The sequence below is a fragment of the Metopolophium dirhodum genome, chromosome 4 (assembly GCF_019925205.1).
Source record: "Metopolophium dirhodum isolate CAU chromosome 4, ASM1992520v1, whole genome shotgun sequence".
Taxonomy (NCBI): Eukaryota; Metazoa; Arthropoda; class Insecta; order Hemiptera; family Aphididae; genus Metopolophium; species Metopolophium dirhodum.
In genome coordinates this window covers 17,261,285-17,381,877 of record NC_083563.1, presented here as the reverse complement: position 1 = coordinate 17,381,877, position 120,593 = coordinate 17,261,285, and the positions used below count along the sequence as shown (strand labels likewise).

The 120,593-nt window shown below is 30.2% G+C and overlaps 1 protein-coding gene across 3 annotated transcripts; it reads right to left on the bottom strand.

Annotated features, from left to right (window-relative positions):
• Positions 1-6,956: 6,956 nt before the first annotated feature.
• On the bottom strand, positions 6,957-58,612 carry LOC132942394 (hemicentin-2). Of its 3 annotated transcripts, none has more exons than XM_061010716.1 (12): positions 58,197-58,612; positions 15,874-16,060; positions 15,240-15,700; positions 13,079-14,257; positions 12,404-12,987; positions 11,889-12,041; positions 10,751-11,045; positions 10,497-10,671; positions 9,568-9,743; positions 9,241-9,411; positions 8,852-9,034; positions 6,957-8,772 (listed from the first exon to the last, which is right to left on the bottom strand). In XM_061010716.1, the coding sequence occupies exons 1-12, from the start codon at positions 58,234-58,236 to the stop codon at positions 8,594-8,596; spliced, it is 3,783 nt and encodes a 1,260-aa protein (XP_060866699.1). In that variant the 5' UTR covers positions 58,237-58,612; the 3' UTR covers positions 6,957-8,593. The 3 variants fall into 3 exon arrangements, with proteins under 3 accessions (XP_060866699.1, XP_060866700.1, XP_060866701.1); XM_061010717.1 differs by having other exon boundaries at positions 9,574-9,743; XM_061010718.1 differs by having other exon boundaries at positions 9,568-9,731.
• Between the last annotated feature and the right edge of the window lie 61,981 nt (positions 58,613-120,593).

The following is a 120,593-nucleotide window of genomic DNA, read 5'->3' as shown; positions in this document are numbered from 1 at the left end:
GATCGATAAAATTATGATTTACGTAATATTGTGATTACGTTTTCGGATTTACGATGTTTTGTCGTTGATAATCAGTAATCCAAAACACGGATATAATGATATATTATAAACAAAGACGAGAGTAGGCTATCTCTACTTTGTTTTATAGTTTGTTTATATATTATCTGTGATGCACTGATGCAACATGACATCGATATTCGATAATAGATTGTTGTTGTTTTTGTTGTTGTAACGTACTGACGTTTATAGATTTAGCAAGACGTGTCGTAGATTTTTATTTTAACAATGCAATTTAATATTATCATCAAATAATTTAAACACGATAATTATTACCATTGGTTAAAAATACATGTATATTTAATCAATAATTAATTACTAATAAGAATACGTGCATTTTCAATGGGTTACTATAACTAAACGTTTACTATAATAGTGCCTAGTGAATACTAATTATTGCAGTTTGCCTTTAAAAATAATACAATAATTAAGAAACTCATATTTCTATAATTATGAGATTGGAAGAATGAAAGCGACCGAATTCATGTCATTGTCTATCGAAGTATCGCACGTGTGTGTGTGATTTAGGAGTATTCGGAAAAAAAAGACCCGGAGAAAAATAATCGTTAATTAGATTAATTTTAATTTTATTACTAGGTGTATCATTTTATAAGAATTAATACTTATTTGTTTTTATGTGAGACTTTTTATTATATTCATAGAATATTTTGTTTTATGATTTTTATATTCTTTAAATGTGGTTTGTGATATACCTAACTGTCCTAACTAATAACTATAGTTATTTTTAAATGCCATACACCGATATACCTTCATCAAGTTACAAGTAATAAGGGTAGTTTTTCCACTGGGTGACTCCTCTCATCGAGTATTCATGTATATTATATATTTTTTCTATTATATTATATTCTTATTGTTCTTAAAATAACAGATTGTATAAACCGTATAAAAATAAAAAAATTAAAATATACCTACTTGATGTAATTTTTTTTCTCGCTTTATAACTTAGATAGATAGGTAGTAGTCTAAGATAACAGGAAAGAGGAAAGTACTATAAATGATAATATATACCTAACAACTAATCTTTAATTAAATAATAATGATAAATCCTGTTATAAATTAACTCTCAATAACAAACTTATACATATTTTGTTAGTTGTTATTTTTTATCATAATAATATATAGGTAATCATGTACTATATTTTTATTTTGGGCGCAAGCCCGTTTTGTATATTAATAAATAAATAAATAATAATATTATATTCAATGTACCTACCTAATAATCAATGGTAATTTTAACACTAGTTGGTTGAATTAATTTTACTAAAAACAAATCACATATAATATCATATAAATACATAATAATTGTATATTATAATTAACAATATGATAGCATAAAATATTACTAGCCGTTAGGTATAATAACAAAAATTAATCAACATTTGATCAAAATTGTAATGATTTTATTTGATGTTAATACATCAAAATTGTAATGATTTTATTTGATGTTAATACAGTTTACAATTTGTATGTAATTATCTAGAAATATGCAACTCTGCAAATATGCAAAATATAGAATCAATGCAATACGGAACATTGACATATTTTATCAGAATTATTCTAAATTAAGTTTTTGAAGAATGATAATATGCATTTACATATAAACCTTATGCTCCATTATTCAGTAATCACATTTACAATTTTATAACTATTATAAGGCTTATAGAAAATAGAAACTAAATGGACATAGTAAATAAGTGAAAGCATTTATTGTTAAGGCATGTTGTAAAGAGTAATTTTAATTTTGTGTAGCATATTTAAAAAAAAAATGTACTACTTATTATAGCTGACAGGAGTGGTGGCATCTGTGGGGTGCATGAGGGTGCAGTTGCACCCACGACAATTTTCTTGGGAGGGAAAAAGTATCATTTTGCGCCCACAGACAGACAACCACAACAGTGAAAAATATTTTATTAATATATTATATTTTTATTTGTATTGCCAACAATTTATACTGTTATAATGTAATTTTGATAATTAATATTAAATAATAACCATGGACCACTTCAACATTTTATATCTGATTACTCAATTAAATAATGCAGTAAGCTAATTCGTCACTTGAAAACGATATGGTTTAAAGGGATTCACTGCATATCATAGCGATACTGCCAAAACGGTTAATGATGTATGTTTTATTTTAATTTTGTTTTTTTTTGTGTCTGTATCACAATTTAAGATAGTAAAAATTGTAAATTGCTTGTACATTTTAAAGTACTCATAACTCGCTTAAAAATTAAAATATAATGAAAAGCTCACGAGGTTGTCTAGATAATACCTTTAGATTTTGTAAGAGGTCAATTCACTTAAATTTTTAAACTAACGGAGCTACAGTGCTTCACGTGTTCTGCTTTGCGTAAAATGTGCTATGTAAAGAACTTGTTAGACGGAGACATCACATGCGGGTGTCACGTCCTCTTAAGTAATATTATATATTATATATTTATATTATGCAACTGGTTATGGGCTGTGTGAAAGCAGACCATTAACAATATTATTTTGTTGCTTACAAAATGTTATTTATATTTTTCCCGTTTTATTCACAAAAATACATTGTAAGTATAGGTTCTAAAAGGCTATAATAGTATTATAATATTGATGGGACTTACATTTCTATACAACAATACCTATTTTCTTTCTTTTTCTTTTTTTAAAAAAAAACCAAAGTATAAATCCAATAAAAAAAACAAATTTGAGTAATACTCATACTTGCAGCAGTCAAATTATAACTTTAATATAAATGTATTATATATAATATCATTAAAATTACTTAACTGTTCTATTACAATAAATATACTTAAGTGAATACAATGACAGTATATGAACAATAGACATTTATTTAATATTACAGTATAATATACATTTTTACATTTTGCCCCGTATTATATCATAATATATAATATGCCCCGTAACATATCCCCGTACGTCTATATTTACTTGGTGAGACAGCTGCAAAGATTGGGTGGCGATCAACGCCAAATCTGAAGTTAAATCTCACCAGCGACTTACCCGGACCGGAATCGTCAAAAAACTATGATTCCAAGGGTTTGTTGGACGGCAGGCTCTGTGTATCAACGCCGAATATCCCCGTACGTCCGTATTTAGCTGGCGAGACATCTGCAGAGATTAGGTGGCGATCAACGCCAAATCTAAAGTTTTCGCAGGTCTCCAGCAATGTACGGAAAACGGAAAGTCCGAGACACAGACGTCCACGCCGTTCATTTTGGCGGCAGACGAAGAAATTTGTCAGGCGGTTATTTTGTTGCTGTGGTTCTATTGACATGATAGACCAGTAACGTCGCATATATTATTGAGTTTAAAAGGTTTTTAAACGTCCCCTCCCCTCCCACCGTTATTTAACTTCCATGTTCGCCGGTACTATATTGTGTCTGGCCAGGATTCCGAAACCGTTTATCGTGTCCTCCATTGTCGTTTGTACCCAGTTAGTATATGTTTGCCTCACGTATTTCATGCACTGTATGTCTGTACCATCGTCGGCTCTTCGCCACCTGTTGTGTGCCGTTTCGCTGTCGTAAGTCTTATAGCTGTTTCCGCTAGCTAATTTTTCCCCTTCAACAATATTAGCTAAAGTTAGTGTGGTCTAGTTGTATATATTTGTAACCTCTAACTAATGGCAATGCTTATGTAAAATTTTTATAAACTGTATTATTGTACATTTGTACCTATAAACAATAAATTATAAATTATGCTGTAAATTACATGAATAAACGTTTTTGTTATAATATGTTATATATTTGGTTTTTATTTGATAATATTATCAATAAATGTGTCAACACGTTTGTGTAAAATTTTTTATGTAGCTTGCGGAAATTGTGTGTACCTATATAATAGTTCTATAGTTTAATAAAGATTCGGTTTTTTTCAACCAGTGTAAAAATCTCACGAGGAACTTTCACGAAGAAATTTGTATTGAATTCCCAAGTTTTTGACCAAAGAACGAACAAAAATTGTTATCAACAGGGTACATCAAAAAAAAAACCAAAAACTCTGCGATATCACGCCAAGAATCATGAGAAAAAAACTTTTAAATTAAACATAATATTATGTTAGGTAATATATAATATTATCAATAAAAATAAAATATCTTTATAATTGGTTTCATTAAACGAGTATAGCCCAAAATATCTTATATTATATGAAAATTGGATATTAGCTATTCATTTTAATGTAAGACAATTATGCTGGTTTGCATAAACAGTTTTTTAAATTTAATGGTTCACTTTCAATATAAATGATTTGCTAGCTTTCTTTGGTTAGTGTATATTCTGATATAGACAATGAAGCGTTTTGTACATTTTGTGTAGCTTTTTCAACAAATTATGGTGGAATGAATACCTAACCAAACATAAATCAACACTTAATAACACCCGAGGAAAGAATTGATGAAATACTGCTTATAAAAAAAAACTGTGACTAAGGATTTTTAATATTTTTCAAATGTCATTGTAACAATATAGTAGGAGCCTTGTATTTAATTTTCAAACTTTTGTATCCAATAAATAAAGTTTTGTTGACATTCATAGAAAATAAGACTAATAAAATTGGAAACTTAAAATGTTCCCAAACAGTTCAAAGCAAATCAAAATATTTTTAAAATTTTATCGTGTATAGATAATGCAAATATAAACAACTAGTGAAAATTTCATGTATATTCGTTCATTCGATTTAGAGTTACACCAAAAACCAAAATCGATTTTGTCAAATACCGATTTTGCGTAAAATTTCCCGTTTTTTTTTTAATTTTTATGTTGTTTTTCCCAGTGTTTTTGAAAACTATTGAGAATTTTAAAATTTGACCTCCCGAATGCACCAACTAGATTCTAAAATCTAAGAAGTTTTACTGCCTCAAACGGTGGTGATAGTATGTATACTGTATAATATTTAATAACACATCGACATGGCCGTAGCCGAATCGAACGCAATAAAAAAATGTGACAAATCTCAAATTAAAAACTCTTACGACCCGACACAGGTATATATAGTTGCAGTTTTCAAAATTGTCTAATTTCCATCCGAAGATGGTCACGCGTACCGTAAAAAAGTGAACAGTTTATACAAGGTATATATATATATATATTGTAACATTTATCATATACCTGTTGTCAGCGCCTAAAATATACGAGACACCGTATATAAAGGCGCGCGTATATGTGGATTACACAATTTGCACGCGTTTAAGGCCTGCAAAGGTTGTAATTATTACAATTTACAAGTCAGGCGGAGATTTACAGAAGTTTCCGTATACACAAACCATAATATATACGTAGCATGTTTCGGTGTTCGGCTGTTCCCATCGTTCGGGGGTGATAAAATAGGATTTCGTACGTTTTATATACATGTGCAGTCGCTTAAGTAAATCGCAGTGTGCCGATGAAAGGTCGCGTGGAAAAAATGTCATGGCGACAAACCGAAGGGACGGTGATAGCGGAAAGATTGAAAAGTTTGAAACAACTCTGTTGATATTTTATTTTTGTGTTGCGCTCGGCTATATCATACATATATATATAGGTTTGTATAATACATGCTGTACGCGGTCGTTGGTTTCCTTGCCGAAAAAACTTCGGAGCCTTTCGCTGCACACTTAGCGATCGTGATCCAATTTTTAGAAACTTTGTACATACTGCACCGTCGTTGTGTACCTCCGCGAGTGTTCAAAGAAAAGAGAAAAATAATAATTATTATTATAATAGTAAATTCGTGTTCAAAATATTTTATTGAAATCCATGTAGAGTTGAAGGTAAAGAGGTGAATTGAAACACATTAATATAATATATTATAGTTGTTAAGCATAACGATAACATAGAACCTATTTTCTTTTTATCTAAAATCTATAAACTGCCGTGTTAAGCCACTTAAAATCTAACTTAGATTATGATTATCTAATATGACAAACTGGTAATTTGAAAATACCAACTACAAATTCCAAAAGTTGCTATTGGGCAATAAGGAAAAAAGTTGGTAGCGGTGTCGTATGCTATCTACGCACAGAATGTTATCTACACATTGCTATTTACGTATAAATTATGTCGTATGCTATCAACGCACAATTAAAGTTGAAAAGTATTTTTCATATCAATAAAAAATGTTTCGAACGTATTTGTTGTGTTTATGCAGCGCCACCATTCTTCTTTAAGCTGCCTTTCCAGCAAATTAGTGGCACCATACGATTTTATACCATATTTCACCCTTATATGTCGCCAATAACATTCCATAGTTTGAGTTTCAGCTCCTGCTTGTGGATCAATGAAATTAATTTTATGATTTACGGTATTGTGGATATAGCCATGATCGTTTAAACAGCTGTAAAAAATGGTCGTCCCTCAATTTCTCTTTTAATAATTGGAAGCAAAGTTGCGCGGTCTCTTTTTTGAACGATAAACAATCGACGTTCTACTATATTATCACGTCTACAACACATTCCAAACACCCACGGCCCTGTACGCGTACACCGTAATTTCGATTAGTTAATTCAGTATCAGTATCAGAACTGCTAGATCCTGATACTACAATTTCTTCTCTAGGTTGACGATCTCCTAGAAGGTATTTGTAGATAGCATACGACACTAGTATTCAGTGCGTAGATAGCATACGACACCGCTACCAAAAAGTTATACAAATAAAACATAATTTTTGAATGTATCTAGTATCTAAATCATAAAAAGATACTAGAAACAAGTAAAAAAAGTATTTAAATACAAAATACAAGATACAATTATATTTCAGGTACATATGTAAAATACTAGTATCTGAGATGGACACTGGTACTATAAATTATAAATCATATATTCATTTTGCAAACAATAAATTATTTTGGTCACCAAGGAAAATATTTTTAAGAATTCAAATAATTTAGACAGTCATTTAGTACATAATATATTTCTTTTTCTTTTATTTCGATATATAATATCCCACGCATTGCACAATGAAGAATAATGACTAACAGCAAAATCAATATGAGATAAAAACAACAAGTCATATTTAAAAAAATTAATACACTTGGGAAAAGTATACTTAAGTAATATTATATATATATTTATTTTATGCAACTGGTTATGGGCTGTGTGACATACAAAGCAGACCATTAACAATATTATTTTGTTGCTTATAAAATGTTATTTATATTTTTCCCGTTTTATTCACAAAAATAAATTTTAAGTATAGGTTCTAAAAGGCTAGAATAGTATTATAATATTGATGGGACTTAAATTTATATACAACAATACCTATTTTCTTTTTCTTTCTTATTTTTTTTAAAAAAAAACTAAAATATAAATACAAAATAAAAAACAAAATTTACAAAAAAAAAAAACAAATTTGAGTAACACTCATACTTGCAGCAGTCAAATTATAACTTTAATATAAATGTATTATATATAATATCATTAAAATTACTTAACTTTTCTATTAAAATAAATATACTTAAGTAAATACAATGACAGTATGAACAAAAAAAAAATGTATTTACATGGTGTTTATAAGCACATTAATTTATAATGGCACATACCTAATTTGTTCTGATAATAATTATGTTCAACGTATTCTTGACCTATCAATCTACACTCATGCCTCATCAATTCACTTTCATTATTTTGAACCTTGTTGGAAATAGGAACCAGGCACAAATTAAAAAAGTTCATAAATTATAGAGCATAAAATCTGTGACAGGTTTGCTACAACTCTCCATGAGTGTACACGAGAGGTCAAGATATTAAGTAAAATACCGGACAGTCTTGGGTCAGTAAACAATCAAAATACAAAACATAAAAAAAATAAATATAGAAAATTGATCTTTTATAATGAAGAAAAAATGAGGAACATGTGTCTTTTATCGATGTGCGTTCAAATTAATACTGTAATAGGTTTAATGCCGTAATTATGTTATCACCACACAAATGCTATAAAATTAGAGATTTTTTTAAAAAAAACGGGTCCTTATAAGGAGTAATACATCTACTATCCCACACACATCATTTATGTATAATTCGCTATATTTATACACTAAGTGAGAATGTGAGATTATACGTGGGTAAGTGACAAACTCCGATAGTTACACAAAGTTATGGCGCAATCTAACATAACACAAATAATAAAATTTATATTAAAGAATATTGTAGTAGACATATTTTACATTTCCAATGTTATAAAAAAAAAAACTAGCAGCAATACAAAATTTTAAAAAAAAGATGGATTTTTTTAATAAGTGCATTTTGTCATTAAGTTAAGCCATACGCGTTCATCAATGAAATGGAATATCTCAACACTCGTCAAGATAGCAAAGAAAAATTGTTTACACACATAGATTGCATGTTATAGAACACAAAGGCAGTGTGGTGGAAACTGAATATAACTAAAGTTTAAAATATGGTCTAAAGATGGATGTTGAGCACAAACAAAATTTTGAGATCTGATGACACCTTAACAACACAACGACATTTTGTTTATGTACAAGAACAATGTCAAAATTAAAACACTATACACATAGGGCAATGCACCGCATCTAAACAATAATTTCTCTGATTATGCGTCGCGTCCGTGAATTTGGTGTAGAATATCCAGACTCGAGACTTTCGTCATATGACATGGACAGATGTGGTTGAGGTTTCATGTGCTCCTCATTGTCAATAAGCTGCTCGAGGTAAGGGTCAGGCAAGCCACTCACGTCACCGTATGGTGATTCTAAACAAAAATAAATAGGTTTCGATTAATATTATAGGTGCTGAAACGTTGGGTAGTTTTAGAAGATTATTGTACATACCAAGATGAGGGTCCCGTCTGCGGGTTTTATCGGCCGGTTGTAAATGACCGCTATGAATATAGTCTTGCCTTGAAGGTACGTGGCTGTGAGTGCTATAATCGGGGCTGGCAGATGTGAGTTGTGGATAGTGTGCGTAATCATCCATATTTCCATAGCCACCGTGAGTCAATGGATCATAACCTCCTGTAAGAACAAATCAATAATCAATATTTATTACAAACTCGATAATAATTATAACCTAATGCTGTTTATGCTGTTTTGTTTGTATAAAGAATTGAAAAAACAAGTTCATACAACATTTAAACTTTAAAGTAGACTTGAATCCATGTAAATTTTAAATAAACCTTTTAAACATCATATATATAATAATAATTATAAAATATAATCACCATAGTGGTTCATGCGTTCAGCCATATGTAAATGATCATCGCGAGAGATGTGTGTACCACCAGTACTACCATTACCGCCCATTTTCAATTGCCACAGAGAATCTTGAGAGTTAACCGAACCACCATTATTTGAATTTGAATAACTGTTTTCTACGTATCCAACATTGACCCCTGAAAAAAAAATTATACATATTAGTAAACCCATGTTAGTATGTTATGTTATATTTTTTGTATCAGAAATATATCAATTCCATATAACTATTTATTATTGTTTAAATAAAGCTTTACATTCATTCATTAATTTAGTCATTATTTATTAAAGCTTACATTCACCATTCGGACGCAATCCGTTGCCCGTGTGATAAGTGTTGTAGTCGTTTTGAGATCCATACACACCATTCTTAGTGACATCGTGAACTAGATCTACAGATTGCTGTAATGCTTTGTTGTCAAGGCCAGGTTCGGTGTAAGGTGGGGGTCCATGAATAATACTAGGGTGAACGCTGAAAAAAAATAGCTCATTTGAAAAAACATAACCAAAAGACTTTTCAATATTAACTGATATCATTCAAAAGCATCAAAGATAGTATAACACACTAAAATCTAAAAGTATATCAAATTCTAAGAAGCATTGTCTAACCTAAACGTGAATGGCAAATGGCCCAAAATTTATAATACTCACCAATTACAAAAACGCCAAATGTAGCGTGTAATCATAGAAAGAATAATGTAAAATATGAATAATAGTGGTTTTACAAAGAAGATATTATAACAAATTCAATTTCGAGTTATATACTACTAAGATTAGATCATTAAACATTTACATCAAAACCATTTAAAACTACTAGTTATATAATATATTAGTGCAAGTACAAAAATAAATATTTTTCAAAAACTGATTCAAACTATTGTTAATAGAATGATTAGAATAAATATTTTTATATTAAATTATAAAATATTAAAATAATTGTAAATACATTTTTAATAATAATGTAGTATGCACTATATTAATTTTGAAATACCTAAATAAATCGAGTAAATATGTATCTATTCTGATACAAGAAAATTCAAAATATTAAAATAATAATTTAATTTAAATTCACATTTTTTTTTAAATTTAAAATTGAAGCATTTAATAAAAGTAAACAAGTGTTCAAATTATTGTAGTAACCCATTGAATATACATTGTATTAGTTAAACACTAAGACTAGGTGTACATACAAGAATAGGGAAACAAAATGGTTTAGAGAACTTACGTTGAAGAATCCATTTCATATTCTTTGCCCGTAGTTTTCTTGGCTGTTTTGCGCTTGCAACGACAGAAAATAAACAAAAGTGCCACAAATAGAATGAAAACAGCACATGATATGACCAGAGCAATTAGTGTAGGAGTTGCCATCGCTTGTTGTTCTTTTACAAAATTTGCACCAACTAAAAAGAAAATAATAATTAATAACTTCATTCTAAAATAACTCATTGCCTAGCAGAATTTTATATCAAGAATACTTACTTTCAGCTTCTGTGTAATCACCACATGTGGTCTGACTAGACCGAAGACACAATCGAACTCTTATGCGGACATCATCTGCTGGTTTATCAATAAGATCTTCATCTTCACTACCAGCAATTAAGTTTAGATCATCTTCATCCAATGAACGAGCGCCAGTGCTCTGGCGACGTGAAACTAAAGATAGTATGGTAGCTTCACGATGTGTGGATGTGCTGCCACTAACTGCAAGTGGCAAAGTTTCAATCAAATGCCAATCTTCACGAGCACCTCCCATAGATGCTTCGACAACACCAACCTAAAATAAAAATTGTCATGTTAAATTATTTAAAATAATAATAACTTAAATTTAGATTTAAGAAAATGACAATATACAACTTTTATAAAAAACTGAACTTCATTCAGAAATTTTTCAATGTATAAGATTTTTGTTGTTTTTAAGAAAACTATTAATTTGTTCAAATAATTGCTATTGGTATAGAAGTTTTAATAAGATTAAGGCGGCAGAGACATTTTTGTATGTAAAATGTATACATTTTTTGTTCATTGTAATAAGTTATTCTATATTCCGATAACAATTTTGAAATCAGATTATACTTTTTACTTTTTTAAATTCCTATCAACTTTTTTTTTGGCATTATTTAAAATTAAAACGTATAAATATGTCTTGATTAAAAATTTACATTTATGTAAAAGTAAAAAAACAAAAATATCTACGTAAATTAATGTTATTAACAAATTGAATCTATTTTCAGAAATTTTATCCGGTAAATTGATCCGGATGGACAAAAAGAACATACTTTTAGTGCAATAGTACATGGGCGTGCAGAAGTTACACGTTATGATAGGTATAGTGTACACGCATACTAATAACCATTTACTAAGCATACAATCACACGGTTCGTACGTGCATACTCCTCATATTGCCTAAAATTAACTTCTTAAAAACAGACCGTTTGTTTTGTAATCCCTTTAATGTAACTTTCTTTATTGTCAGAATTATTGTGAATAAAAATTAGACCAAAATGTTTTGACAAAGAGTCATAAACTTTTTTACGACACTTGGTTTAAACTTTTCTAAACTATTTAAATGACAAGAATTAAAATTAAAAGAAAATTTCAGATGAAAGTTAAATCTTACAAGTTGTAAACAAGTTGCGCCGATGTTGATAGTTAAAGCATGAGATTCAGGATCAAATGTTACACGTTGAGGCGCTGGTATACGATCCACTTTAGTCATAGCTACTGTCTCCTGTGAATACTCGCTATGTCCTTTAGTATTGTAAGCTTTTACCTGAAAATAAATTAAAATTTTAATTGGGTTCCATATTCAATCCTATATATTTAATGATTATAGCCCACTACGTATAATAGCAAAAGTAACACAATATTATATTTATCACACGCTATGTGATTAAAAAAAAACCAATTAAAAAATTAAGTTTAAAAATTAGGTACCTATCTCAAAAGCATAATAATTTATTAATTATAGCCTCAAACTCAGTTCCGTTTGATTTCATGGATAGTTTGTTCTTTTACTACACTTATCTCTTTGATATAAATTTGTTCAACCATGATGTATTTAATTACTCAACTCTTAAGTTGATTCATATTTTTATTTTCATTTTACCTGTTATTTTAAACAAAAATATTTACCTTGAATAAGTAACTTTGATGTTGATCCAAGCCAGTCACGTTGCATGGGTTTTTGGTTTGGCAATCGAACTCTTGCCATCTTTCCGGCTGATTTAACCTCTTGGCCGAGTAACAATCACTGTCGAATTCGTTTTCATCCACGGAAACCTTTTTATAGTTTACAAAGTGTTTAGTATTGATAACACCGCCGTTGAAACCGCTGCTCCATTGTAAAACGACATTGTTGTGGCCAATGTCGAAAGCTGTTACGTTTTCTGGATGGTCAGGTGGTCCTTTAGGCTGTAGTTTAATTGTAGGCTTTACGCTTCCCAAAGTGTTGGCTACACGACAACTGTAATCGCCATAATCGGTCTCTCGGAGGTTGGATACTTGCAACACGCTAGTGTAAATGTCACCACCGCTTTCGTTTATGGTTGTGTTTATTTCGTAGTGACCGTCGCTGCCGGCTAGCAAAGGAGCCATGTGATTGTTATAACTCCACTGGAATTCCGGTCGAGGATACGATTGCACCCGACAAATGACTTCAGCTGTCTCGTACAAATCACTGGCTACTTTGTTAAATTGGTGGAGCACGATAGGTTCGTCTGTTTCGGAGAATAAGAATAAGAATAAGAATACAATATAACAAATGTCTAACGAAAAAATGATTAAAACCATTATAAAACTACGACTTACGTTCGATTCTGAGGAGCATGCTGGACTCGACTTTCTTGACGTCGTTCTCGAACGCGCAGGAATACACCCCTCGGTCCGACGGCACCAACTGGTTACCTCGAGGCCTCTCCTTGCCGTGGAACTTGAGAGTACTGTGCACGGTGGTCACACCGTTGCTGTTATCCGTCTCGTCGGTGCTCACGTCGAACCAATCTGGCAGCACTTCTTTGCCGTCCTTGAACCAGGTGACCGCAGGCTTGGGCTTTCCCTGCGCGGCGCAGATGGCCGAAAATCCTATGTCCGATGCGCGTCTGGTAACGTGCGGCTGCAACTTGGTAACGAACTTCGGGGCGTGGTGGACGGTAAGCAGCACCGAAGACGCGTCGCCGTTGCCCATCTCGTTGATCGCCTGACACCTGTATCGGCCCTCGCTGCCTAGGTGCACCGACGGGATGGTGTATTTCGGGCCGGTGGACAGTATCGTGGCGCTGGTGGACGGGTCACCATTTGAATCGAACTCACGCCACCACTTGTACTGCGGTGTCGGCCAGCCGGGCGGCGACGCCGAGCACGTGAGCGTCACGCCTGTGCCCTCGGTGGCCACGGGTCGGTCGGGAGTGATGCGGGCCACGCCGGGACGGTGCCTGACGAGGAGCGTGAGGGACGCGTTGCCGATGCGGTTAATGCGCTGCCGAGACAACGACGATGGGTACAGAATGTTGATGGCACGGCACGTGTACACGCCACCAGAGTCGGCGGTCACCTTGGGTATGCGGAGCACGTCACCGGATTGTCGGAAGTCGGGACGCCCGTCCCGGATCCACTCGACGGATATCGGCGCCGGGTTGGCGGAAACGTTGCACTGGATGGTGATGCCGTCTCCCTCCTCAGCCTCGCGCTGCCTTGCCGCCCCCGGTCCCACGTCTACGGTCACTACGGGCGGGTACTGAACGTCCAGCACCAGTTCCGCCTCGCGAGTCTGCCCCAGTCCGTTGTCGGCCATGCACGTGTACGTGCCCGCGTCCTGGGTGGTCACCTTTTGGATGACGTGCGTGAAAGACGTGGCTATGAAACGGTCGTCGCGCATCCACCGTACGTTGTTGACGCGTGGCTTGGCGTCCACGTTACATTGCAGCGTGATGGACTCGTCGCGTTCCACTCGTAGCGGGTTCTCCGGTCCAATCTGGACGCGAGGGTAGTCTGAAACCGGAAATGCGACCGTTAAGAGGACATGCGTTTCACAGACAAATTGTAGGTACATACAAATTATACGTTTAACGCCGGTCGACTACAACCGATTTTATGTAGAGAAATTATAGAGATATAACATCCCATTGACACGAAAAACAAAAGATACCGTTTTTTTAGAAGGCACCTCGTTTGAAATATTATATAAACAAACAGTTAGAATATTAGAAAATTAATTAATTCTCACTAATTTTAATTAACGTAGGTAATGAAAACACTATTATTTAGATGCATATTGAATTTTAAGATATTCGTTATCTTATATTATTTTAATATGTGTTTTAACTCTAAAATCGCAATATATAACTAATAGTATATATTGTCTATAAATGCGTCACAACCTATATTTTATATAAAATTTTGAAAAACGCTACACCCAACAACGGCTATGAAATGAGATACCTGCTAGGTACTTTGAATATATTATTTAAATATTCAATTTTTTTAAAACGTTCTTAATTAATACATTCTTATAAACGCAGGCGGACGTCCCGAAATTATTATACCCAGATTTTGGAATGTGTCAGTGTTTTTATTATTATTATTTGAACATAATCGAAAATACAACACGGTATTTCCGTCCACATAAATTGTATACATGCTTTGATTTATCAACACAATGATTAGTCGGTTAGATTCTACTGCACTTTCTATTATAGAACCGTTAATAAACTAACACCAACCATCAGACGACTTCAGTTAATTCTGTTTAAACAAGACATCGAATAAATAAATCTCTCGTCACTTATTTTAAAAGGGCCGTCAGTGTTGCAATGCAGCGTGGGTTGTACATTCAAACATATTGTCTGTGCATCGGCATGAAATCAATACATTAAACTATTTTCGGATATTAAGAAGCCACGTGGTTATCGTTCATCCTGAACACCCTAGTAATTATTTTTAGATCCCAAACAAATCTATTGATAGTACTTACAGTTTACACTCAGTGTGGTCCTAGTTTCGAACTTTGTGCCTTCGACCATAGCCCTGTTCCACACCACGCACCGATACACTGCACCATCATCTTCACGAGTTGGCGTCACTTGCAACACAGCTGATGTGATGGATTCCTTGGTGCTGGTACCACTTCGTGTCACAGAATCGATAGGATCACGAACACCTTCACGATACCATCTGACAATAGGTTCAGGGCTGCCACCAGAACTTGTGCAAGACAATTCTAACGCACGTCCTTCGGTAGCCACGGGGTTGGTTCCGGGTGAGATACGTGGTGGACTAGGTGGTGTTAATACAGTAATTTGGAAACTCTGTGAATGAATTTCTCGGCCAGTACCAGCTTCCTTCAATCGACACTCGAACTTGCCGTTATCCCTCTCATACGTCGAGTTAGAAATTAGTAAATCATAAATTCCTAGTTCGGGACGGAAATCGAGTCTAAAAAAAATATACATAATTATAGATATAATTTATAATGCCAAAAATGCGTCAATTATTGAAGTTAAAATTACGCAATATACTAATATTAAAAATACAATTTCAAAGAGTCAATATTTTTTTTAAATAACAGTATAACATAATATTAATAAATCGTTAAGTTTGCTACTTACTTATAGTTGCCTTCCAACGGAGTCGCTTTGATAGCTACATTGTCTTGGTTGTGCTTGTTAGTCCTAAGCCAATAATATTGGGTATCTGCAACAGTTGACGGCAGCTGTCCATTGAATCGGCATTTCAGTGATATGTCTTCGCCTTCTCTGGTGTCGGTAAGTCCTTCTTGTCCCAGACACGACCATCCTGTAGACAAAATAACAAAGACTTCATGAGTAAAAATGTATAATTGTGTTAACCATAAGAATATTATCATAATATACAGTTTAAATACGCGTAATGGCATTATCATAATATATAGGCTCGTATGTTGGTAATGAATAATGTTTATGTTTTAATTTTCATGTAAAACACAATTACACAAATCATTTTTATAGTCTCCCACCGGGTGGGTTTCGCAAACGCGACGTGTGTCTTATACGATAGTTTAGTAGGAGATAAAAAACGCACAGACTATGCTGGAAACTGATGGGCGGGTGTGGGTGGAGAGGCGCCCAAAACCCGAATGTAAGCTACAGGCATCGTTCTGACAAACGGCCGGCCGGCACATTAAATGGTAATCAAGAGAAATGAGTGTCGTCGTTTCGGAATGTGGTACACTGGTATAGGTAGGTACGTAGGTAATACGCGCATGTAATGGCCAACAAAATTGCTTGTTTACTACCAGTCAGCCAGTGGTTACGATTTTATATGTACTTAATTTGCAACCACCGCAAAACGTTCACAGCTGATGGAGTTTTGCGAGTATTTCGCCCGAACAAATTAAATATTAATTAATAATAACAAAACCTTACCTAGCTCATTGTTGCAACAAACGGCCAAACAGCGTATTAAAAACTATAGGTAGGTACTATTTTCTGATAATACTAAACAACCACCACAATATAAAACAGCGGATCAATTCAAATCATTTTACAGCCGAATGGTTTGTTCATTGAATTTATATATGTAGGTAACTAGGTATATATATCTCAGGCAAATACTGCAAAGGAGTGATGCCCGCACGGGGATGGCCGGGCGTAATTTATTTATATGGAACTACGGCCAGGGGATAAGAGAGCAAATTTAGTTATCGTTGACTGGACACGGTGAGACGAAACTGTCGATGAACCGGGAAATTTATCGGTTTAATGATTATATATTATGATGAACAGACAACGATCATTGATGGTATAGTGTTTTTTTTTTCGTTGGGTAATGGAAATTACAGTGGGAACTGTAAATAAATCATTTTCCATTACTTAAACTGCACGATCTGTCTCGATTGAAGCATTAAACTAACATTTGTCGGAGAAAAAAATCACAACAGTTTATTATATTCCATTTGAATATTTTAAATTATTTTTAAGAAAACTATCGTTCGTTCCAGACGAGTTCAACCATCAACCGTATAATTTAGATACAGTTTTGTTTGGCAATCGCACGCCAACATCTCTTTGGTAGGAAAAAAATACCCTTTTTGTGTTCTTTTAACCCCAACACGCGCGTACACAAGCTGTCACAGACTATAGAAGAACCATCCATTACCAACTAAGGGAAAAGGGCACAATTTTAATTATTTACAAACAGCCCTCTCCCCACAAAACATACAACCAATAGTATACGCTACTAAGTATTGCAGGCCTACTTATTTCACTTAGTTTTTCATTTCATCAAACAGCAATATGGAAAGAAAAAACTAAAATATTCGTTAAGGTGAAGTAATTATATGTAAGTTATTATTCTAAACGCGACGTGCCAAGAAAATATTAAAAATAAAATAAACGATTTACAAATATTGTGTTGTAGTTGGTAGATTTAAATTATTATGGATGTTATTATGTTAAAGAAATCTGGCCGCGTATTATTGTTATGATGACTACCACGTAATACAACGTACTATGCATCATATAAAGAATAATATTATATGCATAATGTACATAGATAAGTAAAACGATGAAGACAAACGACCGTGACATGCGGGACACAACGACGAATTTGGCTGGCAGTAAACTATACAAAGATCGAATTGTAATAAGAAAGAGTTGCGCGAAGAAGAGAATGAATAATAACCATAAAATACATCATTCAAATTAGAAGCAACGTAGGACGACGGCGGACTATACGGATAACAATAATGTCATCAATGCAGAGAGGATAAAACGTGGCAATCAGTGGTGATTGTGATTTAAATACAGAAATCTCGCGTAAATATTGAACCCTAGTAAAAACCTAGTAAAAACACAATAGATCCCGCTACGACGAACCACACACACGGCGGGTGCGGCGATCGTTCCGTATGTGTAGGCACAGTGAACGGTGGTGGTGTGTTATTCATAAGACGATACTTATACGCGCGACGTGCCGACGACGGTGTTGCGCGGCCAATTTTTTTCCATCGGATCGGTATTTCGGCGGGCTAAGGATTTTACATAATGTCTCAAAATATATACCGAAATACTCGTTATATTATACTATATGGTGTAAGCGTATTTCTCGTGTGTCCGAGAGTCGATTTCTTAAGCTCATTGTTATTCATAATAGGCGAAGGTAACCAAATCAGCTACGGTGGCTTACACACTCAAACACACACACACACACACACACACACACACACACACATATGCGCGCGCGTACCGGTAGCATAGGACGTGTGAACGTCTTCCACGAACGAAACGGAATCGTCTTCACACGGCTGCGAGCCATTACAAATTCGTCATCACACTCACTCTTTGAATATAGTATAAATTATTATTATTATTATTATACAAGTCGGTATGGTAAACGCAATGGACGACGGCGACGACACATTCTTCAGCAGCGGAGCACACGCGAACGAAAAAAGGACAACAGGTAACGAGACACACACACACACACACACACCTCGTATAACGAATTTGTGGTAGCCATACCGCAACAAAAAGGGTTACCGCGGTCGATGTGCAACGGGCGGGTGGTGTGGAGTGTGGTCGCGATATCATTATATTATACCTATACTGTATACATAATATAACACACGCACTACAAACATGCAGCGGTCGTTGGTGTGTGCACATGAGCCACGAATTATTATTATAATATAGTATGTTTGTGTGTACGGTTTGTCTCGTGTCGGAGGAAGAGGCGTATGAAAATATATTATATTATAACATACGACTAGGGGTTTGTGCACGCGGGGGCCACAAAGGCTACTCCACCTCCCCATCATGCGCACCCTTGTAAAAGGGGATGAATGTCATAAAGGTTACACGCGACTGACTACGCGAGTGTGTTTTACCGCCGTCGACAATATACGCGACAACAGTTGCACGAGTGCGATAACAATAATAATGTTCGACGCGCGCGGAATCATAATATATCATACAATATACAATATTTACGTTTTCGACGTGCACAAGGAAGCAGAGAGTACGACTGATCGGTGATCTTTTTTTTGGCACGGACCGTAAAATAATATTATCATCACACCGTCGGCGACTTTCGGCTTTTCCCGTCCACAGCGATTTCCGCACAGTTCGCAGTGTATAGTGATTAATTAATATTTTCTCCCGATCGTCGTCATGTTATTGTTACTATCGTGTAGTCATCGCATTGCACGTCTGCCGGCGCTTCTCGGGTACAATGTAATGATAAAAATATTATATAATATGTAACGAGTTGTACTCGCTGCCGATTCTTCTTGGTTTTCCTTTGTTCGGTTTGTATAGGTTCGTCGCGTCCCCAGGTATATAAGGAGGTATAGGTACTAAATAAAAAAAATCATCTTCCATATATATAATATTACCTAGATTCGGTCTCGATAATGTAATATATATGTGGGTAGACCTAACCTTATTCTTCATCTTCTTCCATTTCTCGTAACGATTTTCGAGGTCATCACGATTAATCAGAGCCGCCACCGCCGCCGATGGCCCGCGGGTCGGACCGGCGCGCCGTGGCGCGGAAGGGCAGGTGGCGGCAACACGGTAAAACATCTGTCCGGGCGGTTATTTCGACGCGCGGCCAGTCGGTTTCACGCCCGCCGCCCATGCCGCCAGCTCGCGCGATAACGACGATGACACGACGAGCACCTGTTGAGCACCACGACAGCAGTTCATGCCACCACCGCGCGCTCGCTCTTTTCTCTCTCAGTCATCCTTCTAACAACAACCCTCGACGGTAATGAAATGACCAAAACGGATTGATAATTATTGTTATTCGTGTGCCCGCCCGCCCCCATCACGCCTGTATTTAGTTATATTTCCGAGAAATTCAACAGCCATCATCATCGTCGTCGTCGTCTAACGTTGGGGTTTATTTTACGACTTAGGGCCGTAGGCGCCAAAAAATAATAATAACAAAACCAGCTATCGGCCGATCGGACGACTATATAATTACACACAATTGCAGGTTATATACATACGACTACAATAATGATACTTAAAACAAGGTTATTCCGAACATAAAACTACCAATACCAGTTTTAGGACGTTTTACGTTTTCCTTGGAAATATCATAATAATGTTATCATCTGCAAAGTAAAACTTAGTATAACGAGTTTTCCCGCATTAAATTACCACCTACCATTAAACATGAGTCAAATCATTTGTTGAAAAAGAAATTCGCAAACGATTTAAAATGGTAAAACTAGGCCGGATGCGTGATTCGATAAAACATTTTAATACCCGAATTAAAGCAGATGTTGACCCTATTTTAATATCTATATTTCGTCAGTCTGTACAATTTTTATTTAAAAATACAAACATATATAATATACATATTTACATTGAAATATCGAAATTATACATTATTTATGACTTCAATATTTAAGCCATTATAAGTAAAGCCAATATAAAGGTATATACTAAAGAAAGAATATTTTAATGACGTCTACAGTGTAACGACTTAAATTAATACGTTGTAAACTAAAAAGTTAAAAGTACCTATACACAGAGTACCCACATTTAAGCAATATTTAAAAAATGTATGTACATAGGTAAATTAAGTTTTCAGTTATTTCCATTGTATTAAACTTAATAATAATATATTTAGATATATTAGAAGTATCACAATAATATAACAAGTATAACAACATATAAAAATGAGAAATAGTTAAAACTTTAAAGATATACCAATTTCAACGATAATGGGCTTTGGGAGTTTGGGTATTGTTAAAATAATTTCAGTTGATCTCCGATATAACTAGTGTAACGGAACATTTTTTAAATATCACCCTTGGCTATAACAAAGGTTGTCATAAAAAATACACTGGATGAATATTTAATTGTAAAAACAATAATAATGATAATCTTTTTGACTTTTATAGTGGTCCAAAATTAAAACTTTCCAAATAACCCCCGCTGCCACAAATCACAAAAAAAATTGAACCGCCGGTATTCATTTTTCGACATCCACTTCAGCCGTTCTGCGTGTTTTGAAGTTTTTTTCTTTTCAGTATGAATTGAGATTCCGCCCTTTTTGTTCGGGCCTCGCTCACAGTCACCCAGGAATCTTAATTGCACCCAAAGGGTGGTGGGCGGGTTTTTATTTTGGAGAGGAATGTGAATATAAAAAAAAATTAATAACTCAAACACAACCCTCCCACTCTCGAGAAGGGTGAAAAAGAATCTCAAAAGTCATTCCCGACATAGTAATTACGAATAAAATATTTAACAACGCATGTATACCCTTAGAACCTTTATCAAAATTAAACGAGCACGTATGCTGGGGTAGATTCTAGTGAGTTTTGCGATTTGTGTTTACTCATGTAGCAGATGTGTTTGATTTTGGTTTTGGTTAACGCTTTGTTATATTAAAAAAACAAGCAAATTTTAGACGACATTAAGGTTTTTGGTTATTACTTATTAGTGTATCTACCATAGTTCTATATATTTTTTATTATTATAATAAATCTCTAGGTGCCTAACCTCCTACTTGGAAATTAAATATAAATTCAAACCCATTTGTTTTAATATATTTAATAATCATTATAATAGTCATTAAAAGTATAGTTTCGTTGAATTAATTATTATTAGATATCTAGTTAAAAGGCCATAAACAGTTTAAATTATTATAAGTACTATTTTTTTTGGATTGGCTATTCTACATTTTTATAAATAAAATTACAAAAATTAAACGTAGAATTTCTAGAAACGTGTATCGATCGATCAGATGACTAACTACAAATATAAACCTCGTTCGTGGATTGTTTCATTAGTCACATCAATCAAATTTTAGGGGGGAAACACGACCTAATATAATTCATTCACTCCATTCTATTCACCGTTGTTCTACGGTTCGAAACGCACTTAGAATGCATATACATAATATAATCGTCTAGTAATTATTATTATGACGATTATGACGATGTACGTTTTCCTTTCAGCAAAAACATCTGCTCATAACTGTGGCCTTCATGGTCTACCGGGCACTGTCCGAATTGGATGGTATCATCAACATAACACACTTTCGAGCGTGAACGCAGAGTTCAATTCTACGAGGTGAAGATAACGTTTTCAAGTTCACATAATTAACTTATTGTCGTACTGTGCAGATTTTTTTTTAAAGATAAAAACAATTGGTTTGTTTTTAATTGTAAAAAAATAAATTTGTAGACGAATTAAAATATGATCATTTAACCATTATAATTAGATTATGCGTACCTACTTAAGTATAAATTTAACACTGTGCAAATAGCAAAATATTTAATGAGATATTTGGCCAATGAAATTAAATTAAAATAACGATTTTTTAAAGAAAATATGCATAAAAACTAAAATACAAGTTGCTACATGGTACGTAAGTTTGTTACAGTTTATTAATTTTTTGTGCAGATAAGATGGAAATACAAACTTAAAATTATGATAATATTTGTCTTTTTTTAATCATATATTATATCCTCCAAAATAGCGTACTCACAAAAAAAAATCATAGAACACTTAGTAGAACATTTGTCGTGTCATTGTCCTAGCGATGGACCGACCACGATGATTTAATGATAGAAAAGTAGGCTAAAATATTGTTAAATAATGTTTAAGACGAACGAAATGAAAAAAAAAATTATAACGATAAAATAAACTCATGGTCATGACTAGGCAAGCACAAAACAGATGAAAATGAACGTTGCAAAACACATATGAGATCAGCAGCACCGTTATAAGAATGATATCTGGTTTAGTGATCATAGAAAAGTCTATGATGGAAAACTGATGGATGTTTAATAGATCATTGTTGTTGCTCATGTGCTAATATTTTCAGAGATTTTTAAATATGATAATCCACGTAGGTACATAATATGCACAATTAGTTTTACATTTATTAGGAATAATCCATATAGAATTTTACAAATAAAGTAATTAGGTATATATAAATGATTGAAAAAGTTTCTATTTTTTTACGTACACGTACACGGTATACAGTACGCAAATCACAAATTATGTTTTTGAAATATTCAATAAAAGTCAATAGTAATTATGGGCACAATATGAGACATTTTAATGGATTTGATTTGATTGAAGAGAAAATTATTTAAATCGTAGAATATATTTACATTTTAAGTTTTAACCTATATGTCCAGCTGTCACCGAAAAGTTTCCAATCAATGATATTAATTTGCATCCCATCCCAGATTGGTTTTGATTTGTTGATCAATGAATGGCTATTTTTATATCAGATAATAAGTTGAGTTCAGAGACGTGCCAAAAGTCGATAACCAGCGAGATTATCTGATCAATGTCAAAAATATACTATTTATTTAGATATAGAAAGCAAAACCTCAAGGGATAAATAAATTAATGTTGGTTTGAGATTTAATGAATTCTTAGATTTCTATGGTTTTATCAATTCTATTGTTGTTTTTTAATTACCTATACTTGACGTTTACTATATATATATATATATATATATATACTCAAATTTACTCTGATCACGTTTTCATTAATTGATGTGACTAATAAATAAAATCGATTGATTTGGCTAGTGTTTATTACACCAGAACTTTAAAATAATGATATATTACATGAAATTATTTCATTACTTTAACAAAATAGGCATCAAAGGATTACCTACCAATATACTGGTTTACCAACCTAATTAACCATTTTATCTCTAAAATAACTAAATTCTCTATTATTAATTTATACCTTTAGGTTCCCATCGCGAAAATAACTTGTGATTATTATGATATTATGTTGATTTTTAAATTATCAAAATACCGACTAAACTTACACACTTATAAAAGTTTTTTAGTCGGAAATCAGGTCGTATTAATAGCGAATGTTTATAGTACGTACACGTGCATGGTTTTTGGTGATGGTTTAATAAATACTGTATGATGGAAACGCACATGGCAGTAATTAAACGGAACTGTTGGAGAAATAATATCTCCTGGGTCCTGGGTAAATACATATTATTTAAATTACATTTAAAATGATTAATATTTCAATGAGTTTGGCGAGATTTAAGTTTAAGTATATGATATTAACGGGTGGGGATAAGAAGAGAGAGAGAGAAAGAGAACGAAGAAAAGTGGTTTTATAATGTTCGACAGTAAAACAGTAGCACAAAGCTTTTAAAAATATCCGAAAAAGGATCCCACAAACGGGTTATTATTACACGAAATAATACACATATACTAATTTAACAATAACAATGCGTTTCTATAAAAAATAAATTGACGAATTAGGACAGTGATGCCCAAAACTCGAAGGCATTAGAGGGCAATGCCCCACCACCTACGGTTAATTTTTAAATCGAAACAAAATTCATAAAAATATGAATAATTTTTTCAAATATTAAAATGTCTTAGTTTTTATAATTATAGTTATCTTTATCATTTGTTTCTATAATTGGTAGTCCAAATGAGAACAATATTTTACTATTCTCACCCACCGAAGTTTTACGTGGGTATCAATAATTTAGTAGACGATAAATAATTTTGAATTGTTATTTCATATATACCTCGGTAGGTACTATTAAGTTTTGTATAACTTCACAAATTGAAATTTAATTACTTACGTCAATATAATAAAATCAATAGTTTAATTTTTAAAGCAGAACTTAGTCAACGATAATAACTATATTAAAATTGTTTATGATGTATTTATGTATAAAAAAACCGTGAAAATTAGTGAAAAAAATATGTTAATTTAAGACTATTATTGAACTTATGAAGCGTTATTAAATAATAAAATTACAATATGCATGAAATATTATCATAACTATTAAGTAAATTTACTTTTGTAAAACTGTTCTTAGATAATATTTTAAGCGAATTGCGTGTTGCAATCAAAACCTGGTACAATGGAAGCGATTTATTAGGAAAAAAATAATGATGGTATTGGCGTTTTTCGTTGCTCTGGATAAACCGGTTGTCCGTGCAGGAGGACCGCTGCGTGTACCACTTACCAGACCAGCGTTAGTCTCGAATTTACATACTCACAACACCGGTTGCACAAGATTGTCAAATAAGTTTATGGATTTACCTGAAACAACATAAAAATAAACCAATAAAAAACGTGGAAAATTAAAGACAAACAATGGTAATTTTAAATTAAAGTTTATCTAGCGTATGCCATTACGATTCATTTGGATTTTAAAATCGCGTGGTTTTTTGTTATTTTTTTGTTTTGAATATAGGTATATAGTACTATATTATATGAAAATAATTATTTTCTAGTCATTCAAACTAAAATATGTACAGAAATAATGACAAGCATAGTGGATAAGGTGTAAAAAAGATAAGAAAGGTTCGCGTGCCCTATGGTCTTTTTTTTTTTTGTTGAAAATAAACCTACACCTTGGCAGTATTGTTATAATATATACGAGGTAATTCACACGTAGTAAAAATACTTTACCCCCAACTCAACAAATGTACGAAAATATCATGTTAGTTCCGGTAGGTATAGTAGTTATTCGCCTTCTCGTGTTACTCAACTGGCCTTCTTTAAGAATGAGTTAAATACTTTTGAGTGGACGTATACTGTTTAAATCCCACAAATGAAAATTATGACTAATATATTATAAAATCGTCGTTATGCAACGGATTCAAAACCTCGCTTTAGTTATAAGTTATAACTATACCAGTACACAATACACAAATTATAAGGGTAAATATAATATTTTTTAGCAGGTGATTTAAAAAAATTAAAATTTTTAATTAAATTGTCATTAAAACATATTTACTTAAATACTAACAAGCAGTACCTCTACCTACACAATTTATTACGTCTGTAAAAAATACATCAATAATTCATGATTATTTTACATGTATAAATAATGAAAATTAACCCAAGTTATCTAAGGAGAAAACCCAAAAGTAATTTATACTTATGCAAAAACAAAAAGTTATTTTTATGGAATCAAGTCTCAAAGGGTATACCCTTTTTGAATAACCCCTAAGCCTATCATTCAAATTATTGATGACAAACTTCGCGGTGATCAAATTGAATAGGCACCGTAATAAAAAAAAATTACCGAACCTAAAAAAGTGACATACTGCGTGCGCGTGTGTAGTAAAAAAAAAAAAAACATTCAAATCAGTTTAAAATCATAGGGGATGGGCAAAATTCGCGACCAGATGGACCGCGCGAGTATATATAACGCTAAGGGTGTATATCATGTATATTATACGCTTCCCACGACACGCATCAAAAAGCACGGGGCGGCCGGCGGTTTAATGACGAGCACTTGTTAAAAATTAAACAAGTGCAGAAGGGGACATCAGCGGCATATCATCATGCAGCGACTTTCAAAATTACCACACATGTTCCCGCAACAACGGTGTTTTTTTTTTCAAATATAAAGTTCGAAACAGAAAAGTACTCATTCTCACGTTCTATATTAAATCGTTATCAGTTCACACGATAATGAAAATAATTACAAGACAGAAGGAATAAAAAACGCATGTTATATTTTATTATTTACACAAACATAGTCCGGATCTTAAAAACCTGTACGTGGGTACTGTCGTATTATGGTCATACGCCGTTTATAGAACACCACCTAGCAAGTTCGTATAGTTTTCGTCATTTATGGGTATCACCGACTAAGCGTGACGCGTCCTACCCTATAAGCGTTTAATGGAATAATATTTGACAGGGGTTAGCCGTCCCTTTTGGATACCCTGAGAGTATCGACACCCCGACCACGATACATCTTTATTCGATTATTGGTTTGGTGCAAAGCACGCTCTAAGCGCTGTAGTAATCCATTTATGGGGTTTATACTCCCTCTCCCTTTACTTTTTTTCCCCGTAGGGATTTGGATTTTTCCCACAGATTTTTCCATTGCTCAACGGCCCTAGAGCCAACAGCAGATGTATTTATGTGGCCAGTAAGCAAAATAGAATTCAACATTACCAGGACAGTATTAGAAAGTAGGAACATACATATTTTTAAATACCATTTGTCCATTTCCAGTTTTGATATTTTTTTAGTTTTTAGAACAGTATCCTACGCGAGATTGTATGAACCTATATGTACGCTGAACTGACTTTAGATAAAAAAAACACCAATTTTTCGAAATCTATAAATCTTAAAATAATCACATTTTTGAATAACTTTAATACATTTTATCAATATTTATAAAACATAAGTTGTACACCTGTACCTAATAAAGTAGTAATACATTTATATACACATGTCAATAGCTAGTTAAATTGATAACTTTTGAAAAAAAAAAATTATTTTTTACAATTATTAAATTAGTCATATTCTACATGTAAAAACTCATAAAAGTATAAGAATTTAATCAAACAGATTATTAGTTGTGACTAAGTTAAAAACTAACAACCCGTAGTTCAAAAATTAAAACAATTATGTTAAAGACAAGTTTTCGAGAAAATAAAATCTCTGATACCTTAGATACCTATATATATGTTTAAACATATATTTTTATTTTATTTTACATCCGATAACCCAAATCCATGTATTCAAAACAAATAAAAACTTGGATGTGTCGTCGTAAGACAGCAATTTGTCTAGCTTAAGTGCTGACAAGCGGACAAGTCTCGGCGGGTTGACAGCTGGTCTTCGAAATTCCTAGGTATATTTCTTTAAGTACACACACCCGAGAAAACCCCACACTTTGATTTATTGTTCCATTTTAGCTTCTATTTTTTGGTAGCTATTTCGTTTGTCTTTTTATATTTGTAATTCAAACGGACTACATAATTGTACAAACAAAATAATCATTCGTAACACTATATTCGTCTACTGACCCCTACAGTGGTATTCACTTATTTACAATTTTTTTTTCTGTTTGTTAGTTATTTGTGTGGGATGAATACGTAGGATGCGTCCTGTTGTCATGCAGATTTGAATACGACAGGTGAATTAATGCCCACTTAACAGCGCATGCACATGCAGACACTAAGACTTTCCGAAAACAATAGGCCGTTCTTTTTCGTTTTAGCACGACTGTTTTTAAGAAAACAATATTACGCAAACATATTTTTTTTCATTTGTTGTAAAATTGCATTGAACAGAATAAGCGCAAAGTACTTTGAAATATGGTTAGATTGTAAGGACAATGTAAAATCATAATTTCCATCATGAAATAATAAATTATACAATATGTCACACAAAAGAAAATGTATATTACTATCCAAGGGTCAGGAATTTTAATTGAACTTGTGTATGAATTCATCTTGGAAACTTGAATAAAAATTATACTACACTATCATATAATTAACGATGTGTCATATTATGTACAATAAATGTAATAAAACAATCAAGATATATCATATTTTTTTTTGATCTATACATAAACCGTTACACTATAATATATATACGTAGATACATCGTACAGATATCATACTTTCAATTTAAAATGTTTGAAATAAATAATGTATCAACATATTTTGTATTACATTTTAAAGTATTATAAATTAATTTTAACTAATTATTGGGAACCTTACGTTATACCTACTTAGATTAAAATAAAATATAAGCACTATCTATATAAGCATTTAAGTTTAACAGTTTAAGGAGATATATCTTTATCTTACTCATCCTTTCGGCTTTATCGGCGAGACACATTTATTTTCGAGCTGAGTGGAGAGAATGTGTGTTAATGGGCTAAATACCACGCCGGCATTCTACGTATCCTTGTCAATGTGGTGATTTATAAACGGACCCCTTTCGCAAAGGCCACATATTTGCCTCGACGCGCCCGTAAATTCGTCAAATTCAGAACGTAAACCTTTCCTTTCAGCATGTCGCAGTAAAAAAAAACGGGAGTTTGTTTTATTTTTGTGTCGTAAAGTGATGAACTACGTTTTTATTACCAATGATACAATTTATTTATTCATAAACATTGTTCTTCTCTCTTTTTAGGAATTAAAATATGAATTAATATTTAGTTTAATAATAACGAATTCAAAAAACAATAGTATAGTTACCTAATTAAATATATGTATCTATATTATTTGCCGGAAAATTTTATTTGATGGACTGTAATTATTGGGATGAAGAAAATAATATGAATAAATCAAGATCCAAAAAATATGCTTCCTCCGGTCACTCTGGCAAAATATACACATTTTTTTTAACTAATTAAGAAAAAATAGAATTCATTTTAATGAAGACAAACATTTGCTTTTAATTCGGAAAGAAAACAGAATTTTAAAGCCATTAAACTACCTGGTATAGTATATTCTAAAGACGATGAAATTATCGGTGTTGAGGTGTTGACGCCGAATGAAACCATTTAATGAGAATTAATTGTTTTTATCAAGAAGGTTTTTTTTTAAAAAATGAACATTTTTAGGGAAAATTATATACCAATACCACATTAAGTTAAACAATTATTTAAATAAATATATTATGAGCCTAACTATGGTTAATGTATTCAACATTTTATGCCATAGAATTTTGCACTGTTTTTTCATTTGTAGTAAATTAATCTACACAAAAATTATGGGTTGGATGTTGAACAAAACCTTTTTCTGCCCTAAAGGGGAATCTCTTGACGCATTGGATTACACGTTGCAGGACCAAAACGGTATGGAAGAATTTTTTAACACGATATAACTAAACACAAGAGGGATCAAAAGTATATAAAAACAAAATTAATAATAAAGGTAGGTATGTATAATTTTTTTTTAGCATACAAACATAAGATCCATTATAATAGATATATATTATTAGACACAACTATTAAAATGAATTTTAAATTATTATTTTATTTATGTTTGAAATAATTAGTTATTTATGGTTAGTATTTTCAAAAGGGTTTACTATAGTAATTGAGTAAAATACAAATTGATCAACATAATTGAAAATATCATATTATTTTAAAATTACCTATTTAAATATTTAGAACAGTATGTTAATAGACTAAAAAATATATATGATATAATATAACAGTTTATAGAATATAAAATGTACGCAAAGCATGTTTTAGTTATTTGTGAATATACAAATGGGGCGTGATTACTTTTCACTTTTCAGTTTATACACACAAAATAATTTTTTATATATTTTTTATGTTGGGGAAATTATATTGGTTGTTTAAAACCATTTGCAGGTTTTTTTCGGGGCGACATAGAAAACGGGGAACCGCATTCGAACATGAAAAGTAGCACAACGGGCCCCTGAGGCTGTGATATCAGTATGCGGCGCACACACACATACATATTTGTATATATTATACATTTGTACATATTTACGATACAGACACTCATGCGTGTACCATACATATACAATTTACGCAATATGCTAGAAAGAATAATCGGTTATTTTTCCACAATGAATATTTTCAACCGATTATAAAATATCATCAGCGTTGCGTTTTCCCTTTTGAAAAATACCAATAAAAATACTTGACAAATTCTCTTGAACATAGCACCGTGCAACACAAAAGAAAGAACAGCCGCCAGTTTGCACGGCACTTCAAGTGAATAAATCGATATGTGCATTGTGCATGAAGGAGGATTTTGGTTACCATAAGATGCACAGCATGGGGTGGTGTACGCCCAGGTATGAAATTCATTTTTATTTCATAAAGGTCCTTCTGATATTTTACAGACGATTGGGCACAGACATCTATCAAATAAAATAACTTTGTCGGGAAAAATTATTAGCCATTGACATCAAACATTATACCCCCTGAAGGGATGTAATAAGTATCATAAACAATTATAACAAAAAAAAAAAAAAAAACATTACACTTTGTAATTTTGTATAATATACCTAATATTATATGATCGTGCAAATAATTGTATATAATGAAACGATTTATGCGATTTCAACTGAAATATAGATAACATTTTTAAAAATAAATAACTGCATTTTTAAATTGAATGTATATTATATTAGGCACTTCATTTTTTAAATTTTGAATACGTTTAACTGAGTATTCTATAGTTTAAATGAGTTTTGTATTTAATTTAAGTTTTAAAAGATATGTTAGTTTTTATGCAAATGTTAGTAATATATGTTTCATAGGTAGGTAGGTATCAATAAAATAAATTAAAATCTGCAAGCCAAGAGAATTATGCATATGCATTTTTGTTTTACTTAGGAAGACACTTGAAATTCATAGTGTTTTAAATGGACTGTTTTTAAATATGTATTGTAAGTGACATGTTCAGCGTATTTTTTTAATTCACTTTTCACACAAAAGCCATGTAAGCAAAACGAATAATCGACTAGCAAACAACAAACACTTTTGTTTCACCACCCTAAATTTGTTTGCATATAAAATACCGTTAAAAAATTAAATAGAGGCAAAACCGTTTTTCTTCCTACTGAAATACAACTTGAAAGATTTCAATCTTCGATAAAGAATGGAATAAATTGAAAAATTCAAGTAGGTACCCAAAAAGTAGGTGTTTTTTTTTTTTAAAAAGAATAATCATGTAGAAAATAATATATATAAATACATCTGCTCTGTTGTATAGCGATTAGGGGGTACGTTATACCCACCATGTCCATAGCACAACACGGTCAGCATTATGATATTCAACGAGTACAAAATCTATTGTTGTTATGAGGCGAGTAAGAAAATTACTCGGGTCAACACTGTGTAAAGGAGTGAGGTGAAGTTTTTTTCGTCGTCTTCTTTTCAAAACCATAACAGAGAATGAGAGGGGGCACGGCAACTGGACACACAAAGAAATCAAATTTCCACACCCCACATGCATAATGTCGGGATCGATTCTCGGGGGTTCACACTTCAATGACTACGCAGGCTATTCAACATGTATAGTTATTATTTTTATTATTATTGAAAATAAAATATTCCAAAATTCGGTACGCACCACTTGAGAGGAGCCTACTATATGTCAGTTTAATGACAACCAAAGCCCCGACATGGATTCGCAGCTGCCGTATAGTGGTATAATTTTTTTTTTGAAAATCAGTGTTTTGGAACAAATCATAGCTATCATCGTCAGGACTATTTATGCTTGTACCTACCTACCCACTTAAGAAAGGAATTTATGGTCTAAAATGTCTTGTGGCTGACAGCAATTAAAATGTTCCAATAGTTATTATAACAATATATAGTTTGCAAACATTATATTTTATTCGTTTTGTATTGCACACGTAGGTATACAATATATTATAAGTATTCGTGACGATTGAATACAATAAAAGAAGGTGAAACTGTTTGAACAATGAGCGGAAAGAAATAAGCAAATCAATATAATGACATGCGCCAGTGTACAATGCTCCAAAGTATAAGACAAAACACGGCAATTTGAAGAATAGTATATTGGTGAATGTATTCTAAAAAACATACTTTATACATTAGCGTATTACCCACCAATACTTAATACAAGTTATATTTGTCGGTTGGAAAAAAATAACCGTTAACGAACACACGCGTCAACACCACTAGCAGCACTACCACTAGCGAAGAGATTGTTACGATTTTTATGCGCTCTTGAGGTGTAGGCAGATGCAAGTATACACAGTCGACGCGTATAACTTACTGTGCGTAACCTGGTAAAAACCATCGTGCAACCTATATGATACATAGGTGGTTATTTACATCGTTCGCGTCGCTTTTATGTTATCGATGTCAAACGACCGGGGGAGTTGTAGTAATACGCAAGCATGTAGCGTAGGTGTTATTTGCTTAGAACGCAATCGTCGTGTACCTTTTCCGTCTGTGGACGACCTATTGTTAGAAAACAATTGACAGTTTCCTCATACGTGAATAATATATATAACAAACACGCACACACGCACGCGCATGCGCACGCACATAATATTACGCTGTATTTTTACTGCAGTACTACTACGGCGAACAGGGCGCGGTCGGCACACTCTGGCAAGGCGCGCCCGCGACGCTGATCTGAACTCTTGACCGGGCGCGGTAGCGCGAAAACTGGTTCATGACCACGATTCTGTACCACCAGCGCCGAGCATGATATATTTTACACGAGTGCGCCGTCAGAGTTACATTTAATTTACTGTTGCGGAAGGCGATAAAAATATTGGCGATTGTACGCAATCGGTATGCTTATGGGTACCTATATTGTTTTTTTTCTCTTACTTGTTATAAGTACGATAACGAGGAAATGCAAAAATGTTTATTATACACCTACTTACTATTTAATTGTACAAACTACATTTATTCGGTTGATGGATAATTTTAAACGTGTGTAAACACAAGTTTCAAATAAAACGTTTTTATATAGATATTATTATTATGTTAGATCAGGTCAGGGCGGCAGGTTAGGCGGCCACGATGGATTCAATGAAGCACAACATTTATTTTATAAGCTTATTTGACTAAACTAAATCAAAGCTCACCGTTATTTATATTTTCAATTACAGTGAGACGACTTCCATATTACGAAGTCTTCCGTATTACGAAGTCTCATGGTGCATAAAAAAAATCCGTGCAATGGAGTATTTCGTTAAATATAATTGAATAAATTTGGTTCTCAAAAATATTTCATTAAACAGAAGTTTTATTATATATAGCACATTATTATGTATCTACTATATATTTAATATCCGTAAATATTGTCAATATTGTTAGGATATATCTTATAATATACCTACTATTCTGTTTATCGCCATTCATTTTAACAAAAATAGCATTGAAAAAATAATACTCACGGAATCGAATTTGATTATGGTTTGTAGGTCTTATTTATTAAATTAAATATTTCGAGTTGATATTTTATATTCTATATATTATATTGGTATTTGGTTATTATTATTTTTTTTTTTAGGTATACTAATGAAAATAGTTTTTACAATGTTCGTAGTTAAATAAACATAAATGCACTTCGTTAAAAATAAAAATTGTGACCAAGTCGCACAATAATTAAAAAACTTTCAATAACGACAATTTCATAAATTATTATTACAAACGAGTATTTTTTTAGGGACTAATTGTAATTTTCCAAAACATCCAAAACCATCATCATACTCAGAACCAGCGTTACAGTGTTTGTATTTGCCTGTACTCAGCGGCCGTGGAGCATACAAAACAATATTGCACAACTCTATCGGTTGGAACTCCCGGGGGCCACTATAATCCTTGGACCGGCGCCCGATAAATATTATTATACGCTTGCGACCATTTATATAACAATATTAATTATATGCGTGTATATAATCATATATGCATATGAAACTAGAGCACTTTTTTTCCTTTCTATCTCTGCTAGCTATATGTATATATTATAATATATGTATATTTCAATTGCTAAACTCTATTTGGTGTCGTTCCAAAATGCAGAGTAAAAAATTCGACGATAATTGGACCGATACACATTTTGCACTCATTTTGCATGACGATAATGGTCCCGAGTATACATATGACCGGGTAGTGTTAATCACGTCCGATCACCCCCCCCCCCCCCCCCCCCCCCCCCCCCACTATCCAAGTAAATACTTATATGTATATAAACGCTATGCACATTTTCACAAGAGCAGATTTCTCTTCCGCACGAACGTGTAGTGTTTGGGACAAAATGTAAAACTAATCTGCATAAATTAGCTGCGAATTGTTACGTTTACAAACGCAATTAATTTTCATGCGCCCAGTTAAAAAAATGAAAATAATAATTTAATATCTCAGAAGCAGTCAATAATCTGACAATATTTTATTTATATGCGTCGATTAATATATGGAATGTAAAAAATAATCGGTTTATCAGCTGATTGTGGCGTTATAAATTTTTATTTACATAATAATGGTTACTCGAGTAGAATATAACTATAAATTGGACGAATCAGATACTATACGAATAAACAAATTCTAATAATATGCATTATAGGTATGCCTTGGTAAAATATGACTTTCAATGCGTATAAAACTGCGACTGAAGTAGATGTCTAGAATAGTTCTACATTGTACAAATGGCAGAGACAGTTGAAAGTTGTTTGTTTTGTAAGTTAATACACCTAAAAAATGATTTCTAATAATAATATTGTATACAAATAAAAATAACTTAACAAAAACATCAATACGGTGAGGTGTGTTTTAAGCCATATAATATTAAAATAAATGTTTGGTTAGGAAGTTCTATAATTGTCTTAAAAAATAACAACAAAAAAATGATCAGATAAAAATGAAGCAATTTAGACGATGGCTTCATTACTCCCCGTCAAACATTCCCCCTCATCCTTTTGACATGAACTTTTAGCGCGTTTAAGTTTTTCACCCTCTCTTGGCACAGCAAAACTCGCGACAGCCATTAGGTACATATACTACCTCTCCACTCTACCATCTTGTGATTGTCTCCAGAAATATTTTCAGGGATTTTATTTCTCGTCTAAACACAACTAACTTATTGTTTGCATTCAACGGGCCATATAAAAATAGCTACACAGTGTGCAGGTGGTAATGTTAGTTTTTCTTTAACAAAGTAAAAAGAAAAACAATTTTGAAAATGTACCAAAATGCAACATTATAGTTTTGCTTGAATTTTACTTAAAATCTACCTACAACATAATAATATTGAATTTTCCGACGATGACTGTTAATGAATAAAACAACCATCCCTACATTAAATTTATTATAGTTTTTGAGCACTACAACTTCCAAGAAAGTACTTATGTAAAGAGAAAAATAAATAAATATTATTTAAGTATTGCAATTTGTACGAATTCCGTAAAATAAAATTATAAAAAGGACAAACGCGTTATTAAAAAACAAAATGTAAGTAAACTTGGTGAAGTAAATAACTGAAAGTATATAACTATATAAATTAATGGATGCCTTTGTTTAAGGATTAAACCGGTTTTTTTTTGTTTTGACAAGGATTTTTGCATAAGCCCTGCGTCATGTTAAATTCAATACCAGTAATATATTCTTGTATGTAAACGTTATGCTGGGATATGTGCTCTTGTATATAAACCCGCATCCATCTCATATTTTGTATAATAATAATTTATACGTACGTGTAAAGGGGAAATGTCTTTTGTTCTGTAGCTCACTAATCCTGTTTGATATTCCTGGTCGGATTTCTCAGGTCCTCTTCGACCAGGAATGATTTAAGGTCATATTACTATATCATAAAGGTCATTTCTGTACTAAACACCCATCCATTTAAGAATTTTTCATTTACATTTTACTTTAAAGCTTAGTAAGCTTACTAAGTGCTAATTAAGAGTAATTAGAAGAAGCAATAATTTAATAAAAAATTAACGATGCGTTTCTTATGAAGTTGGACAGTAAAATGATTTTATTTGAAAAAATATCTTATTGGTACTTACCACATCGAATCTTAGATATCTAACTTGAACAATATAATATCATAAACTCTTGACTATATTTATAATCTCAAGCACAAAATATAAAAAGAAAATAGTATGTAGCAATCGCCTATGATATTGTTATTTACATTTAAACAAACTCGATAGTAACAAGTGGCCGCAGTGATTTTCAGCAGCCTGTAACTCAATATAATGCCAAAATCTGATAGTGTTTGTATTAGTGTCGTATATAAGTGAATGTTGACACCCAATATCGTGAGACGATACACTACCCAGAGCGCCCGTATAAAATATTATGATCGATTGGATTACAGCAAACGACATACGTCCGACTAAGTGGGGGCACCAACATTTTCCTAGTTAATTACTGAGCCTATATAATAATATAGTAGACCTATATACATGTGATATTGTGTGTACCGAGTATAGTAAATAAACCACCACAAAGAAAAGTATACAAAAAATAGGATTTTTAAATATATTCTTTTTTTTCAAAGTACAATAGGTACGTTCTATTGTATTAGTCTTAAGCCATCAAACTTATTAAGCTATTCCTCAAGCCACAGAAATTTACTTTTCTGTGTTCCGCTGTAGGCAAAAAAAGTAATTATAACAATACAAATAATTAGGTTATTTACTATTAGACTTCGCTATGTTACATTTAATTTTATACAACTTTTTAGTAGTTATATCAAGTATCCAGACACAAAATTTATATTGTATATAAACAAAGTTATGTTATATTTAAAAAAATAATTTTAATATTTTTAATTTTAATTTTATAGGTAGTTTAATGATTATAAATTATAATGAACACGATTAAATTTATTAAGAATACTCACATTTGGATAATTTATTAGACAAAGTTGGGTGTAACTGTAACATACCTGAAACAAAAATAAAATAAAAATAGTTAATTTGTAGTACTTATATTGAAAAATGTAGGTACTTATTTATACATCGAAATAAAGAAATAAAGATTCATCAAAGTGGAGTCATTGTATAACTGATTCATTACCATAGTTTATAGGTGGCCAGATTGGCTGATAAATAAGAGATTAAACATAAACTTTGTAATCTCACTGAGTGAGCAATGAGCATATGCTTCGATGACTCTCAATTATAATACACCCTTCAATTTTAAGTCATTTAATTTGTGATTTGTTCATATTTATTATTTTTTTTATCTAGATAATTTTTTTAGAACATTCGGTTTATTGCGAACAGTTTTAGAGAAAAGTATAAGCTCGTGTGTGTCCAAATTAATTACATACGACGGTGAAAAAACACTAGCTAAGGTAGTTATGAAATGGGTCGCCCAGTTCACAAGCAAAACTTTCTCTTATCCACTAGTAGGACTGTGCGAAAGGATAATAATATGACGCGTACTTGGGGTACATGCACACACACATACGCACACAAAATGTCGTGTAAATCCATAGAATTCGTGATATCGAAAACTCCAGTTGCCATTAGGAAATTGAAAGTGACGCACGCATGCACTTCCCCACTACCTACTTAAGTCATATATTATGTGGAGGAATAGTTTGTTACTTAGGTTAACCTATTATCACAGATAAGAAAATAGATATTTCTGTGTGCATAACTATAATTAATACGATTCATTAATGTGTATGTTTACTTGGTACAAAAAAAAAAAAAAACACGTGCATTGAAATTTTAATATGTTAGTGTGTAGTTTTGAATCAAAATATATAAAAACAATAAGCAGTGTATAAATGATTTCATTACTGTTAAAAAAAGAAATAATAATTTTTGAAATAAATAGAAAATATAAAAAGTTTTATTTATATTTTACCTAGGTACCTACATTATTTCTACATAATATTTTTAATTAATCATTGCATTTTCCCGTAGGTATTTTATATTAAATTTAACGATTATACCTACTTAAGCAAATGTATACAATTAATAATTGATCCAAGAGTAACAAAGGTGCATATTACATACAGTTTGGTTAGAAGATACAAGGCAGTACAAGCCCGACGCTGTATAAATCACTTTAGAGTAGTCTATATACGGTGTATAGTCTTATCCATTATGTACAATAATATATTAACTATTCTACATTTCCACATAATAATATGGTGGCCCAGCTTTTCATAATGACCTATATATAATATAAATATATATATATATTAGTCCATTGGTAACTTTATACGTAGGTATATGGTTTTTAGTGATCACTGAGTTCCAGCACAAAGGAATAATTGAGGCCATTTTATAAATTTTATGTGGAACTGTGATCGTATTTGTCTGACACACAATCGATATATTTGAAGTCTTGAATTAAGCAAGCGTAATCAACCTATTTCTAATGAAAGTTAACTAAATAATAATAGGTACCTAATAGTTGTAATGCCACTTTTGTCATTGAGGCGAATTGAATATTAAATTAACACACTTTTATATAAGACTAAATTGATTGCTATTATAATATATATATATATATATTTGAAGTTTAATCGTAAATAAAAACAAATAATTGGTTCAACTTTTTTAGACGGCATGAACAATAAATACATAAAAAACTAAGAACAATTTAATATTTGTATTGGTTCCGCAGAACACACACATATATGATGATATATGAAGGAGTTTGCAATGTTTGCGTGTAATAAATTTAATTTTGGTCATCTTGACTCATGAGTGACCCAAATAATAAATATGTCAATGATCAATTATAGTTTTCTTATCGGAATGAGGGTTAAAAAGAGGTAATAACAAATAGGATAGCGTGACCGTAAATAATAACTATAACAGAGAGAACGAGCTTTGGATTCGACATTTTTCTTATTTTTTTATTTTTATTAGTTGGGCGATTACAGAAAAAAACATTAAAACAATTAGCTATAAAAAGCCATACATACAATGCACACAGAAACCCTTTTAAAAGTCGATCATTTTGCACGGAACCACTAAAAATGGTCAAGAGTTTGCATGACTGGTCGTCGGTTTTTTATTATTTTTTTGCCAACCCAGTAACAATAATTATCTGAATTTTAATGAAGTCCCGTTCTTTAATCGCCAAATAACCTCCGCACCAACGTCCACCCACCGCAACATGACCAGCCTGTCGGTTCTACGCCCATTTTTCTCTATCAGATCAAAATATTTATGGTGGAATGGATATAGTCGTTGATTTTCATGTTCAATTCTTTGTGGCTAATAACTATATATACAGGAGAAATATTATAATTTTTTGCAATCGACACACGCTTATGAACTTATAAATCATATTATACAAAGTTACAAGTTTAACGTTATCGCCATTGTGAATTGACTACAAAAGAGGCTTACCAAACCCGCTTGGCGAAAACCATTCGAAAAACTTCGGTTTTTTTTTCCACATGCGTATATAGAGGTAGTGTTTTGATGACTTTTCCTTCAAACAGTAACCATCTTAAGCTTTATCCCTATAACATTGTAGCTTATCCGATCAGATACACACCAATTTATATATAGAACCTATATTATAAAACTCTGGATCAAGTTTTATTTTTCCCCAGGATATTATGACAGTTGTTTTTCATCCCCATTTTGCAGCATTCTCTAGGGATTGCCAATTCAACATGACGGCAAACAAGACGACCCCTTAAACGTATATATACATGTAAACGATAGAAAAAAATACAATTGAATGATTTACCAAGGACGTGTGTTTAGTTAAAAGAACAATTCAAAACACGTACGAATCTTCCATGAGCAGTTCCTTTATACTTTATATACTATTCAAATTATTTCTAGCAGACTGTATACATGCATTTTTAAAGTTTCCAAATGTGTAATATTTTCAAAATAATTTTACTCAATATTATTAAAATTATACAAAATGTTAAAAGAAGCTAACTGCGTGAGATGCCTCAAGTATTTCACATACCTAAATATACGTAATATGATTTGAGTGTGCCAAAATCTTGTGGCACGCGTAAAATAATTCAATTTATGCAGTTTAAAAATATAAAAATACATGTCGTGAACACACTCACGGAATAATTGAATATTTCAAGTGATCTGTGCGAGTACATACACATATAAATAATGGACGGTGGCCGTCAGAACAATTTGTTTTATAAATTGGCTTCGATCTTTTTAATGCGATAATAACGCGTACAGTGTTTGAAAAAAGAGATGAATCTATTGTTGATGTGGTATAAAAAATGAACGCTTTGGAATAATAATGAATAAAAAAAATAGTATATAAACATAAACAAAATCCAATTGAACGAGCAAGTCCGTGAGCAAATACAATTCGTCTCGGTTATAACGTGCCCGCGTGTCTGTTCTCTCCATCTCTCTCACTATTTTACTATGTTTAGCTCTTGGTCGATCTACATTTTTATAAGCTTCATACACTCTTCGTGTGAAGCAATGTTATTTTATTCATCTCATTTTTTTACTTTACTATGTTGGATATTTCCACGTTCTCCCGGGAAAATTAATCGCCATTTCAGGCCACTGATTCCTGAAACGAATGTGAGCTAATTGAAAGTAGCTGCCAAGGAAAAACCAAAACGATTTTCTACTTGTAGTTGCGGATATATTATCTCAAATTTCACAGTATCGTCCACCACCATAATCACGATCATATATGCTTATATAAAAGGAAATATATTTGTGACAAAGCAACTTGACTGATAAAAGAACACAATTACTGGTCAATAAAAAAGATAAAATATTAACACCATTCACACAGCTTGGCTATCAAAATTATAGAACATTCACGAAAACTATCAATAAAATAAACGACTGACATAATATGTTGTTATTAAATAAAAGAAATATTTTGTTTATATATAATATTAGTCACAATTTTTACGGATGTGTTCGTCTAAATAAGATTTCACATCAATGTCCAAGATTGTATTTGAAAAATATTCTGAACAATTTAATATCATCTTACTATATTAGTAGAGTTCGTTGAATTATTGTGTTACAAGCAGGTGTATAGTAATTACAGCGTTGAATTTTAAGATACAATAAAATTGGTAAGACAAAATGAAAATAACTCTCTACACCTAGTCAAATAAATATATTCTTTAACATATTTAAGGTCATTTTTAAAAATATTATTTGGAAGGATTTTCAAACATCAGATGTTTTTATGACCTCAATAATCTAGTTCATCAAAGTTATACTTCTTTAAGCTCAAACAGGTACAATGTAATAAATACATATTATTTAAATAATTTGTCCAACATTTTTATTGCCCAATGGATTGGTATAAAATGATTTATATATAATTTCGATGATTTAACCATACATCTTTCTTATATTTCTCTTTCAATCTATTTTAACGTGCATTATAATAAGACACTATAATACATAGTATACGCCTATATAGTATATATACTATACACGTTAATACGTTATACCTTCCAACACGGTTTGTATTTGAATAACGTTTGAAACTGCTACCTATATATATAGACACATGACCACAAATTGTGGTTTTTTACAAACATAGAGCCGCTCCTTCTGCAAGAGAAAAATGCAATAATGTATAATATATGTACATAATAGTGGCCACTGTTGTGTGCATATTTTCCGAGGCTTTCTACTCATGATATCATTTACACGCAAAAAGAATCAGATGACCGGTAGACATTTATTATTGTATTACCATTTACAACACAACCAAGTGCCCTCATGCCACCACGTCAGATTTTCTATGATAGGTAGGTACATATTTCTCGTGCACTATGTAAATATAAGTAGGAATAACTATTATAATAACAATATGATTATGTTATGAAAAATACCGGAAAGAAAACGTACACGACATATGTCATGTATAGTACAAATTATTATCGTTATGACAGCAGACTGTCAGCGGGATACGTTTCACGACGACGGCAGTCAGATGACCACTATATATAAGTACATTATACAACTATATGCATTGAATATTTTGCAGAAAATATAACAATGCTACAGTGATAAATCTTTTTAAACTTTATTCATGAAAAAAAAATGGACCAATGCGAAAAAAATATTAAAATTGTGTATAGTTTAATTTACGTTTTTTTTTTAAATTTAAAATTGAATTATATCGCGTTACCAAAAAAACTTTATTACTTATTTAACTTTGTAAAGCGTGGGTATATGAGTATTAGTATTATTACATTTTTAAAAATGTTCAAAATGTTTCATTATTTTGCTACGTTTGAATATAATGTATTCTTCATAAATTGCAGCCATTAATATTGTTCATCCGATTTTAAATACTTAATTTTTATGAATTGTTTTAAACATCCTGAAATCAAGAGCAATATAAGTATACTGCTACCAGTTCAGTAGATATATGCAAATCCTCCACCAAAGCCTCCGAGCCAATCTAAGGCCACGTGAATAATTAATTAAATTCCTATGCATATCTGCCGTATTCCACCCAGCAGCCCGGAGACGTTTTGTTATTATTATTATTATACCTACACACAGTATCTACCTATATATATGACGGCGGCCTGCACCAACCACTGCAGCCGGGCACAATGACGGACCATAATTATTTTTTTCTTTTCCATCATAATCAGATAGCCAAGCAAAATCACATACAAACACCAGAGTCGTTATAATAATAATTATTATTATTTTACTATTTTTTTCCCTCTCGTAAAATTACCCGGGAGCCATACGCCGTATGAGGGGGGGAGGGGATGCACCGTCTGCGTACAATATATAAACACGACGAACGAGTCGCCGCCATAGCACAATTAAAACGCTTCTGGAGGCCATGCGGACGGAGTGGATGACCGCTCGCTCGGTCGTATTGATATGCCCGTGTAGTTAATATTATATACGCACTCGTGGCTTCTAGGTATAACGACGGTGGTAACCAGTTTTTCTACGTAACATGTGCACCTGTTTTTTTAAACTTTTTTTTACTTCCCCTCCTCTTTATCGCGTTGTTGTCTCGGTTTATTTCTTTTCCATCTCGATGTTACATATTATTATTATTATTATTAACGGACGATGGTAATCTAAAGTCTTGCCGGCCCATTAGTATCGTCCCCTCCCCTCTCCTCTGCAGCACACAACTATCATAATATATCTGTTTCCTTTCCCTCTCTCACTGTTTCTCGTTTTTAATACATTTATATGCAATTTAAAATCGGGCGTATCATGGACGGGTTAAAAAAAATAAATAAAACGCCTCGAGCTAAAAATGCTAGAGAAATGTTAGTTACCGAGGAACAGCCACCAATTAATATAGATAGGAACTAGTAACGAGTATAATATATAGATTCATAATAAACATAATAGATGTAGTGGCCATTGTAAATTATTTATCTAGCACGTACTATATAACGTTAAAGTGTATGTGTAAATTAGTTTTCGTATATTAACTAATTATATACGAGAAGGTAAAAAATACATTAACTTAACAATAACTAATGTTTGTGAGTATTTGACGTGTTTATAAACAGTGCATCAAATTGATTAAAAATATTCGATATAGGTAATATAGTTAATAATCTTTTTTAAGAGGCATTTTGGAATGGCCCAAACATTTACTTATTTCCTATAGTAGACAACTCGCCCAGCAAAATAATAATGACACATACGGGTGGTACTAATGGGAGAGATGGAGACGTTAGACTTTGAATGCGTAAAAAATGTTCTAATAATTAATAAAATTAAAATGGTTAATTTATTTTATAAGTCTTAAACGTTGATACCTTTTATCAATACATTAAGTGATCAAGCTTAAAAACAATCAACCTATTATTTAAAAATAATTATAGGTACCTACCTACAAGTAAATCATTAATTAAAATTAAAATTACTATTTCATTATATTTAAGTTAAATATTCTCGAAGATTATATTTTATATTTTATATGTTTGATTTTAGAGTTATTATTAAGACCTAGCAATACACGTTAAGTTATATTGTAGATTCTAAGAACGTGATAAAACATTTTATACATCTTTAAAACTACGTGGTTGATCAAAAAAAGGACTAGCACAATATCGTGGTAATTTGCAACATGCCAATGGGTCACACGTACTCAACTAACGCTACCTATGGTTTACAACAGATGAACTCGCGTAATAAGATTTTCTACCAATTTAGACCAAAAACTCCCTTTTGGTATAACCTTTAGGCATTTTCAAAAATGAAGAAAGAATCCAGGAGTCAAACAATTCCAGTAAGTACGTGATACGTAATAATTTTATCGGCTAAACTTCAGTGATACGTTTATATGTATTATTATTATATAGTATATACATAGTTTAATTAAATTTAGTACATTAATACAATTATACAACTTAAAAATAAACAAAACCTGATATGATGTGTCTCGCCACTATAATATTGTACATACTTATGTTTGTTATAGATATATATATTTTATTTGTATCATTATTTTCCCGCACAACGTTTACCGTCAATATTATTAAATACCATGAAATTGCAACCGGAACATTACTAGGCTTGAGAGCACCAAGTGACTATTGTCATTTTATATCACTTCTGGGTGCTACACTGACCAATATTTTTTTTTTATCTTACCTACTGACCGACAGGATAAAAAATAGGAACAGGTATTTTTTTTAAATTTTATTCAAACAGCAAAATCATTACTTGCATTTAACAACCGTTTGATGGTATAGAAAACAAGTTCGATGAGAAAATTACAATTTTAGACTACTGCGAATCATATATATTAATCTTAACAGTAAAACATTTGCTATAGTTTTTTATATGTTTATACTTATATACCTACAGAGTGCAATTAAAAATATAACGGCACAGTTCACAATAGTTTTTCTTCGTTAATGTGTGGGCACTAGAATGTATAATGAACACATTATAAAATAAAATATTACTGATTGTAGTATATTATTAGGTAAAGAGTAAACTATATGCTCAAAAAGAAAATTTTTTTATATAATGATAAAAGTTACTGTATCTTACTATCTTAGGTGGATACAAATTTACCTTGAGCGTTAAAATATGTCGGTTGTTGTATGTTTGCAAAAAGGAAAAATATATATATTGAGGCAATCAATATATTTTATCGTAAAACAGGAAACTGAATCAAGACGAATCTTTAAAGAAGACAATTTAATAGTTTATACAGTGATATATAAACCATTAATAACACAAAGGTTTTCTATACAGCGAACGATTGGAATAAAAACCATATAGTACGAGTAACTGGGTAAGCATATAATTTATTTGGATTGGTAAAGTGGTTAATGGTAAGAAAGAAGTTGAGACTGTTCCTCAATTAGTTGAATTATATACTTCAAACTTCTTTCACTCCATACAAACCAACCCAATAAACAGTGCTTTTACTGATATGTTTGTTTTCATTAAAAAGTTTTTTTTCATTTAGTTTGTTATGTTAGATACTTGTAATAAACTTCAAACTTATTAGTCCAATTAAATACGATACAAGTAGGTAAATATTTTAAATTTTAATTTAATTAAATACAGTTTTATAAAAATTGAAAACGACTTTAAAAGGCTAAACATTATGTTTCGTTATTAGCAATTTCAAATAATTTAATACGTTGTTACCATCAGGATGGTATTGCCACTTAGTTCATCTAGGTTACAATCTAGTGCGAATATTTTTTTAAAGTGGCAACCAGGAAGCATGTTATAGCATGCAACAACATCTGATATATTATAATAATTAAATCAGGATATAGTCTTCACATATTTAATTTTAATAAACAAATATGTAAGGTATGAAATTATATAATAATTACTCGTGAATTTGTTTAAAGAAAATTTACAAATGATAAACCGAAAAAGTACGTTAATTTTCATTGGTTAAATTAAATTATATTATAGCGATTGAGGGGGTAAAACGTTTTGAGATCGTGAGAGAGTGCCTTTACAATTAATTAAAATTAACGTTATAAATGGTACATGCCAATTAATTTAAATCAACTTAATAATATTTAACAATACATATAGGTTTACGTGTTACGTTTACTACGTTCAACCTATAACACCTCGGGGCTATCGAAATTATATTTTAGTTGAAAATAATAATATATATCCCCGTGTTATTTCTCTCCCATAAGGGACTGAGAGATGAATAGTGCTATTTATCAAGTGGGAAAACATAATTGTTGACGGCATTATCACAGCCCATCGCAAAAGGCACGGTTTATCCCTTTAATATCGTACCCTCGTAAATAACAACGTCCATCGATATTATTCTCCTTTTTTTTTACACGCCAGGGGGTGGTCTATTGTTCTACATGGGAAAAGAATCGTAAATATTTCCATTTTCCCTTGTATCGTCATAATTAAATTTTTGCGTGATACAAATGATATTAAATAAAATAGAATTTAATATTTATGCTAAAACTCAACAGAAATATACGTCTATTACCTGGAAAAATCACGATAGACATCGTCAGTATAAAATAATAGGATTAATAATAATTGATAATATAAGTATACAACATAAATTACTTTCTGTAAAAAATGAAATGCCGCAAAGTTAGTAAAAATTAACCGGAGTAGATACTTAATCAATGTTATACCCAGCTATACCTAATAATTGTCACAAACATTTATGTATTATGTAAAATGTAAGTATGTTATATTATACGATAGATTTCTCACTTTAGTATATTATTATTAAATGATATGTGACCTGGTTTAATAAAGACAACGATATGCTAGTTTATATAGTCATTTTTTCCCAAATGGCAAATACTGAAATACATATATATTTTATTCAGATATATAATTTAAAAAAATTGTCAATTAGAAAATGGGTACTTATGTGTACATAATAGCTGTACAGTGTACAAATTTGTTAAATTTTTACAACCCTAATACTCAATGCAAAAAATCAAGTTTAATAATAATATTTTTTATTTGTCAGCGTTTCATAGAAAACAGTCATGCAAACTCTCTCTTATACCTATGACCACAAAACCCGACTAAAGGGAAACCTAGTAATTTATTTGGTACTCACTTTTTTTTGCCATTACAAATTTAGTGGGTAACCGAAAAACCATATTCATACGTGATATCAAAACATACCTGCAACAAAACAAACAATAGACAATTAGATAATATTATATTTAGTGTGCGATTAACGTGCATTTCGTCTAGTCTACATTCTGAATAAAATGTATGAGTATCAATGTGAGATCATTATACCTATAATCAACTGACACTCTAGAATACCAAGTATATTATTTAATATTTTAAGTACAAATTAAGACAACTTGTAAGTTGTATAGGGTGTACATCAATCTTAATTTTCAAACCACTTACTTTCACCTCGAACTGCATTTTTAGAACTCAAAAACTTTCCAATTGATAACGCATAGACAAGTTAAGAATAGAAAGTATACGTGCTTAACAATGGCAATTTGTTTATAAACATGTAAAAATGACGCGTGTTTAGATTTATCGGCATCGGAGGCTGCTCGCCACATATTACAACCATTTATAACGGTATACCGGGGCGCACAAATAATTATATGCGAACGTGACTCTTTCAACATGTAATTTTGTAGGAAATCAGTTTTTCGCGTGTACGAATCTCCATTTAGGTTTGTTATTAGGAGTATATTATTTTCTTTCACAAGCCCTTGTGTCTAATTTAATTATTATTGCCCGAGTTGGATAGCCCGAAACATGCACGGCCAGTCTCGATTCATGCGACTGTCCCCGGTTACCTACATTATGGATGGCTGTTCTAGTAAAGTTGAAAGCCGTAATAAGCTCTATTTACAAATTAATACATAATATATGTTTCAGCAACTTTTTTCATATAATATTATGCTGCAGTGGTACCCATATATAATGCGCCGACATTTTTCAAAATATTAATAGATAAGTAACTATAATGATGAAGTTGTGGTTAAAACTTAAAATGAATATATATGATATTATGTACACTAACCGAGACAAAATATCTTCCTTCCCTAATTAACACCAAAAGTTGAGTTATCTCATCCGTCTAAAATTTCAAAGTTACTTAGAACTTCCTTGTTAAACATTTTAAAACAAAATAATGTAGTTAAAAAATAGTCTACATTGAAAGTTCAGAAATATTTAAAATAGCGATATTTACTAATATTTTATTAACTCAAACATAAATACACATCATGACTAATGTTATTGAATAAGATTATAATATTATAAATAAAGAATTTTAGTTAATTTTTAACGACTCAATAGTTTTTTATGGTATATGGGTACCCAATATCACACAATCTATGAAAACTTTTTTTTTTTAGACGAAACTGCAGCAGTTGACCACCAAAATATTATGTTTGTAGGCTCGTGAACCTCAATTATTGCATACATATATATATTGTATAGCCGGATCTACGTATGTTTTAAAAGTAACACATGACCGCGGGTCAAAGTCAATAGGATAGGTCTCGGTGTAGCGGTTTGGGTAGCCTCAAGACATGATATTATATGCGGACGACGCGAGCCGGCTCCAGCGCTAACTTGTTCCACTGGTTTCTTTTTTTCTTTCCCGCACTCTTTCACCACGTCTCTTGCTCACTCCCGTCCGTCTGGTACGGCAGCAACCACTTCTGTTTTATAACCTCAAAACCGGGTATCGAATTATTCCTCTCTTTCCACCAACTACTTCTGTTGCATCAAGCGCACGCCATACACACATTTATAATAATATCAATATATATATATATATATATATATATACATATACATATATGAAGAGAGATTAACAGTGGCCGTAAACTTGGTTGCTGTTGTCGTTGGGTCAACGTCCTGGGTTGTCCACAGAATATTATAATTATAATGGCAAACTCGAAAATTTAATGTACCTTCGTGTATTTTAGAGCTATATAATATTACAAAATTAATTATAGCATGTACTTTCAGTTAAACAATAAAATATTGAAAGATTAATATGTATATCATAAACTCACAAGTCATAAGAGTTATATAAATGGATTTAACTTTGCATGATTATTTATAATTCTTAAATTATACCTACTCTATGAATATTGTGATACCACTTAGAATTCATGAAATATATCACTATTAATAAAAGTTGATAACGACCTTTTTAATGCACTTGTTTACTTCATTTTTACCTATTTTCCATGAAACAACTCTCCTAAACTCATTTCTCAGGGGGTAGATCCTAGTTTTTTGACAAAGCGCTGCTAACGACCGAAAGATTCAAACTAATAAATTACTAAGGGACTAAGTTATTGCTATTTTTTTACACTCCTGTTAGTTTTTTTTTTTATATAAATTAATCCGTTACGTTCCCAAATCCCCAAGTTGAATGTTTATTAATGAACCAGGTAAAAATACAACCAGGTCAAAGCGAGAAAAATGCTAAAAACAATTCATATTTTTTTATTTGTGTGTTTTTGGATGGTTGTATTTAACCATTGCGTGTAATATGCTTAATAGATCTACAGTCTATATTATACATATCCAGATATCCTATATCCAACCCTTTTTGAATTAAAATATAAATTTACAACAGTCAGATTATCATGACTATTTAATTGCTAAATTATTGTGGTGTAGATTGGTATTAATGTATTAGTATGGATACTGCAGAATAATCTCATTTATATATTATTATGCTAACATTCAAGTGGTCGACAATAATTCGCAAAGGATACATATCAATAAAAAAATAATATATAGGTAGCTGTTGGTCGATATAAGAGTTGAATAATATTATTTTTAACTTTTCCAATATACATAATATGTTATTTATAGGTACTAGAATAGTAGATCGTAGATGTATATAATTAATGAACATACGTCCCAAGTGTATTGGTTGAGTTCGCCCTCGCATTAGTTACGAGTGATTATACTGGATCGCTAGACGCCTACTTTAGAGTCTGGGGTAAAAAAATTTTAATAAGACTTATGCTGGTGTTACACATAAACAATAGCGTGGGCTGTACAAAGAACGCATCTGGTCAGAACCGGTTTTATATAGTACCTATATTTCAGTCTAAGTACACAAGCTACAATTTTTTATCAAACACTGAAAAAACAAATGAAAAAAATCAAGACAAAATCATCATACACATGTAGGGAATAGATTATTTTAAAATGTTGTATAGTAATAAATCGATTCCCAAGACAATATTTCTGTCAAAAATTGATTATCCTTTGATTATAAAACATAATATACGTATGTGTATTTTTTTAATAACTAATTAATAAAGAGTAGATACTTCTAATTGAATATTCATATTTTACGTAATAACTCATACGCATTTTACACATTATGTATGTTCAAATCAATTCTTATTTTTATAAAAAATTATTAGGTACAAACAAAATGTATTAATCAAAACAAATATATAGTATTGAAAAAAATTGTCTCCAAAATTTAATTTTCAAAATTAGTAAAACAGTGATAAATTTCTATTAGAATTTCCAATATTTAAATGTTGAGTATAATCTCTTTAGTTTCTACAATTTTACAATATACAAGACAAATGGTAAATTTATAGTTGTTGTATAAATACTTTGAATAAAATTTTTTATGTGTAGGTATTATTATTGTATCATATTAAGTAATAAAATAACCCAGTAGGTACTAGGTATCTATATAATATTATATTTAATTATACAAATTAATTTATGATAGGACGATAGAGGTACCTCATATCTTATCATGGAATTATTAATTTTATGTTGATAATCATACTTACATAATCAATAAATTGCATTTAAGAATATATTTTAATATATATATATATATAAATTAACATTCAGCATACAAATTATAAATTAATAAATTTAATCAATTACAACTATATTGATTATAATATATACATTACATTTATATTTATTTTTAAAAATTGAATTAATTATCAATCAATTGTACGACTTCTATATTTATAATTCTATAAATAACCTAAGATACATAGATATGTATACTCGGTAGGTTTTCAAGAATAAATGACTTTGAATATTGTCATCACGTATATAAAACAACGAGTCGTTTGCATGAGTTCACAATTACATTAGTCCAATGACAGCTGAAACCAGAGTCAAAAAGTAATACACGAGGTAATACATTTTTGTAGAATAATAATATTTAATTTTACAGGAAAATGTCCGATAAAAACGGTCTTTTTCGCTTACACGCGGGTTTCAAACAAGGGTGGTCGTAGAAAATATCCCGGAGAATCGCTGAAGGGCCGACATTAAAAAGCAATCTGGCAGATGGCCGCCGTTCTTGTATACCCGTTGTGTGTATATGTGTCACATACGTATTATTACGGCCCCGCAGGATTTGCAGAACCGACCCCGAGAGCCAAAACAGTTGAAATTGAATATTCTGAAAGGGCATGGTAAACTAGAAGGAGAGTGGTGGTGTTTTAGTGACACTAAGGGGGAAAATAATTTTTAAAAAATCCGAAAATCCCGAGATGGATAAACATGTCAACACACTTTTCGTCCAGTTTCCATAGTTTTTAATTACATTATGTATCAGATGATAATATGTAAAATGTAAATTTTACCTAATATATTATAGTCCATACTAGTAGTACAATATATAGTTGCATATTGAAGCCGAACTGTTTATTTCGTCAACATAATTTACATAAACATACCTATATCGTTATTAAAAAGAAATGAAAACATTTGGAATTATTCATGGACGAAAAATGTTCTTTAGTCGTAGCAATTTGAATTTGACACTCGCTTCGGTCAATCGTTATAATTTAAGATGATGGGAAGAGAAAAACGAGTTTTCGGTCAAACTGTGTATAATACTATATAACATAATAGTATAATGTAATATTAATATTATTATATTTGTTGACAACTTGCCAGGTTCTTAGCGAGGTATTTTAATTTATAGTATTATACTATTACACCGAAAATGCATAATCTTATCTATACCTACGTCCCACGCACTGTCGACAGAGTATTTTACAATTTATATGGCGTTCGTGTGTTATATCCACAAGCGGTTTTGGTTTTTAGGTAACTGAACAAAAAAATTTCGTCAACGAGAGCCCCCTTACATAACGTGCAAATCTCAATTAGCACCTTTTTTTCAGAATATTTTATTACTCTGGTCTACACGTCGGTATTGTCGCCAGTCACGCATTGGGTCGGCTCGTGGCACGGACAAAACCATTATTATTTCGATTTTTTTTTCTTTCCATTCTTCGTAGTCCTATTATTATTATTATTATTATTATTATTATTATATCCTTTCCTCTCTTTGCCACTGTGTCTTTAATCGTCGTGTATACACTCTTAAAAGTCTAACCGACTACGACGACGGTTAATGGACGCGAACTGGTCGTCCGCCGCCGCCGCCGCCGACGACTGGGTGGACCGCAGACGTACTGCCACCGTCCATTGTTTCCGAGTCACGACAAGTCGTGTGCCTTCACCGCCACGGCTGTCGTAGCGCTTACACGCGCGCGCTGTGGCTCGCGTTCGACCACCGCTTTCAAAATATAAACACACCGCAGACGACCACAGCAGTAGTTTGTTGTAGCTGTTGCTGCGATTGCACAACTTTGACATTTAAAAAAATCGTGCGCACCCGCTTATATTATCATACTGGTCAACTAATAATAATATAATAATCTAAATAATGAAAACTTGATCAGAAAAACGGTCATATATATGTATGCGTAATAAATAATAATAACGAAAAAAAGTAAAAATATTTCGTTTCCTTAACTGTGCGAGGTGCTTATCGTTAATATGATTTATTTATAATAATATTATATCTAGATACTAGATTATTAGTTCGTGATTTGAACAGTAACATTAATATACAACTAAATTTTTCGTGCAAAGCATCAATATAGCAACAATATTTTATTATTTAATAATATATACTATATTATATGAGTCAACATTCATTGTATAGAAAAACAACAGTCACGTTTAAGGTTTAACATACCATAAAGTTTGCTCATCTTCGATTAGAATAAAAAGAATAAACAGCCAGACGCAAATTAATGTCATTAGCATAGAAAACGTATTAAGCGAGAGGAAGGAGAGTTATAAAAATTGTCTTGCGACCGGCGCCCTATCGATCATATGTATGCTGCCGCTGCTGCTGCTGCAACGGCCCACGTACAAGTATAATGCGTGTAGAGTCTGCTATATTAAAACTGGTTCCAATATCGTGTAAAACCAGTTTCTCAGCAACATTTATTACAATATATAAATAAAAAAAATAATAAAAAACACGACAAAAACTAAAAATATTATACCTATACTATACTACGCCCACGGCTTACATACATCTACAGACGTGTGTCGGGATAAAATATCATAGCAATAACGTTGCGTAGTTTAGTGTTATGGTCCGAAAATTTATTCGACGGTAATGAGATTCGACATTAGTGCCGACAGTATATTACGATGGGGTCCTCTTTGTCTTGTACACAGCAAGAGAGCACCGTATACCATGTCTGTGTGATTTATCGCCAGGGAAATTGAATATTTACACGCATTTCAACCCCATCGACCTCAAACGGTAGCTGGGGAAGATTATATTTAAATGTAACATGTAACCGGTTTTTTTCTCATCATAATAATTGTACATAATATAATAGCCTCGAAATTATTTGTTTTATTGGTAGTTCATAACCTTAAAATATCAAATGCGCCATTCGAAGAAAAATATTATGTTTATAGAGATTTGGTTATTACCAGGGCCGTTACGTAAATACTACACGTTCCGCGAATTTCAAATAGGTATACATAAAATACATTGTCCCTAAACGATTGAGAAATATGAAAACAAAATATAGGTATGGAAATATCAAATAACATCACAAATAACGGAGTTTATATAGCATTAGTGCATTACTATTGTCGAATAACCTAATGGCTGAAATACCTTATACCAGTATAATTTCTTCATAACATGTGTGAAAACGATTTAGACCAATTGCCATTAGAGATTCTGAGATTATATAGATCTCAAAAAATGTTATAATACGCCAAAATTGTCGTAAAATATGTAACACGAGGTTTTTCTCATTGTAGATTTTAGAGTCTTACGACAATAATCGTAATACTTTCACAAAAAGTCGTATATTATAACGATCAGACCAATCTTATCCAACGGTGACAATAATAATTGACAATAAACAATAAACAATAGACAATTATATGTAATCGACCAAAGAAATAAAATTAACACGAATCATAGTAGTTTAGGTAAGAAAACAAATAGTACAGAGTTAAGAAATAAATTCCTACGCCAAAAATATTCTTTAATAAATTATTACTAAATGAGACACAATTTGATTATTTTTTCTGCCCATTCTACCACTTAATTAAGTTTATCAATTTCAACATTATAAATACAGAAGACAAAAGTAGACTTGGAAATTGATTGTATTATTAGTTTATAAATATTGAGCCATATAAAATATTAGTGGGACATTATAGATTAAATAGGATAATAGATCACCGTATCGGAATATTTCGTTGCGGGTAGTAAACGATCCATTTTCCGTACCCTAGATGAAGGAATTAGAGCGCCGCCACCATGGGGGCCCAAGAACAATGCCGAACGTTGTGAAACCAGCGAAAATATAATATTATAAACGGTCGTTAGGCCGTCATGTGGCGACAAATAATTAAGATGTCTGAAAACAGAATTATAGAGAGAGAAAAACACACAACACTGCCGGAATTTAAGCACAACTGTGTTAAAGAATCGTTTATTATGCAATAAACCGAAATAATTAAGACAGTATCGCCGTTAGTATCAGATAGAAAAATGAAAAAAAACCGTTGAGATACAGCCAATGATGCACTGTAATTTGTGAGCCATGTGTTCCCGTTATTTTAAATAATCCAAATAATTGTATGTAGAACAGGATAATATTATGTAATCAATTCGTCCAATATTTCGGAGAAAAATGACGACGATTCATAAGAAATACCGGCTGGAGAGAAAGTATCCTGTCGTACAGACTCCACTAGGCACGGATTAAGTGCATTTCCTAATATAATAAAAAGCAAGGTGACTAAAAAACACTGAAGAAATAAAAACCTATGTGTCACCGCGCAATTATAGTAATCTCATGTTACTACAAAAAACCTGTAGGTTATGTACATTTTAATACAATATTCAAATTAACCAAGGCACTTCCAAGAAAACTAAAAATATAAATGATGACCATGTTAACATAATAATTATTTAAAGGCATTATCTAATACAATATTAATAAAAGTTTTATACCTAGGGAAAGGGTTATAAGTTATAACTTATCAACGTTCCACTGTATGTCAATCTTGCTTAGTTATTCGTATTGTCAAATTCAAACGTTAAATCTGGTACTTTACTTATTTTAGTTTTTAACCAAATCATAAACACTTGGATTACCTAATGATGATTTAATAAAAAGGTTATTAGGTTATATAAATATATTTCCAAACAAAATGTTACTCATTTAATCAATTAACTGATATTATATTCTTTGTAATATCACTAATATCAGAATACAGAATGTGTATGAGTAGACTGAGTAAAGTCGCATAGATTCACTACTAGAACACAGTGCAAATATTTACAGACACAAAGCAAATTAATTTTTATCACACATGGTTTGCACCAAGAAATAACGAGCAGAGAATTATAAAATCACCATACAAGATTGAAAATATAATAATAATTGCATTAACTATTTGAAGGGATTCTGCTTAAAAGTAAAAATCCGGTAAAACACTAGAATATTATGATTTCATATTATTTTAGGCGTACAAAAACGAGTCTTGGGTCACGGTGCAGACCACCCCGGAGGTAAATAATATTTTCGCTAATTTCGTCGGCTGCGCGACGTTTTAAAGAAAAAAATATAAAACGTTTTTTAACCACCAGAACGTGACTGCGATTCGAGTTCGCATTTACGCATGAATACATCAAATCCTTTAGACAGTCACGCTGACGTCTAGGGTCAAGTCCAAACATTGTCGATTTATTATTGGACAAATTACGATACGTGCATACACCTAATTATTTTATATTTACACACGATATTATAATGTAATATTAATTTTGAAATCTGTCCCCTATGGATTATATTATACGCACATTGGCCGCCGAATCACACTATAGAAACCGGGCCATTCTAAATGCACGCACAAAAATACACAATACTATCGTGGACAAGGAAAGGAGAGTGAAAAAAAATATCGAAGTATTATTTTACACTAAAAGACCTTCGGGTCGTGCAGACACAATAAACACACGGCCACACAACACTGGCCTGTCAATAATATGTTGCACGTCCAGAGTAATACTACCTACACACGTTTTACCTGAGCAAATGCTCACATCCCCATCATTGTAAAAACTGGAAAACCTTATCCCCTACAGTGGTTCCCAACAATACATATTTTATTTTAGATTATCGGTTTTGTAGATCTCGTCCGAACGCCGCCGCCGATTTGGCCGTCTGAGATTTTAACGGTGCGCCGAACGTTGCATGAATATACCCATAAATCATAATAATAGTCCGCGAGTATTGAAAGAAAATAATGTACCTAAGAAGAAAAAATACGAAGGACGGGCAAAATGTGTACAATCGGTAGGAAACAGTTGTATTTCCATGACAAGCGGAAAATCGGTTTCCAAACTCATTAAAAATTCAACAACATTACACCACAAATGTCTGCAACTACAATTCAAATCATAACAGTACGAAAATATTTGCCTATACAATATCAACAATACTATTACTATATAGGAACGTAGGATGTAGTACATCTGTACATGATAAATAGTATAACATGTAGCACCTTATACCCCACTATTTTTGTTTCAAATAATAACGTAAAAAATATTTTTATAAGTAGTGTATAAAATATAAAAATAATAAAGAAAAAACGTTACTCGCGAAGCATTGTTTTTGTTTATCCTGGCCAGAGTGCAGATAAATAAAGTCTTTGTTTAACGAGTCTCATCTCAAAAGACGCATTAAAAAAATGTAATAATTATTTTTTATTGTTCTTATAGAATAAGCATTAAATCTACTCAGTTTATTTCAACGTTTAGGCTTATCAAACTCTTAGTATCAAAAAAAATATAGTATTATATTATTATACATCAATACTGAATGGTTTTTATCACACTAAAATATTATAAACTATAAAAAAAAAAAATATCAACGAAACGGAAAATATAATAATATAGTATTTGAGATTGGGTAGAAAACGGTTGGAATAGGTCAAAAAAATAATATTTGTAAGTATCGGCTTCGGCCGAGTGTTTTTCGAACGTCCCATGCTACAAAACTATCTATAATGGCACAGCGGTGTCCGATCCGTTTTTTTCCCGCCGTCGCGTTGTCCGGATTGTTGCCCCGTGCGGCCGTGCCATAGTATAATATTTAATTCAAGGTAAAAAAAAAATGTGGATCCGAAATAAAAGAACGGCGCACACACGTACCACGAGGGGTTTTTCCACATAAAACGAAATTTATCGTTGTCGGTCGAATGTATATTTTTACCTACCCGCACACACACATACACGCATAGGATTTACCGAGCTTAAGACGATCGCGATAAATTTTGAGAGCATACAACCCCGCGGGGCCGTCGGGTCGGTCGTTCGCGGACTACATTATTTTTTTTTTTCGGATGGTGGACTCTGCACGACGTATGATTAATATTGATAACAATAGTGAATTTTTAAAACCACCAACCTGATAAGTAGACGACGAAAACGCACAGGAGAATCCTCATGGCTGCGGTTCTGCTGCTGTAGTTATTCGTAGTCCGGTCTAGTCGAGATCAACACCGACACATCATCGTGGCCGGATTGGAAAAAACCGATTTGTCGCGTTTTAACGGTCGCACACATCCGGCGCGAGGTTTTACAAAAAAAAACGCCACTTAAACGATCTCGAGTATAATATATTTTGATTATTAACGTATAGTATTAGTCGGCGGCGAGTCGCGAGAGAACCGAAATCACGTCGACCGATTCGTAATATAAATTTATAATCGTATGTTATAGAAGAAATATAGTGATAATATTATTATTATGATCGCGGACGAATATTTGATACGGAGCGCACGCACAAGAACACACGACACACGCAGGAAGCCACCGGCCGAATGCTGGGCCGTCCGCGTCGCGCTACATGCGGACGTGGTGGGGCCGCCGGCGGAGCCGGTTTTTTCATCGTTTGCCGCCGTCGCCTGGGCGCGCGACCGTACCGTGTCGACCTCTGCCGGCCATCAGCGATACCGTTTAAGAAAAACAATTTACGCGATAATAATAATATAAATAAAAATAATATTACAATATATCTACGCGATAATAATATTATTGTTATTATTATTTATAATATAAAATAACCGCGTGGAGTGGCTCATTGCGATATTGTTGCTTTGTGTTTTTCCAACCCACAATCGGCGGAATAGTTATCGTACGCGCATCATTACAATTATCATCAACATCATTTTTAGACCGATAAAATACGTTTAATATGACGTGTTATTAAAATTATAATATTATTATTATTATTGGTGAAAGTGAGAAAATCGTTTTCGTTTAAAAAATATAAACCCTAAACATTTGAGTTTAGACCGTTCGCGTTTAAAACCCCGGCCGCTGAATTATTAATCGACGCGTAGGCATCTAAATAATGTAGATCCGTGTAAGACGCGCATCGCTGGTGATGATAATTTATTTAATCAGCCATCGTCTATCAGAGATCTTGAACAAATTGAAACAAAAATACGGCAAGATGCAATGTTCAAATGATTGTAGGAAATCAAAGTTGGTTTATAGTTATCAACAACAGTGGCGCAATTCACAGGGGCCCTGAAATCTTATATACGATATTCATATACTACAATCTGTGATAACACATATTATTATATTATTTGTTTTAATATAATAACAATAAATATTAATGTCTTTACTCTTTTGAGTTTAGAGAATTCGAATTACGAATACCTATATGTGAGAAACCTGTGTAAAATACGTATATATAACTAATAACTAATAAGTAATAATTATTAACTATGAAATGTGAGAAAACAATATTGTTTAGAGTTATGATAAGGTATGACTGTTTTTTATTTTTATTAGCTGCAGGTAAGGGCCCCAGTCTAGAAATTTTCACATGAGCCCCTTATTATTAAATTGCACCACTGAAACCGTGAAGCCTGAATACATTAATTGTATTTGCGTTATACTTATAGGAATGAAGAGTAGATTATATTATTATTAGCGGGTAAATAAAAATCGAAGTAAGAACCTAAGTACTATTTATAAACGTGAATTATCAATTTAACTTAGCTTAGTACCTATATTATTATAATATTACATTATTACGTTAAACAATTTTATTATATTTTATTTTAAATAAAAAATTGCCACTATTATTATTTTTTTTTTTAAATTTAAATCGTAAATCAGTTTCAGTTATAAGAAAACAATATAATTAAATATAATAATTATTATGCATGTGCAGTCTTTACATTTCAAGTCTTATCATTTTCTATGGACCTAAATATTATTATAATACTTTTTCCCTGAATTATAATATGTTATCTGGGTGTGTTCTGAGATACCTATATAATCGTAGTGTATTATTATTTAATATTTATTCTATATTAGTTTATCACTCATTTTAATATGTGGATTTGAACACAAATTAACCCAAATTATAGATAAATATAAAAAAAAATACCTGAACAATCGATGCTTATTAAATTAAATATACCTTCAATATTCAAATTAAATTATTGTTGGATAGTCTGATCGTTCAAGAACGATGCTATTGTATAAAGTGTACATCTAAAACCTAGTAGCTATACGCTGATGTAGCGGAGGCGCGTAGCACACTATTTTTTTTATAGATTGATTAGTACTTAATTACATACGAGTATTATAATAGGACTAAGTGACTAACATATGGAACTGATGATAACTAATCATCTAATTTAAACTATTTTGGGATTAATGATTTTAAACAATGAAGTATAAATGTATAATATAGTAATACCATTTACCTACATTTTTAACCTTTTTACTCTTTAGTACTAATTTATGTAAAACAAAAATTAACTCGTTATTGGTGCAAGGCAGGTAAAAAAAGTGACATTATATTATTGTTATTATTTTTTCCTAAGTATAATCGTTTATTTATATATATTTTTATATTTACACGAGTATTTATACAAATATAAACATTTTATAAAATAAACATTCAGCTAGGCAATTATTTAATCTAAAAATTAAGTTTTGTAAAATCAAAAAGTAAAAAAAAAGTATTCTGTTAACATTCTTAGTCTGTACTGCTTTTCCACTCCTTAAATGAAATGTTCACATTGGTCTACATTGGTAGAAAAACATGAATTATTTTTATTATTGTTTTAAAAAATGCGTGATATTGAAACTTTCAAAAATTGTTATCATATACTACAATCTGTCTCTAAACCCACACTGGCAAAACACGCAAAAACATACAAATTACTCTATGGGCGTTTTATAATATACATATAACATATTATATAATTGTTTTTTTAGTTACTACTTTACTAGTTAGGTACTTAATTACAGTTTATTGAAAATAATATTCATTTTTAAATTTAAATTTCTGTAAAATCGTGTACATTTAATATTTATGCAATTGATCGATAAAATATACAACGGATTATTATGACTGGCCATATAGTTTAGCTCTGCTGTTCAAAGTAAGACTGATTTAATTTCTAAAATAAATGTCTAAATAAGAAATAAATTGTATTATTTTATTTACGACCTAACATTTTTGATGTGAAACGTCTTGTGTGGAGGGTAAGACACCGAGACCGGCTGTTGGCGTGGCGTACCTACCAACATACCTATTCAATATTATATAGGAGTTGTAGCAGACGACTATACTATACAGACACAGCGACATAGATATACATACCTAGAAAAGTAGATTCTGTTTGTTGTTGCAAATAGCTATTGCGGAGAGTCCATTATGTGATGAAAAAGGTCAAAAAAGTATTATTGTTAGAAATATTAATTTTAAATGTATCCGGTATTTTAATCGAGTAAAAGAAACTTGGCAATGTTCCTAATGCCCTAATGGCGTAAGTGAATTATTATTTTTTTGGGTGTGTATTTTGAAAATATTAAATAATTCACAATGTGAAAAAATATAATATTATATAATATGGATTATGATGTAAGTATAAATTATTAAGAATTTTTTTCATCACACTAAAAATGTAATGCATGCCATGGAATTAATATCGTTCTGGAAGAAAAATAATACATAAATATTAAATTATGATATAATATTAGAAATAAAAACTCTCAGTTAAGAACTATTAAACGTGTAAATGGTAAAAATCAATTTTTAAATAATCAATTGTGTGCATGTGCCTTTTATACTTTTTTATGCTTTTATAGTTTTATATGACATATGATATACATTATACCTATCCAATATACATAATAATATTATTATCGGTTTTAGTTATTGCACCTAGGACTAATGTATATATTTTATGAACGCTAGTTGAATGTTTTACGTTATTTATAAAATATTGTGGGCCTCTTCGGTTATAATATGCGTACCTTTGTATGAAAAATTCATTGTTGCTATTTTATTATTTGAATAGCTTTTGATCGTTTTCTGTAAGTAATAAAGCGTAATACTATTTACCAATACCCATGCGAGCCGTCACGTTTACCTGCGCATAATATTATAATGTGAACACTGAGCATAGTTTCTCATGGTATACCATTGTCAGTATTGTCACGTTATAACCGTTTGAATCAATTTTTTTTTCGTCCACTCATTATTAATTTGTTTAACGACTGACATTAAAATGTGGGAATTTTTCAAAAATAATAAACACATTGGAAGTAATATAATGGCGCTTTGCAATACTTGATATAATAATTAGAATGTGATTTGTGCTAACCTAATGCTTCTGCACCCTATAGCTTAAATAGTTTATTGGTATTTAATAGTTTTTAAAACAATTATTTAATATTATACTTGAAATATCTATGCAATTATTAATTTGAGTTTCAACTTGGTTTTCTAATGTAATTTATATATTACAGATGAATTAAATTTTAATGGCATAATAATTGTTTTATAATAATATCTTAATAATATTCTCATGGCTGATTTATTCGGAGAATAACTATAATAATTAATACTGATTTGCTTATTCTATAAATTTGAGTGCACCAAAAATAAATTCCTTATTTTGTTTTTGTGTTCTTGTCGCTCTATATTATGGCGCTGAAGAGACTTTATATTAATATAATATTAATCATTTAGTATAGAACATTTTACATTTTTATAAAAGCAACTATATTTTTAATATGCGTACAATAATGTAAACAAGAATACATTTTGTTTTACCTTATAAATTATAATTAATGGAAGAATTCTATTTAATTTTAATTTTTAACATTGTTTTTTTTTTGTTGTACTAAGGAAAATTAACTAGAAAAAATAATAATAATAAAAACAATTTAGAGAATTCTCACTTTTAAAAAAAAAAATAATTCCCCCCCCCCCCCATATTTTATTTTTCTTGGACATAATAAAGACCAGTATACAACTTATAATGTATTCAAATTTAATGAAACTACGTATTAAAAAAAGTGGACAAACGAGATACTATCCTAAATATGATTTAATAATATTTACGCAAACAACACTTCAACGCCTGTCTCAAACTCTCGCCCAAAGTAATTGATTATTTATTATTTCCAATCATTGTGTTTATGTAAATTAATATGTTGAGATCCAGTTGTAATAAAAATGATTTGTTTTGTTTCTTCTAAATTTATAAACATAAGTCATTACAAAGATTTCAGGGATCATAGAGTATATTATTTTTTAATCGTTCAAAATTACGCGTTATTATAATAATTATTAAAGTATAATGGCGTTATAAAACAATACCATATTAAACATAATACTGAATTAACCTTATTAGACCTATTCCGTATTCGACATGATATTATTTACACTACATTCGGTCTGTACAACTTATCACTCTCAGTTTGCATTACAAGTTTGAAGTTTCACCAATATGTATTGTATAATAGGTCCTGCAGCATTGATATTGCATAACTGTTGTCTGTTACAGCTTTATATTTTCACCGTGGTGTATTATTTATGCGATTATTCGCGTTTACTCGGAATGATCAAAACGTACAAACCTGCAGCAGTATATTATTATTATAATAGTAATATACATGATGATTTGGATAATGGGTGTTTTTTTTCACAATGATGTGCGATGTGTCTACGAGATAGTCAAATCCGTAGAGTTTCGTTACATTTGAACGCACTCGGAATTCGGAAACCGGCGAAAACTATAAAAAAAAAAAAAAAATGTAACCATTTATATATTCGCATGCATGCATAATGGACTCATGCCAAGCAGCGTCTTGTTATTGGGTCAAAGTTTCGTGAAAAAAATAACAACAACTCGAAATCGATAAACCTTTTATATCAATGACCGGTTTTTGGTAGTACTACACACGTAAAAAAAAACCTATTTCGATCATTTCATTACGCGCAAACGGGAGTATATAATCATATTTATATGTTTGGTCTTGAAATGTGTGTGCCAGTCGTAAGTGCGTGCGTTTCGTGCGAGCGTGTGCGTGTGCTACGATGTATATATATATATATAGGTATATAATAGGTATAGTATATTATTATATACATAGTAGTTCCGAGACGTTTGTAGAATATTAATTAGTGACGGAGGCAAGAAAAATAAAGAAACAGCGACAGCGGTTATTATTATTATTACTATATATATATACCTACAATAATAGTAATAATAATGTATGATTCTCTTCTCCTATATGTAGCAGCTCGTAGTGACCATATAAGAAACAGTCTGTTCCTCGGCGGTTACCGCGCTGAATCGTGTGTATATATATATTATTATATTATACAGATATAGGTTCAGTCGCAAGTCGCAGGTGTACTCGGTATATACCTTCCTATCTATGTAATAGGTACTTGCGTGCCTACCTACTATGCCTTATTCCTTCCTACCTACCCACCATTACCGACTACCCGCCATTGCATTGCCGTACGACGACGTGCGTTTCATCCGCCGCAGCCGTTCGTCTTGCCCGCGGGCGTGGAAACGAAAGGTGCCCTCAAGACGTGTTGGGACACCGAGCCAAGCACACGTGTACGGCAGTCGACGTGCGTACAATATATTATAACATTATAAATTATAATAATACATTTATATAAACGCATAATGCATATTATGTCCGACTGCAAAACATACTACATACGTATCATATCAATTTCAATATTGTGTAGGTATGCATAATATAGGTACTTTGGTAATAAATAATAATGTTACACATTATCATTGAATTGGTAGGCATACATTTAATATATTTATAGCATGTGTAAATGATCTGCTACATTTGTCTAAATTACGTTCATTTGAAGCCGAAATCAAAATGATCAATATCGTGTCATATATAAATACATTATATTATATAATATTGTGTTACATAATATTATTATATACCATAATATATTATTATGCGCCAATATACAACCATTATAGCATGTAAAATGTCAATAATATTATATAAATGCATAATAAATGTATTAATTATTATGTCATACTATAAACTGATCACTCCTGATATATATAATTGCAAAATTGTTTTACAGTTTAGTATCCACCTATATTATGCCATTGTTATATTCTGTGATTATGCCTAAATAGCAGCTGTACACTTTACAGCATATTCCTATTTATTTTATATGTGTAGCTTCTGTAGTTCTGTATATAACTATTATTTACAATGCATAATATCTCGGCATAGATTTCAGTGTCTTTTTTTTTGGTTCTGGTGAGAGCTAACCTTAAATACTCAACTGGTACTACCTACTTACTTATAATTAAAAATTTAATATGAAATTATCGTTTAACTATCGACACGTATTCGGTAAAATATCACAAAGTAAGTAGGTAGGTAATGGAAACAGATCATTTTTTATTTTTATGGAATTTCGTATAAAACAATAACAAGTTCACAAATTCGAGTTTAAATCAATAGGCGTATTGTTAAAATTTTTATTTCTCGGCAATTATCTTAAACGCTAACGGGTAACGGTGGTTCAATGATGTACGTGAGGTCCTGTGATCGGAATGGCGGCCAACTGCAGCAGAAGCCAAATATTATTATCGATCAAATCGCCGCGGTTACCGTTTAAAATGAATAACATAAAAAAAAATCACTTCAGTTTCTTATCATTCAATTACAATACGATTCTAGTGATGTTATCCATTCCTTTGTTATCTATAGACCACGAGTCCCATTTGTATACAGTCAGTCTGTATGCTAATATATACCAGATATAAAAAACCGCGAACGCTCATGACATATTGATTGCGTACCACAGTTGTTTTTTTTCGCGGAGATGATCTCTTCTTTACTCTACGACGTACGTACCTATACATACAAAATGTATTATTTATTTTTTATACTCAATGAAAATTGTATAATGATAAAATACAAAAACTAAATCGAATGGCGCGTGTTAAAATATTTATAAACGGCTCTTCCCTTCTACATATTATATTATATATACCTACTACGATATTATTACGCGTACAATTTTATAATATTATGGTGTTTGGTTTATTACTGTATTTACTGTGCCTTGCCTGTAAGTATATGGCGTACGGAGCATATTATAATAATATACAGTGTCTGCTAAGGATTACGGAAAATTGCCCTCGCAGCTGAGCCAGAAATACGAGAACAAAATCCAATCGCCGTGTACTATCCTCTTGTACCTACAACAAATCTGTATTATATAATATTATTATTGTTGTTATTGTGTTAATGTACGAATTCGGTCGTGTTTTACTCGCGGTGAACCTACGCGTAGCACAGCCACTGTCATTTGTGTAATAATTCGTTTCGTATTTTTCCGTAACAGGAATATGTCATAAACTCTTAGACTATTATTAAAGAACCCGTGTAATATATCATTGTTGTATACGTTTATCGTACATAAATTATCATGTCAAATTCGCAACAAAAAAGTAGAACGCAAAATGTTTGAATGAAGTGTTGTTATAAATAAATGTTGGCAATGTAGACATGCACCTAGTAAAGAATAAAAATATTGTTGTATTTCATTTTGTTTGAAAAAAATTGATTCCTAGTCTAGTAGTTAAACAATGTCAACAACTTAAACTATTATTAATATAAATTGTCAACATTCATAAAAGTGTGCTGAAATTACACGTCTTATGGAGTTACGAGAGTTGACTTCAAGAAATACAACATAATATGATTTTTATAAGCAAAATGTTTTTGCAGTTATTATAAAAAAATTAGCAGTTGTTGGTGTATATTAATATTTAAAATGCATAATATCTTTTATTTTATTCGGATCTCCCAAAAAAATAATTTCCTTATCAGGTTTAATAATTTTTAAAGGAAAATTAAAAATAATTTCATGGCATTTATCAGTTAGTTTCATGTTCCATGCTATTCAAAGTCTAGAGATTTTATTTGGTCTATGTCATCCACAAAGTCTCCGGACAATACCCTATGAATTATTTCTATGGACCATAACATCCAAAGCCGCTTTAAACCGTTTTAATATATCCCGACAATTATTCAAAAAAAAACCGGAAGTCAACAAAATTAAAATTTAAACTGCAGATGTATAATGAAATATTCAGTAGGTCTAGTTCATCATTGTCTACAACATTGAATCTTTAAGTTTTAACAGATGAGTGGTGACTTATCACTAATAAAATAATTTTGACACACTCATTGATCAGCTTGACTTCAGAAACAACCCAGCAACTATCGTCTGTAATGACCCATGGGCATTGACAAGTACTCAGCTGTGTAACATAAAAACCACATAGTTTATTATGATGTATTATACATGTAACTTATATAAATACTACAATTCGTATAATGAATTATTATGATAATATACCTACCTTTGCATACTATAATGTAATATGTGTACTGGCGGACGGTGGTAGTTATGTGTACTCATAAATTTAATATCAATATTAAATCACTATAGAATATTAAATATATTTGAAATTCTTAAAAAAATATTATTTAGGAATATGTTTAGGAATTTAACATGTAATAACAATAATAACATCCAAAGATAAATAGCTATTGTGTGATCTTTAAATGGTGGTAAGATGTAAAAAAAATTCCTGATATATCACCCAAGAATGGATACTGTTGAAATTACATGGGTAAACTTCATATTAACCAAATTTTAACATTAACCATATCGTCAGAAACCTGAGTAGGTAATTATGTTGTACCTATATTAGTAATTATCGAATTTATGTCGTTAATATGGATTACCAGAACATTAGACATAACCCGTAACATATAGAAACTATACTCTAGTAGTGGTATACTCAAACATTAAAGTACCTACACGTTCTGTAAAATAAATTCCTATAAAAATATAAAATACCTATGTATATTATATTATATACTATAGGGTTGTTGATATATATTGGTTTATTGGCTATATTGAATAACTAAACATTTCCATGATATTAAAATATCATGTAACAAAATACAAATTAATAATATTTGATTATATTATATAGTATAGTAACGGTAGTAGCTAAAATATCACACCCTCGTTCCGTTTCACGCACTTCCTTCAGATTCACCTGCAGTGCGGCTTAAATTATTTTCTTGATAAAATCAGTGCCGTAGACTGATTTTTTTTTTGGACGAGGAGGGGACACTTATATTTTTTTGTGTTTTTGTAGAACTAGAATACTTATCAGTTATCAGTATCACCTGTTACTAATTAGCAAATGGCAAACAATGATCGAATCAATGTTGTACATAGGTACTTGTATGTATATTGCGATTACTACGTATAACATTAAACATACATGATGATAAAATATTCAAATTACTTGTACGATAGTTTATCGTGTTTTGCACTTTGTAACCTTTCTTCAATGTTTGAACCCAATGTGGTATTTACGAAACACGAAGCGGTGGTAGTCAAAAGTATAACCTACCTACCGACCTATATTCGATGATGTGTACCTAGCTTCCTATGTGATAACTCATATTATGTAGATTCACCGGGTTTGAACTTATGTACATTTATAATTATATTATACTGTCTATATCTTTTATTCGACTACTTATTTAAATACCTATTATAAATTATAATACAAGTTCTACGTCATTCCATGTATGAGCTGATTTGGTATTTTGGTTACAACAACACTGCAGGTGGTTAAAAAACAACAGTACGATGAACAGTTGTGATGAATATAGGTACCTACTATAGATTATATATTTTTTTGTTATTTTTTTATTATCGATCTAGTACTTACAATCAAAATAAACGGGCTGGACTATATAACTTTTATATAGCTTATCTTTAATCACCACGTCCCGCAATGTGTTTGTCCATGGAAATACGGCTTTGTGGTCAGTTAATATTGTGTGGGCGTAATCGGAGTGATCAAAGAAATTAATAAGATAAGATCTTTATAAAAATTATTAAATTATTATTTTTAACTCAGAAATTAATATAATATTACATGCTACAAATAAGCATTACGTATTGTAATAAATATTGATTACAAATAAATTGACTGTAAAATATGAATATTTCACGTTATTAAAATTGAACAACCACGGTATATCGTATACCTTCTGATGAAGATTTTTTTTTACTTCGTTTTAATTTGCCGGGCAGAATGAATTTTCCAGTTAAGTATAAAAATTAGTTATGTTTAATTAATATAGTTTCTTGACTTGATAATGATTACTATATTACTGTGAATAAAATATTATAAAACAGGATGAGGAAAAACTGATCGGCTGTTGTACTCATACTTTGTATAGATACCTAGATAATATTGTTGAAACCGTTACACCGAATACGAATACGGCCGATACTGCAGTATCATAATATTATGATGTAATACAAATTGCCGTTTAAGAATATGTACCGTTATCCATTAATACAGTATAAAAGAGTATTACTAATCTAAATCATTTTTATATTCACACCATGCCACCATTGTAATATTCATTATCGAAGAAAAGTCTGTACATTTTAGATACTTTATATCAGCTTGTGGATACTTCAAATCGTATCTACAATCATTTGTTTCATGGACGAGATTCGTGTTCTATAGTATGTCTAAAACCGAGGGAGAGAATAATATATAAAAATCGATTGCCGGTTCAAACGCATTGCTATATGATGTCATATTAGTCAATAGTCGATAATATTAATATCAGTATAATAACAATTTGATTTGAATTCAAACAAATCTATAAGATTAAAGACGTTTTTCACAAAAAACAGAAATTAAAAATATTAAAATATAACATCGACCACTAAATGGAAATTGTTAGGGCTGCATGCATAATACGTCATAGCTTCGTCACATAAGTTTCAACGTTCATACATAATATTGCACAACAATATAGTATAAATACAATATATTATTATAGTACATCATACATATTGCATTACTGCTTTATACAGTTAAAAATATTTAAGCATACATGTTCGTTGCGTTTGAACAGATAAAATATGACAAAATGAAATGGTATTATTTTGTATTAAAAAAATATGAGCATAATTCTAAATTCACATAATGATAGTATATAGCCTGAACAGTTTCTGACACAGGCATATTTTATGGAAATGCAATCGATTTTAAAATGTTTAACTGATATTGTCGTCAGTGTGTCAAGTCGAACACCCCGGTAGAAATGCAACGTGTCATTTACGTGTACCGACTGAATATAAAAAATTGATATCAAATTACCATTGAAATAATATATGAATAGTGCCAACACGTGGACCGTTAAACTGTAGAAGATACATCAATTTGTATAAGTACCGATGTATATATTATTATATTCGTTTCGGTAATATAATAACCATTGTTCTCGGTTTTTACTTTTAAAGAAAATGTTAAAAGACAAAAAAAAAATTTTGAAAAAATAACAGTATACGTGCGTGATTATTTTCGTAGATTCCATTATAATATTTTAATGTATTCTGATATTTACTAAAAAAGTACAAATAGTAATACAACAATACATACAAATAATGCTTTGTTGTGTTGTGCGTATGATTGACAAGGAGGTACAACGCATTTCGATGTGGTGTAATTTTGAGTATTATGTAAAGAATATTTTATCGAACAAAATATAGTTATTTTAAAATATTTGAGTATACATGACAATGTTGATAGATGCTGAAATAATGTTGGAATTGTTTACCGTGCGGGAGGAAAATATGATAAATTTCAAGTCACAAAATATCGTAAAGACTTAAATTGCTACACATATATAGTATGACAAAGTATGATATTTTTTCTACTCACCCCATTACATTGGTAAAGCTCGAAAAGTCGCAAACACCGTTCGTCGATAAAAAGAAAAGCCAATTTATCACCTTTATGACGAGCGATTTTTTTGCCCTCTTTTTTTTTCATCTCGGTTAACCACGAACAACACATATCCTCGTCCTTGCGATTTTACAAATCTATATGAATACCTACGGAAGCAATAAACTGAATAAATTTTTTATTACAAGTGAATCCATTTCGAGTGTGTTGTTTGTGTACTTGTGTTTAGAATATTATTTGAATACGTTATACGGTGGCCAATGAATTATTATACAAAGTGTTACATAATAAGTGCTTAAACAATAAATAATTTTATACACCTACGGCCCAAATAAAGACATTTAACTATACGTTTAAAAAACATTTAAAAACATTTTGGACAGTTTATGGAAAACATTTAAAATATTATTAATGTTGTTATTTGTGTGCAATATAATTTTATTATTCTATTTAAGACAAGTAGGTGTTATCCTAATACTATTAGGTATGTACAATGCAAATGTATTTACGTAACGCTGAACGAACAATATATTTTGCATTATATAACTTTACTTGATTTGATTATTTAAAGTGGCTTACATTTAGAAATAATATTAAATGTTGAATATGAAGTAATATAATAAATTATTGTATAATGACTAATGAGAAATAGTACGGTTGTATACTAGCCTAACCAAACATAATATTCACATAATATTTTATTATTATAGATTTAGTATTTGCTAGAATATTCAATATACTGTATATTGCTATACCTACTCATTAGTACCTACTTATGATAAAAACCAAATATTGATCGATTACATTTTAATTTGTTGAATTAAATACCTAATCATAATAATAAATTACTAAAGTTCATGAGTAAATTCAAAATAGTATTTATTTTATATATATATATATAAATCTATAATATAATAGTATAATATTAGCTGGTCCTACACGGCGCTGCCAGTGACAAATTAATTGCCTGTGAATTTGCCCTATCTTAAACACCATTGAATGTAAACTACATAGATGTTTAGCTCAGTAAATTGGGTTGTTTTACCAAATATAAAATACAGGTCTAAAATTATACCCGATCATAAATCATAATAAGTAATAACTATTTTCTGTAACCAATGGCAACCCTATATAAACAAAACAAAATTCGTGTTTTGTGAGTCAACAAATCCTTGAGTGAGCATCTTTTTAAAATGCAAATTTTGGAAAAATCTTATACCCATATAAACACATATGTGATGGTACGAACTACGAAGGTACAATGAAAATGTAGTCTTTAGCAGTTTATAGCGAATCATAGTTTTGGCTGTACGTTAATTATGAATAATATTATATTATGTTTATATGCTATCGACTACTATTTAAATAATATATTAAGTCTTAACACTTAAATTTAACTTATTTTTAGTAATCAATGAATGTAAAGTATTTCAGTTGCAGAAATATACACTTTTCATAATGTCGAATAAAAAAACATTACCTACGTGTCTCGACTGCAGGTCTGCGGTGGACATACTATGCGGCAGTTGTTCACCGATAAATACGATGCAAATTGCACATAATAAAATGAAAATAATAAAATATAAGTTTAACCTTAAATAGGAAAAAAACAATATTGCACACTACGTTTGAGGTACCTACGTAAATGGACTCAAAAGTTTCGTATTTACAACGAATAGCGCTCGGAGATGGGACATCCCGGATATGTCACAATTTCGTGAGAATGTCGTTTTATTTATTCGGAGCTTATGAGAATTTTAAATTGTTTAATTTTACATCCTATTTTTCACTTACCAAGCACATGTTCTCCAGAAACGTCTTCAGTTTAAAAATATATATGGACAAATCCCAGTGTAGTTTCAAGCAGTGCAATGAAATTGCTTTTCACAAAACCATTAGCCACAAAGCTCCTAGCATCGGTTTAAAAGGAAGATACAATTCCCTTACGCATAAGTACACATGCATTAAAAAAAAACATTTATTAATAATAATAAAAAAAAAAAAACAGAAAACGTTTACGCTCGAAAACAACGAAAACAAATCACATTTTATTAATAAAAATGATTTTTTATGTCTATATTATTATAATCGATTGTATCCGCTAACGTTATTCGTCATCTATGTCGATCATTGGACATTTTACCAGTTGGATTATAATTATGTATACATATATTCTGTTTGATTTAATTTCATTTCATTGGCTTATTGTTCATATAACCGTAAACCTGATAATAAAGGTAGTTAAAATTTTAATTGTTATTAAAATGGTTTGAAAATCATTAGTTAAAATTGTTAATAAATAAAATTATAACGAGGTTCAATTTCACCGTAAATAACTAATTCACTTAATACCGTTTTACGTATATACAATTTGTCATAACATCGAATTAAAATCAATAACACTCTCGCAAGTTACCCATAATTGGTATATTGAATCGAATCACGTGGGTGGTAGGTACACTACTTTAACATTTAATCAGTTATTCAAATGTATTTTCTGTTATTTATTGTTGTTATCCTAACTATATTTTTGGGCATAGGCACTTACCAAAACTATTACGCAAACGTGTTAATATCTAACGCACAAAAATGAACATTTAATGCAGCTAAAACTCCGTGATTCATCAAAAACACGACTTACATTTTTTGAAATAAAAGAAAAACGTGTAAACAAAATATTATTTTATACCTTTAATAATTGCCATATCAATTCCGAAATTTGACAGCTGTCATAACTATTTATTGTTAACACGAGAGTTGGTGTTAAGCTGTATAGTGTGTTACACCACTGTTCAGGGCAATGAGTCGTATTTTCAGTCTTCTTGGTCTTTTCCTACCAACTTTCATTGTATATAATGCTGAAGATGTTTTAGACAATATTATACTTTCCATTCTTTGTAAATGTAATATCACGTGTTCACATTAACTTCACTATTTTACCTCAGCTATTTTATTTTTCTCCGGTCGATCAAGTGGCGAGACGACCCTTCAGTAAACAATTCCTTGTTACAATAGAATTTAAACTTTATAGAATTTGACATATTCGTTGATACAGGAACCGTATATTGTGTTACTCCACACCATGCATGATGTATCCATGTCAAGTACATGCGTTTAAATAATATTAACATTTTATTTCAGCCCGCACATCCTTGACTAGATCTCAATCGACGATTAAAGGACGCCCACGGACTCGGCAAAGAAACAGACTGATTATTATTTTAATAAAAAAAAGACCACTAAAAAAAAAAAGTATAGTTATACATAGTAGTATACTATATAGTTATAAAAAGTTACTATAATGTTAGATTAAATTCTATTAATTGCTATTAATGTATTCCTCTGAACGACTCACATAGGGTTAATAATTATTAATGAATGTTAATTCTATATATGTATACTATTAATAGGTAGATATACAATTAAAAATAAAAATATGGTCAAAGAAATAAGTTATTCACAATAATAATATTAAAAACATTTTATTACATATTAGTTATTACGCTACATCCACAATTCACACAATACCACCTATTCATATTTACACCATTTTACGGGGTACAGCTTTAGTAGATATTTAAAATAAAGATGCGTAATTTAAATATGGTCCTTGTTTATATATATATATATATATAAATGCATATCATGATTTTGTAATGTGTATTGCTTTTAAGTTTTGTTCATTGAAGTAAAATAAAACATCGATGTAGTTTCAAATTCTATATTCCTAAGGCCTTACTATACATACCTATCAGCATACATGATGTGGAATAGTTTGTCAATTCACTGTTGGTATATTACAAAGTCAAATCTAAAAATCAATAGTTATGAGCGAAACGGTCTTAAAGCTATAAGGAAGCTCGTAAACAAACATAGGTAAGTGAATTCGTTTAAAGTTCACGTTTCGATTTATGGTATTACGTATATTATTATTTTTATAGTCCTCATGTAAATTTACTATATTATTCGAAATTTTATTAGTCTGCTGCTTAAACACTTAAATTTACAAAAAACCCTATAATATTATAACACTAATATAAATATTATAAATATAAGTTTTGTACCAATACTGCGTGGCTTATACTACAAAATAATTTTATTGAATATAGTAATATTATCTTGTTTTATAATATATTTATTAATATTATTTTAGTAGGTTATCAATATCTTAATTGTTGAATAATTTAAGTTTTTATTTAAGTACATGTATATTGTATAATCGTTTAATTCAAATAAGTCACTAGATAGGAACAGGAGTACCTATATTATAAAATAAATTATAATATAGACAAAAAATATAAAATTCTCAATTTTGTTAATTTTGGGGTGAAAAGAGCTTAAGCCCTTAGCCCCCCTAGCTACAGCACTGGTAGAATCTATATTTATTATTAATTGCAGAGACACTTTATGGTTAGGTTATCATATTTAGCTATTTCCATGCCACAAAAGTAGGTAATTGACATGAAAATGAAATAATAGTTCTAAATATTCTGAGCGGAACGATGTATGTATTGTTGAATGTTTTTTTTGTGTATCTGAAGATTTTTTTCTAGTAGGTATACTAATAGTACCTATACCATTTCTATATAAACGTATGCTTAGTATTTTAACTTCGAGGGGGATTTTTGGGAGAAAATTAGTTCTAATTGGTACTTTAGGGGGATCAAAAGTAAAATATTCCAAATATTTTTCAAAATTACAAAAAAATTTTGGATCAGAAAATTTGGATAATTTACTTATTTTTTATCTAAAACCAATTTTTGATAAAATGGGTATATTATAGTTTATTCGGTGTACCTAACTCAAAACCAAATAACCGTAAATACTTGAAATTATTATACATTTTTTATATTAGGATTTTATGTTCATGGTATATAATTTTCAAAATATTTTGAGCTATTTGTAGAAATTTGTATATTTTAAGATAAAGTTTGGACAAAATTAGATACCTATTTAAACGAAGAATAACGATATTAGTTACCTATTTTGAGGTACTTAATTTAAAAATATTATTCGTATAGGTGGTGGGTACTGTTATCTTAAATTATTGTATTTTATACACACTATAACATTTTCAATTTTTCAAATGCAATGCTTTTGGCAAAAACTAACTCAACCTACTCTTGTTCACTAATAGTAAAATGAAATTTCTTTAATAACAATATATTTATATATTGTAAATATATTACACAATAATAAACTTAGTAATAATATACGCTGACAGACCGTCATCGCTCAGTATCGTTTTTCGTATGCAGTGGTTTATCATTGAATTCAAATGTCATACATGTACATTACATATAGACTTATTCCTCAATAAAGAAGTACACTCAACACCTACCTACTGTGGTACATCAGAGCGTTTACCTTTTTTAAAATGTAAATTGCAATATTCAATACATGATTGCTGTTATTTTTTTTCTCATTTTTTAAATGACTCATAATATTAATTGTACATATTATTATGTTATGTTCCTACAAATTATGATAATATATATTATATACAATACTAAATTGAATGATCTGTAGGTACACCATAGATTATTGCACTATTGTAACGGAGTCACGGAGAATGTGCAGTTATTGATATGGAATTACGAGGCATGACCAACATAAAGTATATAATAATACAGACTATTTTTATATGGTGTATGATGGTCAATGAATAAAATCAAAATATGATTATAAGCGTTCATAAAATATATTACACGTGTGAATAATTTTTGATTTCATTAAATCAACACTTTTCGATACCTAATAATAATGTTTCAACAGTTAACGGAGCTCAATTATTACAACAGCGACGCTTAAATTACTGGTTCTCACTTTAATTGAATGTATATCATTGTCGTGGGCTTGATAAAATAGTTCAGTTTTTTATTTATTTACTTTTAGATTTCTGCTTTAAATTTTTAATCACTCGACTCGTCTATCGAGTATAATATGGACTGCAGGTTTTCCGTATAATTGGTATTTCTGTGTAAAGAAAACAAACATTAACGTTAAATATTATTGTCGGTGAGGATTTTCATTTTCACTGTTATTATGATGTATAAAAGTTCTTTTTCAGAGGTCACCAGCACATTTTCCATTATGATATGGGGTGACCGAGGGCGATTTACCCGTTTCGACTGGAAATCCTTTTAGTATCTTTCATTAGGGTTTATATACTGATTATACCGTGTTGACCACAATACGATAATAAATACTAGAGTTAAATATAATTGAACTGTAATGTCGAAATTATAGTGGAAAAAATGATATATTTTTTTTGCGTTTAATACGTATTGTGTACTAACACACATACACATCTTCTCTATAATACAATGTTATTGATTCCAATTGAAAATGATAACGATAATATTATTGGTATCCGGTAATCGGTAAGTAGAGATGTATTCGAGTAAGCAATTAAAATAAAATTACCAAACATATAATTTCAGACATAGGTAGTCGTTTTAAATACGTTGTATAAAAAAAAAAATTAATTATATTTTTTTAATAATTGAAATTGTATTTTAATATAATACAGAATAATGCTACATAATAAATAATAATACAACATACACGAGTTTTGTGTGCTATTATATTGGTGTAGGTGTCTTTAAATTTGAAGGCATGTTTGTGGGTATACATTATCAATATCGATTTTATTCATGATGAAAATCATATAGGCACCATAGGAAAATTAATTAATCCCTTGCTCAACTTAAAATCTAAAAATATAAAACAATTAACTACAAAAATAAAATATAAAAATATTATCATATTTTATCGTTTTATCCTAATAGTTAAAATTACAAAACTGAAAATGGTGACTATGTACTTATATAGTTGTAATACGCAATACCTAAAATAAAAAAGAAATTTAATTTTAACTATATAAATTATTGATTAATTTACAAAGGATTTAATTTTTAATAGTTTATCAGTAAAAATATCATTAAAGTTTCACAATAAGTTTCCATTACCTAGGTATTTGTAATTAAACACAGATTATACTTTTGAGAAGACATTTTTAAATTTTCAAAACAATCTATTACAGACACTACTAAGTAGGTATTAGTACTTACCAGCAAAATATCTAATCTAATCAGAAAAATTCTTTTTGAAATTAAAAAATTATATTTTATTTAGGTACGTTAAATAATAAGAATTTCAGAAATTGTGAAATCAATATATTTTTTCTTAAAAACATGGCACTCTAAAAATTTTTTTGAATTATAAGTCATTTTTTATTATTTTGTCTATAATATATTTCGTTTTATTTAGAGAATTTAAAATTATTTTCTGTGAGTACAGCTTATTAGGGAAGCTATTACGTTGGAATAATGATACAATTTTTTACCTAATAATTTGATGTGTTCGTGATTTATAAATATAAGTTGATTTAGATTACAAAGCATTGGAACAACTAATCAACATTTTATGGTGGGGGTTAGTTTGAACTAATGTGTTATGTAAGCAAATCAAGAAATTATTGAATATTGTAAACTTCTTTTGTAACATAGTTGAACATAGTGAAAATAAAATGTATAATAAGTAATGTATTTATACAAAAAAATGTCTCAGCAAGCCATTACACTTCAGAAAATAATATAGCCCCACCTAGTTGCGCCAATGTTACAAATTTGTATCGATAATAAATAATCGATATTGTCTATTATAATATTATTGATACATTTTTGTATGACATTTTATTTATTCATTTTATTTTTGATATTATAAAATATATAATGACGTGACTAACGTAGAATTGAAATTTATCATTAAGTTTTCGTATCTATTTTAAAACTCGTTTTAGGACTGATGTAACTTAACGATTTCATAGATAATAATATTATACAGTATATACTTATTACTGGCGACTGGTGACTGGCCTACAATCTCGGTTCAACCTAGTGCTCATTTAATTATACGCAAATTGCAAATATTATACGATGAACTTTATGAAAACATTTTTTATACGCATACATTTTTTTTCATCTTATTTGCGACACAACCGTTATTATAATTTACAATGTATGTCTAAAAATGGTATAAATTTGTATGTACGTATTCTGAGTATACCCGATACCGGCTTAATATTATTATAGTAATATAGTATATTATGCGCGACGTAGGTGCAATATTTTAGTGGACAAAATAACACGAAGGAGTGCCGAGTGGAATCCAAGATAATGTGACCGGACCAAAACGCTGTATGACGTAGCGATATCATTCTCCACAAATGCAGATCTCGTCGGGTACGAAGCAGCTGATATCATAGTCACACATACACACACACACACACACACAACAGATTTATAATATAGCAACATTTAAAATTTTATTATAAATCTGAAATGATGCAAATGTATACCTTCCATTCGTAGGTAGGTACAATATGCATAAAAAAACGCTTATACAATAATATGATAATAGCATTAAATATACGATTTTCTTCGGTGTGACTATGCGTGTTTTTTATAGTTTATTACGATGAAGACCTGCCTGGATATATTGTATATATTTTTATTTATATTATAATTTATAACTGTTCTGGTTCGGTTTCGGTTTATGATCGTATTATGCAGTTACTTGGCTGGTCAGCGCGCGTCGTGTTAAATCGTTCACATTATATTGTAATGCGCATCCACGATTATACGGCATTTATCCAGAAAGCTTACCTATACGTTTGGCATACTATAACTAAAATAATATTATTAATATTGTTGTGTTAATTATTATTATTATATTATTACGCGTGCGTCCAAAGGTGACATAAAGTGGATCACCAAGTGAAATCTGAGTAGTATCCTGGTAGGCTGCAGGAGGGAAGATACGAGAAACTATTATATCATAATATAATAAATACATTAAAATATAACAATTTTTAGAGGTAGGCACTTAAAAAGTAACACTACGGGTTCAACAAAAATTATGCACACTTTGTCAAAACAATAAAAAAAATATGTATAAAATGGACATTTTGTGTAACTATTTTTGGAATTTTCAAACATTTTAAACCACCCTGTCGATTACAATGAACTAATAGACAAATTAGTAGCGTCAATAGTCTTGGGATAAAAAAAAAATGTCTAGGAGGAGGCGACGTGAAACAATCTTCTCCTCCCATGGATGTGTTAGCAGCCCTTCGCTGGTTTGGATCCAAAAGGTTCTATGTGTAAATTTGAAATTTTTCAAAAAAGCCAATTTAAATATTTTTCAGCTTATAATTATTTGATTTGGACGTATACGTTATCAAAACCTTTTAAATTAAATCAGAATTTGTATTATTTTGACAGCTAATTGAGAAGAAATCTGGTAATCAAAAATTAATAAAATATTTACATAGAACCTTTTGGATCCAAACCCGCGCCTTGGTGCAAGACAGAATGCACAATATTGTATTACTTTAATGACCGTAACAATCGTATATTATGATGTAGGTAATCATAATAATATTATAACGATCGCGAGGTAGAATCGTAATAATGATGCAAATGCGAATCAATAGCAGCAGTTAAAATAGGGAGTGGTGGTGGACTGGGCACGGGCACACACTTGCAGCAGCCGCGGGGTGGGTCGGCGGTGGGCTCTTGCAGCAGCAGTGCACTCGACATCCAAGTCACGCGTGAAAACTTTCGAGTGGCTCCCGTCAGTCAGCGACGGCAGCGACTGTGGAGGATACGCTCCACCCGATTTATTATTAGCCGCGCGTGTACAACATACAATATTATTATCCGTGGTTAGGCTTCTATATAAAAATAATAAAACGGAATAATAATAATAATAGTATATATTATTATTATGAATGCATTAAGACCGACTCCAGATTGCCCCCGGACAAAGGTTTTATTACTTATTATTATAATAATATACGTTTTCCGTTCAGGCCGCCCGGAAACGCTTTTAAGGATCTATACGGGATATCAAAAGGAACCGGTGCCGCTCCGTTCGAATACAGCCAAGTTCGAGTGCTTTTAGAAAATGCAATTAACAAAAAAACTTTTTCCGATTTCATTTTGGTGTACGACTTTTATATACGAACGACTGCGAGCTGTAATACCTATATAATATATTATTATAAATTATAACCTATTCGACGGGACTAAACTCGATTTTTTTTCACCGAACTGCAGAAATGTTTTGACTCATTCCAATTTATGTCCGACCGTTTTTATTTTCGAATAGGGAATCGATAAATCGTAGATAAACGATCGTCACATTTCGTTTGAATGGTTCCATCTTTTTTAGTGCAGCGTGCACTGTGAAGCTTGTACCCGTTTCGCTCGTAACTACTTCTAATAACACGACCGTCAAAAATGAGGTTTAATGATTTATTCAACACTTTATTATTATTTATATTTATAGAGAAATTCAATTTGGAAATGTGTTTTTTGCAGCAAAAGCAGCTGGCCTCCGACAGTTCGACGTGACATAATGCCAACAAAATAATAACTACCCAAATTAGTGTGTGCATAATATTCTGTTTGGGATAATAATAATACAAGTAGGTATAAGCTATATAGGTACACACTGTGCGATTATTATGATTAACTCACGTCTGCATTATTTTAGTGCACATTATATAGTATTTTATAGACATTATATTAGGAATAGTTATTATAACCCAATTTGATGGTAATACAACTCATTTTTCAACATTACTCGTTCTATATTACTGATTCATATTTTATACATGGACGCAGAGCGACAGAGCGTAGTCTCGAACTCCAACGTAATGCGTTTAAGTTTAGTAGATTGTGCAGTAAATTTTTTTTTTCAACCAGAGGATTTACTTTTACATATAGGCACCTATATCTGAAACCAATTTGGCCAATAGTTTGGTTACAGAAATATAGCAGATAAGTAGATTCTACAATTCAAACGAATCGTACAATCGTTTTACATTCAAAATTATTCCCACGATTAACATTTGATTTACTGAAGGAGATTCGTGGAAAATGTAAAAGAATAATATAAACCTTTCGTACCTGTAAATTTAAAATATTGACCATTAATAGATTTTAAGTTATGTTTTTATTAAAATTGTATTGGTATTTTTGTAATGAATTTATTTTATACGAAACATGTAACGGTGGATAGTAATGTTAAACTTAAAAGTTTATATCAAACTTTGTACATATAGGGATTTTGAGGTGTAATGTTATTGGGTTACTAAGACGAGATCAAATTAAAGTATAGTTGTCTGTAAGTTTATTACATTTTCTGTTTCCAACACATATTAAATTGTAATTCACAAAAAAATGCCATTGGAAGTCAACAAGTATTTATTTTTAATTAAAAAAGTACTTTAGAACTGTACTTACATTGTTTTTAATTTAATAGGCATTTATTGTAGATTGTACTTAGATGATTGTTATATTCCTATTTTATTTCTCCAAATATTTTGTTATTGCTTAATGCTTATAATACAAGTTGTATTATTTTCAAAACACAATATAGTATTAGCATATTGTGTTAAAAAATGTATACAATGAAGAGGAAAATATACTTCTTTTGTTTTGTAGTGCATGTAAATTTAATATTTAAATTATTTTTTAACAATCTGAGTAGCTAAATAATAATATAACTTATAACTGTATAGTTTATATTTTGTATAAAAATAGTTTTATATGTTGCTAACCTATGTGCTATGTATATATACACGTCATTAATTGTGGAGAGGTTAGGTTAGGTTAGGAGAGGGCCAGAGAGGTCATTCAACGTATGCTTTTTAAAATTTGATTTCTAAACAATTCTACAAAAATAGTGCCTATATAAATATAATTATAGTTATAAATAATATTTACTATGTTTTTTTTATTTTTATATATTATCCAGGTGACAATTTATTTGCTATTTTATATTTAAACTTCTATACCTATCTGTTATAGTGCTATCTTTAATTTTTATTTTAAAAACTAATAATCAATTAATAAAATATAAAGTAATTATATATTGTGAACGAATATAATATTGTTTATATAAATTAACAGCAATATGATAATTTATAAACAATTAGCTAATTACATAAATATAATTTTTAGTATAATATTATAATGTAATAGCTAATTTATTATAAACTTATAATTCATATGGGTAGTTTACTAACGTCTATTAGTACAGTTGTAGGTTTCGAGTGTACCTGTCTTATATTGTCACATAAGACATACTTTTATATTACTATTACCTATAGTAATTTATTTTACTATTAATTATTGGTAATACAGTAGGTTGAATTAATTTTTTCAAAAACATTGCATTTATTATATTATTAATATTAATTGATTATTATTAACTTTTGAGCCCGGTATGGGCTACTGTGGAATAGTTTGGGTATAAATGGTTCACGGTATAAATAGATAATAGCTTAATATTAATCTAAATGTTTTAATAATGGTATTGTATATATAAAATACAATAATACACGTAAAAGTTTTAAGTCTATCTATAAATAATACATAATATTTTTGAATCACAACAAAATAACTAAAATTGTTAATCTTTGTTTAATACCTAATTTCATCCTAATTTGAATTAAAAATGTCTATAAAATACATTTGTGCTGATATATTATTTTTAATTTTTTGGTTTTAGTATCAACTACTACTTTTTTTTTTTATAAATTAACCCACGGCAACTTAGGTCAGTGGGTGGTTTTTAACTGTGGGGGAGGGTACTGTAGGTTTAAATACTTGTGTTTGTTAGTTTGGCAAATTTCATAGTGGGCACCTGTAGGTATCTGCCATGCCCGGGTGAGGGATAGCGGCACTTCTCTCTGGACACCGTGACTTGCCCGAAGAAAAATGCCGTCCGCAGCCGAGGTTTTGAACCGGCGTCGGCGCGAGTCGCAACCGACGGCTTAGTCCGCTCAGCCACTTTGTCCCCCACTTATACTTAATGGAACCTTGTATACGATAATCCCCAATTATTAGCTATTAAAATTGAACATTTTATAACATACATAACATACATTTATAATGATATAAAATTTAACATGTACAAAAGTTTTATCATATTATTTCACACATAACCACAAGTTAAAATTATCGAAGAAATACAAATAGGTATATACACCTAAAATATTTTATAAATTATATTATAAATATTATAAATATATATAATATATATGTATATATGTATAAATATTACTATATTATGAAATTGTATAATAAATAATCAATCTTAAAAGTTATATATTTATATAATATTATTTTCAATTTAAAGATAAATTATAATATTATTGCTTAGTAATACAAAAATATTTACTTTTTAGGTATCAATATTTATAAGGAAAACTAAAAAATTAAATGAATTTTTATTGCTTAGTTTAAGAGCAGAATCATTTTTTAAATAAATATTATTTTAATTTGAGAGATAATTTTTTTTAATTTAATAAATTCCATGGAACATAATATACAAGTTTTAACTGATGTATCGAATAAGCCAGTACTATTTTATTAAACTAATAAACCATATTTGGCTGATATAAAGGAAATATTATTATTACGTAGATACCTACTTACTCAAATAGAGGTGGGTTCTATTGATATATCAGACATAGAAGTTACAACGGAGTTGACTTTATATACATAATATAACTTAGTATGTAATAAAATATATAGATCTATAGCTATTTCAATTTTCAATGCAATGAATATGGTTTCCAAATTGTAATGAAATGAAAATGCACGAATATGGCTTTAATATGTATCTGTCGATTAAGCGCACAAACACAATTATTTGAAAGACGTATCATTCGAAGAACAGTATTTTGACATTCAATTTGCTACATAATATAGGTTATAATATATTATATCTATAGACGGTATTTGATAATAATGTTCATTAAAATATACCTTTGGTTACGATCCAGTTGTTCCATTATAAATGACGACCATTATAATTTCAAAAGGATGTATATAGATAGTAAATAGTAGTATATGTATAAACATAATATAATACCTGCGCATAATATAAGCTATATCGGATCGACAATTATACCATTTATAGCAATTACTAATTAACAAACATATTGGAATGCACTCATACAATAATGTAAGATATTTTTCATTGTGCACTGCAATTTTAAAAGTCCGTTTCCAAAGCCACTCAAACATAAATTCATGCATTTTAATGTATTTTAAAACATTTTTAATATTAAAATACAATATTAATTCATTGGCTTATTTAAGAGTTTTTCAAGGAGGGGGTCCAGCTAATTTTCCAAATACATTTAAGTGAGGGGCTCCGCTACAGAATATATTAATATATATATATTAGATGTTTAGATAGATATTTATAGGGTAAGGAAGGGGTCTGGACCCCTCATGGACCCCCCCCCCCCACACCAGTAAATACGCCACTGATAATTGATATTAGTTAGTATAAAATTGAAACAATATATCAATCTGCATATGAGGTATAAACCAACTTTATTAAGAATTTAAATATACTTATGTTTTGGTAATTAATTTATAGTATTAGTTGGTGACAAAAATTAAATATAATATATAGAGCCACTATGCGGTGATGTTTGTTGCTATTTTTTGTTGACACGTGAACTCGTTTAAATATATGTGCCAAAAAGAGTCTCGGACGCATATTTTTTTAACATTCTGTACTTTTTTCCGAATTACTCTTAGATACTCTAAATTTGCTCGACGCTCCAACTATTTAAATCTAAAACATCCGTGGTCGATCTGTTATGAAACCCTATATCGACTATGTACAATATTGTATACTTGTGTAAAATAGAGTACAAAAGCTATATGTACTTTTCCTTATAATAATATGTACCTGCTACAGTGCTAGAACCGGGTACGGGGTAAGTGGTAACAAATACATACAGAGATATATTTAAATAGAAGAAAATGTTAACGAGTGAAAATAAAAACGATTTGAAAATATATAGCTGCCTGTCGTTTTTGTATTTTTGCATTTTACCAATTACCACCCAAGTCTGTATTTTGTGTACCATAATAATATAGTTTAGCGGTTGGTGAAATTAACTGAATGATTAACTGTCAGACAATTAAAGTAAATCTGAGTCATATTATATGCTCATTAATAATCGTCGATGTTAATCGTATATAATTTATCGTTCGCGCGCACGGCAACTCTGAACTTCTGAACTTGTCTCACAGCGTACTCGCGATAATAATAGTTAATTTAATTTGAACATTTATATTGTATAAAGCATCATAGAATGTCGTATATATTCATTACTAATGACCTGTTGGTCATATCCGACTCGTGGGACGTTGAACATAGAACTAGATGGCTAGGCAAACGATAACTTTGCTGCCATACTTACATCCTTATCATAGTTTTTTCGTTATTGTATAAATCAAATTGTTAAATGCCACCCTAGGCGATCGCCTATCTTGACCACCCCTTATAAGCCAGGCCGGCACATTAAGACTTTAAGACCGTGAAAATTCTTGTTACTATGGATGGTCGGCGCGCGGTATATAACCGACTAAATATAGCTGTATACCGGATTTTAATTGATGGTCGAAAGGTTTAGTATATAGTATATAATGTATAGGCACTGTAATGTTAAATTATAAGGAACGTGAAGTTGCTATAGATACTACACAAGTCACAGCATGCTGTATATTATACAGAACCGGATTATTCGGATTAAGGCTTCTATTGCCGTAAGCATATTCACAATAATCTTTTACGACTATTTATTTCTAAAAATGCCATAATATGCTTTATACAAATTAATTTTAAAAATAGTATATTGTGTGGCAAGGGCGGAAAGTGAGCTAAGTATTTCAATCGCGGGCGTGAGCCACAAACGATGACCGCATTTCACCCAAGACTGAAATTTCCTTCCCACTCGAGCCACACATATTTTTATTGTCACGCCTCTGCATTCGTCGATCACAGCAAAGGCAATGCAGGGATCTATGCAACAACTAGACTATAATTCTACGAAAACAATATGTCATGGAAGAAACGATTTGGTCTTATTTATTATGGTCGCATTATGGAGGTTATAATATGAATATAAGATGTAACCAAAAGTTTATGTTTTGTAAGGACCGTGTTATAGATTTCAGTACCTATAAATAATAATTGTTATATTAAAAAATAAAATGAAATAAGAATAAAAAAATGTAATCACGGCAAAGGTAATGCATTATGCAGGAGCAGAGATCCATGCAACAACCAAATTATTATACAAAAACAATTTTATGAAAGAAAAATGCTTATGGCCGGGCTTACGCGTCATGCAAGGAGGTTATAATACGAATATAAGATGTAACCAAAAGTCTATGTTTTTTAAAGTCCATGGTATGGATTTCAGTGTCTGGTTGTGCAGGGGTACGCGCGTGATTATGTGCGCCCAGCATTTTTGGGGATTTCCACTTTACCGCCCTGCACTATTGGGGATTCCCACTTTACTGCCCGATGGACGGAAAAAGGACGTTTTCCAACGCTTCAACCGCTATCGAAAAACAAACTTTCGGTGCAGGCGTGACGAAAAATAATTTAAATTTAAAATAAATAGACAATACTCATTGTACAATAAAAAACAATGTTATTGCTTATAAGTGTATAACTGTACAAATAACGTGTGTATTAGGTTGTGGGAGTGTTTCGTTTAACATTTTGATTTGTGACTAAACGGTTATTATTACAATAATAATGGCCCGTAACCAAAAGTACGATAAAGATTTGATTAAGATTCTCGGAAAGACACAATAGCCGCGATCGCAATAGCCCATTATCTATCGATCACAGTATCGCAATGGTAAAATAATATAATGCTCTGTAGAAAATTCTCCAGGTTCCGCACCAGCCACAATCAGCTACCGTACCAATCCTACAAATTGGGGCTCAATAACACTGAACCCTACCTAATCGTGGAGGGGACACATGCAACCTTCAACACCTAATGATTAATTGTCCCTCTATTTCATGTGACAGATTTTATTTAAATTTTCTTTTTTTGCCTGTCGAGGTCTCAAATTTATCTACATAAATTGCTCTTACCTCCAAACATTTCTTCTTAATTTTATAGGTACTATTTAGACAGATTTAAATGTAACTGTATAAGCTTTAGGTGTGTTCTTTTCGTTTCTGTCATTATAAGTATTATATGATTATTATACAAATTATACAATAATATGTTAAAATCTCATTAAATGAAAAAAAATGCTCTGTAGTTTATGTTTAAAACCATTCAGTACATAATAAATAAAATAAAATGGGCAGTATACATTTTAAAATCATAATATTTTACTAACTGTAAAAATAAATAAATATTTGGAGGATGGAGTGGCCTAGTGGACTAAGGGGACGGTTGCGACGCGCACCGGCACCAGTTCGATCCCGGCCACGGGCGTCATTTTTCTTCGGCCAGCCACGGTGTCCGGAGAGAGAGGCCACCATCCCCCACCCGGGCATGGCAGATACCTACAGGTGCCTACTAGAAAATTCTGCCAAACACGAAAAACGTGTTCCTCCAACTGTTCCCCACCGTACCGAAAACCCTACAGTACCATCATACAGCTAATGGCCTCAGTTGCCGGGCTTAAGAACAATAAAAAAAAAAAATATTTATTATTTTATTTTTCAAATGTTGTCATAGAAATTATAAAAAATGTTCCTTTATTAAACTTTAGGTCAAATTTTATTTGGGCCATGTGCCGTAAACAACTGCTTATTTCGCTAAAGCATTGATCCTGCAGGTCATCTGCAGAGTGCAGCATTATCTAGCCACGGTAAAGATCGCAGAGGTGATAGCGCACGGCTATAATAATAATAATAATAAGTTAGTGTTCTGACCACAATATCGTAATATTATATGCGGCACACATATTTTAGGCTTGAAAACTTCGAATGTGTCCACAAGTCCACTGTACATATTATTATTATCATCATTATGCATAATAGTGTATAGTCACTGTAGGTATAGTATAACGGTGTCGCGGAGATAGGAGATATTGCCAAGCATTAATATTTCAAATCGTAAAGCATACACAGATTGCATTCATAAACCCCTGTACGGCTGCACGCCATCATAACCGTGTTCAATCTTTAAGTCACCGTTGCCGTCATCGTCGTCGTCGTCGCCCTCGTTGACTCGAGTGGACAGTATTTCAAGAGCTAAACGTCGTCGTGTCATTGTGAGCCTCCGTTAGTCGTTTTTGAAGACGCCATCGTTTTACACGCTGTACTTTACAGGAGAGGTGTCATCGTCGTTTCTCGGTGCAGCCGCGAGGTGCTTGTATAATACTACAAAACGTGATTTGTCACAAGATTGAATTGAGCTAAAGTCAAAATAAATCTCTTACGCTTTCACTCGCATGTATGGCCTAGAAGATTCTTTTATCAAATGCATTTATTCAATCCACCCCCTCCCCCACACACCAAAGAGTCAAAATTCAATTTTGTAAGTAAATTTTCTTCACACATAAGAATCGGGCTGTAGTGATGGCAGTGAGTCAGAGGAGACTGCAGATATTGAAATCTAACTAAAAATATCAGAGCACTAAAAATGTTAAAATAAATCATAAGAAAAAAAAAACATATTGTTTATCAAAAATGTTATTATTTATTGTATTTATATATTATATTACACTCTTTACTGTGTAAGTTTTTCAAAACCCTAAACTTCTTTTTTGTTTTTTTGTACATGTATAAAATATTAAAATACGCATATCTATTAGTGACTAGTGTATAATTTATATTCATTATACATAAATTATGTTAATGTTTTAGAAAACTATCTTATTATTGGTGTCATAAACACAAATATCTTTTGGCTTCAACTATTTTAATTTATCAAATATCAACTTAGTAAATATTAATCACTATTATTACTTAGGTATTAATTGGCTATTACTTATCAGTCGAAAGATAATTACTTGTATAATGTCTCTGCAAAAAGCACGTCTTGTAAATAATGAGTAATGGCCCACTATTTTGTACAATATAAGTTTATTATACTGGCTACCAAAAACAAAACATCTAGCTTAAATATTTGTAATTGAATCATTCTTTTTCATAATTACATTTTAAACTTAAATTTCGTATTTTTAGTTTCAAAGGATTGTAAGGATTTTGTTTCATCTCGGGTATAATCGACATAACTGTATAGTAGGTACAAAATAATTTAATCTTAATCCTTTAGAAAGTTATATTAATCCATTTTAATTAGAAGAGGAGGCGAAAATTAAGCTTGTAGTTCCTACGATCAGCTATAATATTATGATTACGAATTCCCGTCCATAGTACATATTATAATCCCGCAGATAAAATATCAACAAAACTATTACCTAGTAAATTTAGTGTTTAGTGTTAAACATCTAAACTCGATATTATACTGAAAACATCGACTATAATCCAATAGTACTGTAAAATAAAATAATAGCCTTAAAAAATACCCAAGTCGATGCGTTTGTTATGAGATTTACCCCTCCTACGGAATATCAATTTTCTTTATTATTATTATAACTATTATCGTAATAAAAACTTTTAAATGAAATGCGTGCTGGTGTTAAATGTGTGTTCTGATTTAAATAAAGTAAAGAGTTATTCGCAACATCGTCTTATAATAAATTGTGGCAATAAATAACGGTATCAAAACATCACACCCATAATATACGAAAAATACCATCGAAATTGAATTTAATTTCATGAAATATTTTGAGCCTATGCAGTGACATAATATACTGCGGAATCTATATATATAAAAAAAAAAAACTATTATACCACTACACGCCCACACCTTATATTATGTAATCTTTCATGAATCATACAATTTTTTTCCACAATATCGCCTAATTTTCTATTTATATTATATAAGTTTGTTAGTTAATATTTATCATACGAGTGCATTAAATAGAAGTATTAAATTGATTTAATTTTGTAAAAAAAATAAACAACAACATTTTAATGGAAAATGAGAACCCAATATTATATTGTGGTCATATTTACTCCCAAGTTCAACTAGAATCAACAGTCCCAATACGCTACTGTTCGGCATAATATTAGTAGTTGCATGTAGGTGTAGGTATTACGTCGGTTTTCATAGAATACGAGTAATATTATAATATTATACTATAGTAGGTATAATACCGTCGGTTCTACTATAATCTATTATTCCGAAATAGCCACACGCGCGTATATAAAATATCATATTATAATAATCCACTGGAAACGCACACGACTACTATAATATACGTCGTACTGCATCAGTAATATTATCATAATAATAATAACCGTTCAGTGCGTACAAATGCAATTAAATTCCGATACGTGTGCCGCGGCAACAGGACCGGGCACTCCCATTTTTTTTTAATTTTTATAATTTTCCAGTCTTATATAGCGATAGAGAGAGAGAGAGAGAGAGAGAGAGAGAGAGAGAGACGGTTGATGGATAGAGAAACCCACCGACTCCTCTCGACAAAACTGCTCCTGCTGCTTCTAAGACGGTAGGTCGATTAATATGTTCCGTCCGCCGCCACGTACCTACCAGATGCGTGTTAATAATTTTGTTTTCTCCATCGGTATCATTATGCATTAGTAATATACATGAAACATATTATGTATAGTATTCCACGTTGATAGTAGGTATGTATTTTCTTAAATTTTACACACCGACGAACTCATTTCCGAGGTGTCCTTGGAAATTTTCGAAATTATACATCAGCAAAATATCTAGTTTCTCGTACAGTGTATACTTAAATATTAATGTATAGTAGGCCAGCCGAATTGTGTACAAAGTTTCTGGTGGAAGTGGTTGTCATTTCCCCAATACTACCCGTTGTAACAAATTTATTTAAAAACACAGCTTGGTCGACATATTATCATACAACGTATTCGCAACGTTATTATAGGTGTAATTCCATCGATTAAAAAATATGATTTTTTAGTACCTTAAATTATAGCTTTAGTCAAAGCAACGGCAATTTATTATTATGTCGTAATTCGATCAATTTCTTGGATGAGGAATGCAGCTGTTGGTTCAAAATATGTAGCTATCACACTTATAATAACTGCAGCAGTATAGGTACCTATATATTTTAAACAAGAGCGACGACCGCCTATAATGTAATTGTTGGGTTATTTTAATTTTAATTTAGGGATAAGGCGCCCGGTGCCGATGCCATTTTGTCCTCAAAAGTGTATTTTTGGGAATAACGATACCGCCTTGTAAAATCAACCAAATTTCATAATTTTTTTAATTGCTATAGGGGAATATTCTACAGCCCGCATCGATCTTTGTTTTTCATTATTTTATTCTCAAACTTAATAATATGTCTAAAAAAATACAAGATAAAAAGCATTTTTTTAATACAACTATTTGAAATAAAATACAAAATCAGAGATCGATGTGGCCTGTAGGAAGTCTTCTTCTTTCAGATAAAAAAATAGTCATCAAAATCCGACAATTCTACAAAGCTTGAGAGTTATTCCCGTAAAGTCTTTTTTTCTCGATATAATACACCCTATCAATCCCCCTTAAATAGGTATCGGGTAGTAGATTAGTGGAAAAGTCTCATAATTGAGGGGGCAACTAAAATATAAAATTTAATTTTCAAATTTATTTGAATTGTAGAAAACTTGAAAAGTGGCACCGGGACTCTTAATACAGCACATTCCAACAATAAATAGGTAAATATGTATTTTACAAAATGCTCAAAAGTTTTAGTAAATTAATAAAATAATACAAAAATTATAACATATCAATTTATGCGTTATTTTACAAACTTAAGCTAACGACTGTAAATTGCATTATATATCTAACATAATAAAAACTTACCTATATAAACCCATTAATAATTGTATATATAGCCATATATACCAACAATTTACATTATTTAGAGCTTAATACGTCTCTCGCTAGTGAGAGTACTCGGTAGTATAAGTCACTTGCTCTCATTCTAGATGTGTGACATTCATTATACCGAATATCTATAGTTTTACACTAAAAAAAAAATAATTACATTTTGTATTAATAAAACAAAAAAAATACATTATCTGTTGGCTACCGATAATGGATCTTAGGAAATCGGGGTTGATTATTTTAGCATGATATTCAAAATTTTAGAGGAGTTATCCCCCTGCGATCATTGTTGCCACTATTTCCATCGTTCAACAACGTATTTTTTTCGTCATAAACTTTCCTCATACCTATCTGAAGTTTCAACTTTCAAGTGCTATAATTTCATAATATACTACCTATAAAACAATTGCTACGAACCACTGCTATAATTTTCGTTTCATCGGGCTGCATCTGGCCCCACAGGTATAGAATTCCATATCGGTGTTTTGTCTTACTCGGGAGTGTTGCTGCAGCACACAAGCGATTTAATTTCAGACCTGTAGAAAGTATTGTTACGTGATACAGTAAAACACATACAGACATATTATATTATACATATAAAAGTGCATTAATTATTAAACAAATAATATATATATACCGATATGAAATACCCATGCCCCATATACACATTACACATATTATATACTTATGCAGTTATACATAATATACTGTGCACATAAATAAATAATGTTTAAATTCTGTATGTGTGCATACATTTCGAACAAATGTGCAAATCACGATTATTATCGCGAGGAACTGGAGTGTTATACTTTGGCGGTTTATTGCTTCAGGTTATTTTTATTTCTCAAACGGTAATAATATACTAGGGAATAACAATTTATCGTTATGGGGGAGAAGAGTTATTTTATTTGAGAACGTTGAGTAGTGGAATGGTTTATTGGTAACTCGATCAATTGGATTGGTTTCTATAAAAGCAAAAGAGAATCAACATAAAAGATAATCGCATGCACCTATATATACCGGTTCTTAAATCGATTTTTTTGAGTACATTATTACGTATGTTTTAAGTTAAAATTTTGAACTCAAACCTTTTCTATTTTGATTAAGTCTCTATGCTGTTTGCAAATAAATGCAAAAGCCAAGTCAAGAAATAATTATAGTTATTATTATTATAAGTAGTTCGTAAATAGTAAAATACATTACTCAATAATTATATACAATATCTAAAGTAGATGAAAATATAAATTGATATCTTATCTAAAGCTTACTGCACCAGGGTTCATAAATATTAAACGATTAACTATAGTCAATTTGAGTACCAGACGCGGAGAAAAAGAAAAGAAAACACTACGTTTTCAATTTGCTCACTTTGTATGGAGATCGGGATGCACTACAACTACTATACTGTTTGTTAAATTAGAATTTACCTCTGAGAATTGAGATGATTGGTTACCTCCGGGGTACTCTTTAATTTTGTCTATGTACAATATGCATAATAAATGTAATACATTTTGGAGTTAACAATTTACACAATGAAAATTAGTTGTATTTCAATTTAAGATCAATTTAATGATTTAGCTAGTTTTATATTTGTTTTATACTTGTGTAGGAATTTGTTGGTTACTTTAGTTGCATATGGTTTTATTTACTGAATTATAAGTGAAAAGTGGAAACGTTTTTAACCTGCCCATTGATAGTAAGTTAGTAAATTATTTAATTATATATTTAAATAGAATGATAACGAAGACGTTTTTGTAAATGTTAAAATAATTTTATAGATTTATCAGTGATCTGCTCATAATATTTTAATCATATTTTTTCGACTTCTTAAATCTGAATAATATTACTATGTTAGGTAATTACTTTTTAAGACATTTATTCAGTCTTGCAATTATCTATCATACAATTTTTAAAATTTCAAACAACCTCAGGAATCAGGATGTTAATAAAATTAAAAATAATAATGAACTCTTTGATACTTATTTGTTTGAGTCTTTGTTTTAAAATTTGAAGCTATTAAGTGCGGACGAAGATAAACTAAGTCATATAGTATTGCTTCCTAAAACAACAAAAACAAACTTTAATAAGCATTAGTGCATTACGCTAAAGACTAAAAGTATAAAATAATTAAAATAACGTCAAAAGAACTCAGTTGGCGCTTGTAAATGTATACGGATTGTAACAAACATATACATTTAAAATAATGAAGAGTACCATTGTCATTTATCGTATTGTTACTGGTTTGATAATAATGAAAATTAAAGATAGATAAATGTAAGTAATAAGTATACATAAATATTACATATTCATTACACAGTTTAGGTAAGTCGTAAGTACATAATCGTGAGAATCATCGTAATTTTTTTTCCGATAAATATTATAATAATGATCAGCATCTGATAATATGTATAATACAAAGTTAAGAAAACAATTATGTAATAACTAATAAGTACCTATATCTAGGAGTAGGAAACCAACTTTATAATTAAGTCCTTAACTAGTAAATATTAGTAGGACAATAACAACTATTATGTATATCAACACAGAAAACTAGGTTAACTATGATGTATAAAATATATAAGAAATAAGCAGAGAAAACGGAAAGTGGTTCTTCGGCGGTGATAATACCAATTATAACAACGTTACTGGAACGTCTTCTTAATTCTTATATATTATACTCGAGTCTAGAATTATGCCATACCATTGGTCGGAGGCCGAGAATATCTACGACCGACCACGGTGTGAATGTATGACACGTATACCGATGAAGTATGAACAGAATATAATATTACGTGCCTAATAAACTCCCTTTCAATAATATTCTGACTGTTCGTCGCTCAAAATATAAATCACGATTGCAAGTCAACCGCCGTGTCGCACCGTGATCTCACGGCGAATCACGTGCCACGTGGCCAGTAGGTATAATAAGTGCTCATAATTTACGGGACATGGGCCATAACAATTTTTTATGTGCGTTTTAAAAATGAATTTTATTTCATAAACATAAGACGCATAATAATATTATACAGCATATTATTAACATTTTATAGCCTAAAATGGCCTAAAAAATGTGATCGATGATAATATTAAAATATTAAATCCACAGTGAAAGACTACTCTACCTATGTACATAATATAGTATATAAATATTAGCATAGCGTACCTACTTCGATATTGCATTAATTACGATGATCACGCAGAAAAAATTACATTGTGTCTAAATAAATCTGCACATAAAATTGAAAATGTAGTCTTCGAGCCCCTATATAATACGCTCAGCACCGCGGTTCGAGGACGTCCGCGATGCGTAGATACACTCGTGATGACGGGCGAACGGTGCATAATTATTTTATTATATTATAATGTTTGGTTTCTGCCGGATAAATGGATGAGACGAGACGGGCAAAAGGGATCCAGGGAGGGCTATAGCTAAAAGGAGTAATACCAGCATGAATAATGAGAAGACCATTTTAATTGTCATGCCCGTGTAAAAGTTTGGAGATGATTCGCAGGAATTCAACCGAAGCAGCTGTAGGTAACTTGATCGACGCAATGGTTAATTGTGTATTGTACGTACATGTCTGGTAAAGTTGCGTTCAAATAAGCCTTTTCGTTTCCTATGGAAATCGCTATGTATGCATTATAATTATGCACGTATATATGTTTGAATAACGAATATTAATGATATTATAACTACTATCAACTTGTAATCTTTAATCATTGTTATCGCGCTTTATTTAAGTTTATCCTTTCTCTGCAGGAGTATCTTATAATTACGTATAATTTCTGCTTTAAATGTCCTTATTTGTTTAAATCTTTTTGCATTCATTTCAATATTATATATTATTATCATGTACAATATAATATTTTATGGCTATATTATTTTGAAATAATATTCTTATTGTTCTAATTACCTAGTTTAATTAGTAATTATTACTTATTACTTTTGGCGTGAGTCTTATATTTTATTTAATAAAGTTTATAATATTATATCTCATGTTCGTGGTTTATTATATTATTAACCTTTATAGCTAATCATTTTGACTTTCAAGTCCCTTATTTGCTTCGTAGAAATATTAAAATTAAAATGAATATCATTCATTTTTATCATAACATAATTTACCCTGCACTATGTATAATTAATAATTATCAGATTTCATAGAATGCATTATATCATTGTAAAATGTAGTGTTAAACACTTTGTATTTAAACACTATACTATTACAAGTATCTGTACACCAACAAACCATTATACTTATTTATACTATAAGGGGATTCTTTTATCGAAGAACACTCATTATTTTGTAAGGTATTGATTTTTTCCAACATTTTAGTCTTTAAATATACGCTTTTCTAAAACCCTCAAAGTTAAGTTTAATTTAGATGTACTAATGTGTTCTCGTTCGTAAAGACCTGGATATGGGGAATAAACTTATAAGTAATAATTTCAATATCGATCGACCCAAGCTAACGAATAAGTAATAACGATTAATAACCATACTATACCTACAATAATTTATTATTTCATGATGTATTATAATTGAACCTTCGTTTACTGTTACACCCCATTCCTGCTCCCTACTGAGTACTGATGCATAATAATATAATCATTAAGAATAAGAAAACATGTTACCAATTTTAAAGAAAACAATAAACGATTAACAAAAATTATTTAATATCCCGAAGCCTATCATCCACGCCACTACGATGATTAAAATGTGAAGAGGCACCAAAAATTGAATTTAGGAACTGCAGTTATCAATTTGATGATCGAACTATTAAAACTTAAAATAAAACTTCATATCAAAATAACGAATTTTTTACGTTTCTAGTACCTAGCTGGTAATAATAGATCTTGCCACTTAAAAACCAATATTCGGTATCCAGTTGCGTATATAATATGAGTTACAAAAAATACAAGATTACCAAACAATTATAGAAATCATGTACTAAAACATTTTTACTAAGAAAATTGTTTAGAAAATTTAATACTTTCCAAATTATGAGGGTTTTTCATAATAAAAGAATCCCCCTGTAATCTGTATATATTGTTTATTTTATAATTTATACTTGTGTTCTCATTTAAGAGACGACTTAAATATAAAAAAAACTCTCTTCATCACTTTGTATAAAATATTCTTATTAAAAAATAATAAAAAACGTTTTCGAGTACTAACAATGGGTTAAGCTTTCGTAAAAACGTGGAATACCTGATAAATATACGCAAAAATAAAAATTCTCAATAAACCATCGTGTTCTGCAGTATTCTGGTCCGGACTTTTATTTGGTGTTAGCGCCAAAAAATACATAAAAAATACACCTGGGTGGTATTATAATCGTAGGTACAATAACCATAATTTATTTTGTAGGTACCAATATGATTGTAAAAATTAAAATAACAAAGTTTTAGTTTGGTTTGGAAAAATGTGAATGATGACAAAGTGATAAAAATGTATTCGTACCTACGTATACTCTGCAATATCTACTCTTATATTTACTCACGTGATTTTATTTTGAATAGTTGTATTTTAAAAGGCCGTACTTTTGCATTTTTTTAAATATTTATGTTCATGAGATGGTCTTACTATTAAAATACCAAATATGACATATGTGAATGTAGTTATAAAATTTAATATTAATATATTTATGTACAGTGTATGTATAATCGTTTTGATGTTACATCATAATCTATAATGTAGAATATTTTACTAGCGATTAATGGTACTTGCATAAAATACTTATACGTACACAATTGTAAACTAATATAAACTGTATAGTTGTTTTTACTTATTTTTATTTAATATTCTTTAAAACTTGTTTTTTTTTATCGATTCTCTTCTTTTTATTACTATTATTATAATGCATAAACATTATCGAAACATTAAGATTTTTTAATATTATTTTGTGTATATTTATAATTTCATTAGAGGTGTTTAAGAAAAGGGACGATTTCACTGTTTATAGTACGTGTGTCAAATCAAATATTTTGAAAATTGTGAGTGAATATAATTCAAGTAATAGTTTGCCAAGAGCAAAAACTCATGGATTTAAATTATCTATATTATGTTATTTTAACATAAGTTTATAATTTATATTATTATTATGTCAACTTTTGAAAACGAGAAAATACAATTTATATGTTTATTTTGTATATCTTAGTTTTCTTGGGAATTCAATAGGTACGTACCAATATAAAATGATAATAAATCAATATGAAATTAATAATTAATATCCACAAAGACTGAGTAGAATTTAATAATGTTCTATTATAAAGTCTACTTGAGTTAATTATACGTATTGTTTAATTAATTAATTATGGATATTTTAACATTCAACCAAACATTTTACAGAACTATAATTTTATTATTCACCTACTTATATAATTTTAAAATAAATTTAGTATAGGTGTCATTTTTTATTAATATATAGGTACCGATACCCCGAAGTAAGCGACTAAATACTTAGGCCTAAGGGTACCAGGGTACGTACTTTGAATCTATGTGGGTCACATTTAAACGAGTCACATGCGAGCGTGAATAATAAATTATATGAAGGTTGAACATACAAAAATATGATAACTACACGACATAAAATATTGTAAATTATTCCATATTTTAGAGTTTTCATACAGTTTAATGATCTCCTAAAAGGAATAAAGTTCAATTCTTTTAGGTACCTATTTAAAATATTTCCCTGTTTTTAAATATTATACATTTTTTATGCATACTAGTCTTCGGAAGAGGAGTTTCTTTAATATGAGACGACTAACGTACCCGGTAACTGCAGCTGAGTGTAAAGTTTTGTTGAAAATGGTAAAAAAAAAAGTTAATATATAACAATGAAGGAGTAGAATTATTAAAAAAAGAAATAAACTATAAAATATATTTTTCGAATTATTATTTAATATAAATCATACGTAAACATAACTGATTATATATAGAGCTATCAGTAATTGTGATACTATGCACCTAAATTATATTTAAACAAAATTATAATTTAATGTAATTCTACAGTTTATAAACTGTTTTATTTAGAGTGAATACCCCTACTATGTAATAATATATTATGCATTTTTACATCTACACATTGTTTGGTATAGGTAAGAACATAATTTTTTTTACAAAAACAATGCATTTTCTACCGGCATTATTGTAATTTTAAATATTAAATTGAAGTGGTGAGAAAGAATGATTATGGTATTTTCACTTTATTCATAATTTTCAAACATTTTCATTAACATTATTTTTCATGTAAAAACTACTAAGGCATTGTCCAAGTAGACGGACAAAATTCCAAGTAAAATTTTATTGTGTACTGCATAAACAAAATATAATCTTCGTAAAAAAATCAGAAATATTTTTATCTTGTAGAATCTAAATATTTTTTTATTGAGATACCTATAATACATCAAACTTTTTATATTCGTCTACTAATATAATTTTTCTGATATCGGCGTGACAATGTTTAGTTATACATTTATATGATTAGGGATTTTAAACAATCAAGTTATTAAAATTTCCAAATTACGTAATATTGTATTGACATTTTTAATAATTTGTGGTTAACATTTTTTTGAAATTTGTTTCACCACAATATTATGATGTAATTCGATAATGTACGAAGAAACGATACCTGCAGTCAATACGTACCGTATATTGGTATTTGGCTATGTATTAAGTTCCATCTAAAACTTATAAAATTATGTCTACCTACAATATTTTACTGAAATCAACAATCAATAATCAGTATATTTTCGAATTTTCGAGCTTGTTATACATTTATTGAAGTATTTAAATCAGGTAATAATGAATCATTTTTATTTTTATTTAAAGTTGCTCATTAGTAAATAATAAACCTTACGATACTCATGCAGACATACTGCTAACACATGCATAGGTAGTGTTATATTGGTGCATTTTATTGATTTATTCCAATTTATAATTTATTAATGGATTAGAAAAATAGAAAATCATCAAACACTATAATTATGATTAGGTATAGTAACGTATACAATATCATTTTTTAATCACACATTTGAAATTAGTGTGGTCCATTTTTTTTTATTATAATATCACAAATCACATAACATGTTTTTTTTTATTTTTAAAGATATTTTAATGTGGCAAAGTAAAATTTTTAATAACAAAAAAAAGAAAATTTAAACGTTTACATTATTATATGCTTATAATTGGTTGTTCAAATTTGTATCCCCGATCCTATAATTTATTCAATATTATACTTCACAAGATGCAATTTCATATTTGAAAAGTACTCATATTGATTATAATTACCTAAACACTTTAAAATTTAAAAAAAATTTTGTAATAGTTTAATTTGAACGTACAATTAAATTATTTTATACGATTCTGAAGCAGCTACTGATTGTCTCTGTCAATTTAACCTTCTGTTACGTCAATCCTATTAAAAAAGAAGTATTAATTAATTAAAACCAATCAATTTAAACATTTAGATCTAATGAGTTTGACATTTAAAAATTAACTATGATTACATAGCAGCGCAGGTCCTGCAAACTACCCAACCTTATTTTAAACAGTGCGCATTATTAATAACATTTCATTATGTTAAAGAAACAAAAGATGATATTGTCTCCTATTGTTTAAATATCTGGAGATTAGAGACACAAAAATTGATCTCGATGAAACTTATCTGTTTAGACCTGCACGTTATTATGATTAACTGTAGAGTAATATTGATGAGGTTATATATTATGTTTCCACACCCACAGCTTGAACGTCTATTATTATTACGCTATGAAATATATGCGTGGCTTTGTAAATATTTAAACGGAATATAATACAAATATAATCGCATACTTATAATACTTAATAATATAATAATAATAATATATTAAGCTCGATCGGGGGCAAAACATCATTACAATGAAAACATGACGCTAACACCATTATATCAGTACATCGCGTATAAGACTTTAATTTCTTGTGCAAACGCTATACATACACACACACACACACACACACACACACACACACACATATATATATATATATAAGGAATAGATAGTGATTATCTTGTCGATTCGTGCAATCGGTTGCTTTGTATAGGCAAAGGCTTGATTGTGTGTAGTGTACGCGTCGGGCGCGTCAGACATCAAAGCGAATTGGCATGTCTATAGCTGCTATTTATGTATATACACAGGCACGTGTTGCAACTGTTCCAGAAACAGCCAAATAATATCGGTCATCCGGTGTATCTATATAGTCATACATGTATCAATCATTTATTATACGACATATCTATAGATGTCATAATATAATATGGTAATGCGTATTATGTCGTAGCTCAGTGAACTATATTATTATTATTATTAAAATACGACGGTCAGTCGGTGCAGACTTTCTGCTCTTCGATCCTGCAGCCCGATGATCGCCGCAGTCGAGAGCGAGTGGAAAAAAATAATATTAAAAAATCTATATATAATAATATAGTATATATTTGTTTTTTCTTCCTACAGACTACTGCCATTATATATATATATAGTATTATAATATATAACCGGACTCTACTCCAATTATTCCATAAACAGGATTACGGCGAAGCCGCAACCAGTTTTTCCGTTCACAATAATTATCTCTTCATTTTATATGGCTTTTGCGCGAAACGACACGTTGGCCTATAGGATGGTATATGCTCGTGCTCGGTGTCGTATATTATATACTCGAACTGACATCAGAATTTATATAATTTATTTTTACAAACATTTTATTTTTTTCCAATTTTTTAAGTATACCGTTCATCCACCTCCCACCGGCCGCGGCATGACAGACGTCAATTATTTCAACCATTGCTGCAGCAGATGTCAGCAGCTTGAGGTCATGATGGTATCGATTGGGTTTGTTTCATCGTCTTTTCCTCTTATAGAATCTATCCCAGTGAATAAAATACGGTGCGTATGGGGTGTTTTATGTTCATCTACTTTTACCTGAAAGTTCAGTCTATCCGAGTCCCTGCAGCGACTTAACTTCTGTAGTTCGCTATATTATGTTTAAAAAATAGTGGCAAACACGCAAGCTCGATGAATATAAAAATATATTTACATAACTTTGATCATAAACATACATAGACCACCGCACTTCGTTTATTTTTTGCTATAATGATTAGTGATTGTTCGAATTCAGTTAAATTATTTATAGCTAATATTATTCAACAAATGTGTTCCAAAAAAATATTTTTAGGATTTAGATTCTGAAGGAAGCGATAATATTGTGTCGTTTTACAATGATGTGCTTCTTAAAATAATCAATTAAATTGTTTGTATCCTTCATTACCAATGATTTATAATTAAATTCAAAACATTAACTACAGTGAAATTATACGAGGTACATACACTTGAAATCTACGCTATACAGCAGAGCGATTTCTCAGAATTATTTTTTAACTATTCTTTGAAGAGCATTGATTATTTCATTGAAGTTTTTTGTTTTTAAACTTTTTATTGAACTGAATTCAATTGGTAGACATCTCTAACAAAATCATTAATTTCGCAAACGATTTAGTTAAACTAATGGTGTTTTAAAATATTAAATAAAAAAATTAAATACCTAAATAAACTTTCATCGGAAAGTGACAAAGTGTAATCAAATATATTTAAATTATAATACTTTTGCTTTAATGGTTATGATTTATGAACAAGATATATATATATTATTTATATTACCTTTGATTTAAAAACAATTTTTCATAAAGAATTTTAAATTGAAATTAATGATTAATAATTATTTCCCTTTTTAAATTATTTGTTTAGGAAAGAAAGTGAAATCTAAATAAATATAAATTCTAAAAAAATATTTGTTCTAGTCAGAATGATATTTAAAATACAAAGTATACTCTCATGATTCATATTTGGTTTTAATATAAACATTTTTTTTTACATCTTGATGAGTATTGAGTATAAAACTAATATTTACTAATCATTATTAAAAAATAATTTCTTCTTTTAAAAAGGTATAACTGCTTCCAATTTATAATACATAATAATATTCAAGTTACTAAATTATAATTTATTTACATAATTATAAGTGATGGCTACTATTTTTAAAAGGACCATCAGTATTCAGTAGTGATTCATTACCGTTGCAGTTAAAGAAATATTGAATACACATTAAAGTCTAAATTTAATAATATGATTAATACCTAAGTGTATTTAATGTATAATGTTGTGGTAATGTGCAAAATAAATTATTGTCGCTTATAATTGTCTGTTAAATTTTAATAATATCTACGCTTATATAATTATATAATGTTATGCGTAGGTACTTACATTTGTATATTTTTGGTTTTTTGACCTTATTTGGTGTTTAATCACATATACGAGCTTAAAAAGAATCACGATATGAAAGATCATTACGTAAAACACGCACACATATATTACAATATTATAATATGTATTCTACAACTAATATCATCGTAACATATCATTACGAGGTATGCCATTAAAAATATATCATTGTGCTCTCGCTTAAAATTTGTGTTTTCACATGCTATTCTGTTTGGTACCTACGCACTTCTATAACATTATATACGAAATAATAATAATAATGTTCACGAGAAACGACTGCGTAATACGATTACTAATAGGTAAGTAATATAATGGCACAATGTATAACCATTGCGTGTATTTCTCATTTCGTTCATGTTATTGACTATTGTTGTAGGTTTGTGGCATTTAAATCTACTGTAGTTGCTAACGAGTGATAGTTACTGTGGTAACGAATCCACCGCGGCGATGAAAATGGCTAATTTTCAAAGATGACACGTCGACGGTTTAATAAACCCCTCCCCCCTGCACGTCTTCTTCAATAGAACGACAAACGTCTGATGGGATAGAATATGTATTAAATAACTTTTACAATAATGGTGTGTGTGTCGTACGACCGTCGATCGATTATGCCGCAGAGACGTAGGATATAATATATCATATTATTGGTACACTCGTGTACCTTAACGATCTGTTCGAATCGTATACCATACGATATTGTATATTATATACATATGCACCGACTCGGTATAGGTTTATAGGTATATTATAATATAAGCCGAATCCCAAAGGACAATAACTATAATCACACACCGTACAAATTTTATATTTTGACGTGTGAAACGACAAACTAATTTCGTATCATTCACTTATAATTCGATATCCGTGATGTGTGTGTGTGTGTGTGTGTGTGTGTGTGTGTGTCACAGCGTACCTATTATTCATTTGAATATAATAAATATTTTTTAATATAACGCGTACATAAAATATTATAATAAAACGCAGTATACTGTCATTATTAATGTGTATGTATTGATAAGAAATATTTATTAAAACCCCGACGGGAGACGTTGAAGTCGAATTTTTGTGAAATGCATTGCATGATTATATTTTTAATACCATCGATTGCCTTGAACTTTTAAATCATGATATTTTATGGTATACGCTTTATTATAACACTAGGTATATATAAGTGCGGGTCGCGTGTATCTATCACCGGGCCGATAAAATAATAATAATGTATCCTCTTTATACGCATATTATTATTATATCATATATTATAATGTTGAGACGCATATTACAAGTAGCAAAAATCGTTTTTCGACAACAATTCAATTTTTTATTCGTTTCTCGTCGTGCATATTATTATATTAATGTAATCATGTAAACGTGTTTTTTCTACGCCTCTTATAAACGAAAACACGTATTTTAAACGAAGCAAAAATAAAACGTGCAGATAATAACCGAGTGCGCGAAACTGCAGGACCGGTCTGCGAGAGCAAAGATCGGCGGCGATCGTCTTTAAGTGTAATAGGCATAATTAATCGTAATCCGGGCAATTATATACAAATTATCCTCGCCCGTTATATCATATAATATATACATACGTACCTGTGATAATATGATTGGAGGGGCGGTGGGTGGAGGTACTGAATATTACCTATACGTACCGCGGTGCAGCAGCAGCAGCGATCGAGAGGATGATATTGTTAGGTCTGCACAGTATTACAATGAGGAGAACGTTTATCGGCGAGACTCTTGATGCCATTACTATATTGTTAATATTACGTATAATTATAATGGTCGGGGTCGTCTGCTCCCTTGTGTACAAGTCCACTGCGTACACGTTATTAATAATATGCAGATAAAAAAAAAAAATATCGACCAACCAACGATTACAATATATTATTGTTGTTACACCGTGATACGGGTACGAGGAGGACCACGACCGTGGGTCACACCATAATAATAATAATAATAATAATATGATACGCACCCGGTATGCAGAGGATCGAAAACGGAAAGAATAAAAATAATAATATATAAATCGCTAAAACACGATAATCGTACACACAAAAGTCGTAACTCCTTATTGCCACCCCACCGAAACCTACAGCAGCAAACGGTAATAAACATCCGACGGCCACAAAGTTATTCATTGTCACGAAGTATAATAAATAATAATAATAATATGTTATAATAGATATAATATTATTGGATACATGTCCAATGATTTACAGTGGTGTCCAACATGTTGCTTGCAGCTCGCCCGCTCGCGTCTGCGCTGCGTGAACGTTTAGGGGATATTATCAAAACGTGTATACGAAAAATATACATAAAATAATAACCGATATTATGAAAACTGTCAAAATATAATTTTTTTTTTTTTATTGTCCGCCTTGTTTTAGTGGTAGGCACGAATTCGCGATAAAGCCAGGTGGTACGCAGATTGTGAAATACGTTGACATTAATTTTTGAGCACTGAATACTATATATCTATAGTTGTGTCTTGTTTTTACCAACAACTTCTCGCGTTGAAATCGAATCGTCCAATGTAATAAAACGGATTCAATATTTTTAAAACAGTGCAGCTCAGTCACGTAAATCATCATGGTAAATAATATTTTTAATTCGTAATTTGAATTGTAAAATACTAAAATGTAATACTTTTCAGTTTCCATCAAACTTGTAAAATAGTTACTGTCGTATAATAACGAGTCAACATAATATGCCAAAACTTACAGATTCGCTTCAGCCCCCTTCAGTCATGGCAACGGCTATATACTTTCTAATCATGAATTATATCTTTTGATTATAATGCTGGAGAACTTTTGTGTGTGTTACAATATTTGTTTGTTGAGTTGAGGGAAGGAGGAGAGTATTACGATATTGTTTGTCTTTTTCCTTTGATATTTATTCTTATGATGAAATATGGTCGTTAAAATGTACAACAAAAAACAACCAAAAAGTTAAATTAAATAAATCTGGAGTAATCAAAAAGATATTATTAAGTTTGTATTTTATAACTTATTATTATAATATACTCCTCATTTTCAAAATCACTGCTGTTGGACTGCCGATCTGTGATAACGTCATTATTGATGTGTTGTTTTACTAAATTTCGACAGTTTAACTTTACCGCTGTGAGGATAGTAAAATTCTTGACTACAAATATCGTAACAATTATTGATTTTTTTTGCGATGATGATGTATTTTCATAATAAAAAGTTTGGTATTACTATAAAAGTAAAGGGAAATCGAAATTATATAAAATTGAAAGAACGCAAAAAAAGGTTTATTGATATTAAATACCTTTGTTAGCAAGCATAAAAAAAATGTAAATTCGTAATAATAATGCAACATATTATATTAAGCATTGTTATATAGATATATAGTAATACGCACTTATACCTACGTATATCATACCTGAATGTAGGCGTATAAAACGTTGGTATTTATAATCAGAAAACGTTATTGCTGCTTTGAATATATTTTATATTTGCAATAAAAATTTGAATTTAAAAAAAAAATTACTGTCACGCATTTAACGTTCAAACATTTAATGGCACATGTGTGATATGTATATAGTACCTACATACGTATACCTAACGTATTGTATTGTATTTCCCATTATGACATATAGGTACGTATATTATTATGATTTTTTTTTTTCTCAAAACCGTAAACTATTTGGTAACCATTGAAGACAGTAATAAAAAAATAAAGAAAAAGTTTTTTTTTAGGGTTATTAATGTTATCCAGATCTTGAAATAAAGACAAAAATAACATAAAATAATAACAGTCGTTTTATCCGATTCTAATAAATTGCCGGAGGCAGGGGAAAAAAAACGCCGCATAAACCGGTTGCTGGCATTACCTTTAAAGAAGAGTCGTTTCTTTTTATAATATTATATCATTTTACAGTAATACATTCGTATATGGAAAGACACCGCAAGGGACGGTCTCGGTCGTACAATGGGCTGCATTATACTCTGTTGTTCGGTTGTTCCTTTGTTTACTTTATACTACATAAACTTGTTCACATTAAAGCGCTTAGGATTATTCATTATTTGCATAATGATATGTGTTATCTTCAGCGAAATACATTAAAAGCCTATAAGATTCAAATTCACTATTATTATCCGTTTTTGTGCTTTAAACGCATATTCTCCAGCAAACATCTGCTTAATTAATTTGTATTGTAATATAATAGGTACCTATGTATATTATTTAAAATCGTTACGAGAATAATAATTAAGTAAGTAGGTATACGCTATAATATCATCGATTTATTACTGTAAGGTTTGTTATTAGAAAAATTTAAGCTTTTAATCTTTATTCTTTAGATGGATTTATTTTCTTTAGAAATTTTATTTTACCATAAAAGCGGGTTGTATAATTTTGAGAGTTTTAGAAATCTTAAGATTTTGTTGGTGTTATTAGGGTCTGGTCTCAAAGCTTACAAAAGTTGTTATGGATTTCCAGATTAGTTTTAATATTTTATTTTTTGTAAAACATAGGTAAGTACTTTACAGTATTATAAAATAATAATACTTCATTATTGTATTAATAGGCAAATAGGCATTAATTAATAATAATTTATTGTATTCTGTATAAAATAAAAATCGAGTATGACGACACTATTATTTATTATATTTAATTAGGTACATACGTACAAATCTCCAAATATTTTTTATTTAGTTTTGAGGTGATCTGTTGTTAAAAAAAATATATGATATGCCCAATTCCAACGAGGATAACTTTTATTTAGGCACGATTGCATTTTTATTTATTTTCAAAAAATTATTAAAATATTAATTTAACACTGATTATATTTTATACTCCAATTTTCCAATTTCAAGGGAACGGTTTATCACGATTCAATGCTTTTTATTAAAAATAGTTTTTTTATCACTGCATTACTTATAACAAACATAGCAATTTTAGCTGTTAAACTTAAAATTTAAATGTATATGCTTAGTATTTTCAGCAACATAATTTAACTAATCAAAATGTTAACTTATAAAAAAAAAATCTCGAAACTTGAATTGTTTACACATCTTAACTGATTTGGCGATAACATTGGAGATAAAGAAATAAAATACAGTTAATAACCTAATAAACACAAATTGCGTCTGTTCCATAATTACTCAAATTTATGATCTGATTTTATCTCGATACTTAACAGATTTTAAGAAAACTTTGCATGCTAATTAAACAAGTCTTGAATACGTTGTTATATCCAGCTAATTTATATTCCGGTACCGAACAGTCTGCAGTACTTACCTACTTACCTAACCAAAATGTGTACGTAGATAGATGCTGAAAAATGAATTTATTACATACACTTTAATACATATTATTATGTATAACTATAACTTTAAATTACTTTTCAAAAAAATTGATGCCAAAAATTGAAAGTCCTAAGAAGAGGTTACCAGATAATATCTATTTTAAAGTACCTATAATAATCGATAAGTATCATAGTATACCTATTAAAGTTAACTGTTACGTTTTTCATATTTTAAATCTTGTCAGTTTTAACTTGATAATTACATTTTTATTAAATTTTTCTATATTAATTGTCTTTACCTATAAATGATTGTAGTGTTAGGGGCAGTTAGTAACAATGGTGTAGCTGGGTATGCAGTATGCACTCGTTCCACCTATAAAATGTAATACTCCGCTATTCCCCAAAAAATAATTTATCAACTAGGTACAGCACTATTGTATTATTGTCTATAAAAAGTATTATTGTTAAATACGAAGTAAATTAAAAACTTTTTGTAAATTCAAGCAATACTAGTTTGAAAAAAAAATTATATAGTTTCCTTAATTGTACAGTACCTAATACAGTGTAATACAACGTGAGCACAATTATTTTTAACTATATATATATTCAATTATATGTTATTAAAGTGGTTGTGCTAAATTCTATCTACAAATAAGGTATATTTTTAATAAAAAAAGATCAAAGATCTTAAATGAATAAAATACAAGCATTGCCCCTATAATGCGATAATTTCCAAGTATATTGCCCATATTATATTATATTCTTTTTAAGAGTTTAATTCAATATAAAGATACCAAGTTGAATATTATATTAAAACGCTTTTATATATATTAATAACAACGATTAATGAACTACCTACCGGCCATACCTACATCATGGTATAATGCCACTATAGGTATAATACAATTATTAATAATATTAATACCATCAAATAAAGTTACAAATTGTGGACAAATAACAAAATATCTATTAAATTTGATTCTCATAAACGATATTGATCTATTTGAGAAGATGTATCGCACGATATAAGAGGTTTTTACAAGAACGTTGTAAGGATGTAACTAATTAGAAAAAAAATGAATAAAAGACTTTTAAAAATTATAGGCATTTTAAATAATTGTTTCGGTTTTATTTCATTTCTCTTAATTTTGTTGTTCTATGTTTGTATCATGGTCTATTATAATTTATAATTTATAATATACTGTGGTTTGTATTTATACCTCAAATTTAACTTTTTGTTATTTAAAATAATTAATAAAAGTTATAAAAACACACTTATTTTAGCACTACTTTACATAGTCTTACGTCTTCTGTTTTCATAACATTAAAATATAATAAATATACACAGTAAGGCATGATTACGTTAATAATAATGGTCATATACATTTTACCAATTATTAGTAATTAACATATTGTTACTTCTGTACAATGTCAATTAATATGTTATTACTTTATGTACATTGTAAAGCTTACACCATCATAAACAAGTAATGTTTTAAACTTAATTCAATTTTATATAAATTGGTAAATAACAATAAAATATCAAATTAATAATAATATAAGATACGCGCGATAGGTGATATTATAAGAAACGCTGTCGTAGCTTTGGTCATAAAAAGTATATAAAAATATAAATTGATAAACATAGTTAAGTGACGAAAAATCTTAAGACAGATCGTCCTTTAACTTGAGGCTTTTAGAAAAAACACTTTTATTTTATTTACCTGTTATTTCATTTATTATATTATTGAAATCACGAATTATAGTTATTGAATAAAATAGGTGAGTAAGTGGATGTCGCTCTGCTGTACAGTAAGTTAATAGAGGGTCACTACATAATGGATAGATTAAATTTGAATTCAATAATATAATATCATTGTATATACGAAAAACGGTTCTGAGTGGAGACTTTGTCAGTGTGGATATTTTATATTATATTTATATTGTTATTATTTATTATTTAATATGCAATTTTATCCAAATTTTAACATAAAAAAAGTTTAAAAAAAAAGCGTTTTTCTATTTTTGAGATTTTTTGATTACAGAATAACCTACTTACGCGGAACCTTGTTTTAAATTTTCAATCCTTAGCTATAAATATTGAACATTTCATACATTTTCGACTACAAAATCAGTTTAGGTTCTGAGCGGAGCAAGAAAGCTAGTGGTTTTTCAATGATGTTTATTTTTTTTATCCTGTTAACAATAACATCTTTACCAGAAGGAGAGCTTCGATTTCAACATATATAGTATCTTATCTTTCAGCAATTTGGACCAACTAGATTCACTTTCCTTTACTGTTTTTTTTTTTTCATTGGGTTAATAAGCCTTCAACTTCTGAGGCCATTGGCTTGTAATAATTACATAGGTAGTATTGGTCTTAAAACTATAGGGATACATTATGTTTAACAGCTGTAGAGGAAGTTTGTGAAATATATAAAAATGTATATGTTTTTTTACAGTAATTTTGCTAAGCATATATTTGTGAAAACATTTTATATGTTTTTGGAGTTCTCTTTCCCAAGTGCTTGTTGCATCGTTGATGGGTTTCCGAGAATTTGTGTGGAGCTGTTGAACTTGGGACATTCTAGTGAGATGTGTTTGATCGTCAGTTCTTTGTCACAGAGTTCACCCTTTACTGTTGTAAAAGGTGATAATAGACAAAAAAAAAAATAAAAAAAGCGGAATCATTGTAAAATCCATAGGTGCAAATTGACTAAATTTTTTGGGGGGACTCAAGCCTCCTCCGCATAGGCCATATTCCTTAGTACCACAGAATATAAAAATTAGTACTAATTACTAGATTTTGAACTGGGGGGACTTGACCGACATTTGGAGGGACTATGTCCCCCAAGCCCCCCCCTATTTTCGCCAATGGTAAAATTCATACATTCATCGTTCCGCTCAGAATCTTAAATGTTGTTGAAAATGTATGGTTTTTAAGAACAGGGACAAATAAGTGGTGGTGGACTTAAAAGACTCATTGGTCTATTATGGCAAATTAATTTGTTTATGTTCAATAAAGATAGTAATTAAATTGTTATTTTTTTATTTCTTACATTTATTTAAAAATAATGACCACTTCAAATTTAACTATAAATATTTTAATTGATTGTTATCATATTATTATATTTAAATTTAAAAATTACAGATCTAAAATTTAAATGGTCAATTTTTTTTTTACATCCTTGTAAGTTGTAAATGTATGATACTATGTAAAATATCCTGCTATAAAAGTATATATCATTGATAAAATATTACTTCTATATTCTGTACTTTATATTATGCAAAAGCACCTAGTTATTTGAAAGAAAAAAATTAAAAAAAATAATACATAAAATATTGTATTTCATATCAACAACATTTTTTGTTCAACAACAGACCAATGGGACTTTTAAGTCCTAGCAATAATTTAGCTAATAACAACATTGAGTTATAGTGATTAGCAGTGGCATAGGCTGAGATCGGGGGGGGGGGATTACGGGGCTTCCCCCCCAAAAAGTCTGCAAGTCCCCTCACTTTTTAGTTACGTGGGATCGAAATCCCCTACTCACATTGATGTTAATGATGTTAGCCCCCCCCTGAAATTTTAATTGATTTCCGGCTATGACTGGGTTATGGGTTATGGGCTATGCGAGTGGGTTTTCATGCGTTAGTTATTTTTAGAAAAATGGTAAATAATATTTGAACAAAAATTATGTTTCCCTCATAAAATGTATATAATTTATTATACTATGTACCTATACAGTGTTTCTATTGGTGTGCCATAAATTTACTTTGTATAAAATCGAAAGAAAACATCGTGACTTCTATGTCCCATTGGTATTATAGAACATATTTTTTTCTTCCTTATTCAATACGTGTAAGTACTAAGACAGAGGACTGAAAAGTCCCATTGGTCGGCAAAGGGTATTGAAGTATTTTGGACTATATTTTGTAATGAGATACAGTGACAGTGACACAGTGTATATTTTAATTAAATATAATGTACCTATTGAATAAGTTTATAATATTATTTAAATTTTAAATTTTTGAAGTTATAAAGGTACGTCATACTATACAATATAAAAACATCAATATTTTAATGTAAAAAAGTTTTTAATTTAAAAATAATTTTTTACATCAATATTGCAATCGTCATTTTATTATGCGTTTCTATCCATCTTAAGACACAAAATAAAAGTAACAATAATTCAAGAATAAATATTCAACAACTTGAATATTAAAAATTCAGTTTTAAGAAATTCTGTACATTTTATTCTGTAAATAATTTATTTTATGAATTAAGACAAAGGTTTTAAAATTAAACAATCTAATTAACAAACTATAATGTATTTATAATTTATTATAATATTATATAACCTAATATATTATAATATATATATTATAGGTAAATACTGTATATAATTAAAAATTGTAATCTATTAATCTAAGTAATTGTAACTAATGGCCTTTGAAGCCAAGTTGTTTTAATATCAGTAAAATAAAAAAGAAGAAAAGGAGGGTTATACGTTTATACGTCATATTTTAGATTTTACAAAATTTCATCACATTTTAAATTCTGAGTGGAGCTCTGAATGTATTGGTTTTACAATGATGTGTGTTTTTTTTTCTGTCTGAAGACGCTTTTTATAGTTAGAAAAATCTTAAACTTTGAGAGTGGACTATAGTAGTAAATCGGATCTAGTTAGAACTTTAGGGGATCAAAGTAATAAATTTAAAGTATATACTCTTCAAAATATTCCTAACGAAATATTATATAACAATTTTAGTTGTATTAATGTAATTAAAAAAAATTATTCAGATATAGGTACTTGAATTTTTGCTATTACGTTTACAATTAATTATTATTTACTATACCCAATACAATTTTAAAAAAGTGGGTAAGTGGATTTCGCTCTTCTGTACAGTATGTTACAAGTGGGTCACTGTATAATGGATTGTATAAATTAGAAATCAATGATATAATATCATTGTATACAAAAACGATTCTGAGCGAAGACAGTTTGTCAGTCTGGATATTTTATATTGTTATTATTCATTATAGCCTGTAAGTTGGTCGAATTAATATTTTTGAATTGTCACAGTTTTTTATTCGTTTCTATGCTTATAAGTCCCGTTCTTAGCAGTTTTTCGTAATTTGTTCGTGGTTTTTCCTGTGGCATTAAATAACTGTTGAGAAAATCGAAAAGTGCCCTCTCTAAAGTACCATCTTGATCCAATTTACTAAAAGATAAGCAACTATATATGTTATATGCTATGAATCAAAGCACTTCTTCTGGTAGAAATTTTGTATACAGGATAAAAAAAAAACAAACACTATTGTGAAACCACTAGCTTCTTCGATTCGCTCAATATCTAAAATATTTAAAATAATATTTGATTTTAAGCTATCAATGGCATGAATCTATTCACACCATTCTACAGTAGGCACGATAGTATAGGCAACAGCTGGTAATAATAATTTATTAATTAATATGCATATTATGCGATTTGTTGAAATCAAGTTCAACCTAGTACCAATACGATATAACTATTAGAAAAACAAATCACTAATATCAATATAAAGTATAAATATATAATAAATTATCTTTAAGAAAATTGACTGGTGGACGTCTCCGCTCAGTATAATTTTTCGTATATAATGACTTATCATTTAATTCAAATTTAAGTTCTACACATCCTTTACAGAGACCTGATCTGCAACGACGAAGTTTACTCGACACCAATAATACAGCAGAGCGACTTCTTCGGTTTTTTTCTTTTTAAAATGTACAAGTTTATCGCAATTTATTTATTTTTTACCATACCGACGTCTGTACACGATGGTATTATTATTTGGGGATGGATTATTTATACAGACGTATCAAGCGCGTGGTTATCGCGTTGAAATAAAGTGACTTCCGTGTCGTGTTGGCGCTGTCAAGAATATATCATAATAATATTATATACGACAGCATTATTATTTATTAAGAAAGGTATAATATAATTTGATATATCAATTGAAAGTTAACTGGCATATACTTAAGATATTGAAAATATCAAACACAATATGGTAGGCACTCCGATCGATTAAAACCAACATGATAGACGTTCATAGCAGTGTACTCTTCAAATTGCAATAAACCCAAAACTAATTTTCCAATATAGCAGCAATGAGAATATTTAGGACTACTCTTCGTCGTTTTTACGTATTAAAGTCATACTGTGTAGTATACCGTTTTGAGCTTTTTATGAGTGCACTTAAATTTCTTCAGATGTAGTTTTAATTCTGTATATAAATAAACTCAATGATTTGTTTGGAACTTTGTGGTGTAACCTAAACACATTGTTTTGCGAATATTTATGATATTACCAAACAAAACTCATTAAAACTCTTTAATAATTACGATTTAAGCTTATTATGCCTTCAAATTGTTATTGAATTTAATTAATTGATAATAAGTAATGAGTCTTGTTTATAGATATTGGGTCTTTAATTATCTTTTTAATTATATTAGTCTTCGCTATAACTATCTAAAATATTCTAAATTCTAAATTAGTTTTAAATATACATTAATTATTGTTTTAATACACATTTTGCACATAATATTATAAGAAAATTTTGTACTCAAGTCTATAATGTAAGTATAGGTACCTATATGTTTTTGTAAATGCATTTATTTAAATCATAAATGCCCACGATAAAATTAATTTTTAAGAAAATTGAAACCTTTTTTTTAATGATAAAAATATCTTTTGTTGTACGTGTTTATTTTATAAATAAGTATATTTGTATAGAAAGTTAAGACACATATAGATTGAAATATGTCGATTTCCCTTATTAAACGTAAGAAATTCTAACTAATGAATATTATTTTGTTGTTTCTATGTGTTTTGTACTACATTCGGTGGGAAGATTATGTACAAAATAAATTAATTGAAGTAAATTGAAATTAGAATACACAATGCGTTCGAACTTATTTTAATTATAAGTTATTTGCATATTTGTTTTAAAATTGAATATAGAGAATATCAATACGATTTACTATTGATTCAGTGGTGTAAGTTGTAGACTGTATATATTATGTATAATTATTTTGATTACCTACCTATTATTACTATAAATAAAAACTTGGTAAATAAATAAATGATTCATTTTTGGTCATTGGTTTAGGTAATTTCTTAATTAAAATATAATTTAATTTTAGATTCTGAGTGAAACGATGAATGTATTGATTTTACAATGATGTGTGTTTTTTTTTTTATTTTTTTTTTTATTTTTGTGTCTGTGTACACGATAAGTAGTCGAAATAATGCTTCGATTTTCGACTTCAGTATCTTGTTCGATGGGAAAGTGAATATCGTTGGTGCATTGGGGAGGTCAAAATTTTAATTTCCCAGTAGTTTTCAAAAGCGATGTGAAAAACAAAAGAAAAATTAAGGAAAAACGGGAATTTTTACGCAAAATCGATTTTTAACAAAATCGATTTTGGTTATTGGTGTAACTCTAAAACAAATGACCGTAGATGCATGAAATTTTCACTGGTTGTTTATATTTGCATTTTCTATACACAATACAATTTTGAAAATAATTTGACTTTTTTTGAACTGTTTACGGACATTGTCAGTTTTCAGTTTTTTTAAATTTTTTTTCTATAAATATCAATAAAATTTTATTTGTTGGGTAAAAAAGCTTGAAAATTTAATAGAAGGCTCCTAGGTTATTGTTTCAAAGGCAGATGAAAAAAATTAAAAATCCTTAGTCACAGTTTTTTTTTTATACACGTTTAAAGTTCAAATCTTGAAAAAATACGGAAAAATCACGAAAATTTGCAAATTATTTTGAGTTAGAAATTCATAAAAAATTTTCTTTTTAAATCTAAGATTTTAAAATCTAATACAAGATTCCTCAAAGGTTTGTCTAACTTTATCAAAAAAAAAATTTCTACAAGAAAGTCAAATTAAATTTTTATGAGCGTTTTAAATTCATATTTTTACAACATTAGATATTCACTCGATTTCTCATGTACCGATTTCCTTATTTTCTTGTAATTCAAAAACGAATAACTGTAGATACATGAAAATTTCACTGAATGTTTATATTAGCATTTCCTATACACCATACAATTTTGAAAATATTTTGACACTTTTTGAGCTGTTTACGGGCATTTTCAGTTTTCAATTTTTTTAGTTTTTTTTTCTATAAATATCAATAAAGTTTTATCTGTTGGGCCAAAAAGTGTAAAAATTTAATACAAGACTCCTGATATATTTTTACAATAGCAGTTGAAAAATATCGAAAATACATAGGCACAGTTTTTTTTTTATAAGCATTTAAAGATCAAATTTGGACAGAATTTATCAAAATCTCGAAAATTATCAACCATTGTAATTAATAAATTATAAAATGTTCAGTTTTTATAGCTAAGGATTGAAAATTTAAAACAAGATTCCATGTAAATAGATAATTCGGTTACCAAAAAATCTAAAAAATACACAAGCACAGTTTATTTGTATAGTCATTTTAAGTTCAAATTTGGACGAAATTACATAAAAACCTAGAATAACTATTTTAGTTATTTTGTTGTGATTGTATAATATTATTCGTGGGCACTTGAAACTTCTAATTTGTAATATTTTCATCGATATATTATGATGATAGTATCACGGTTTGTTGTTGATGTATAACGCGTTATATGTACCTAATGGATATTGTGATGATTAATTTGGAATTTATTATAGGTCAATTTTTTTTTTAATACCATAGATAAGTGTATAATATGTCTTATACCTAGACTGACATATCGTCTCCACTCAGAATCGTTTTTCTTATACAATGATATATCATTGAATTCAAATTTAATACCATCCATTATACAGTGACCCACTTGTAACCTACAGTACAGCAGAGCGACATCCACTTGCCCACCTTTTTTTTATTGAGTTACTATGACGTGGTAGAACGGATTTTTACTGACATTCTGTCATGATTTTGTGGCTTGTTTACAGATGGGTGGACCACCCAAAAATGTATATCAACAACCGAGTCATTAAAAAACATTCTCGACTACGTATATTATGAAATGTTAGAAAAATGGTCTTTATTAGATTATTTATTAAATAAATGGATATTTATTGTTTATATTAATCAGTGTTTTGATTTTTATCATTCAATAATTAATTATCTTTATCATTCAATAATTCATTATCTATTGATAATTAGATGGCTGTATAATGTAAATACTACCAATGAAATATAATATATACATTATACTTATATTATACTGATTACTGGGCAAGAAATAATTTTGAAAAGTTAATTGATTACAGTATGAACTGTGAACGCCTTGAATCCAATCTAAAATATATGATGTAGCAGTTAAATATTAACTTAGAACATATTCATTGTAATACTTATATTATTATAGTTTATACTGTAAAATAGGTATTGGTGAAAATTAAAATTAAATTCATGATATGTATAATAATTAAAGAACTTATTTTAAATTAAATATTTATACTTTATAGTACTACCTATGTATTATTTATTATTTAGTCAAAATTAAATTGTATAGCATAAGAAAAACCTATAAAATTCTTCATTTTTATGATCGATAAAAAGTTTTTAAATAAGCTCTTGCGTGAATTATTTATACGGAAAATGCGATGTTGGTGGTGTTTACCAGTTATAATTTAGCCAGTAATATATATGTATAACAATTTATTGAAAATAATAATGATAAAACATTCCAAACTTATGTTAATGTAGACAATAAACTTTAGAACTTATTATACTAGAGTAGTAGGTATCTATAGATAATTTACTTGTACTTCTGCAACTTTAACACGGTTACTGATGACTTAAAATTAATGTTATTGTTAACTAATTATTATGCTTATTATATAATTAAATAATTAAAAAAGTGAAATATATTAATTCATATTTATTTATATATATCTACCTTATTCGTTAAAAAAATAACGACATCTCTATAATAACCTGTTTAAGTATACATAATTTCGTCACGATGACGTCAAGTGACCGTACAAAATCAAAATACGTTTTTTCACATTTTTTCTTTGTATTTAATCTGCTCCAAAATGTGATGATATAAACCCCCCAAAAAAATAATATGTATCATTGCAATACCAATACATTAATCGCTCCACTCAAAATCTAAAATATAGGTCAATTAGCTATTACTAATGGGCACTGGCTCATCTGTAATAATTACAAAAAGCAAAAAGCAAAAAGCTGATTTAAGATTAAGTTTTAAATATTTTAATGCAAAAACTTTATTATTATTAGCTAGGTATGATATTATATTATGTTTATTTTGGGCCATATTGTGGAGTATATTTTGGATTTATTTTAAAACAATAAAGAAATCATATTTTTGTCATTATCATTGACGTTGCCAAGTTACGTAATGTCAAATAACAGTCTTGTTAACAGAAGAAAAATTACCATTATAATATACTTAAAATATAGCTGCATATTTGCTCGTTTATGGGTTTCACGAGTTCGCAACTACAAATTAAAAATTTGCATAATTAAAGCAAGAATAATTATTGACGTAATTTTTGTGACAACCACGTTTAATGGTGCACAGGCACGTAGCCAACATTTTTTCCACTAAAAGGGTCCGCTTTTGCATGCCCGTATATATAGTGTGGTGTGGTGTGGTTTTTGGAGTACCTCGGGAACTACAATAAGTTCCCGTACCATAAACATTTGAATTGTCAAACGTGCGAATTAATTATTTTAATCATTGTATCTATGACATTATGGTATCACAGCGACGTCTGCGAACAACTGCGTCAACGCGTGTAATTGAATATAATATTTTGGAGAACCCCTAAATAATATAATATTTATCTTAATAATATGTATAGTTATATGGTTATGACTTATGATATTATAGTATATTATAATACGTACATTCGTTATTCGTATTACCATTAAATATATAAATATAATATTATATACAGGGCACTTCATCAAACATGATTAACATTTTTTTCTTCTAAAATACAGCTGTTTAAAATCTGATTTTTGGAATTTTTAATAATACTTAAAGACCATGTTTAAAAATGGTTCATATTTGTAGTACTACTTAAGAAGTTTCCTGTAGTGACACAAACTTCTATTTTTAAATTGATAATCCCCTTTTTTACTGTAGGTAAATTATTAAGTGGATAATCTTTTTGAAAATGTTGATGTACCTAATTCAAAATTTGTAAGGGTAGTTTTTCAGTTACTAAAATGTTTATAGTAACGATAATATACCTTA

Bases quoted from the DNA above. Each gene is read 5' to 3' on its own strand.
- LOC132942394 (XM_061010716.1), bottom strand. From the start codon at position 58,236: ATGAGGATTCTCCTGTGCGTTTTCGTCGTCTACTTATCAG. The intron at 16,061-58,196 runs GTTGGTGGTTTT...TTTTGTCTACAG, and splicing joins TTTCGTCGTCTACTTATCAG to GATGGTCGTGTCTGGGACAA. The intron at 9,035-9,240 runs GTGATTATATTT...TTGTTCTTACAG, and splicing joins TGAACGCATGAACCACTATG to GAGGTTATGATCCATTGACT.